The 144,179-nt window shown below is 42.3% G+C and overlaps 1 protein-coding gene and 1 pseudogene across 2 annotated transcripts; one reads left to right on the top strand and one right to left on the bottom strand.

Moving 5' to 3' along the window:
* Positions 1 to 42,413: 42,413 nt before the first annotated feature.
* chm (lysine acetyltransferase chameau) lies at positions 42,414 to 104,384 on the top strand. Of its 2 annotated transcripts, none has more exons than XM_080277079.1 (15): positions 42,414 to 42,515; positions 55,373 to 55,596; positions 63,502 to 63,761; positions 64,346 to 64,642; positions 65,686 to 65,970; positions 68,324 to 68,424; positions 73,395 to 73,550; positions 77,764 to 77,880; positions 79,826 to 79,975; positions 81,302 to 81,528; positions 82,675 to 82,861; positions 92,355 to 92,448; positions 99,727 to 99,873; positions 101,278 to 101,384; positions 102,371 to 104,384. In XM_080277079.1, exons 2-15 carry the CDS (start codon positions 55,505 to 55,507, stop codon positions 102,578 to 102,580), a joined length of 2,430 nt encoding a protein of 809 aa, XP_080133205.1. In that variant the 5' UTR covers positions 42,414 to 42,515; positions 55,373 to 55,504; the 3' UTR covers positions 102,581 to 104,384. The 2 variants fall into 2 exon arrangements, with proteins under 2 accessions (XP_080133205.1, XP_080133204.1); XM_080277078.1 differs by lacking the exon at positions 55,373 to 55,596 and adding an exon at positions 48,464 to 48,609 and having other exon boundaries at positions 42,425 to 42,515.
* On the bottom strand, positions 65,491 to 65,608 carry LOC145405900 (5S ribosomal RNA; annotated as a pseudogene).
* Positions 104,385 to 144,179: the final 39,795 nt, after the last annotated feature.

A 144,179-nucleotide genomic window follows, 5' to 3' on the forward strand; every position in this document is an offset into this window, starting at 1 on the left:
CAGGGACACAAAACAATATATAACTAGAGGGGCACTCATTGGAGCGCATATCTCTGAGAAGGGCAACGTAATTTCCAAACCACTCATCACAATGGGTAGGTTTTCTCATCAGTGATTCAAAAAGTGTTTTCCGGATCCAGAATCTGTAATACGATCCGGATCAGTCCCAAAGGTTAATCAACTGTTTCCTGGGACATGGGCTATCAACCTACCAAATTTGGTCCAAACCTCTCTTTTAGTATTTGAGTAATCCTGCTAACAGACAAACAAAGAAACAAACATGGGTGAAAACATACTCTCCTTGTCGGCGAATAACCCCTTCAATCTGTGTGTGTGTGTGTGTGTGTGTGTGTGTGTGTGTGTGTGTGTGTGTGTGTGTGTGTGTGATTATTCTACTGCCACCTGACCATTTTATTCAACACAAGAAAGTCTCTCATACTTACGGGGTTTATTTGGGCTACCAGTACACCCAATCCCACGAGCTAAAAAAAAACAAAAAAAAAAATCTATCCTAAGTTGAATGAAAATCGTCAGAAGACAGGAATAATAAACTGAGAAAAAATCGTATTGGAATCAGAATTAAAAAAAAAAGTAATTGTATTTAAGTTCACTCACTCTCCTTCATAGCCCTTCCTGAACTTAAAAAAAGAAAAAGAAAAAAAATAACTTGGCTGTTCAACTGCTAAATGGTTCCAGGGTTAATGGTACCAGTATTAACAATGGTTCCAGGGTTAATGGCTCCAGTATTAACAATAGTTCCAGGGTTAATGGTACCAGTATTAACAATGGTTCCAGGGTTAATGGTACCAGTATTAACAATGGTTCCAGGGTTAATGGTATCAGTATTCACAATGGTTCCAGGGTTAATGGTTCCAGTATTAACAATGGTTCCAGGGTTAATGGTACCAGTATCAACAATGGTTCCAGGATTAATGGTACCAGTATTAACAATGGTTCCAGGGTTAATGGTTCCAGTATTAACAATGGTTCCAGGGTTAATGGTATCAGTATTAACAATGGTTCCAGGGTTAATGGTACCAGTATTAACAATGGTTCCAGCGTTAATGGTACCAGTATTAACAATGGTTCCAGGGTTAATGGTACCAGTATTAACAATGGTTCCAGGGTTAATGGTACCAGTATTAACAATGGTTCCAGGGTTAATGGTACCAGTATTAACAATGGTTCCAGGGTTAATGGTACCAGTATTAACAATGGTTCCAGGGTTAATGGTACCAGTATTAACAATGGTTCCAGGGTTAATGGTATCAGTATTAACAATGGTTCCAGGGTCAATGGTACCAGAACACTCCCAGGTACGTATCTCAGTTCACCCCAATCACCTAAAATTAAATATCACCCTTCTCCCTACCACGAAAAAATTCAAAAACAAAAGACAATCAAGAAAAAATAAAAAAATAAAGTCACCATTGTTTTTATAATGGTGTTAATGGAGGACGCTTTAAACCCCTTCCTCAGAGGTCTTTCCAAAGCTGAAGAAAATCGTCTGGAGGTTGAGGGAATTAAAAAAAATCGTGTGGAAAGAATTTAAGGGAAAGTGAAGTATGTAAAGGAGCAGACTGTATGGTGATCGATGGAGGAAGGCGCTCTCTCACTCTCTCTCTCTCTCTCTCTCTCTCCCTCTCTACCTACCTACCTATCTAACTATCTCCTGAGTCTTCTATTTCTTCCCCCCCCCTTCTCTCTCTCTCTCTCTCGCTCTCTCTCTCTCTCTCTCTCTACCTACCTACCTACCTATCTAACTATCTCCTGAGTCTTCTATTTCTTCCCCCCCTTCTCTCTCTCTCTCTCTCTCTCTCTCTCTCTCTCTCTCTCTCTCTCCCCGTCACCTCAGCCTGACAAGTGAGAGAAGAGGGAGAGAAAGGTGAGGAGGAGGGAGGAAGGTAGAGAGACAGTTAAGAAGACGAGTGGGCAGGGAGGGAGAACGCGTAGAGAAAATGAGAGAGTGAGAGAGCAAAAGAGAGGCAGAATGAAGATTAGAGAAAGAGATGTGTAAGGAGAGAAAAATAAGATACGTGGTGTGAGAGAGAGAGAGAGAGAGAGAGAGAGAGAGAGAGAGAGAGAGAGAGAGGGTGTTTAAGGAGATGGGAAAAACTATTCGGATGGATGAGTCTTTTTTGTGAAGGAAGATGAGGACCGGAGGCGGGGAGGAGGGGGGAAGGAGAGATAATGAAGGGAGGGGAGGGAGAGGGAGGTAAAAGAGAGGGGAGAGAGAGAAAGGAAGGGATGGGCAAGGGAAGAATAATGTGGGAAAGGAAGGATATGAAGGACTAACAAAATGAAATAAAGGAAGGAGAGAGAGGTAAAGAAATGGGCAGAGAGGGAGAGGATGATGATGGGGAAGAGGGGAATAGTGTGGGGAAGGAAGGAAGGGAGGCCTGACAAAAAATGACGGGGGGAAGGGAAAGGGAGGGAGAGGGGAGTAATGGAAAGAAAAGGAAGGGAGGGATGGAGAGGAAGAAATGGGAGGAAAGGGAGAAAATGTTGGGAAAGAAGGGGAGGGAGACTTGGAAAAAAAGTGAAGGAAGAAGGAAGGGAAGGGAGGGGGTGAAGGGAAAGATGACGATGGGGATGAAGGAGGCAATATATAGAGAGAAAGGGGAGTGGAGGGTAGGCAAGGAGATATGGTGAAAGGAATTGAGATAAGGACGGGAAGAGAAGAGAAAAAGAGGGGGGGGGAGAGAGAGAGAGAGAGAAAGAGAGAGAGAGAGATGGGGGGGGGCAAAGAGGATGCAAGGAAGAGCAAGGCTGAGCATAGAAAATGAAGGGAAAGAAGAGGAGAGGTTGAACAGAAAGGAAATGCTGGCAAAGGAAGGGATGCTGTTCAATAGCTTAACAATTAGACTTACTCATTTCCCGTCCCATTCACATGAGGTGGAGCAGAGTATGGCACGGTTGGACGGGGCGAAGTAGCGTATTGGCAGGGTTGGCAGGAGAGGTGCAGGGTAAAACAGGCAGGCAAGGCAGGGCACAGTATGACAGTGTTGGATGGAGTGAAGTGGGGTTATGGCGAGGTTGGCTGAGGTGATATTATATAAAACTGAAAATGTGAGGTTGAGTGCCTGAGTATGACGAGGTTGGACGGGGTGGAGTGTTGTCATGGCGGATTGGTTGGGGTGGATTGGGGGGAAACTGGCAGGTGAGGAAGGGTAGCGTAAGACGGGACTGGACGGAATGAAGTTGGGTAGTGAGGCGGGGGAGGGGGTTGCTCGGGTGGTATGGGGTGAAATTAACATCTGAGAATCGCTACCTGAGTATAACAAGGTTGGATGGGGGTGTAACGGGATAACGAAGGGGTTGGATGGTATGATATGGAGTATATATAACAAGTTGGATGGGGTGAGAGGGGTAATGACGGGGCTAGGTTAGGTAGTTTTGCGTTAACTTATAGGTAAGGTAGGGTACAAGGCAGGGTCGGATGGGATGGATTGGGTTTATGGTGAGGCTGGTTGAGGTGTAACAGAAAAACTGACATGACACGTGGGGTGCCAGAGAATGATGGGTTGGATGGGGTGGGGTCGGGTAAGAGCATGGATGGTTGAAGTGGCACTGGGTAAACCTGTAAGGTGAGGCAGGGCACTGAGAATGACAAAGTTGGACTGGATGGAGCGGGACAATGGCGAGATTGCTTGGGGTAGCATGGGGGAAAATTGACAGGGAAGGTCAGTTAGAGTATGATGATGTTGTATGGGGTGTGGTAGTGGACTGGTTGGTTGGAGAGATATGGGATACAACTGATAATTATGTGAGGTAGGTAATCTAGTATCACGGGGTTAGAAGGAATAAAGTGGGACAATGGAGGGGATAGCTGGGCTGGTATGAAGTAAAACTGACAGATGAACACAGGAAAAGAATGACAAGGTTAGATGGAGTGAAGTGGAGTAGCCTAAAGGCAGGGTTGGTTGGAGTGGTATGGAGTGATACGCGGTAAAATTATCGAGAGGTAGGGAAGAGTACCGTATGGGAACGACGTGTGGGGTGGAATGGGGAATTGGGGATTGAAGAGGAAGGTATAGGAAAAACTTATCAGGAGAAGTATGGTATTTGAATATGATGGGATTCTGTGGTGTGAAGAGGGTAACGGCGGAGGTTGACTGAGGTGTTGGGTAAAATTAATAGGTGAGGTGGAGGTGGAATTGGGAAGAGTCACAGGTGAGGTAGAGTAGAGTGTGACGGACTGGAGCGGACGGAATGAGCTAATCGTGGTGTTGGTTGAGGCGGTATGGGGCATAACTGACGGGGTGAAGTGCGGTAATGGAGGGGTTGGCTGGGCTGGCGTGAGGTAAAACTGACAGGGAAGGGTGTGAAAAGAACAACCCAGATCCGCGGTAGTCGGCTGTTAAATCCAGGTCCCTAATTCGCGAACAGGGCTAAAGGGAGACAAGCCTGAGTCCACCCGTATGAGCCGCCCGGGAACCGAACTCAAGCCCTTCTAGTTGTGAGCTGTATGTGCTAACCAATACACCTACGACTCCCCCTTTTCCGAGCCAACAAAAGTCATGGTACTCTCTCTCTGAAATATGTCGTGCACAGGTGTTTCAGAACTTTTTTGCTGACTGTTATTGGTTATTGGTAGCCTGACTTTTTTATATAGTTTCTCTCTCTCTCTCTCTCTCTCTCTCTCCTCTATTCTTATCCTTATTACTCCTTCATCCTCCCTTTCCCTATCCTTATTCTTCTTATCCCTTCATCCTCCCTTCCCCAATCTTACCTTTTGTTCCTCTTTCCCCTTTATACCCCATCCACTTTTCCCCTATCCTCCCTTTCCTCCCCGTCTCATCCCTTCCTTTCCTTTCTTCTTTTCCCCTCTGCCACCCTCTTTCACACTCTTCTCCTCCCGCCCTTCCTCTACTGTTTATTTCTCTCCCCCTCGTTCCCTCTCCTTCTTACCCTTCTTCCTTTTTTCCCCCTTACTCCTCCTCCATCCCTTTCACTCCTTTCCCCTGTCACCTGTCTTCTTATTCATTTCACTAAAATGACGTCTTATCTACGCTGAAGTGTCTGGCTGCAGCAATAAGAAGATAAACAAGACAAAAGACACTTCTGATAACCGCATCAACACAGCCATATCCACCACTTCAACACATCACAAAAGGTATCCATTGTCTTTGGATACACCCCTCAGACACACCCCAGATGCACACCAAACGCAACTCAGACACATCCCAGATGGGCCTCAGACGCACTTCAGACACAGCACCAATACCCCACACACCCATTACCGTGAAGTTCATTACATTCAACGACTGCAATCTGTCTGATTTCATCCTTCAAAAAAGGACACTGACTCGGTGAATGAGTGAGTGAATGAGTGACACAGAGACAGGCAGTGGATTCGATCCGGCCTTTGGTTCCTTCTTTCTTGCATAAAAAGAAAAAAAAAACTGTGTGTGCGGTCATAATCGTCATAGCAGACAACGAATTTATGTGAGGTTGGCCGGCGGCGGTGCTAGTAAGGCAACAGGGGGTCACTACAAGAGTAGTTTTGGACAAAGTTTAACACCTCTTCCACCTCTTCCTCACAATTATTTTGCACATGACACCTGAACATTCCCTAGTATGCTGAAGTGGATCCTGAGGCGTAATGAGTATTCATAATGGCTAAGGAAAAGGCATTGCGAAATCTTGAAAGCTACTTAGAATGCGTCTCAATGTCATGATATAGCACGTTTGTTCTGGCCTAACCAAAATCCTTAACCCCTTTTAGCTCGGTTGATGGCCAGCTGCGGCCAGACTAGAGGGTTCATGTGACTGGTAAAAGGGAAACTCATTCCTACCTAATAATTTAGGCTAATTCATGTAACCATATTTAGGTGATGCATTTAAGTTGTGGAAGTAGCCCAGTTTCGTCAGCTAAAACAAACCCACTGTACAAAAATATTCTAGAAATTTCAGCTGTGAAAAGGTAAATAGTGAAGGCAACCCACTTTGCATGGATTATGAAGACAGAGTACCGTACTATACAGTTACTGCAAGTAGCCTACCAAGAAGTTCCGTTAGAAGTGTAGATCACACCACTGGTTTACATTCATAGTGTTTCTTCAGTCTCCTGTTCTCTTTTAAAGATCAAACCCTCAACCTTGACAACCATGACAGATGACGAAGTGGTTTTACCTCTCAGATTTTAATGAAAGAATATTTTGTTGTACGCGATTAGCGAGACATGGTTGAAAAAATCGAATGCTAAAAAAGCCGAAAGTTTCAAAAGCTAAAGTGAGGAGTATAATGATGTGCTATGTATTTCCTTTGGCGCTCCGATAACAGTGTCTTGTTTTTGTCTAATTTAAGTTTCTCGGTTTCTGAAAAATACCTGCTCTATGTGCGATAGAACGGCGAGGATGAATGAATTATCACTAGTTCACAGTACCATAACGAGATTCTAGCAAAGACTACACAGAACATCAAGACACATCAAATCACAATATCTGATAATTTCATTGTTTAATTTCAGATTAAGACTTCAAGCAATTTCTACCGCAGACTAACACAGAACTGTGAGAGCACTTGCACACGGACGCCCGTCTGCAATTATAGTAACGAGCGCTTAGAGAGATTTGTGTTCTGATATAGAAAAGCATTCCTATAAATAGGTCTATATGATTACAGATCAGAGGTCAACATCATAGCGACACAGTCTGAATGACTGCTTTGTTATACCAGTACTACATTCTAAGTCACCTTGGGCTGGCCCGATGAGGGCGGTGTGTAACGCCTGGATTTTTTTTTTTTTTTTTTAGCTCGACTGAGACAGTGACTCATCGAACTATTCTAATTACATCATCCAAACAACCACGTTAAAACAAAAATATGTAACTTCTCTTTTTGTTAAAGTAAACACTCTTAATGTAATTTTCAACCACTGTGATATAACATGTTTCTGAGATATTTAGCCTAACGAGCAGCTAAATGAGAAGAAACTTTGTTTCAGATGCTACTGCAACCTATTTGCAGTGATCACATACCATTACCAAGATCATCCGTGAAGTGCAGTGTGTTCGACCAGCTGGTTCTCTCAAGTCCACGTTTATCAATTTTTTTCAGTTCTCTTACTCTGCAGTCTATAGACATGCACATTTACCTCGCCCTCTATATTTTCCCAGTACGCTACAATATGGACGTCCACTCTCTCAAATATTTACATTCGTTCTCGAAACTCATGCGTCACTTGCGAGGCCAAAATCCTCTCTGTTTACATTTGGCGATATGGAAAAGGCGCGGGAACAATGCGCACCAAAATTCCAGCCACGCGTATACAGGCGGAGTCGAGCTGAACCATTAGTAGATTGCGGAGGACAGGGAGGGCAAGGAGGGTGAGAAGGAAGAGAGAGAAGAAGAGGAATTAAGGCAAGATCAAAGAAAGGGAGGAAAGAAGGGAATGAGGGCTAAGGGTCGTGAGGGGAGAAAAAGAAAAAAAGGAAAGGAAAAGCATTAGGAAAGAATGTAGGAAAGTGCACCACTGGCAGACAGCAGACGACAGGAAGGATAAGAAGGAGCAAAAGGAAGAGAGAGAAGGAAAAGCATTAGGACAGGATGATTGAAAATGAGGAGAGAGGAAAGGGATGGACGGAGAAAAGGAAGAGAAAATAGGCTAAGGGGAATAGACCACAGAGTTATACATATAGAGCGCGCGTCCCTGTGTTGTGGTATAGGCGATAAGTGAAGCCAGCGGGCCCGGCGCGGCGGCCATCTTAGGATGCCCACTCTACCGAGTCCCGACCTTCCCGTACAGCTCATCATAATTCACAAATACTAACCTTTCCCGAGTGTTTTTTGCATTATATCCTGATGTAAATAGATAAAGCAGTTATCAATATAATTACTTTAGCTATTTTAAGCCTTTTCTCCATTACTATTGCGCTCTGAATGAAGTGAGAAGAAAAGTTATTCCCGGTCCCCTTACCTTGTCTCTACGCACCATTTTACTTTGGATACACAAAAATCAACGATTAGAAGCGAACATATACCAATTTATTAATAGCATTACATTAATTGAGTGGATGGTGAGTGCCCTCACTTACTGGTTCTTAAATAATACTAACTTAGTGTTTTCCTAACATAACAGCCTCTTACTTTAGCAGTGGTTGCTTTTGCAAGATGATGCAAACGTATCTTGCAATATGCAAGCACCACTGCTTTAATAAGAGAAAAAATGTGATTATTATCAGGTGAACATTCAAACATATGGGAATTATGTGTTTTAAATGCAGTGCTACCAGTCTCTTTCAATACAGAATATGCAACTAGAGAGGAAATTCTGGGAATGTTACGTAGCTCTTTGTCATGACTTTTCAACATTTTCTGAAATATTTTCTCTGTGGATCTGCAGACAGACACAGCACTCATAGAGGGCTTTATCAAGCCGCCTTTGTCCTTAACCAGTATCAATGCACAACTTTTATCATTGTTCTTAATTTCTGTTGCTGTAAGTGCAGACAAGCAGTCTGGACATGAAATATTTCTCTTTACCATTTTAACTGCATATCCGGCAATGTAACCTACTGCAGCTTCCTTATAATCTGACACATCTGTAAAGTTTGGACAGTCTACATAATCATGATCTTCTTGGGCAGGACTACGAGGAATGATATCATATCTTCTTGCCATCATAATATCTTCAGTTTTATCCTCTAAAGCTTTCTTCATGACACTGCTAGATGTTGCAGATGTGAGCACTTCAGTGAGGTCTTGTGCAGAGACATTCCCGTTTGACGTTTTTATTTCATGCCTCAGAAGGAGTCTCTTGTATGCTGCCATGAGGTTTAACGCAGAAGGGTTATTTCGAAAGCCACCAGATGCTCGAATTGCACAGAAAAAGAGTTCTAAGTGATCCTGTGACAGCTTATAAGTTAGAAAGTACTGGAGTGGCTTATTTACACCTACAAACTGTTTATAAAGTGCCTGAACACTCTTAATGGCAGCCAAAAAACCAATGAAAGGTGTCTTTCTAGAAGTTTTGTACATGAGGATGTCATCAGAATTAGTGATAGTCATTAGATAAGCAAATGCTTGATCTAAGAATGACATTGAAACTACTTCTGTCTCAGGTTGAAGTGCTGCTTTCATTCCTCTAGCAAATTTGTTTCTCGAGTTCAGTACATCACAAAGTTTATCAGCCATTTGCAGAAATTTAACTGTACCCTGACAATCCTTAAACTGTGGGAGATGTAATGAATCCCGACAGGAGATTAATGCATCAGCTACACTAGAACTCAGTGTTTGCGCAGCAAGTTTTACTTTCATCTTTTGAGTGTGCCATGAAAGATGGATATCCCTGAGTTTATTTCCTAAATGAAGGCCCTCCTCTTCTTGAAGTTGATGCAGTGCTTGAATATATTTCCATTCTATTTTATTTCCTGATCACAGAGAAGCGAGAACATCTTACCTGTTTTGAATTGAGCGTGAGACTGGGCATCCCAATATGGCCGCTGAGCCACTTCCGGTTGCGTCACTTTCAAACCAGGGTGGCGCACTCTATATGTATAACTCTGTGGAATAGACACACGATAAAGAAAACGGGGGACAGGGAAAGAGGGGTGGGAAGGCGAGGGCAGCAAGAGAAAGAAGAGGGAGAGAAAGTGGATTTATGAAAGGATGGAGGAAAGGAAGGGGAAGAAAGAAGGGGAAGGAGCGTGAGGGTAGGGAAAGAACGGTGATACGGAGGAAGGGGAAGGACAATGACATTATATATCTCGTTCTTGCTGCCTTCAGACGCATTGTATTCAGCTTAGGGAAAGACATCAGGTTACGAAAGCATTAACGGACACTAACCACGTCACTACGAATCGTCTTTCCAAAGCTTACAAATACCAAGAACGAAAAAATAAATAAATAGGCCACTGTCTGGAGGTGAAAAGAATACAGAAAATTCGTCACTGGAATACAGGGGTTAAGTTTTGACTGAAAATAATCTCGAAGAAACTCAAAGAATTATCTGACTCGTTCGACCCTAGACTGTCCTTATGAGCTATTCTTATTATTATTATTATTTCCCGGCCATCTTACTTAGTTAGGAAAAATTCTCTCTTACTGAACGGGTACACTCTAATCCCTCCAGTTCAAAATTTTCCTCCTAAGCTGAATACAATCGTCTGAATGTTACAGTATTGCTAATGAAGGATAGGCCTATGCCTTAGCAGTGAATGGTTAAAATCCTTTTCATATACCCCTTCTTTTTTTAACACTTGGGAAACGCCTCTCGTATTTAATGGGAAAATGAAGCTCGTATCTAACCCCTCCGGTCCCCTCCCCCCCCAAAAAAAAAAAAAATTGACTGGAGGTAACAAAAATAAACCAATACGGTACAATACGTCAACTGAATCAAAGTGCTATGCAAACTGGAAGGAGGCAAGGTAGAAAAGCTGAGGGGAGAGGGAGAGAAGAGAAGGAAAGGGGGAGGGGGAAAAGGAGGGGGAAGGGGAAAGAGGAGGATGAGAGAGAGAGTAGAGGCGGGGAGGAGAAACAGTGGAGGTGGATGTGGTGTTCAGAAGGGGGAGGAGGTGTTGAAGAGATGAGTAGAGAAGATGGGAGCACAGAAAGGGGAAGGGGAAAGGGGAAGTACAAGGAGAAGGGGAGTGGAGGGGGGGAAACGAGGAAGTAGGAGTAGAAGAGGAAAGAGGAAGTAGACAAGGGGGAAGGGGAGAAGACGATGGAGAAGAGCAGAGGAGGAGGTGGGAGAGTAAAGGAGGGGGAAGGAGGGTAGAGGAGAAGGAGGGGGTAAAAAAAAAAAAAGTGGGGAAAAAGGAGTAGAGAGGGTGTGGAGGATGGGACAGTAGAGGAGGGGAGGGGGAAGTAGAGAAGGGGAACGGGGAATAAAGAAGGACAGTAAAGGAAAGGAGAGGAAAGGAGGGAAGGGGGAGAATATCAGGGAGATGGGGGAATAGACGAGAGCTGTTGCTGGTGTAACCCCTCCCCCCCCTACTCACCTCCTCAGCCCTCAGTGTATCTGTTCCCCCCCCCCCACCCCTCCCTCAGTGTGCCTGTTCCTGTTCCCCTCCCCCTCCTTCAGCACTCCCACTTCCACCCTCTCCCCCACACCTCACCCCTCTGAATCAATCACACATAATCTCCGTAATGCTTCCACCATATTATGTTTCCTGCTCGAGGCCTTATTCCCCCACGTTCAACCAATCAATCCCCCAGTGCTTATAGACAGTCCTCAAGCACAATATATACTTTTTCTAAGATTTCTCCTCCCTTACGAGACTTTTCCTTCATTTCTTATCACCGTATCATTTTAATATCTTTCCCTCCTTTCTTACCAACGAAAACTTAGACCCTGCCTTCCACTCTTACCATTGTCCCATCTCAAGATCTTTCCTTCCCTTCTTACGAGTGTCCCATCTTACGATCTTTGTTTCCCTTCTTACGACCATTCCATCTAACGATTTTCCCTTCTCTTCTTCCCAGTGAAATCTTTCCTTCACTTCTTACAACCATTCAATCTTCCGACTCCCCGTTCTTACGACTGTTCAATCTTGTCCTTCCTTCCTTTAATACTGCTGTTCCATCTTACGTTCTTTCCTCTGAACCTTCCATCTTCCAACCTTCCTTCTCTTCTTACCAACGTTCCATCCCTTCTTCACACCATTCATCTTACGACTTTTCCCACCCTTCTTACGATCGTTCTATCTTACGACATTCCCTTCTTACAACCTTCCCATCTCTTTTTACGATCGCTTACAAAGTTGTCCATCTTACGACCTTTCCTTCCCTTCTTTCTTAAGACGTGTCTCTCCAATCATACAAACTTTTCTTCCTATCTATGCTTACTATGACCTTTTCACCATCCGGCTCCTTCACCATACATCCCCCTCTCCCTTGTTTCCTCATCCATCCATTTCTCTCCACATCTTCCTCCTCCTCCTCCTCTTTATCCTCCTCCTCCTCCATCTTGTCCCTCAACTCCACTCGAATTTTCGTTTCTCTCCCCATTCTTCCATCCCCCCTCACTACGGTACCTCTTTCTTCCTCCTTCGTTGTTCCTTTTCTCCCTCCCTCCCTCTCCTAACCTCTCTCCATCAACTCCCCCCTTTCACTCCACCAAGAGAGTGGGGTGGTGGAGGGGGTAGGTGGGGGGTTTAGCAAGTTGTGTGCCATGGCCGCGCCCGGGGCCAATAATGAAGTCATGTTAATCAGACACTGACTTGTGTGAGCTTACTAATTTGTTATGCAAATCTCGCTTATGATTTAATAAATAATAACAAATTTTCCATTTCCGTGTGTGTGTGTGTGTGTGTGTGTGTGTGTGTGTGTGTGTGTGTGTGTGTGTGTGTGTGTGTGTGTGTGTGTGTGTGTGTGTGTGTGTGCGCGCGCGTGTGTGTGTGTGTGTGCTTGCTAAGTTGACAAGAAAGTGTGCGCGCTTGCTAAGCTGACAAGAAACTGTAAAAAAATCTATACAAATAATTATTATATACCAATAGCCTACTAAAAACAAGAGACCTGGTCTCCAAGGCAGGCTATCATAGGCTACGGTACCTTCAGCGGCCTATTAGTGCCATCAGCATCTACCTTATTAGCAGTTGCTTTTACAGACAGACAGACAGACAGACAGGCAGACAGGTGAGAAATTTTTATCTTGATGAGTGAAAAACTACAGTATACTGAATTAATACCGGTATATACCTTATATTATATAATTTTCCGGTATCCTGTATATATATACATATATATATATATATATATATATATATATATATATATATATATATATATATATATATATATATATATATATATATGAGTATAAACATGTAATATAAATACTTAAAAATTAGCTGGAATGCAAGATGAAAGATAAAAGGAGAGGAAGAAATCTAGAGAGACATGGAATGCAAAGAATTACAGAGGCAGGCTGAATGAGAGGCAGAGGTCAGGAGGGGAGGAGAGGGAGGCAGATTAAAGGCGGCACAGGAAGGCACCACCACCACCAGGAAATTACCGACCTGGACATGAAGGCTCAGGCAGGTGGGCTGAGGCAGGTGGATGTGAGTGAGGCAGGTGGAAGTGAGGTTGGAGGAAGTGGATGAGGTAAGTGGATGTGAGTGAAGTACCGGTAAGTGGAAGTGAGGTAGGAGGACGTGGGTGAGGTAAATGGAAGTGAGAAAGGTAAGTGGAAGTAAGGTAGGAGGAAATGGATGAGGTAAGTGGAAGCAAGTGAGACAGGTGGAAATGAGGTAAGAGGAAGTGGAGAAGGCAGGAGGAAGTGGGTGAGGCACGAGGAAGTGAGGTAGGGAGAAGTGGGCGAGATAAGTGGGAAAGTGGGTGAGGTGGCTGGAGGTGGGGTGGTAGGTGAACATGGGTGAGGTTGGTGGAAGTAGGTGAGGCAGGTGGAGGCGGATGATGCCAAGTACATGTAAAGCTTGGCAACAGGTGAGGCAGGTGATGATGGGCGAGACAGGAAGTGGGTCAGGCAGGTGTTAATTAGTCAGGTAGATGACAGACAGATCAAACACGAAATGGGTGAGACAGGTGAAGATGGGTGAGGCAGGAACTGGGTAAGACAGATGGGTCTGGGCGAGATAGAAGACGATTTAGGCAGCATGAGAGAGAGAGAGAGAGATGGGGTAGTCACACGGATTTGATGGAAGGACCAGATATCCTTTCTTATTTATATTCTCTATCTTTTTCCCTTTATTAGCCACCTTTCTCTCATTCTCAATCCATCTAACTCTCCTCCTATCTCTCTATATTATTCTTCACCATGTATTTCCAGAGGCTTGAGAAGGGCTCCTACGTGTGGTGGCACAGATATAACTAAGCGGCGCTGCTACCCCGTGACTCAAACGTCCTTCACCCCCTCCCTATCCCCTGAAAGGACGATATTGAACTACACGCCACTGGATTCACGTTTTGAATAGCCAATAGCCGCAAAAAAAAGGTACATGTATGCTATATATTCGTTCACTTACATAATAACTTACCTACTCATATCGTCATTAAATATATATACGGTACCATTCATTCTCTCTCTCTCTCTCTCTCTCTCTCTAAATATTTATACGCACCGGTCATGTGTTCACTTTTCTCCAGCTTCCCCTCTCTCTTTCCGTTCTCTCTCGTTTCCTCTTTCCGTTCTCTCTCGTTTCCTCTTTCCCTCATCTCTCTCTCTCTCTCTCTCTCTCTCTCTCTCTCTCTCTCAATTATTTATAAGCACTGGTCATATGTTCATTTTTCTCCAACTTCTCCTCTCTCTCTCTCTCTCTCTCTCTCTCTCTCTCTCTCTCTCTCTCTCTCTCTCTCTCTCATTTCCCCTTTCCTTCATCATCTCCCTCCCTCCCACTCTTTCTCATTTTTCCTTCACTCAGACCAGACTAATTCCAACACACTCTATACCTGCGACCCAACGTGACCTGTCTTCTGCACTTGCTCTAGAGTGCATGGGATAATTAAATGAATACCGGTAAGAGATTAAAGAGAGAGAGAGAGAGAGAGAGAGAGAGAGAGAGAGACAGACAGACAGACAGACAGACAGACACAGACAGACAGACAGACAGACACAGACAGACAGACAAAGACACAGACAATCAGACAGACAGACAGACAGACAGAGATGAAGACAGATGGAGTAATCATGGACGGTGGTAGACTTGTGGGGATGACCGTATTGTAGCTATTAAGTATTTTTGTATCACACCTATGTATTATGTATGTGACCTTACCTGGTATGTATGTACTGTTTTATTCCAATTTCATATGGACTGACAAACGAGCGGTTACTATGACTCTGAGATATGTGTTTGTGTATTTGATAACCATGTGTAAGTACCGTGGCAAATTTTAACTTGCTAAATGGGTAGCCTAACTTTTTCTCGAGCGCTAGGAAAAGTAACCGTATGCCTGTCCCTCCCTTATAGACAGATAGATCTGCATACTGTATAGGCTATACCTGAACAGAAACAGATATAAGGGTACGCGCGGACAGATAAACAGAGAGATAGGCAGACAGACAGATACAGTTGGATACAGAAACTTAGATACGGTAGATCCAGATACATGCATACATACATACAAATATTCATATATAAATAAGCTATACACGAAGGATATTAAGACAGGAAATCAAATTTCGCCAAGTCCCAGTCTACCCCCAGGCTACGACAACCATCAAGTTAAAAAATCCAGGTCCCTCTTTCATCTCCAGGTACGAAAGATCATCATGGCCGAATGGAGCTTCAATGTTTACATAACCTAGGTTAAAGGCCGCCTTCGGCGGCCTCCGTTCCATGTCAAAAGGCCAGAGAGAGAACCGGTGGCCCGATTGGATTGGAAATTGTTTTATTCTTCATGTTAGAGCATTTTAACGATACCTTCCTCTTACAAAAATTGCGCAACGTTGCGCCGATTTTGCTGTGTTACGGAAACAAACAAACCAACAAATATACAAAAATCGGATAATTATAATATAGATAATGCATTCGTAAGTCACTGAGGCTTAAAGTGAGTGATATGTGTGGAGATAATGTTGGGTACTGGTAAATAAAACTACACTCATTACTTAACATGACCCAAATTTTCGTCCTTTTGTAACTTCTTTCATGTGTACATCAGACGCCGAAAAAGACAACACTGCGGCTCTATATAATTTCCACAGCACTTTTTCGTAACTAGCATCATGTTCCAATTTAACCTATTGCTAAAACTCAGCAATTAAGATGGCAAGATCGCAATTTTAGGCCAAGTGTGAGTAAAAGGTGTATAGTCGCTGGTGAGATGAATTCACAGATAGGCCTATAGAGTACATACATTCTCGATATGTTCAACTGATTATAATAAGCTAATATGCCTTCTAAAACATATCCCGCTAATAAAAAGGCAAATTGTATGTACCGTACTGATGGGGAGTACCGTATGCAATAATGAAATGACCGCGTGTTTGTTGGAAGTAGGGCAGAAAATGGATGGGAGGATGTAGCTATGAACGGACAGGTGGTGTGGGTGTGGTGGTGTGTGGATGTATTGCTGTAAGGGTGTGGTGGTGTGAGGGGTGTGGTAGTTAATGCATGTGGTGGTGTATGGGTGTGGTGGTGTGGGGATGTGGTGTGAGGGATGTGGTAGTTTATGGGTGTGGTGGTGTGTGGGTGTGGTGGTGTGTGGGTGTGGTGTGAGGGTGTGGTGGTGTGAAAGACACTGTGTTAAAGCATATGTAAGAGTACCGGTATATCAATATGCAATAATGAATATGCTTTCCTTTAAAGGTGAAAATGGGAAATGCCATCTCAACAACTAAAGTTCATTGTCCTGTATAAGACACTAAAATGACGTATCAAAAACTACTGATAAACCGGTAGCCTACTACCTTGCAGAAGCAGAATCTCTTTATCCGTTGTTCAAGTCCCCGTGGCGTCACCTTGCACAAAGACTGTAGCCTAATCGTTTTGCTTGCACCTGACGAAAATCTCTGACACTTTTTCACCTCTGCCGATAGCCAGGTGCTGTCACACTGGGGGAAATATTTGAACAGTAACCAAGAAATCATTCCTACCTAAGTAGTGCTCACCGACTTCCATGCAACCATAATTTTGTACTCAAATTGTGGGAGTCTCTCATTTCTGCCAAATAAAAATAAAACGACAAATGTACAGAATGTCTGTGGATGCCATATTACTGTACCTTACCTATTATACAATTCACAATACCATCAGTTTGCGAAATATCCGGCAATTATTTCCCAGTCACTGTACACTTACTTTTAATTATCTGTGAACATAATTTACTGTTTACTGCTCTTCCTTACAAGGCGCATTAAACTCAAGACGATAAATATTAAAATCTACCCTGACTCAGGATTAATGAGAAAATCTTAAGATATGTTAATGATTTCGCTTCGTGATCCCGGAGCTGGAAAAACAAAAAAAATAATCTGGACAGTTAAAACATGAGGTTTAAGAAACTTCCACCTAGTTTTGGTTGTAATTATCGAACCTGGGGTGAAGTTACAAAATAACTATAAATAATGTTTCCCCTGTAACTAATACCCGGCACTTATATTCGTACGAAGTACAGGGCATGAGCGGATACTGTACTAACATAGACCTAGCTTCTTTTTTTTATTATATATAAATCTTGGTCATCTTAGTTACAGGAACAGAACATGTTTATTTTTTAACCAAAGTCCAGGCTTCTCACAACACCTACACCACACGGTACATTGCATAAGACTGCAGCCTAGTTCCTGCAAAGCGACATATCGGCAAATACGATACAGCCTACGGCATATTTCCTGCGGAGTATTACCTGGGATATTTGCAAACATACACAGCCTCGTAGGCTGAATTCCTGCGAAGTATTATCTTGAGATAGTCTCAAACATGATCCTCTATAGATTACCGGGTTCATATCCTGCGAGGTATTCAGATCTGCAACCACAATTCAGCCTATACCATTTTTGCTCTAACTTGGCTCATATTTTCGTCCTTTTGCAGCTTAATTCACATAGCTCTGTGGCAGAAAATGACAATACAACTGCCTTACATACTTTAGAGAGAACTTCTTTGTGACTAGCACAACTCAGCACTAAACATGAAAACATGACAATTTTGGCCAAGTTAGTGCAAAAGCAGTACAGTGGGTTCAATTACTGAAGCATTATCTTCGGGTATCTGCATATACGATATAGCCTAGCACTTTAGCTGATATCTCTGAATCTAAATAACGCTGAGACAAGAAATGCAGTTCTGAACCACCACTAACTGCAGTGCTTGTGTAATGTCTAAAGCAATATCCAATGATGAGAGAAGTATGTACCAGTATTGTAAATTTTACTTACCACTAACTGAAGCTCAAGTGCTGGAGCCAGATGTATTCACTTGTATATACTGTATATCCTGTACACGTCGCCTTCCAGCTCCATATCCACTGTTACTTCCGCGTTTGGGACAACAGTTTTCACTTTTTTTTTTCCTTGTTCACTTGCTTTACTAAATGTCTAAAACGAACGTAGTCATGAACTGGATGCATATAACTCACTCCCGGTTAAGCACAACAAACGATTATAGTATTAATCCCGTTTGTCACACAGAGTTTCGGATGCTAAGTTGAAATCATGGCAATTAGCGACATTTCCCAGAACTTTACAACTTCGGTCGCAAGTGGATAAACACTAGATAGTATTATAGCACTGTTAAGTCTCGAGGATTAGAGTTCCAGTTTTAATTAGCACGAGATAAGCGTCAGCGTCCCATTATGAGAAACGCGTGCATCTACCAACCTCTCATTGTCAACACTGACAGGCAGTGATCATGACAACATCACAACACATGAGGATGACGCGACGCCGCGAGCAAAAGATGCCAAGTAACTAATTTTCAATAACTTCTCAAAGATGACATATTCTTTGCCTCTCCTCATAAACTGCTGTGAATGAGCCTGAACTGTGTGCAGTGTTAAAATGTGCAAAGCTCATGCTGCTGATTCTATAGGAAAAGAACCGAAAACATAAACAAACAAATGGTGCGTTTTTGCGAGTCGGATTTGGAAGAAATAAAAATGGGCCGACAAATTTCCAACTATCATATGTTGTTCACATACAAGACATGCTGCTGTGCTACCTCCCTCTACTCTTCACTACGATGATGTCTTTTTCACCTTATTCATATCGTTTCCAGGTAATTTTGAGTTCAGAGGTTTCGAACTGTCTGGACTATCCTTCAATAGCTTCTTTGTTACTGGGATATTCTCCCAGGTTAAATGCACTCACATGGCAGTAACTAGAATAAATTTCGTCCTTGGCCTGTAAGGATTCATCTTTAGGCTTCACTGTGCAGCCTGTGCTTCACCTCTGCTACTGTAGCTTTGACTACACCGCGTAGTCGATTTTCCCAATTCCCATTGCAGAGCGTACAGTGTATAGGCCATTATTTTCCAGTTAGCTGGGTGATAGCCTAAAATACCTCGTCCTACCACTGAGGGCAAACCAAAGGTTCAATAGTCTAGTACATTTTCATACTGGGAGCTAGTAACTAAACACTACAGCAGTTCTCAGTTGCATAATATTTTGCTATTGGTCCGGTCATGAAGACTAATGCTAAAGCAAATAAATACTGATAAATATTAAGAATTCAGCAATTACAGTATTTCTGTCACTTGTGAAGATTGGCTATCTAGCATCTCGCAGTAATGTCACACAAGGAACTGCACTAGTAGAAGTACAGATCTACCTGCTTGCATGACTTCTAATTATTTTTAAAAAAGTGCATTCACTGTGGCTGAAAGCACTGCAACCTACGGTAACTGGAATCAGTTTTCTGTATGGCATGACAGGCATAATTACTGAGTTAATAGGCTAATATAAAAACATGTAATCTGAAGGAAGGAATTAATATTGCTGAGTACCTCCCTGTGGTGAGAACTTTGGTGTGAGCCAAGCGCAAGGCGATTTTAATGTATACAGGCTAACATACAAGAGAACAGTAAACAGTAATTTCATAAATCGGTAAGGAAGATGTGTGTGAAAGCCTCTGAAGTTGACGAGAATGCGGATCCATGACTTTATAGCATTCTGTCACCGATTCTCTCTTACCAGTGCGCCATGTCAAATGATGTTTGCATGATAGTTTCTAAATACTTCCAACTACTTAACTTTGTTTTATTGTCACTGAATCACATAAAACTTTAATGGTTAAGTGTACTATTATAAATCTTCTCTTTTGGATATTAGCTTATCAGAGTTAATTCTTGACTTTAATTTCGTGTAACTGCAACAAATAAGATTTCTTTTAACCAACCAGCCGCAACCTTCTTTGAGTAAAGATCTAGGAAAGACTTTTAATCCGATAAAAATTAATGAGTACTTTTTTCAGACATGAGGTTACTCACATATGCATTTATATTTATATTTATATATACACCCTCACCTATTCACCAACTTACCTTCCATAACAAAAACAGCTCAAACTCCATGCAAATGATTCATGTTTTGCCAGTTTGGCAACTTCGGTATAAGGTCCACCGCTCTGAATGCGATGTGCTGCTTTGTTTTTGTTTCTCATATTTTCGCCCTAAATGTTTGCTGTGCTTAGTATGCTTGACATGCTAATTTATGCTTACTGGTCATGACAACAATAATTTCGAAGCCAAATCTGTCGCAATATCATGCTAGCAGCAAAAAAATACATTGTTTGTTCTCATACACTTGGTTCAGCTCATCCATTTAACTTCAATGACAGTGTTTCATTTGTAATTTAAACGGCAGTAAAGTTCATCCCTAGTTCTTTAAACCCACCCACGCGTCCTTTTAATTATTACGCCCCTGCAGTTACGAGTTGCCGCGATGATGCCAGTATTGTGTTGATACAACATGAAATATATATTCAGGCGGCAATATTGCACTGTAGGTCGTACTTGTGTGAGCTAAGGAGACTTTCTAGAAACTTCCTTTAGCGATAACCTTTGCATACTACACTGCCGTTGTCGTGTATATTAACTGTCTTTATCTCTTGGTTGGAATTCTCTCGGCAGAACAAAATCGCCTTGTGTCACTCTGAATCAAGTTATTTGGTGTGCCAGTAGTCGTCTCTGTATTTGTATTATTCAGAATAAGGTCCACTGCAGGACTGGAAGTTCTCGAAAGGAGAGTGATAGCCTTAAATAACTCTCCCCAAGCTGACGATATACAGATGGGGAAGGGGTATTTGTAGGAAGAGTGATGCTTGTGAATGTCGAAGTGTATCGGCTGTTTGCGTGTCAGAGTCTGTGTATGCCATCGGTAGAACCGACAAAGTATGGACAAAACCAAACATATGACAGGACATACCGCCAGCAAGCATCCCAAGTGTCCACCAACGTGCGGGCTTGATTACTTGGGGCTCACGCATCATACGATGAGCACGCTGAACACTAAGACACGGCAGAATGTAGGTACAAGGGCACAGAAAGCGATATTCGAGAACAATTTTAACCTTCTTTATTGTCAACATAATTTTTAGTTTCTCGTACATCCTCTGATATCAGGATGAATAAAATACTTAACTACACGAACTAAAGCAGCAGCGGCAGCAACAGCAGTAACAGCAGAAGTAGTAGTAGTAGTAGTAGTAGTAGTTGCAATTATTCCAGGCTCATCTGGACGTGAGCCTCGCGGACTGCTGTATGAAGTTACCCTTCGGCAAGCCACCATCCTCCTTTCGGGGGATAGGGAGGAGAGAGGACGTTTGTATCACCAGGCACCTCCACTGTCCGGTTATAACGGTGCCACCACTTGAAGCCTTCCCTCTCCGGCACCACCAACCGTGGTGAAAGGGTTAAGCATACACAAGAAGCTAGAAAACAATACCATATACACAGGAATAAGTCTGGTAAGGTGTAATTGTTTGTGGGATGTGTGGGTGAGAGTGCTCTGGGGAGCGTAGGTGTGTTGGGGTGTGTGGGTGTGGGTTAAGCATACATAACAAGCTAGAAACATTAACTTTCCACATGCAGAAATAAAGCTGGTAAAGTGTGGTTGTTTGTGACATGTGTGGATAAAGATGTGGTGCGGTGTGTGGGTGTGATGGGGTGTGTGGGTGTGGTGTTGTGCATGGGTGTGGTTGTGGATGTGACGGTGTAAAGAGTGGGTGTGGATATGAGTGTGGATGTGTCTTAGGGCGTGGTAGAGTGGCGTAAGGGGTGATAAAAGGGCGTGGTCCCGTCATCAATCATCATCATCATCAATGAGCCACCATCAGTCTCCCTCACGCAGTAATTTCAAACACAGGCGTCTTGGGTCCGAACTCTCGTAGGTTAAGGAGGCTCCCTAGCACCTCTTTCCTAGCACCTCTTCCCGAACATCTCTTCCCTAGCACCTCTTCCCCAGCACCTCCTCCCTATCACCTCTTTCCTAGCACCCATTTCCCAGCACCTCTTTCCTAGCACCTCTTCCCTAGCATCTCCTCCCTAGCACCACTTTCTTAGCACTTCTTCCCTAGCACCCATTTCCTAGCACCTCTTCCTTAGCACCCTTTCCCTGGCATCTCCTTCCTAGTACCTCCTCCCTGACATCTACCAGCACCTTTCTAGCACCTCTTCTCTAGCACCTCTTCCCTATCACCTCTCCCTTAGCACCTCTTCCTTACTGGTTTATTTTTGCACTGGACAAACTAAAACTCTCTTGTAAGATAACCTATATCGATACTAAAAAGATGTAATTAGCATAAAAGAGATTACTGAGACGTATTATTCAAGATAAGTCGCTAGGGAAGAATTGTTAAGAAGCCTCATGTGCTCAAGAGAATACGGGCCTTTGCCCAGGTTTTCTGGCTCAAGGCCTTAGGCCTTATTCTGGCTTTGTTTTCAATCATTCTCGGACCCAGGAAGGTCTCGGTCTCAAGTTTGATTTGGTCTCGGTCTCAAGTCTGATTTGGTCTCGGTCTCAAGTCTGATTTGGTTTCGGTCTCAAGTCTCATTTGGGCTCGGCCTCAAGTCTGATTACGGCTTGGTCTCAAATCTATCTCTATCTCGACCTTCCTGATCTGAGAATTACCCCAGTCTCTGATCTGTGTCGGTGTCATATCTATCTATGCATCCTGGTCTCGGTCTCGTTGGTCTCACGTTTGTCTCGATCCAGCTTCACAACGATATTAAAAAGAGACAGCGAGCACGGACGGTGGAAACCCAATAATGTCATTTTCAGTGCCAAAGAGACTTTTTAGATTATTATAATTTTTTTTTCCATAGTATTGACCCGTTAAAAAAGGAGAACTCTGTTACAGTGAGCCATAAGGAAGGATGTGTGTATTGAGAAGCACGAGGAAATATGAGTGTGTATGGAAAGTATGGAGAGATGTGTGTTTAAGGGGACATAGAAGAGGAGATAGACGTGTGTGTGTGTGAATGTGTTGAGAGATAAGAAGATATATATGGATGTGTGTGTGTGTGTGTGTGTGTGTGTGTGTGTGTGTGTGTGTGTGTGTGACGGGAGGTATGGACCCCATGTGTGTCTACCCGGTCCGGCCATTGTAGCACAAGACGGGGGTATTGTGTGCGGCTGACGTCTATAGGGGCGCCCACGGCAATAGAAGGGGCTTTTTCGATCAGTCCTCTATCTGTGTGTGTGTGTGTGTGTGTGTGTGTACTGTATGTGTGTGTATCCATGCATGTGTGTAGGGGACCTGCTTAACCCTTTCAACAAAACTACTTCTTTTAAAAATTTTTGTACTGGATGACATCACACATTTGACAGCGGAACAGACCTTTATGGTACTGAAGGAGTGAGGGGAGCTAAATTGTTAAATATAGCAAATCAGTTTCAGCAGGTTTATAATGGAAGCAATAACCTCAGTCTGTGCATAATAATCCAAGTTAATTCGTAGCCTTGAAATAGTTGTAAATATTCAGGTGCTAGAGACACTTTGCATTACGTGAATAAATATTGATGACATTTTTACAGCTGTGTTATTCCTTTTCAAATTATGAGATATCAAACTTGGTACAAGACAATTTTTTAATCATATTTTCGCTATGGTTAGACCTTTTTTGTACACCCATAAACTTGGCACACACACACACACACACACACACACAGATAGCTGACTTTTCGTACTTGACCAGTCCTCTCACGACAGATTTATGCTCCTAATCGGTACTCCATCTGGCTAGTATCAAAGCCTGGAAATTACAACTAAGCCTTCTCGCTAAATTAGGACCAAAGCTTTCAGAGTACACTTCACTTGGCATTACTCTACGTGCCTGCCACACCCCAACGCCACCTTCTCTCTCTCTCTCTCTCTCTCTCTCTCTCTCTCTCTCCAGCCTGAGGTTTTGGGGGTACATGTTGTGGAGAGGTCAGCAGTAGAGAAAAGAGGAGGGGAAAAAGAAAAAAAATGAAGGAAGAGGGTGAGGAAGGTCGATAGTAAGGGGTATTATGTGACGAGAGAGAGAGAGACAAGAGAGGAGAGGAGAGGAATGGAGAGAAGATGTGCGTAAGAGGAAGAACGAGAGAAGTGGATGGGGAGGAAAAAGGCAAGACTGGAAGAAATGGAGCAGAGAGGAAATGGAGAGAATTACAGTTGCACAGATCACACAGACACCATGGTCCCTGCAAGGTGATTAGGATTGTATTAAAAGGCTTAAATGGCATCATAACATTTCCTCCTTAGCAATTTATTTTGTACAGAACATGGTAACACGCTATTGTATATTTCATGTCATTTCAGTGTCTACCTAGTTTGCACCCATAGCATACAAGGGGATACTGAGACATAATGTTTAGAATACAGCGCTAAGGAAAACGTGTTACGAAATTTCGAAGTAAGCTTAGACTGCGACTTTTATTGATAACAGAATAAATCACTGATTGCAGATGCATAAGAAAAGGGTAATAAAGAATAAAGACTCTCTTTTTCACCATCCATACCATAAAACAATGTCGTACAGGAAAACAGTGAGAAGCAGTACCTTGACGAACTGAAATACCTAAAGGAAACTTTTCATAGGATGGTGACTAAGATGGTGTTTCAGTCTAGTTTTCCCCTTAGTTTTATGGATTATTTTCTTATGTGTGTGTGTGTGTGTGTGTGTGTGTGTGTGTGTATATATATATATATATATATATATATATATATATATATATATATATATATATATATATATATATATATATATATATATTTCTGGTAAGGATTGATCCTTACATAGATGAATTTCACTACAGTTTACTATCTAAACACCTGTGCTTCAAGAGAGAGAGAGAGAGAGAGAGAGAGAGAGCGAAAAGGGGAGGTGGGGGGGGGTGCTGAAAGGGTGAGGGAGAGCAGATAAGAGGGAAAACTAGCTACTCGGCCTCCCTCACACTCAAGCTTTGATCTTGAGGGTCGAAGTGGAGAAAGCGCTTCACTGGAGGCTGGAGGGCGCTCAGGGGATAGGTGGAGGAAAAGGAGTGGAGGGATGAGGGAGATGAATGGAGAGAAAGGAGGTGGAAGAGATGAAAGGTGGAAATAAAAGAGAGAATGTGGAGTAAAGAGAGAGTTGGAAAGAAAATTAAGGTGGAGGGGTAGGAAGGAGGGTGGAAGAAAAGTGGAGAGAAAGGAGGGGCGAAGGGAAGATGAAAAGTGCAGGGAAAGGATGTAGGACGGAGAAAAAAAGAGATGGATGGAAGGAAGGGGGATGGATGCAAGAAAAGAGGGTTTAGGGATGGAAGAAAGAGAGAAAAGAGGAGTATGTGAAGGGGAGCGAGGGTTGCAGAGAAAATGAAAAGCGGAAGGAAGGAAAATGGACGGAGGGAGAGAAAAGAGAAAAAGAGAAGATGGAAGATGGGAGATAAGATGAAATGTAGCAGGAGACAAGATGGAGGGAAAAGAGGTGGAGGGACGGGAGAAGTGAAGAGATGGAGAGAAGATAAAACCTGGGGGGAAGGTTGGAGAGAAACTGAAAGGCACAAAGGCGTATAAAGGAAAGCAAGCAACACACCTAATAATTCCTTCAAGGCTATGTGTTACGGAGACTGTGGTATCTAGTATTATGAGATAACGATAAGGAGGAGGTACTATGGCCCGTATTCTCGTTGGTTAAAGAAGCTCCCTAACACCACTTCCTAAGCCATTTATTTGGCTTATTATACCATACTGTCCCCCTCTGTGTTATCTAAATCCTTCTAATATCACCTTACTCTGCATGTTCAACGTCCAAAATGATATTAACCATCATAATCCAGAAATAAATCGCCAAGGAAAAGGTGTTAGGGATCCTGGACAGACCTATGACGCCTGCTGTGCCATTTAAAGTCGTATTTTCGTCAGGTAGGAGGCATTTGAACACCTCTTCCTTATTTATATATTTTGCTTACTACACCTAACTGTGGATGTGTTAGGACGCATTACGAACAGAACCTTGAATGAAGAACGTGAGACTGACTGGGAGAGTATATGTGAGTGAGGCTGAGGGGGAAATGGGGAAGGGTAGACAGAGGAGGAGTTGGAGAGATGGGATAGGGGAGCAAATACAGGCTGTGAACTGGAGAAAGGGCAGCCTGACAGCGGAGGGCAAGGTGAGAGACAGTTCTTTTGTGATCAGTTCTTCTAGAATTAAGGCGTCTGGGTATAGATAGATAGATAGATAGATAGATAGACAGACATTCCTGTTTCCTCTTCTACTGCCACTGCTACTAGTACCACTGCTACTACTACCGAACTACTACTACTACTACTACTATCATCATCACCACCACCACCACTACTAACTACTGCTACTACTACTACTACTACTACTACTATTACTACTACTACTACTACTACTACTACCACCACCACCACCACCACCACCACCACTACTACTACTACTACTACTACTACTACTACCACCACCACCACCACCACCACTACTACTACTACTACTACTACTACTACTACTACCACCGCCCTATAATAGCTGCATAGACTGTATAAATAACGGTCAAGAGATTATTAACATGCCATATGTATAAATTTACTAGTAACTAAGAAGTGCTAATAAACCTCTTAAGCCATCGAGAACAAGGGTCTAGGTTCGTATTTTTGTCGCATAAGGAGACTTCCTAACACCTTTCTCATTGCGAATTATTTGACATAGTAAACGTTAATATCGTCTTGTATGTTATTTTTGCGGTCTATGTCAGTAAAGGACGTTACTAGCAAGGAATATAATACTGAGGTGCAATAGTAAAGCTAAATCGCTGAGAAAGAGATGATAGGGAGTCTCCTCAGTCAATGAAAATACGGGTACTATAAGAATACGACACTAAACAGAGGCTTGAATTATGAGTGACTTTGGAGATTTCGTAACAGCTCTTCCTGAGTGATTTATTCCCCAGTCTGCACGTCAGTATCCTTGTGTATATTATTGATGCAACTAAGTGAATGCTGAAACGATGCATATACCATAGAGGACAATGTTATGGTGGAACATCCTAATTAAGGTGCTAGAGGGGGACGTCTTCAGGTGATGGCACTGATATAAGTGGGCGGAGATGCCCGGTCATGGAAACGTCCCTCTGCTCACTCCCTATCCCCGGAAAGGAGGATGGTGAACTGCAGAAGGGATATCTTCAGCCAGCAGTTCACTCGGTTCACATTTAGATGAACCAGGAGGTACAAAAACAACAACAACAATAATAACAACAACAACAACAACTGCTACTACTACTACTACTACAACCACCATCACTACTGCTACTACTACCACTAGCACCACCACCACCACTACTATTACCACTACCACCACCTCAACTATTACCACCACCACTACCACCATCACCACACTTACCATCCTAAATAAACCACCAACAACAAGGTACTACGAAGCCCACAACGCCACTAAGAATACGCCAATCTGAGGCACCAATCAGCTCTCACCTACCACGTCACCCAGCGTCAAAGGCGGCCAGTGAACACCCTCCTTTCAAATGAATCCCCACCAATCACCACCCCGCTCCTTGACACAAATGATCGCCCCAATAAATTCACCTTTTCTTAATTAACCTGCCCGATTTTTTATCCCTGACGAACGAGCGAGGGGAAATTACAACTTTTATTTTTCACATCCTCTTTTTTTCCTATTTTTAAATTCATGGTCCTATGGGAGGATTGATATGAAAGTAACTCACACACACGTATGGACACACACACACACACACACACACACACACACACACACACACACACACACACACGTTCCTCAGCTAAACAAGATTGTCTGGTGTTAGACTGAGTGGTGCACAAAAGACAGTTAGTGATACGGAATAGGTTGATTACCATAGTTTATTTATAATCCTCTGATAACTACATACAGTTCGGTATCTATAGCCGAACTTATTCCATTGTTGTTGTTGTTGTTATTGTTGTTGTTGTTGTTTTGTTGATGTTTTGTTGTGTTGTGTTGTTGTTGTTGCTGCTGCTGCTTTTGTTGCTACTGTTGTTGTTGTAACCCCAGACTCATCTGCAACGTGAACTCACTGGACCGCAGACTTTAATTGCCCTCTTCCAGCAGTGCACAATCTTTCTTTCCGGGGATAGGGAAGTAGATAAAGGACGTTTACCTCACCAGGCAGCTGAGATGCTCGGTTATATCACTGTCCCCACATGAAGACTTCCCTCTCCGGCACCTACCAGCAGTACGCCGGCGATATAGCCATTAGGTGCCTTGAAAGGGGAGTTTGATTCTCATACTGATGAACTCCGCCTCCCCCTTGGACAACAACTGGGGACCTGGACTTAACATTATCGTCTTTTAGCGGATCGTATTTAGGGGAATACTGGGGACTTAACAAAGACTTACTCTCTGCCTTGATGCCCCTCGTGTAGTCAATAACCATTAGTCCAATTGGTCTCCTTTTTTTCTTAAATATTAGGCTCATTCTTCAAATAACCTACCGTATACGCCTATAGTATACCACTATCTTCGTTTCCTTCTCACTCCATGATAACAGTGTTGAGAGAGAGAGACAGAGAAAGAGAGAGAGAAGTAGTGAAGTTAAGGTTAAAGTGAGGGAGGAGATCAACGGGAAGTGAGTGGGAAAACATGAAAGTCTTGGGGCTATGATAGCAAGAGGAGAAGAAAGAAAGTGTTCGAGAAGTAAGAATCAGAAAATGAGAAAATCACAAACCATGAAAGCTATAGCGAGTGAGGGAGAAAAAGAGTGAGAAAGTGAGAATATACCGGTATGATATATATATATATATATATATATATATATATATATATATATATATATATATATATATATATATATATCGCATAAAATCCAGAAGCCTCAAAAATACAAGAGTAGGATATAAAATAAAACATGGAAAACAAATAAACACTAAAACACAGGAAAACCATTAAGCTTCATAATATAAACACATAAAACACACATGAAGTTAGCTGGGCCTATAGTAAAACCAGAGACAAACAAGAAGATCGGTAAGCTTTTAAAATACATACGCGCAAATAATAGATATCTAAAACTTAAACACACACACACACACACACACACACACACACACACACACACACACACACACACACACACACACACTACAGCTACAAAATCTAACCTGTCTTGGTGCCGAGATCAAAGGCGTCCCCGTTTGGTCCAAAGGCGGCCAATCAGGAAGGGTCTGCCCGGGAAGGAGTTCTGAATGGGTGGATTAGTGAGGAGGATGGCACTCTAGCTGAAACTCTGCCTTACACCTTGCTCTCTCTCTCTCTCTCTCACACACACACACACACACACACACACACACACACACACACACACAGTCCATTCAGCTCTTTCCTTCATCCACTCTAAACACTCCTAAGACCTTCCCTTACTTCCATAATTTCCCGTTCCCTACAAAGCCTTCCGTCCCAATTTTTTTATGGAGAGAGAGAGAGAGAGAGAGAGAGAGAGTTTGTGTGTGTGTGTGTGTGTGTGTGTGTGTGTGTGTGTGTCTTCCGTCTGTACAGCAAGGGACAATAGTTCTACTATTCCACTTCACCAGCATCTCACTTAAGGCATGTCCGTCACTTTCCTCCCTGAAGCATCATATCAAAGAGTATCATCAATGGACAGAGATAACATGCCAAGTCTCTCTCAGCTTAGAAATCTTAGCCAACAGAAGAATGTGAGAAGCAGAGGAGATGAAATGACAGGAAAGCTTCTTTTTTCTTTTCTAATGCAAAGAAGAAGGAACCAAATGCTTTACTTAGCTGTTCTTCGTGTGACCTCAGTTAAGCAACCACAGGTAAACAGTGAAAGGAAGATTGTGAGCAATGGAAGAGGGAGAGGAGAGAAGGATGAACCCTTTGGCTTTTGAGGATCCTCGCTTTGTTCTTATTCTCTTTACCGGACAGAGAGAGAGAGAGAGAGAGAGAGAGAGAGAGACTAATAGACGGGCGGATTAATGGATAAATGGATGGACAGATGGATGAACTTTTCTTACTATCCCCAGTCTTTTCCTCTTCACCTTTTATCACAGACATTTTTCCCTTACCTTTCCCGTTTTATCGCTGTCCCTGTTCCCTTCAGCTTCCCCAGTTATTACTTTCCCTATTCTCTTCCTTTACCTCATTTTTAATGTCCCTGTCTTCCTGCTTTCCTACCCTTGTCGTTGAAGCACAGAAAAGCTACGTTAGTTTAAACTATCCTATACCAAAAAGCCTCGAAGGGAAGAATAGATCTGTTGTGGATTGTCTTCCTTCGTATCCCTTTACACTTCATTGTATTCTTCCATTTTTAATACTGTCCCTTTTCCCTTTTAAATCTGCCTTCATAACTCTCCCTGTTTTCTTCCTCTTCACGGTTCATTAATCTCCTTATTTCCTTCACTTTTCCTTTCAGTTAATCACTCCCATTTTCTTCCCCCTCTTGGCTTCTCTGTATGATATACCTCTCCTCGCTCCTTTCATTTCCAAATTCTCTCTTTTCCCCTTTCTGTTAATCTTCTTAGTTCTTACGCTACACTGTCTTTTATTTCTCCCTATTTCCTTCCTTCCTATCCCCCTCTTTCCTTCAAGCCTTTTTCGTATCTTCCTTCCTTCCTCGTCCATTATTTTGCTTATTCTCTCCCTCTTGTTTTCTTTTTTTACTTTTCATTTTATCATATCTCAAAGGCAATATATTTAACTCCCTGAATCAAATGACGTAAAATATATAGGCTTATTCTTCCTACATCTATATTACTTGCAATGTAAGAAGGCCTTCAAGTACTCCAGGATAAAGCTCTATCAAACCGCTTCAGTTCTAAAAGCCTCTCTTACATAAATAAAAACGATGCCCTTTGGATAACCAACAAATTACTGATGGTTGGGGATAAAACTTCGTGATTGGAAATTCTGTCTGTCTGTCTGTCTGTCTGTCTGTCGCTCTCTCTCTCTCTCTCTCTCTCTCTCTGCATATACGGAGGGGTATGGTATGTGCATACGTGTAAATGTTCTTGCTAAGTTCTTTTTGTGCAGCTCTTGTAAATATCACTTATCACGATACTCGCTACTTCTTTAACGATCATAAACTCTTGCCACAAACTCAAGGCCACTACTCAGTCAACCTTCCTTAGAAATCAAGCTTCGTATTTGTCAAGGGTCTCAAGTAATTTACAGGATAAATAAGTTACCATATCAAAATACGATTATCAGGCATCATTTTGTTTTCGTAATTGCTCACGTTAATATTCACTCTACAGTAATTTGGTTTCAGGTGTCTGGTAACTGTGTGAGTGGAAAGAAATTTTTAAACAAACCTTCTTTTGATATAAGATTCAAGGTCTTATTCTAGCTGGATCTTGAGACATCGTAGCACCCTTTTCTTGGCGATTAATTATGCATTTCGCACCCTGATAATTCATGTTTAAGAAAAAAAATATATGGTTTTCCTCGGTGCAATTCAAAAGGGAAGAAAAGTGTAAAGGCGTAATATACAAAATAAATCACAATTGAAGAGGTAATCCAAAGAACCATATGCAGACTAGAACACGGCCTTCAAGCTCAAGAAATTTTGTGAATCCAGAGCCAGGTTGATCCCTTAGTGAAAGAAATGTCTGTAAATATTGCGAACACGACCGTACAGGCAGAGGGGACTAATTTTTATACACAAGCCTCTCTTCTATATCCACCCTCCTTCCCTCCTTCCCTGACTCTACAGCCTGTTCCTCAATTTCTTTTCTCCTTCTCTCCGCGCGCGCGCACACACACACCACTCACACACACACACACACACACACACACACACACACACACACACACACGACGGTGAATATGGGGGCATGATTACACGAGCCAGTCCAGATCCTGTATACTACTAGGTACATGGAACTAGGTTAAACTAGGTAAATGCACACTCACTCACACACACAAATCCCCCATAGTACACATTCTAAAATCACCCCAAACACACACACACCACACACACACACACACACACACACACACACACCGTAATCCCACCTTGTGGCCTGCCTACCTGGCCCAGCTGGACATAATCAGGGCGTATATAACGAAAATCAATAACAGTCATCGCATCCACCCTCTCTCTCTCTCTCTCTCTCTCTCTCTCTCTCTCTCTCAATTTTATTCCTTAACCTGCAACATTGATAACCTGACTCAGATTTTTTTCTTTTTATGTATTATTCCACGTAGCTCAGCATCAAAATGAGACAATACCATGGCTCCACATCCTATTCGTAGCACTTCTTCGTGAATAACACCATATTTTAGTGTTATTCTAGTGTTAACCCATTGCCACATAATTAGCTTAAAAAGAGGATGCTAAATTGAGAGAAAAATTATATTATCATTTTTTTCACACAATGTACTGTAACAACATAGGCCAATATTCTCGTCGGTTGAGGTGGCTCCCTGTTACCTCTTTCTAACCAATTTATTTTTGGATACCGCTTGTTAATATCGTTTTGAAAGTTATTATTGTAGAGTATGATGATATTAGAAGGATTTCAATAACACAGATGTAGGCTGAGTGTAATAAGCAAAATAAATACAGTAGCTAAGGGAGAAGTGTTAGGGAGCTTCCTTAACCAAAGAGAATACGGATCATAGTGTGTGAGAGTAGCCTACTTGTTTTTAGGAAACGTGACGTAACGTGGTGGTCTTGTGGTAAGAACGTCACGGTCGGAGTGACGGCTTTGCATAGGTTCGATCCCCAAGAGGTGATTCGATATTTATTTTTATCATGTAATGTCATGAAGGGCAGTTGGTTGGCCATCTACCCATTAGGGACTAAATATACTGGACTAAGGTAGTCTAGCCTCGGACCCCTACACCTCGACGAGGGCAATATTGAATTCGTTGTTGCCTTTTTTCTTTGTTTACATAACCCAAGTGTTACACAAGCAACCGAGCCGAGGATGATGATTACAAGAGGAATTTATTGACAAATGCAGATAGAATTTAAAGGATCCTGATACTGGCTGTATTTTGTTCTTTTTTTTTCTTTTCTTCGAAAGGACACCTATTCCTGCCTCGCAGACTTTAGTTCTTTATTTATGAAAAAAAAGAAAAGAAAGCTCCCTGGTACGACACAGGCGGACTGGTAAGTACTGTATTTAAAGCGAGTGATTTATACAAATATGATTCAGGAACGACAATTACATACACAAATAGGTAGACTGACAGGTAAATAGACAGAATAATGGATATATGGGGATTGAGAATGTAATAAGAGAGAGAAAGAGAAAAATTAATTGAAACTGACTAATACTTAGCCTCAGACTCACATGGTGTTGCTGCGTATTCTCGGTCCCTGTCTGGGACGAGGCTGACACACAGTGCACTGTTGACACGGCTTCGCCTGCGGCTTCGGCTGCCGCTGCGAAAGCCGCCTTGGCTGCCGTTGCAGAAGCGGCTTCGGTTTGGCATGCAGCTTCCTGCGACGCAGCGGACGGACGCAGGTCCTGGCACGGCGCGGCTTAGGGAGGGGCGGGGTGCGGGCGGCCTCCGTGGCCACGTGGGCGGCTGTGATGTTGGCGCGGGTGAGCTGACCGTCACCGCACTTGTCTGCGGTCAGGGTGCGGGTGTAGCCCTCCACCCCACCTGCCCGCGTCCGAACTACCTCTGACCCACCCTCACCCACCACCCCTCGCGTCCGTGTGGCGCCCACGCCCCCGAGGGCGGCGTGGCCCACCGACACGTTGTGGCCGGACACGGCGGTGGTTGCGCTGGTGACGTTGACCACGCCCAGGGAGGACCCCTCCACCTCGGTGCCCTGCAGGGGGGTGGGGGACTCGGGGGGCGCCGGGGGGTGAGGGGGTCCTGCCTTGGGGGGCACACGGGGCGGCCCAGCCATGGGGCGTTTGGGGCTCGCAGTGGACACCCCCGGGGTCTTGGGTGGCTTCACCCCAGCTCCAGGTTCGACGCCCCCTGGCCCCGCCACTTCCTGACCCGCTACCGCCGCCGCCGCCACCATCACCAACACGTGTGTCAACCACATAAGTGTTGGATTTGAGGATTTTTGTAAGGCTGAAACTTTGTTAGGATGAAATTTTGAGAGTGTGTCATTTATGGCGGCGAAGTAGGTGGTGATGGGGAGTGGGAGTGGGATGGACCACGGACGTCCCCTTTATCCTTGGACTGCTGGCATTTTGTCAGATGAATGAAATCATTTTCTATTAGCCTAAATGAAGTTGCTTGGAGCGCCAACAGCAATGAAAGTGTTACTGGAATGATCTTTTAGCTTTTGACTGCAAGGATTTCTCTCAACCAAACATAATTTTATGATGTTAACCTGAATGACATAGCCAAGTGCACCAACCGCAGCCGAAGGGTGTAAAGCATGAGCAATAATGCCAAAAGAGAAACGAAACTAAAAGAAGAACTACAGGAACTGTGAAACTAATGGTCGTATGCTTAGACTAAAATTGTATTAAGCGTGACGATACAGGAAGAGTGGGTTTATAGTGAATCATCATATCATTTATATCTTAGAACGACTGTGAAGAACCTTCTTACGTTTCACACGTTCTTCCAGTTTTTGGCATTAAAAGATAGCACAAACATGGCATGCCACAACTGTGGCTTCCACAGTTTGTTTAACCATATCACTTGCTGTCCAGTGCAACTTACTGCCTCAGCATTTTTGTTTAAGCATACGACCTTAAGGGTGGTATTCTCGTGGGCGTAGGAGGCTTCCTGGCACCTCCTCTTTTTTTTTTTTTTTTTTTTTTTTTTTTATCTGTGGATACGGCTGGGTAATATTCAGTTGTATGTCTGGTGGTCTAGTGGTTAGAAAGCCCACAGGCAGTGACGGCCTTGCACAGGTTCCATCCTCAAGAAGTGACTGGAGGTTTGTCCATCGTGTAAATAAGTAGACTGGTCATCGACTATTAAAGGCACTGGACCAGGGTAACCTTGCCTCGGGCCCCTACATCTGGAGCGGGATAATATGAGAATGACTGTTTTTTATGTAACCTACCCTGCATGTTATCTGCATAAATAAGAAACAAAATAATATTACCGTGTAATATAGTAAATAAATGGCGAAGGCAAGGGTGTAGCCTGCTAATCTCACCAGAACACAACTCATTAAGACAAACTGAACAGGAGCTCAACACAACGCACTAGAGGCTTTGGTCAGGTGATTAGAGAAATATCTGGTGTGTGAAACGATGTGAGTTTGATCCCGGGCTTGGACAGGGAACAGTTTTAGCAGAATATATTGCTCTTCCACAAGACCCACAGACATACCATTGAAACACCTGCGCTAATACCACCTCATCAGTCCTGCATGAGGCAACCGTAGCAAGCATTCATATGGACGATGAGCATTAGCACCGAAGTGGTGACACGTAAAAGTGTATGACACGTAGGATTTCTGGGCCTTAGGGAACGAACTATTCTTAAGCTAATGTCCAGAATTGGGGAGGGAAAAAAAATCAAGATGCCATCAAAAAGGTCATCATCATCATCATCATCATCACCATCATCATCATCATTTTCCGACGAAAGGATCCGGAGACAATGGAGGAGAAAGTACGAAAATACAAGAACTATCAACAGCATCTTCAGTGATGAGCCTGACACTCATTCACACACCATTCAAACTCCCGGAATCCTGGTACCATCTCACAGGCCCGACCATCTGCACATTTGTTTTTGGTGTGGGTGCACTAGTAGTGACGTGTGTGACTGTAATGGTAGTGATGGACAGGTGCTTTTTGTGGTACTTGTGGTGACAAATGTGGGTGTAATGGTAGTGATGGACTAATGGTTATTGTGGTATTCCTGGTAGTTGTGGTGAGAAGTGTGAGTATATTGATAACTGTGGACAGGTGGTTATTGTGGTAGTTGTGGTGACGTGATTGGGTGTAGTGGTAGTACTGGACAGGTGGCTATTGTGGTAGTTGTGGAAGAAATTATGGTAGTTATGATGTTGATAATGATGACATGTTTTGACGGATGTGTGTAACTTGTAATTATTTTAATCCAGTTCTGCATAATATTGTAAATTGTGTGTATAGTGATGTAATTACCGTGCTGTATTTACTTATTTATTTACTTATTCTTTTTACTCTTCTTGCGTCATTCCTACCCAGCAGCAGATATCTATACTTCACACCTTCTCTTTGTCCATTAAGCAATGCCATAGTTTTCAGGCTATAGTGCTGAATTTTTGCATGGATCTATAACTCAAAAGAAAGTCAACAGCACCATACGGAGAGCACGCATGTCTGGGGAAGGGATCCAGCTCCCTCCGCTGACTCAGTTTTCACGGTAGAAATTTAAAACGATATTTTGCTTGGCCATAGACAAAGATAATAAACCAGGGGTGGGATACTCGTGCATATTTAAGATCGAGTCCCTGTCGTAACTGTGATTTGCTTTTTGAAGGAACAACTGACGACATGGAAAGTTTCTGCTCCTTTCTTTCTTTGTCCTTCCATCCAAAACAGATAACAGCTATGACAGTTTTCTTCTCGTAACCAGGAATTGTTTTGACGAAAGAATGAAAAACGGGGGAAGATTCTAATGTCGTTTACCATCCTGCAAAAACTAATCGGAAATACAAGAAATTCACCGTAAATACCGTTGTGAATCCCACCCCAGTACCAGAGAAATTTTGCTGGAGTGTTCGGGGTTGGAAGCACAGACCCCGACCCTCAGTCCCGACCCACCAAGAAAATAGCCATGGTTTTCAAGATAAAGGACTGAAATTTTGTGCATATATCATGAACCCCATAATAGCTAACAGCGTATGGCGTGGTTGGGGTCACAGTCTTCAGCTTCCCAAGAATATATCCATTGTTTTCCAAGATATGTGAATGTCGATGATCCACTGAGAAAGGTTGGATGGGAGAGAGAACAGGTTAGAACTTAAAAAAAAAAAAAAAAAAAAAAAACTGAAGATGGGTTCTGTGTTGCCCAAAACGATAAAGAAAATAAGGAATTCAAGCTCTACCCTGTGTCTTTCTCCCATCGATATATGAATGTATTAGTGTGTATTGTGTATTAGTAAGTGGACAATGTAAGTGGACAGTATAAGTGAACAGTGTAAGTGTTGACATGCAGAGTGAGTGAAAGAGCACGGGGTCGGATTATAAGTGCCTTTGTACATTTCGTAATACCTATTTCAAAGCGATTTATTATGCAATTTACACATCAGTATCATATGTCATAGATGCAAGCTATATCAATATGAACGATACAAACAGCAAACCAGAGAATGTTAAAGAGTAATATGGAAAATAAATTGCCAAGGAAGAGGTACCGGTACTACAAAGCCTCATATGCTGCATGAAAGCGATATAAATAGCATACAAAATAAAGTTAAAGCGTAATGTGCAAAATAAATCGCTAAGAATGAGGCATTACGAAGCCTCCTATGCCACGCAGAATACAGCCCATGGACCGAACATGGCTGGTGAATAGTCCCCCGAAATAAAAATAAATAAATAAATAAACATGTCGGGCAAGATATATTTTAAAGGTATGTTGGGTATTATTCTCAGCAGGTAACATTACGGCTTTTGAACACCTATTGTACACAGCTAGTTCAGAAGTCATCCCCAAATATGAAAAATCCCAGGTCAGCTCTTGCCATTATCCTTCACCGTCACTCTCTAGCCCCTCTCCCCGTCACCCTCAGCCTCTCACCCCGTCACCGTCTTTAACATCACTCCTTAACCCGTCACCCATCATCCACTTCACTCCGATGACCTGTTCTTTATTCTAGCTCCCTTCAGTCGATTATATTTAACTTAGAAGAAACTTTTCCAATTGAAGGGGTTAGATATAGTCTCCAATTTCTCTCATAGCTAATTAAAGTCGTCTGGAACTAGCAAGAATTATAAAAAAAAATAAGATGTGATCGGACTGAATAGATACCTCGTCACTGATTTGCCGCTTCACCCCTTAACCCTGTCACCCCGTCACCCTTAACTCCCTCACCTCGTCACTCCTCATCGCCTCCTCCACCTCCCTCTTCCTTCATATATCAGGTTCATCTCGGGGACCAGCCACGCGTGAGAGAGAGAGAGAGAGAGAGAGAAAGAGAGAGAGAGAGAGAGATCATGGGGGCAAGGAGGAACAGACAACACAAGAGAGAGGGGGGGGGGGAAGGGATAAGCATTCAAGAGGGAGGGAAACAAGGAAGGTGTCAGCGTAAAATAAGTGGGAAAACGGAAGCTTAGCGAGGCAGGCGAGGGGAGACTTAACTGTTTCCATTACCAGGCAGTTTGGACAGGACGCGACCTCATCTAAACTGTTTACGCCCGGATGCTTCAAGATTTATGAGATTTTACGAGATTTTATGAGATGTTGCGAGATGATACGAGACTACGAGATGCTACGAGATGATGCGAGACTGTGCGATATGCTACGAGATGATATGGTATTTTACGAGATTCTGAGAGATGATATGGGATTGTTCGATGTGCTGCGAGATGATATGGGATTGTTCGATGTGCTGCGAGATGATCCGATATTTAACGAAACAGTGCGAGATAATAACGAGATGCTGAGGGATTATGCCAGATGATACGAGGTTGAACGTGATGCTGCAAGACAATGCGAGATTTTACGAGGTTATATGAGATGCAGCGATATTATACGAGTTTGTACGAGAAAATACGATGTTATACCAGATGCTGCAAGACGCTACGAAATAATACGAGATGCTGTGAGATTATACGAGAAGATACGAGGTAATATGAGATGCTACGAGATTATACGAGGTTGGACGACACGATATGAGATTATACGAAATATTGCAAGATGCCACGAGATGTTCATCTCTTGGAGACAACCTGCTGACTCCTGATGTGAAAATAATTGGATAGTCTGAGAGGCTGCCTGGAAAAGTCGTGATAGCTCTTGGATTTAGGATCGTATTTTGGGCAGCTTAGGAGGTTTCGTAGCATCTCTCCATTAGCGATTTATTTTACATGGAGCACAAAAATATTTCCTTGCATTTTATTTATACCGTCTTATTACTGACACAGCATCAGTAACATACAGGAGGATACTGAGGTCTAATGTGCAAAATAAATCGCCAGTGATGAGGTGCTATGATGCCTCCCATACCACCTGTCTATCATTCTCCACCTCCACTTATCCTGGGCGTAGATTCACTCAGGATCCTACGACTCAATCAGCTGAATGAAAGCGTCTGGCGTGATCTGAAAAAGATTATTTGAGCTGTCTTAATCATGTGAGGGTTAATGGTGACAGTATGAACACTTTCTAGCTCTTATATCTCAGCTAAATGAAATCCCATGGCGTCGGCTGTAATAGAACCCGAGAGTACCGTAGACTCACCTGTACTCACTCTCATCACCTTTTCATATTTTACCGACACATCTTCCTTAACGTTTCCTGTAATTGTAACTTTTTTTCATGTCACTACTTCATTACAAGGGAAAATTCTTTGTGTTCTTAAAAAAAAAAAAAAATAGTGAATGTAATATCAGAATTTCCGTATTTATTCTTCATTTTTATATGATTTCGGAAGAGAATTAGGATTCTCGGTCTCTTGCTGACACACCTGATCGACTCCTAAACCAATGTAATAATTCTAGACCCACTTTTGCCATATAAATATCAATCGGTATAGGATGTTTGGTGAGTTTCCTTGGCAATATGGCAACTCAGTTCGTTACCTCAGGAACAAAATAAATCACGCTGCTTTTGACACCCACAAATCTGAAATAGCCGCTGTCATTCATGGATAGCCCCAGGGATTAGTACTGGGACCTCTTTTCTTCCCAGTGTTGGTCAGTGACATCAATAACAGAGTGTGTGATTTCTTTGTCTCCTCCTTCGCAGATGACACAAACCTAAGCCATATCATCACCAATCACTATGATGTACACCTCCTTAAAATTTATCTGAGCAAAGTACATGCCCCGGCAAAGACACACGGCATGGCATTCTTTGAAGACAGATTCGAACTTCTTAGATCTGGCCCATACCAGACTATCAAAGACAATACTAAACTGACCACGGAAGAAGGCAAGGACAATGTCATTAAACGAAGCCACATTTGAAATGTTTGGATCTTCACCTTAACGCCGACGCCATACTGTACTTCTCTCAACAAAGCTATGGGAATGGCTGGGTGGGTCTTGTGCACTTCTGACTTCAGAGACCAAGAAGTTATACAGCCTTCTGGAAAGCCCTTATCCAACCAATCCTGGACCACTGCAGCCTGCTGTAGTCATCGCACAAGAAGGAAGAAAGTCAAAATGTTGTGTCTGTGCAAAGGGCCTTCACAGGAAACATTCCAGAAACGAGACACGTTTATTACTGGGAACCCCTCATGAAAACAGGACTACTTCCAGCAAAGAAGGAGAGACAGGTACTGTGCTATTTACGTGTGAAAGATCCGAAGAGTAGTTGGTACCGGACCATACGGCTGTGGAACTAAAACCCTAGTCAAAATGGTCGTACAGGATGCAAGTGAGAAAGAAGGGCTCTACCTCCCAGAGAGCCAAAACGCACAAGCCCCTCTGTGAAGCTATCCTGGAATACAGTGGTTCTTGTATCTTCAACTAGCTCCCAGGAAACATCCCAGAGATAACGACCCGCCTTGTAAAGAAATTTAAAATGGAACTAGACAAGTTACTAGAGACCCTTCTTGATGAACCACCAGTGACAGGGTGCACTGCAAACTTCTGGGCCGCTTCGAACTCAATACCGGACCACTAGAAATCCTAAGAATTGATGTAATAACCAGATTGAAACTTAACATATTAATCACACTCTCCTGGCCGAGATTCGATCTCATGCCTTCGTGCATCATACACGCGCACGTTACCACTGCAGTAGTCAAATAAAAGATTTACGATCTTCTCCAAGCAACGGGGGCTTTTATAGACCCCGTTACAGTGATACGAGGGGCGGGACCAGCGATGGATCACCATGGCTATGAAGACTTTCTAGGATACATGAAGTAACAAGTTGTCAGGCGGAGTGGCTTTTTTTTTTTTTTTTTTATTGTACGAATGGCTTAAAATTTTAGGTATAATAAAAAAACTATTATTTGTTGATTTATTATTATTACTATTTTTTTATTTATTCATTTTCTTGGGGGACGGGGGATTCAACGGTTTCATAGTTTTTCTGACATTTTCACATCAAATTAGAAGGGGCTCTTCTCTGTGACATTTCTTTCGGAAATGTGTCTTTTCTGGGGGTGATATTTTTGTCCTTTCCACTGAGCTCTATAGAATAAGGTTTAGTGGTAGTGTTGGTTCATGTCCTGGGGAGGTCGTGGTTCTGATGTTCAGAAAAAAAAAAAAAAAAAAAGCAGTATCGGGTGTCAGTATATTACAATAATATCTCCCTGCAAAGCGAAAACACTACATTTCTTAATTGTCATTGTCTATTTTTTTTTTTTAAGGCTACCATATCAGTGATAGAGGGTGGCGACCATCATCCACTCACTTGATGTATTGCTGCCTACTTCCTCAACCGTTCTTTTCTTGCTGCCTACTTCCTCAACCGTTCTTTTTCTTGCTGCCTACTTCCTCAACCGTTCTTTTTCTTGCTGCCTACTTCCTCAACCGTTCTTTTTCTTGCTGCCTACTTCCTCAACCGTTCTTTTTCTGTGTCTGCCCTCCTCTTTCCCTATTTCCCTCATCTTTCCTGTCACTTTTTATTAGTCTTCTCAGGTGGCTTTACATTGGGTAACAAGCCTAATGGTTTCCTGTAATCCAGGAAATCATTTACAGTCCTGGGTGGTAAACATATAACCAACTCCCACGTGTTGCCTATGTATCAACCAGTGGGTTGGAGGGGGTTTAGTGACCCTCCCCGTAAAACCACTAACTCGAAGACAAACGGCCACCCCTTAAGAGGTTATGGTGTCTGGCTACATATAGATAGATAGATAGTGAGACCATATCGGTCCTTTAAAATAGTGTCCCTCTGTAGACTGCGAAAACTACCGTTTTCTTTATTATTATTGTCTATAAAGCATGGTTTAACGCAACTAAAACAAATCTCGATACCTGCAACTAATCATGTAACAGCTCGCATGCGCTTATCACAAAAATCTTCAGAATTTTTAGTAATCATTGATAAAATAGCTGTATCATCATTTAATGATATCACAACCTAACCTAATAAATTAATAATATCCATGTCTTCTGGCAGAATGTAAATATCTGATGTTAAAATTAATTCTAAAAATGCTTATTTCATTCTGTCAACCCTGCTTTGCTACTTCTTTTATTGCGTATTAGCATTTTGATAACGCCCGCAGTATTTTAAAACATTATAGTGATTTCCATATTGGAACATCGTCTGATTGTTTACAAAATGGACAGACAGATTCGTTCACTCCTCTTGGTTTCTTTTTCGGTGTTTTAAAATGTGATAACTTAAGCATTTAGTTTAATCATTAAAGTAGTACAGTGTCTTTATATCATAAGCGTTTTATTAGAAATTAACATTATTATTGTCAATTGGCCATATGGCTTATTAGAATTCATTTTAGCTAAATACTTTTGACGTTCCCTCGCGCCTGTTGCGGCAAACAACCGAGCCACACAAACAGTTAAATTATGTACTTATTGATAAAAAACATTCTCTGGCCCACTGATTACTGAGTGTGGCGTATTGTCAAAATGGCAAGGAAAAAGGTAAGGTTCCCTGAATCCTGTATATGTTCATTCATCAAAATTTGGCTCGGCTGTCGGGTTGGAGTAATAGTTGAAGTAGAGGATAATTTTTCTGTTTCACAGTGTCTCTATATTATAAAATCTATTAAGTCTTTGTTTCATGGATATGGAAGAGTGATGCCAGTTAATTGGTCAGAGTTACTCTGAAGCTCTAAATAGATCACTGTGCTTAAAACTTCGAGTTAACTTTCCATTTTTGGCAGTTTTTTAACCTCAGATTTGAGCATTTGATAAACATGGTGCAATTAGCCAGAACAAATTGATTTATATTCTTAGTCATGAAGCTTTATGCTCTGCACCCATTCTTAATAATAGTTGTGTCCAGTCAGAGTTAGCCAGCAAAGCTATTCAGTTAGTATATGCACCAAAGCATGAAAATGTATTTTGTTTAGTATTTGCAGTGGTGTTCCTGCTCTATAGCAGTGGCATTTGATGATTGTTTAATTAATGAGATTATACAGCGTGAGTGAGGAGACAGTATCCTTAACCACAGAGATTGAACAGCATGGAGAGCTTCCATTAGCTGACCGAGGCCAATGCATGCAAACATGTTGGAGCCTTTATAAACGACACAAACAATATGATACGACAGTACTATGCTGTGGGAGTGGTTTGGGGCCAAGAGCCTAGTGTCACATGCATAAAGTACTCTATACTATATTACTGTTATTTGAGCATATAATACCGGTACTGAATAGGTGATTTCCTATTATAGGTAGAGGGATAATTTGTGTGAAGAAATAAGCATTATTAAGAAAATTATAAATAAGGATTCGATGTGCATTGAGCACTGTCTGTTACGTACTGTACTACATTTCTGTTTAAAACCAGAGCTGTACTGTAATATTGTGGTGAGTGTATGGTGTGGCGGATCAGCACATACCGTAATTTGTCTTACTGAATCAAGTACTTTTAATTACAAAATGTTTTATTTTTAATCACCATATACAGTACAGTAACATCATACACTTCTCATTACCGAGTATGTGAATTTAGTCAACACTTTTTAATTTGACTTGTAATAACATATCTCGCATTAGCATATATTCTTTCTGTCAAGTTGAAGACTGTTTACATGTTGTGGTTTAATAAGTAGAGATGGGTACACAAAAATGAAATATACACAGAAAATGTTTCACCCCATATGGGATTATGGTGTCTGGCTATAGATAGATAGAAACTGCTCCAGGATTGGTATGCTAATGTTCATACCGGTACTAAATATATTTGTAGCTATGTGGATTGTTTTTAAAACAGCTTTGTAATAATTTTAAGTATAGAACATCTGAAATATTTTTATACAGTATGTACCGGTGTATATATATATATATATATATATATATATATATATATATATATAGATATAGATATATATATACAGTATATATATACAGGTAAGCCCGTAATTCACGCAAACTTTTTTCACGTGATTTCGGTTATCCACGAATTTTTCGTACAATAATTAAAACATAAAATTATAGTATTCAAATAAATAATTTTAATATACAAGAGAAATAAATAAAATATAAAAATGCCTACCTGCTGCCTGTGTGCAGTGATTGCTTGCCTTGTCTGCCAACCTGGGGCCAAAGCATAGTGCTAGTGATGCATGTGGTAACACGCCAAAACGGACTCGTAAAGTGATGTTGCTGACAGAGAACGTTAAAGTGTTGGACAAACTTAAGGAAGGAATGTCGGTGACAATTCCCTGTCATTTATTTACATACCAGTTTATTTGGCAAGTACAGTACACTAGTTTTTTACTTATATGAGATATAAAATCTACCTGAAAATTAGTTATTAAAGTATTAATAAATCAATAATAAGTATAATTATAGAATGACGGAATCGTCCATGTTTTGATGGTGAATTGACTTCATGGTGAATTGTCTCTGAACCGTGTGTTTGGGGTGAGTCAACTGTTCTTTCAATAAAGAAGACAGAACGTAGCATACGGGAGTCAGTGCGGGCTAGTGCACCAGACTGTGCTAAAGTGTCTTCACCTACGCCTTTGAACTGGCTTGGAACCGTATGTTTGGGGTGAATGAGTCAACTGTTTGGACAATAAAGAAGGCAGAATGTAGCATATGGGAGGCAGTGAGGGTTTGTGCACCAGACTGCTGAAGTGTCTCCATCTACGCTTGTGCTTGTCAGGTTTCAGTGTTAAATTTCTTACATTGTTGTTGTTTTTCATACTTTATGCTAGTTTATAAGGTGTATGTAATGCATAAACAGTATTATTCAGATGTAATATACTTAGTAGGCATGCGTAATTATGTGCACACAAGGGCAGAATGTATACGTGAATTTACCACACGCGAAGGGTCTGGGAACGTAACCCTCGCGTGAATTAAGGGCTTACTTGTATACGGTAATCCCTCTAATATCCGAACATCCCCACTAACCGGACATAATCGTCCTGGGATCCAATATTCCCAAAATGGGCCAAAAACCGCAAAAAATTCGAAAAAAATCTGACTTTTTTCCCACCCGTACTTCTCCCTTAGCCTTTACCATTCTTTTTCTGTGCCTGCCCTTCTCTCTTCCTATTTCTCCCATCTTCCCTGTCACTTCTTATTGCTTTTCTTTCCCTTACAGGTGGCTTTACATCAAGTGACAATCAAAATGGTTTCATGTAAGCCAAGAAACCGTTTACAATGCTGGGTGGTAACCATATAACCAGAACATACGTGCTCCCTACATGTCAGCAAGTGGGTTGGTGGAGGGTTAGTGCCCCTCCCTGTAAAACAAATAACTCAAAGTCAAATGACCACCCCTTACGGGATTATGGCGTCTGGCAATAGATAGATAGATAGATAGAATTTGAAATCATCCTGGCACCGAACAGCTGTTACACCATGGTCCCTTCACCCCTTCCTTCCTCCCCCCTCCCCCCTCCCCTGTCAGGGTTGCCATTTGGTATTTTTCATTACCAAGTGTGGGCCAATTTGGTAATGAAAAATTCGTTTGGTAATGAATCAGAATAATGCATTACCAAATGGATTTTTCACATGTATGAGGATACACAGGATGGAGATGGTGGATTGTTTGCTCTCTCTGATTAATCTGCTACCCTACATAGCGTGAAAATAATCAACATGGTGTTAATTATAAGGAGAGTGATTACATGTATTTCCACTTGTATATATAATTAGTGAAGAATAAATGCTAGCTTTACGAATTTGGTAATGAAAAGTTAAATTTGGTAATGAAATTTGAGGAGATTGGTAATGTGGCCATTGCGATCTGGCAACTCTGTTACCCTGCCATCATCAACAGTCACAGCCTAACTTCGATCGAGAGCAAATGCTCATAGCAGTGCAAGCCACAGGTGCTTGTTTTTTGTGAATAAACTGCAATACCCCGCCACTAGAACACACAGGAATTTACACTGTTGTGCAGTGTTAAGAAATTAGAATTTAGAGTGCAGAGGATTAACAGTGGACTGCAAACTGCCGGTTCAAACCAGTCCAGGAGCCAGGGACTTGTAAGTACCCAGAATGTTTAATATTGTATAAACTCACCTCTAAAACCTCATTTTATGGTTCTTTTGCATTTATTTAAGTCTTTTATGTGCCTTATTGGTGTGATTTGGGTCTTAAATAGGTGCTATGCATGTCCAGAGGGATTTGTATAGGTGTTTCTCTGAGTTAGGGTCCATAAGTACAAGTCCATAAGCTGGGGCCCAATATCCGGACAGGACCACTATCTGGACCTGCCTATGGCTCTGTTACGTCGGATATTGGAGGGATTACTGTATGTGTATATATATATATATATACACACACACACTCAATCCTCGTAAATCGCGTGTTCATTAATCACGGCTAGGTGGCCGTCAGACTGCTGGCAACCTTAAATCACTGTTAAGTCATGAAAATCGCGGACCTAGGCACCCAAGTGGGCTTTTTCCGAGGAGAACCGTAAACCGCGGCATTCAAACTGAAAATCGCGACCCAACAACCAATCACCGCCCTTCCATGGTGGCATATGTGCATATTAATGCCGCCATGTTGTTGTTGTTCTTGTCCCGCCAGTCCGCACACTACAGACCGTTGCTGTGGAGTATGAGAGTTACCTGCCTTTTTTTATGCAACTTCCTCCTGCCTCCTACCTGCCATGGCCCCTCCCGACCCCCCGTTGAAGCGCTCTAAGCAGTATGGCGTCAAGAAGCTCCTGCAGTTGTTGTACAGTCAACGTTTGGAGCTCATTCGTCGTGTTGAGAGGGGAGAGAAGTTTTCAAAGCTGGCGAGAGAGTTTGGGAAGAACAAGTGCTGAGAGGTTCTAAGTTCTTCCCAACACCACCCCACTTCATTCACTTAAGCAATTTTGTCATAGGATTGAGGTGAGATCCCTTAACATGGTTTATTTCTATTTAATAAATGCACTGAATATTCCTAAATTTGTATGTTTGTGTTTGATGGTGCCTAGATAGATGTAGGTAGGGTGCTGTTGGGGTGGGTTGGCCAAAGTCCAGACCCAAATTAATTTTTCACATAAGAGTTATTATTCATAAATCACGGAATTCGTAAATCACGGCAGTGGTCCAGACCCAAATTGCCACGATTTACGAAGATTGAGTGTATACCGGTAGGAGCCTCTGTGGTACAATGGTAAAGCGTGCGTGTTTGTACAGTACACTGAAGAACGAGGGTTCACGCCCCATCAGGGTAATGAACATTGGAAGCGTTCTTCTGGCCACGTACTGCATTGGCGGACATCAGGGGTGCTGTGGTTGAACCAGTGTCGCATACTATAAAGTATGCTTGCGCCTAGTTGGCTTGCATGGGCCGATTACACTTGGTTCACAGACTACACACATCCAAAGCCACTCCAACACTACAATACACTTACGAGCACTTCTCACCCTACGTACAATCTCTGCCAGTCAGCCTAGGACACTTGGTAGAGATACATTGGTTGTATCGTCCCCACTTCGGTTGGGATAGGCCGGTCCTGCAATGGACACTCAAATGGCTGATGAGATGAGAGAGATATACCAGTGTATGTATATATATATATATATATATAGGCAACTGGTATTATGGTGGCTGGTGACACAGTTGGTAGGGTGCCCTGGTACAGTGCACACTGTGACCTAGATGCCTTGGTTCAAGTCCAAGTGGTGGTCAGAGGTTTTTCTAACATGTAGATGCTACCAGGGACATTGGCTGGTCTCTTACCCTTAAATGTTGTGGATTAGTGGTAGTCAGGCTTCAGGCCGCTATGCTCAGAAATTATTAAAATGGGATTGTTTGCCTTTTCTTTTATATACAGTATATACCGGTACTTCATCTTTGTTTATCCATCTCTAATTTTTAGACTAGATGATGTATGCAAACAGTCTTAACTCCAACAGAGGGAAGTCATGTTCAAGCCAGATTCTTTACTAAAAGTTAAATTAAAAACAATGAATTGACTAGAATTTTCATAATGAGATTTGTATGAAGCTATATGGTGATAAAATATATATGGTAACACTTTGCAATTTAAGGTGCTGATTCGGTAATTCCTGTCCTGAATCGATAATTGATGTTTGTAACACTAAATAATATAGAGGTGGAGGGATTGCCTTTTACAGGTGTTAAATCCTTCATTGTGATTTTTTAATTTGTCCTCTCCAGGTGATATTATATAGCTGGAGGGGTAGTCTAGAGCCTTCATTATCTCTACTATCAGTACTGTAGATCTGATCTGCCATACTGATTCACTGAATAAAGTTGTATGATGGTGACCTGATTATAATATGGTATAGTACATAAGACATCACTGTGGTGTAGAGATGAAAAATAATGGAGCTGCTTCTCCGTCAGAAATATAAGTTCTAATATGTGTGTACCCTGACTTACATTTTTAAGCATTGACTGTTTTAAGCATTGACTTGTGTTACATGATTTTTCATTAAATAGGTTCGCAGTACCAGCTCTGAGTCTGCCAGCTCAACTAGTGGTTCATCATCCTCATCTTCATCTTCATCATCATCGTCATCATCCTCATCTTCGTCTGATTCTTCCTCCTCTTCAGACACAGATCAGTCCTCAGCAGTATCTACTAGGTGAGTTGGTCTATCCTCTTGACCAGGAATATTAGTGCAGTCTGTGTGACTGATTTGTTGTTTTATTCAGGCAGTTTTGTTAGATGAATAAAGTCATATACTTTATACTAGTACGGTACTGTATTGTGTGTTTAAACTCCATTTGATGTATGCAGAGTAATACAGTAGTGCTTAAATATAGGAAAACCTTCAAAATTCAAAGTGTATGTGGACAAGGACAATCTGAACTTTAAATTTTTTAAAACTTTTGTGGTATGTAACTAGTGACTCGTGTCGTATTTGGGAGTTTAGACATAATTTTGTAGACCCCCCTGCAAAAAAAGTTAAGTTACTGTGGTTCTCCTTGTCTTCTACTCCTAGTAGTATATATTTAACTGGCTATCCTTGTTCTGTTAAGTAGTCTAGACATAACTTTGACAGGCCAAATGGCTTGAGTTAATGTGGTTAGCCTTGTCTAATACGGTACTTGTAGTAATTTTTAACTGGCTATCTTTGTTGTATCTCACATCCTGGACATACCATAACAAGCTAGAGGGCTAAAGTTACTCCAATTATCCTTGTCTTATAGTACAATCATCCCCTGTTAATTCGTTATACCGTACTGGCGATTCAGCCAAAGCCTAGTTGATGGTGCATTTTTCGAATAATGCTGTACTACCCTTCCAACCCTTCTGCAGAGGGTATAACCTCTATAAACCCTATACAGGTCTCCCTGTCAGTATACTTAACCCGTGTTAATACTGATTTCCTGATGGCTGCCTTTATATGCTGTATTCATTATACAGTATACGGTAATTCTTTCACAACCACTTAACAACCACTTGTATGCTATGTTAATGTGATTTTAAAATTTTAATGATTAAAAATGCATTTCCTTGTACAGTATATATATATATATATATATATACTGTATATATCATCATCATCATCATTATCATCATCACCATCATCAGCCGTTGAGGTCCACTGTGGGACCGGCCTATCCCTACTGAAGCAGGGACAATACAGCCAGTGCATCTCTACCCAGTGGCTTAGGCTATCTGGTAGAGACTGTATATAGGGTGAGAAGTGCTTGTGAGTGTGATTGTAGTGTTGGAGTGGCTTTGGATGTGTGTTAGTCTGTGAACGAAGTGTAATTGGCCCACCTTAAGCCGATTGGGTGCATGCATACTAGAATGTGACACTGGGTAAACCACAGCACCCCTTGTGTCCGCCAAAGTAGCAAGTGGCTTGGTGAACGCATCCCAAAGTTTTTACAACTCTGGCGGGAGGCAAACCCATACTCACCAGCGTGCGAAACGCGCACTCTACCACTGTACCACAGAGGCTCCACTGTATATATATATATATATATATATATATATATATACACACACAGTACTGTATATGTACCAGTATATATGTTTATTCTGCTATTCTGTAAGCCTGTTAGAGACACTAAGATTATGGTTATTTATTAAAAGTGCTAGTAAGGTGTGTAGATGGAGATGAGCAGAGTTACCAGCAAGTGATTAATTACGTAAGTTGCGAAACAAAGGAGACTGGCTGGTGCCAGATGCATACATATTTACATAAACTCCATGTTATTCTTGGAGTAAGTAAAATTAACTGAATATCCTTGTGTTATAACATCATGTAAACATACTGTTGACAGACCAAATATGAAGATAGACTTGATTTCAAGTATTGTGGTATTTGAACTTGAGATATATACAAACTTTTGAGGTTTGGAAGTTCAAGGTTGCACTGTAGTACAATTTTGCATGGCTTTATTTTTTTCTCTGGTCATGGCATTATTTTGTTCCCTCAGTTTGTACACTTTTATCAGTATTCAGGCTATTTGTTGGAGGTTCCAGGTAATTTTGCTTATTTGGTTCACATTTAGTCATCAGGGCTGTTGTTTTTTAATGTTAGTGATGATGTAATATTAAGCTGTATGTAGCGTGTCGAGAACCCATGTTCATTTACCTCTCAGTTGAAAGATCCTGTATAAACTACCTAGAGCTAGGTCTGATCCACTTAAATTGTACGTACTGTACTGTATATTATCAGCATCTCATGGCTCTAGTTTTTGGTAGTTATTATACATATTTCATATCACAGCAGATAAGTGAACTACTGTACTGTAATTAAAGTACCAAATCAAGATGAATAATTCATAAGAATATCATTGATTTTCACTAGAATGTCCTTGATTCTTTTTAATGGGGTAATTAAAAAATAATATCCAAAGAAACTGTGGCCAGTTAGTGGTCACTAGGATGATCCCTGAATTAATGAACAGTCCTTGATTTGACAAACACAGCGTCAGTTCTGGAGTTTGCTGTTTAAGAGCTTTTGCGTTGTATTAAATTTGTTCATTACCTTCTAGTCATGCATCACATTTATTTAGCAGATACTGTAATTATGGTATAGCCTATAGTACACATCCAAAGATTTAGGAATTTTCCTAGTAGGTTTTTATACGTCTTACATTGGTATTCTTTAATTATTTGGAAGAATGTACATCATATATATATGAGGTCTGTTCAGAAAGTATCCGACCTTTGGTTATAAAATAATAAATAGCTAACTTGTTGAGATAGGACACTAATCCCTCTCAAAATAGGTCCCTTCTGATGTGTCACACGTAGACCAGCATTCTTTTCACTCCCTGAAACATTTTTCAAAGTCAGTTTTCGATATCGCCTGCAGGTGCTTTGTCGCATTCGTCATGATCTCTTCTCATGTCTTAAATCGGGAGCCCTTCAGTGGGGTTTTGAGCTTAGGGAATAACCAAAAGTCACACAGATCCATGTCTGGTGAGTAGAGAGCCTGCCGGACCTGTGGGATTGTGCTGGGCCAAAAATTTCTGAATCAGTTGAGTTCATTAAGTGTGACCTCAGGGTTAAGGGACTGAACAGGGAGGCTGCAATTTATTGTGCAGCATAGAGAGCTGCCATTAGGTGACCAAGGCCGACGCATGCGAGCATGTTGGAGCCTTTAAAAACGAAAAAAAGCATGGGGCAGGGGCATTGTCATGGTACAGCTTCCAACTTGCCGTTTTCCAAAGGTCTGGTCTCTTCCGCCAAACTGTGTCATGAAGACGACGGATAACATCGAGGTAATAATGTTTGTTGACAGTCTGACCTTCTGGTGCATCTTCATGATGCACAACATCATGGTACCGTTAGTTGAAAAAAAACATTGTGAACATGAGAGTGCATTTCACCTTGCTGCGGACCTGGCATGCCTTTTTTTGGCCGAGACAACCCTGCATTCTTCCACTGGGACGACTGTGCTTTGTTTTCTGTGTCGTACCCATACACCCAAGTCTCATCTCCAGTGGTAACAGTCTTCAGAAAGTTTGGATTGTGATTTACGCACTCCAACATTCTTGGGCAGTGTTTATCCGAAAGGAGAGATCGTGCCAAATGCAATAAAGCACCTGAGGAGATACTGAAAACTGACTTTGAAAAACGTTTCAGGTAGTGAAAAGAACGCTGGTCTATGTGTGTCAAGTCAGAAGGAGCCTACACTGAGGGAGATAGTGTCCTAGCTCAACAGGTTAGCTATTTTTTTTTTTTCTTAAGCCTAAGGTCGGATACTTTCTGAACAGACCTCATATATATACTGTATACAAGTATTGTTTACGGTACAGGTATATGAGGTCTGTCCAGAAAGTATCCAGCCAGTTGATATAAGAAAAAATTTGGCTTACCTAGGACAATGGCACCTTAGTCACCTTCAGATCTTCAGAGTTCAGTACTCCCCTTGGGACCTCACACACTTCTCTCTGCATCCCTTCCACTTTTGAAAACAGTCTGCAATGTCCTCTTTTGGGATCTCCATCAGCTGCCTCGTGATGTTCTCCTTAATCTTGTCCAAGTTCTGAAATCTCCCTTTCAACGGCAATTTTTGCTTTTGGAAAAACCAAAAGTAGCAGGGAGCCAAATCTGGGCTGTAGGGGGACTGAGAGACCTGGATGATGCAATGTTTTGCCAAAAAACCCTGCATGAGACATGAAGAATGGGTAGGTGCATTGTCATGATGAAACTGCCGGTCACCATTTGCCCACAGCTACAGCCATTTTCTTCATACTGCATTTTAGGACATGGAAGTGGAAGGGCTTAAGAGTAAATGCAGATAAAACATAAGTGATGGTATCTAGGACTGGTGGCAATACTGTCAAAGAAGAGGGAGAGTGGCCATGTGCAATTTGCCACAAGGGCTTGGGAAGTAATTCCATCTTGTTCAGTGTTTGTGATAAGTGAGTGCATAAGAGATATAGTGGTGTTAGAGGTAGACTCCAAGATAACACTGATTTCATGTGTGTGGTATGTCAGGGAGAGCATGTGGAGATTGCCAGGTATGAAAGGATTGAGCTTGCTAGTGAGTCTCCTAAGTGTTTGGAAGAGTTTTGTTATTTGGGAAACATGTTATGTGCTGGAGGAGGGGCTGGAGCTATCTCTGTGGCTAGAGTGAGGAGTGATTAGAGGAAGTTCAGAGAGCTGTTGCCTTCCTGACATTGAGAGGGTTCTTCCTCCATGCTAAGGGATCTTTGTAGGCAGCGTAAGTTAGGAGTGTAATGCTGTATGGTAGTGAGACCTGGGCAGTAAAGGAAGAGGATGCTCGGAGGCACAAACGTACAGAAACAGCAGTGATTAGGTGGATGTGCAGTGCGTCCCTGAGTGCAAGGCTTGGGAGGGCTAGGTTTACGATGGAAGAGTTGAAAGGTAGGATGGGACTGGAGTGTATTGGTGTTGTGATAAGGAGAGGTAGATTGAGGTGGTTTGGACATGTGGAGAGGATGGGGGATGATAGTTGGGTGCAGAAAGTGAGGAATGTTAATGTTAGGGGTAGGGTTGCGAGAGGTAGACCGAAAAAGACCTGGGATGAGGTCATTGAGTGTGACCTCAGGGATAAGGGACTGAATAGGGAAACTGCCAGAGATTGAGCAGCATGGAGAGCTGCCAGCAGGTGACCAAGGCCGACGCATGCAAGCATGCTGCAGCCCTCAAGAGCGAAACGAAACGAACGCATCCCTCAGTCTGCGAAGAGCTTGGATTTCGTACTCCTTTGTTATTGTCTGACCAAGAGGAGTGTGTTCACGGTGAACAACACCTTCATGATCAAAAGACATTATCAACATGACCTTGACGTTGCTTTGACTTTGCTGCGCCTTCTTGGGATGTGGAGATGCAGGTGACTGGAAGACTGAGCTCTTGTTTCAGGGTCGTAGCCGTAGACCCACGACTCATCTCTGGTTACGATCTGTTTGAGGAAATGTGGATCATTGTTAGCAGTTTGAAGCAAGTCCCCTGCAACGTCAGCACGAAATTCCTTCTGCTCTCATGACAGGAGCCACAGAACGAATTTTGCCGCCACATGTTTCATGCCAAGATCCTCTGTCAAAATCTCTTAATCACTTGTCTGTGGAATCCCTAGATCTTCTAATTCTCACACTGTCAGTCGCTGATTTTCATTGATTGCAGCCCACATGCATTCAACATTTTTGGGTGTTCTGCGTGTTGAAGGCCTTTCAGAATGTGGATCACTTTCAATGGATTCCCACCCATCTTTGAAGTGCCTGTTCCACAATTTTATCAAGGCTTCACACATTGAATCATCCCCAAAAGCCTTCTTAATTATTTGAATAGTTTCTGCAGACAAGTTGTCATGTTTGTAGGAAAACTTGATGCAGATTCGCTGATCTACTCCTTTGGTCATTGTGAATGCAACGGTCACATAGTTCCCACACTCACTCAGTGTCGTTTGCTGGCCAACTGAGTTTTCCTACGGGAGTGTGGCTGGTCATGCATGCACAGCACAGTCCCCTCTGAGTGCCTGCCAAGTTACGTCAAGGCTGCACGACCGTTTCTCAAGCTGTTCACAGTGGCTGGATATTTTTTGGACAGACCTCATAACTACCAATTTAGGTGAGTTGGAAACTTGTTTTTAGACATTGTTGAGTTAATGACCCATACCTAAAATTGGTATCCCCGCTGAACCCACATTATAATTGATGATATATGATAAATTGTCATGGAATGGATTTTTTTCAAACGCATCCTCATTGTAAAACGAAGGTGTGCTGTGCTAAGTCATCCATCTGTCTATCAGTTAACCCTTTATTGCCCAATTAGGAGCACTGGGACCCAGGACTAGGTTACCTAAGATAATATCACACTGTTACAGTACTGTATCCAGGTGCAAGTTCCCTGCAACCAGGTACAGATCTTATCACACAACACTTGCCTCATGCCTCAAGTGGTTGACAGAGAGGCTTCTTCTCCTTCTCCAATGACTTCAGCCCAGTTCCCTGGCCCAGCAAATAGTAACACTCAAGGTCACACGTACGAGTTGCCTTATTTATTATTCCTTTCTTTGTAGAAGCAGTCTGGAGTGGACCAGCTTGCCTACAAGCACTTATTCTCTCTTCTCATATTCTAATATAGGAGTCCCTCCAAACCTGTGATATTATAAAGCATAAGTTTTCCCCAGTGCAGATATCTGGTGGGTGATTAGCCAAACAGTAAATAAATAAATAAATAAATACAGTAGAATAAATTAAAATATATACCCTTCAGTATTTTACTTTACTGATTGGAGCATTGAGCAGTTTAGAAAGCACCACTTAAAACCTGTAGTTAACTCAGGAAAGTACTCAGTGATAGAACTACATATCGTTTATAAAGACTCCAACATGCTTGTATGTGCAGTCAACCGTATAAAGTTTTCAGATACTGAAGAATGAAATAAACCATATGCTTATGCTTCTCAGTTGAGATCTCCTGGCGTATATCAGCCCAAATGTACCTTGGACCAACAGCCGCCGACCATCAGACAAGTGATGACACTCACTCAGACTCAGTAGAGAGGAAGAAGTGTACTGTATCGTGTTCCACTGTAAACAATGTACCTGGTTTCCATGGTTTCTCAGGCAGAAATCCCAGGAATCTTGGCCACAGTCTGCCAAGCTTTACCTCAGCAAAACGCACTTGAGAGGTGATCCTTAACGAAATTGCAAGTACAGTACTGTACTTTTGTTTTCCAGACAAACCTGATTTCAGGTACTAATGTGATAGCTTCTTTAACCTTGATAATTAAGGTGAAAATAACCACATGCTTTCCCTCAAACAGTATTGTATGAACAGTGAACCACAACCATTCCTTGAATGTAATACCTTATGGGCCACATCCATGTGGACCTCTTTTAGCCAAGTAAACCATCAGGCATCCACTTGGTTGTATGGGTACTACCTAGCATAGTAGTTTGAATAGTATCTTAGGCAACAAAAAATCATTTGATGTATCACTTAGAATACAGTTAGAACTTAGTGAGTGGATGGTGGGTACCCCCACCTAGAATCACTCCATAAAATCAAGATAAACATCTTCATCATTATTATTATCATCTTTGCCATCTTTATCATCATCATCATCATCATCATCATTCTAAGCCTTGGAACAGTTGCCTCTAAATGACTGTGATGGAAAAGGTGGTAGTTATGTTTAGGAAATTTGAGAGAAGGAATGTGTCACCAATGAAAGTGCATGTGTGGTGTGATCAGTATGGAGGCAGGGGAAAAGGTAGACAGAAAACATGAAAGTAGAACTCTAGGTAGCAGAACAAAATATATGACCATTTACACAGTGTAGCTTGACAGTGTAGTTCTGACATAGGATATATGAAAAACAGAGTTTCACAACAGATAAAAGCTTTTGAAAATAAGCCTGTGTAATGAAATGGATTAAATTTGTATGACTGGAGTAGCAAGAATGAAAGAGAAGTAGTGTCATGTGGCCATAGTCACCTGACTTAATACTTTGTTACTTCCTCTCTCTCTCTCTCTCTCTCTCTCCACCACTGCATATTTTCCTCCCCTCCCAACAATCTCTATCCATCCTTTGTCTGCTTCTTTCCACTCTTTATTTCTTACGCTACCATCAGCTTACATTTCCTTTACCATCCCAGATTCCATCAATATTGTTTTCTGTTCCATCTGTTCACAGAATTTCCAACTCCTAGTCCTTCCCCCCCCCCCCTTCTTGTCACTCCTCCCTGTGTTGCTTCCCTGTACAGTACCTTTGTATTATTTCACACTTGGTCCATATTCTTCCCTTCTTTACTTTCTTTGGCAGTTCACACTTTCCCCTTACTTATGTGCTGTCTTCACTCTGATGCCATACCATATATAAATATACCATATTAGGGTTCTGTTATTCAAGCAGTTTAAAATCATGGAACAAGTAAATATAACTAACATCAGTAAGTATACATTTACAGATGTACCTGACTATCCATCCCTCTTTAATGGATGAGCTCCATGTACCTTGTTTCATGTACTCTCTCTCTTCTTCTCTCATGTCTTGACTACCTGGCTCTGTCCCTGATTTGTCCTTGCTTACCTTGCTTTATCTAAGATTACATTTTTCAGAACAGTATGGTATCTGAAGCTTAGCCTATTTTTATTATTGGGAAATAAAATTCCCATAAGACATTTTTGCTATATTTAAAGGAAAGTAGCACATGCACTATGTCATGGTATTAATCTGTTAAATTTTCCAATAACATGGATGTAAAATTTTAAAATATGATACATATTTTTGCTTCGGCCTCAAGAGGCCTCCCTTAGAAAGACTCTCAGAGGTTGGCCTTGACTTTGACCTCAAGCTTGTGGTTTTCTAAAAGTCTTAACCTTGTCCTTGAGGCCTAAGGCAAAGCCTCAGCCATATGTGTGATTGCTAGACTATTATTTTTCATTTCATGAACATTGTAATATACCTGTAAATTACAGTACCACATTGGATGATATATTATGTAGGCTGCTATTACAGTATGCATCACATAAAGTTACTGTTGCACTCACTGGTAGCCTACATATATATATATTTCTTTTATACTGTACCTGTACTGATATTAATGTTAAGTAACACTAAGATCTGATAGATCATGCTGATGTTCAAGAGTATAAAATGTTCAGCTAAATACAGTGTGCAGTATAACACAATATTTTTCTGATATTAACCATCTCTCTTCTTTTTATTTCTAGAGTTATCTAATGAATGGGAATGGGAAGGTAGATTTTAAGCCATTAAGGACTGAATGCTTCCTGCAGCTGAATAAGATAATCTGGTATTTGCAAGAATAAAATCCAGAAGTGCCGGAATTGTCCTTTAAAGACCATTGGCACAACTGCCCCTAATATTTTGTATATTTTTTAGATTTTGTGCAATATAATTGGAATTATGCTCATAAAACAAATAATGTATCTAAGACTTTTTACCTATGCCTTCAGTTTTGAACACCTCAGGTACAAGACCATCACACAGCAAACTCTCTTGTTTAATACATTTTAGTATTTAGTATTTTGACATGTCCAGTAAGACTACCATATAAACAGTAATTTATTATTTTTCTAACAGAAAGTTGAATAATTTCTGTTTGAGGAAAACTACTTTACTGAAGATCAGTCATACTTTAGCATAACTCAGCAAAAATATTTGAATAATTTATTTTAAGATACTGAATGTGTGCTGTATTCTGTAGTTTATAGTTCATATTGTACAATATAGGATACTGTGCCTAGAATACAGAGAACCAGTACATTAAACCAGACTCGTGGAACACACTCATTAGTTATTGTACAGAAAGTCCTCAGTGTAAGTCAAGGATGTATTTTTAAAGTATTACAACTTTTTCCTTACAACTGGATTTCATAAACTGGGGGAAACTGGCAGTTCAGCTTTACAGGTAGCACTGAAACTTTGATAGGAAATTTTTGCTTATTTAGTTTGGTCATAATAAAGTGACAAAATGAATGTGTGAAAGATAACTTATGTCTAGGACATACTGTATGTGTGAGAGTCATATCTATGTGTAGCTTATACTGTTACAAAGGCGAAGCACTGGTACAGTAAAATGACACTACATTTGATCATATTGATCTCACATCAGTCACTTGATTACAAGATGCAAATATTTTATTTCAAGATAAATTACCTATTTCTGTCAGTTTCTTAAAATAGCTGAAACACGTCATTCTGGTTTGTTGTTATAGAGCTAGCTGACGGAATGACACCTGCACCAATGGCACAGTTTGTTGTTACACTAGCATTTTATTATTTTAGTCCTAATGGCATTTAATTTTGATTTTTGTTTACTGTATTTGTGCCGCTTGTTTTTCTATGTGCACGATTGTTGTGTTGTGAAAAAGGCTGAACCAGGCGGTGAGAGCATGATGTCCCGCTGGTGTCTTTGTTTTCAGCTTCACCCTGATAACTCCTCACCTGCATGTATTGCAGAAGCCGAGATGGCTCCCGTGCTGCTTCCACTGACCAGGATTCCCCCCAGAAGCCTCCTCCCCCTACTCAGGCTCCTAAAGGGGGGAGGGAACTCCCTCCTGCCAACCCCCCCCAGACCCGCCCCCAGACCAGGTACCCAGGGGGTCTCCCTCACCTCACCTACTTCAACCTCTGTCCTCCCCAACACTAAAATATATTATCCAGCTCTCCCACCTGCCCTCCCTTCCCACTTGTTTCCCTCCCCACTTCCCTTCCGTACCCCACCATTTACCCACTTGAATCTTGCTGTTACACCACACATGTACACAATCACTTTTCTTTCTTAAACTTCAATTGTATCCACTACTTTACATATACTTTATCATCTTCCCAAACAGTATTTTGATAGCTTGTAATAATTAAGTATCAGCAATGACTACTTTTTTTTTTAGACTATCATTAACAATTTTGCTTTTTTGCTAACTATGACTTTTCACTAAGGATAAGGTATAATACAGTATTGTTACAGTGCAATATTTTACAAGGTTTTATTGAGGACTGGGCAAAGTTTATACAGTAAATCATAGTACAGTATAATGTTCTGTATGAATTAGATGCAGTGGATGTCTGTATTTTTCAGACTTTGTTTTCACAATTTGCCTTGGTAGTAAGTCATTGTGCTTCTTTTGTAGATATGTCATTCTTGTTTCATGTTCAAAGTAAATGTTGACAAGAAACAGTATAATGGTTGAGATTCATATTACTTTTTTCTTTGACTGATTGTTTACATGTTCTTCATGACTGCAGCATGTCTGCATTTAATGTAATGTAATATTATGTTCAGTATGCTGTACAGTACCCAACTTGGTTTTCTTACAAGAGGCACAGATCTGAAGGTAGGAACTAGGAATCCATTGCTTATTCATTGGAGTGTGTATTAGTATGTATAACTTTGTGTTAGTACTGTACAGTATTTTCACTTTTGCCAAATGTTATGTACCTGTTTTACATAGTCGTGTTCCAAAATGATTTATTTGTGACCACAGTTTATGTCATAAGTTTCAAGGGTAAGTTTGCTTAAAACACCATGGTGAGAATGTAATTATGCACTAATATGATAATATTTGCACTCGTCAATTTGTGGGTAGTGTGGTATATGTTGCTGGCATGTTTTTTTTTTTTTTTTTTTTTTTTTTTTTTTTAGCACTTCTTTTGCATTACCAGGAAGTGTGACTGATGTATTTAAACTCCAGCAATTTGTAATCTGAAAGGTTTTATATACAGTATACAGAAAGTAGCTGGTGGCTGTTTTATTAGGGAATGAGAACAATAAAATGAGTGGATATGAGAAAGGTGATCTCTTATGGTGCTTGTAGGGAGAAGAGAATTTTTTTTTTTTTTTTTTTTTTCTTTACATGGCTGTTCATTACAGTTACATGAGGGAGAGAGAAAAAAATAGTTTGAGGAAACTTGGAGGAAGTTTCATGTCTTATGTACAGTATTTGTAGTGGATATAGCAGTAGAATGAAGCCTAGGGACCAGAAGTGAGCCTGGTGATCTAGTGGTAGAGAACCTGGTTAGAAACACCTGTGTCTAATGCACAATGCTTGAAGTTCAAGAGGTTATTGAGGATTTTTCTGTCATGTAAAAAGCTAATGGGACATCAATAATTTTCATATTATTTAAATGCTCTGGACTGTAGTTGCATAGCCTTGGACATCCTCTGTTCCAAATCAGGTATAATGGTAATGACTTGTTCATTGTTTCAGATGCTGCTTTTTTGTTTGCATCTAGTGAAGTGCATCTTTCCAGATTTATTCATAATAATGCATATGCCTGTATGCCTTGATGCATCAGAGTGGTTTTAAATGAGAATCCAAGTAATGACTTCAGGGTTAAGGGGGATGTAATATATAATGTGCCGGTGAATGGAGAAGCATTTGAAATGTTATAGAATGATAAAAAAGAGAGAAAATGTGTAGTGCCTCGTACTCTGAAACTCCTGATTTAGAATGGACAGTTGAGAAGAGAGAGTCTACTAAAACTATATGAGGAATTGCTAGCATTCATGTCGTGTGTTGACATGAGATTCTATATTGATGTGCCATAAATATAAATAGAGGTGGAGTGGATATGCTATTAGTCATATTATGACTGTAAAAAACAGACAAGATTGAGAATAATGATATAACAGAGCAGACAAATTGTAAAGTAAAAAGACCAAATGACAATAGAGCAATTGAGAATGTCTCTGTAGTAGATGATATAGCTTTGAGGAAAGAATAGGATATGTCTTGCTTAGAGGGAACAAAAAATTACTACTGTATTTGAATGCCAAAGATGACATTGGTGTGGCACACCAAGATGACTGAGAATGTGAGCTATGGAAGTTAAGGAAACCAAAATAGTTATTATCAGCAACATCAGCATCATAACCTTTTTTCCCACCTGATGATAGGATGAGATAGGATCCATAACACAAGGAAAGAGAAGTCAACAAACATTGAGAACTATAAACATCATATCAATTGAAAAGAGCCAGAAGAAAATTGAAGTCACAGGAAACCTTGTTGCCCCTCCCAGACTTGATGTCTTCTTCTTCTTCTTCATTTTTTTTTTTTTTTTTTTTTTTTTTTTTTTTTTAAAGATGTACTTTCCATACAACCGATAGATAGTTATTCTGTTGACTGTTAAGTTAAAAGATGGGTGCCAAACCAAAAAAATTAATTATAATACTGATTGATTGATTGAAGTATGCAAAAACATGGACATGTTGATGTAATGTAGATGTAAGTCTGTTGGGAAGAGAATGAAGTTTAAGGGATTGAGGGAGATTGGAGAACTGGGAAGTAAGCCAGTTTTTGAATGCAGGTGACACACATCTGGTTGCAGATTCTCAAGGTAAAATTAGGCACTTGGTTCTTAATTTTGGAATTGCTAGTTAGAGGAGAAAATTGAGAGTGAATGTAAGAAAAGCGATGTGGTGAGATGCATAGGGAGGCAGACTAGTGATATAAGAGGAAGACTGGTTCAGAAAGCTTTGGAGGAAGTAGCTTGTTTTAGGATTGGGGTGGATATATGACCTGACGGAACTAGGGACTAAAAATACGCCATAGAGAAGGAAGAAGGGGTGTTGGGGTTATTAAAGAGTGTGTGGTATGAGAGACCATCATTTAAGCAAAACTGAGTACATATGAGAGAATATGAGAATACAGAGGTAGTGGTTTATTGATGAAAACCTGAACTCATAGAAATATGTTGTTGCAGTTAGTAGCATTATGCTGGCGCAGACTTGGATATGGCTGAACACCTTTGAGATTCACATAACTCAAACCAAAATATGCCCAAAGGCTTGGTGAGGAACCAAAGTTTTAGGGTATGATTTCTCCTAACACTGAATCGGTATGAATGTTCAATTGAGCAATTGTATTAGTATTACCTTTGGTACCATAGTTATTTACAAGATATGTGTACTAGAACACATGAGCTACTGAATAATTCATTTAAAAAGTTGGGTGAGCTAATTAATTATTCAAGTAATCTGTGTATGTAATATACTTAGATTTAGCTATAAAACTTCGAAGCTGGTAACCCTACTAACCAGTTGAAGAGTACAGGACTGCTGTGCACTGTTGCATATGTCACACTTTCATATCCAGTATTCATACCATATGTATATCCTGGATTTATCACAAAAAGTGTTGCATTAGTATTGTTGCCCATATTTTTTAGATATTTTAATTGAATGATGCTGAATCATTATGCTGTATTGTTGACGTGGTCCCTGGTTCATCTGAATGTAAACTCAGTGAGCTGAAAGCTGAAACAGATTTTTTCCTGCAGTCCATCATTCTGCCTGTGGGGGGATAGGGAGAAGGGTTGAGGAATATATGGGTAACTGGACACTATGCTGCCCAGTTACTGTATATTGGTGTCATTTCATGAATGCATCTTTCTCCAGCACCATTTTACATTGAATACAATAGAACTGTGAGTGCACAGCTGTTTGTTTTATATTGCTGTTGGGTTGAAAGTCCAGTACAATTGACCAGTATTTTTCTTCTTCTTTTTTCTGTATTGGCTTAGTATTCGCTGTTTTGCTTATGTATATGGATTGAGTGTAGGAAAGCTGAAATAATAGTAAATGATATAACACTTTACTACCAGACCCTCAACATTATGTAACCTCACATATTACAGCACTGTCATTCACTTTGACTTCATCCTTGTGTTTATCGTGTCATAGAAAGCAGAGGTTTTTATTTTAGTTTAAGTCCTATTTTGATTGATGAAACTCAGGTTTCTGGTCCAGTCAGTTTTTACTTACAGCGTAGGACATGTGGAGGCAGAATGCCATTTTAAGTGAAGCATATTTAAATGACACTTGGTAATGATTCATGGTAGAACATTTAACACATACACACACACACACACACACACACACACACACACACACACACACAAAAATACTGACCCAAAGAGTACTTTATAAATAATCATGAGTAGGTAACCGTAAGCGAAGAATAGGTGTAAATTCATCAGTACCTTAATACAGTAATAAAAAAAAATTGACATGAGGATTAACTTCATATAATGTTCACTTAATTTCCATTATAATATCCCCAGAGGATCATCTGAATCTGAACCCGAGGCAGCTGCAGCACCAAGCAACAAGCGCGGTCCCAAAACTTCGGCCACCACTGTCCCCAAGACAGTTCCTGCCACTGCTGTCACCACCGCACACCGAAAGAATGGACCAAAGCCAGCTGCTAGACCAAATCAGGCCACCACACAGAAACCACCTAGTAAAGCACTCACACAGAAGGGTGGTGGAGCAGGAAATACTACTCAACAAAAGAAGCCTACTCCAAATAAAAAGACTGTTGGTATGTTGGTGGTGTGGGAGGGATGTACTCGGTACAGTGTCCGGTATAGATCATATTGATGTGGGCTAGTGACATCTGAAATCTGCTTGCCCTGTTTTTTTTTTTTTTTTTTTTTTTTTTTTTTTTTTTAACTTGCCCTTCATTACTGACCATCATTACTTTCCTTGGCTACATTTTGTTTACTGAGTATACAATTGAAGTTTTTATGTACAGACAACAATATTTTTTATGGTAGGTGGGGGCACTCACCATCCACTCACTCAATGTAGTGCTGCTCTCGGGTGTCTTAGGGATGAGTGAAGTTGGTCACTCTCATCTTAAATGTTAGAACCAACTGCCTAGCCCCGGGCTCCTACGCTCCTCATGGGGCAACGTAGGATTGGATGATGGATAGATGACAACAATATTTTACCATTGATATAGATTTTATGTACAGATTGAAATATTTTAGCTTTGATGTTGAATTATACCACATATTATAAAACTTTAGTGCTCTCAGATTTTGTCATCAGACCTGTTATTTTCCATGAAAGTTGAATGGTAAGCATATATTACAAGTACAGTTTTTATTTTTAATGTGGCAGGGAGTGGGGGAGCAGCATCAGCATCGGCATCTACAGACAAAGCCTCCAAGAAGAAGTCTATATTTTCTCCAGATAATAGTACTGACTCAGATGGGGACAGCAAGAGGCCAGTTGGAAAGAAGGGTCCCCAGTCCAAACCCCATCCCAAGCCACAGCCTAAAGCACAGCCAAAAACAGCAGCTTCTACCCAGAAAGTTGCAAATACTCAACCAAGGAAGGGAGCGCCACCCAAAATCCCAGAGAAAGCAACTGAGCGATCTTCAGAATCATCCACAAACTCCTCTTCAGCTTCTTCCGGTGAGTTGCTAGTGCCTTATTTATTGCTGATAACCATCAGGTTAACATCTAGATAAGCATAGGGCAACGACAGTAGCAGCAACCTCTCATGTAGCATCATGCCATTGCTCCAGGACAGTCTTACCATTTCTTTTTTGTCAGTGTCTCATTCATTTAACAAATACAGGAAACCATCTGTGGAACATGCTAACTTTGGGGAACAGTTCTTATATCTGAAAGTTTGTTAAGTCCTGTGTTTGATGGCCAGTTTAATTTATTTATCCAGTTTAGCTATACTGTATATATATATATATATATATATATATATATATATATATATATATATATATATACTAGTATATATATATATTTCCACTGTAATTTGTTAAATATAATATTGTACCTTCAGTGTTCATGTGTTGTAAATTTCTCTTGGTTCAATACTGTATATTATTGTACAACTCAGGTCAGGCTGTTACCTGGTTAGTTAATTGGTCTTATGAATCAACCATAATATATAGTGTACACTACTGGTACCTAGTCTTTTAGATATGCAGAGATTGTTTGTTTGCCCCAAAGAGTATGTTGAAGCTGAGATTCAGTAAACTGAGGTTTGTTATAAAGAGGGTTTATTGAATGTGTGTACAACATATGGTGCCTCTGCATATTTTCTCCCATAGCTTCCTGTTTCTTTTCCTTATGATTGGCATTCTGGTTTTGTAATTAACTATTAAGGTATTTTCATTCATTCATTCATTGCCAGACGCCATGTATCCCAAACAGGGTGGCCAAGGGCTTAGAGTTAATTGTTTTACAGGGAGGGGCACTAATCCTCCACCAACCCCACTTGACACGTAGGGAGAACGTTATGCCAACAGCATCTGGTGTTCCCAGGCGGTCACCCATCCAAGTACTAACCAGACCCAATGTAGCTTAACTTCGCTGATCGGATGGGAAGCGGTGTACTCAACGTGGTATGCCGTATATAAAAGTGACTTTAATAATGTGTTGTAAAAACTACCAGGTATTGCTTTATAGTTCAGTATTTCTGATTTTTCCAGCAGAGAGTGATAGTGACAGTTCCACTGACACATCAGCATCAGCCAAGTCTCTCTCAGAGAAACCAGTTATCCAACAGATAGTCAGACGCAAATCTCAGACAAAAACTACCCCAGCGAGTACTGAGAGTGAAAAGGAAGAAGAAGAAGAAGAAGAAGAGGAGGAGGAAGAGGATGAGGAGGAAGAGGATGCACCAAGGAAACATATAACAAGGTCGTCAAGTGTACGTACTAAACGAGGTTCCCTCCTTGGTCTACAAAAAGGCACAGAATCAGACTCTGAAAATAATGGTAAGATAGAATGGCATTTGACTTGTATGTTCTATATAGATGTAATTTTAATGTTATGGGATATATTTCAAGGTTTGTTTTGAAATACAGTATTTTTTTTATTTTCAGCATGGCAGTAATTGTAGTGACCTGTCAGTACTTTATCAGCTCTTATCATTATAATACAGTAGACCCTTGTTTTCTGTAGCCTCCAACTGTGTGAAAGGAATTTAATGCAGAACTATTGACCTCTACCCTAGCCCATTTTGCGTGGTGATCAGCACCATAGCAAAATAAATTACTAATATTTAATTCATCCCTACCAGCTTTAAAATAAATGACAAATATTTAATTCATCCCTACCAACTTTCAAAACACCTGTGTGGTGATGTGTTAGTGACATGATGCCAAAGTTATGGCCATGGTGCCTGCAAACTGAGTGTTCTCTTCATCTATCGTCCCCAGTGCCCAACCATTGATCTTGTGTCCTTGACTCACATTCACAGTCTAATACTGTACCACGTAATCGACCCGCTGTGTTTGTGGGGCATTGTAAAACCAGTGAAAACATGGCTGCCAGAGACCTAGTGTCCTCTGCATTTAGTGTTAAAGGTAAAAAGAGCATCCCTGAGTCTGGAAAAGGGGGCATGAAATTTTACAAAGTTGTGATGCTAAGGAGAGAGTGGTGGACATGGCTAATGCTATGCGTGTGAACTAGTCCACTGTCAGAACTGTAAAGAAAATTAAAGACAAGATCCTCAAGGCCATCCAACTCGCTCTGCAAAACCATATGTAGTGCATCAAGTGCTGATGAAGACTAAAAAGTTTGTGTTAAAATACATGCTTGGGCAGTTTGAGGCAGATAAGCCAGTGGATAGCAATGTTATTCGATTCAAAGCATGTAAGGTGTGGGCAAAAGTAATGAGAAATAAAAACTGAAAATCCACCTCCAGTCACAGCCGACAAGAGTTGGTTCATGAAGGTGCGTGTGTCATGTGTGCTTGGTACCATAAGTCTATAGGTGCAAACAGACTTGCCTCTGAAGTTTATCCCACAGAGTTTAGGAAGGTGTTAGAGGCTGGTGGCTATAATATTTCACAGATCATTAATATGGAGTAGTTGGGCCTGTTTTGCAAGTGTTTACCCTGAAGATTCCACTTATTTGTGATTTAATACCATCATATTCTTGTTCGTTCACTCTTTCTAATGCCTAAGTATAGTTGTTTGTTTTTATGCATGTGTTTAATAGCGGTACATTTTTCAAGAGGGCCAAAATAGGAACTTTGGGAAATTTTTGGAACTTCCTCCTTGTCTAAGGCCAAACAACAGTGGTTCTTTGCAGAATAATTTGCATTATTCAGTTTGCTTGGCAGTCTTCACAGATACTGTACATGAATAACACAAAATGAAGATATACTGTATACAGAACTTGATATTCATGGACACATAAGAAAATAATTGGATATCTTTGTAACCTGAGAGTTGAGAGGATTAGTGTATGAGTTTGTGTGATAATGATTGTACTGTGCTGTAATTTTTACCATATGTAATGTGATTTTAAGTACATGTAGTGGAGAGAGTTGCATTGCTCATGGATATGTTAGTAATGTGAGAGGGAAGTGAATGATTATGAGTGTTTGAACTCAAGATGCATATATATAAAGCTTAAGTTATGATGGTGAAGATGGATCCACTTACTGAATACAGTATATGCATCCTTTGATACAGAATCATAGAAGGGAAAATAGGTTTTGGAACCAGCTTGGTAGTGATAGGGTGTATGCCAAGAAGTAATAGTAGTAAAGTCACCTGGGTCTGTCTGGCCAAGCAGACTTATCAACCACTGGCAAACAGTCACCCCTGCAGGGCCATCCCATTCAGTAAACCGATGTTCCTTGCCGTGGATAGTGCTTTACAACAGCAAGGCGAAGGGAAGAGTGTGGAGGCTTAGTTTCAGGATGGATGCCACATTTGTGTGTCTCCACCTAGTTAATGGGGGCACCATAGTAAACTCCACATCACTCTGTTATTTGGTTATATGGTTACCACTCAGCACTGTAAATGGTTTCCTGGGTTACAGGAAACACTTAGGCTTGTCACTTTGTGTAGAGTTGCCTTCGGAAGAAGTGGGTAGCATGTATTATGTGAGTTGTTGATTGCCACCATGTGCCACTGTGCCATGGAGTAAAAACTGTATGATTAGAAAATCGGAAGGCATGTCAGAAGGACTGAAAGGTGTTTGTGATATTTTTATGGATGTAGAGAATATGTATACGAGTGATTGTGCTGAGCTGCATAATGCCATGATTATTATGACCAGAAGAATTAAACCTTTGCAACTACTGTCTTGCTTACCAAGCTCTGAACTTCATAGGCAAAGTTCGTCGAGGGTCAAGGAATGGTGGACCAAAGAAGCCAGCGGGACCTCCTACAAAGTCAGGTGCTCGGGCCAAGACAAAAAAGCCCATCCCTCTGGTGAGTTTGTCACATTTTAATCTTAACCTTAAGTATTAAAGTGCACAGATATCAAAGGGATGCAGTTCTATTATGTAACAACTGTTTTTTTTTTTTTTTTTTTTTTTTTTTTCTTTGTAATGTTCTGAAGAAAAAAAATCAGTAGACCTGTTAATTTTAGTGCAGTTTAAACCAGGTTGCTACTACTTCCCCATGTTATAGAACTCAAGTGGGATAACAAGTTAGTGGTAGAGGCAGTAATTGTGTGATTGATTATTTGCATTTGATACCATCATTATTATTCTGACCTCTTTCTCACTTAAGGATGGGGTGAGGTAGGGTGCAGAGAAAGGGAATAAAAAAAAAAATATGAGAGAGAGAACTAACGGAAGTCATGTTTTCTGTTCAGATATCTGTATTCCTCTCACCTTTTCTTTGTGACCTCCATTCTTTCTCTTGTCATTTTTCACATACCAGTACCTGTACCTGACATTATCTCCAGCACCATGAATAACAAGAGATGGCTCAGGACAGACCACTAGTGCACACCCACCTGTACTGTAAATTTCTTGCATTCCATGCACCCACTGTCACAAGTTCTTGAACCATTGTACTGTGCCTATTCATTACCATATACACCAGCCATTTTTTCAATCAACCCTTTTATTACATATTGACAACAATATCTGTTGGTACTCTGTGAACTGCTGTCCCCAGATCTATAAAATTCAGTAGGTTGTGTTCTTTAAATTTTTCCAGGAACTCTTCAATTACCCTACAGAAATTATGAGTTAAGCATTATATCCTGTTATTTACATGGTTAGTGCCCCTCCCTGGAAAACAACTAACTAAAAAAAACAAACAAGAATCCTCGGACAAGGACTGACCAAACGATGACGACCCAGGACCGGACAAAGGACTTGGTAATGGGTACATCGAATGTAAGAGGAGCGAATGATGAGTTGAAAGAAAGAGAGATTGTCCAGGTGCTTGAGGGTCCGAAAGTGGATGTATGTGGAATAACTGAAACAAAATGGAGAGGAGAAAGTGTGAGAGAATGGGAGTATGGATGGGGTATATGTGCAGGAGTAGGTGAGAATGAGAGGGCAAAGGAAGGAGTATGTATAGTTGTGAGTAAAAGATGGAAGAAGAGCATAAGACAGTATGGATCAGTTGGGTCAAGGATTGTGTGGGTAAAGTTGCAAGTTGGAATACAAATGTGGGTGATTGTGTGTGTTTATGCGCCAACGCAAGATCGTGCTAGAAGAGCGAGAGAAGAGTTCTGGACAAATGTGGAAGTGTACATGGAAAAGTTTGGAAGGAATGAGAGAGTGTTTTTGATCAGTGATATGAATGATAAAGTTGGGAATGTGAAGGTGGATGGAATAGTTGGTGAGTGGGGTGTCCCTGCTGAGATAGATGAGAATGGGAATGCGTTAGTGGACATTTGTGCTGGGAGGGGGTTGGTGATAGCCAATACCCTCTTCAGGCATAAAATGATCCACAGGTATACATGGCGAGTGATGAGAAGGTTGGGTGGTGAACTGAATGAAAGGAAGGCAATGATTGATTATGTGTGTGTGGATGAAAGGATGCGAAGATGTGTAATGGATGCAAGAGCTTATAGAGGTTGGGGGAGTGGACTTTCTGACCACTACTTGGTGGTGGCCAGAAATAGGATTCAAGTAAGATGGAGGAATAGAAGAAGGGAAAGACGAGAGGAAGGAGTAGTTGCAAGGAGAGTGGAAAGGTTACAAGAGGATGAGAAAAAGGCAGAGTATAAGAGAGAAGTGGAGGAACAATTGGGCAAATATGAATTGGAGCAGATGGGAGACGTGGAAGGTGTGTGTAGGATATTTACAGAAGAAATATGTGCAGCATGTGATGTGGTGTGTGGAAGGAAGAGAAGACGGAGGGGGGTGCAAGGAACAGGGTGGTGGACTGAAGAGATGAGACAGGCTATGGCACAAAAGAAGAAAGCATACAATGAATGGATGAGAAATAGGGGCGTGGAAGAAGTTGAGAGGCGGAAGAGAGAGATATATGTAGAGAGAAAGAGAGAGGTGAAAAGATTAGTAAGAGAGAGTAAGAAGAGAGTGGATGAGGAATTTGGAAGGAATTTGAGTGTAAATTGGAGGGACCGTAAGAAAACGTTCTGGAAAGAGGTGAAAAGAGTAAGACAGGGTGGAAGTGAAGTTAGCAGGGGAGTGAAAGATAAAAATGGTAGATTACTATTGGAGAAGGGAGAAAAAGTGAGCAGATGGAGAGAACACTTTAAGGAATTGTTGAACATAGAGGATGGAAGTAATGCGAGTATAAGTGCCTGGGGAATGGCTGGAAGAAGGAGGGAGGTGAGAAGACAGGAAGAAATCAGTAGGATAGAAGTTGTGGAAGCAATGAAGAAAGTTAAATTGGGGAAAGCCCCAGGAATTGATGGAGTGTGTGGTGAAATGCTGAAGCATGGGGGAGAGATAGTAGCAGAATGGATGTGGAAGATGTGCAGATTGGCCTGGGAGGAAGGTAGAGTCCCGGAGGATTGGAAGTCAGGTATAATTATTCCCTTGTACAAAGGAAAAGGGGAAAAAGAAGTGTGTGGTAATCATAGGGGCATTTGTCTTCTTAGTATAATAGGAATGGTAGGATACTTGTTGACAGAGTTAGAGAAATAACAGAGAAATTAGTTGGAGAAGAACAGGGAGGCTTTAGGAAGGGAAGAGGTTGTGTAGATCAGATATTCATTCTTAGATCTTTAGTGGAAAAGTTTCTAGAGAAGGGAAAGAAGTTGTATGCGGCTTTCATGGATTTGGAGAAAGCATAGGACAGGGTGGATAGAAAAGGATTGTGGAAAGTGTTAAGAATATATGGAGTAGATGGGAAGTTGTTGAATGCTGTGAAGAGTATGTACGATGGTGCGAAGGCTGCAGTGCGTGTGGATGGTGAACTAAGTGAATTTTTCTCTTTGAAAGTTGGGTTGAAACAGGGATGTGTCATGTCTCCATGTTTGAAAGTTGGGTTGAAACAGGGATGTGTCATGTCTCCATGTTTGAAAGTTGGGTTGAAACAGGGATGTGTCATGTCTCCATGTTTGTTCAATCTGTACATGGATGGGGTAATAAAAGAGGTACAAGGTAGGGTAGTGGATGTTGGAGTGGCCCTGGTGAGAGAGGATAGTGTTTGGAAACTCCTTGTACTGTTGTTTGCAGATGATACTGTGTTGTTGAGTGAAGACGAAGGGGAGCTGCAAGGCTTGGTGTATGAGTTTGGGAGAGTGTGTAAGAAACGGAATCTAAAAGTGAATGTAGGGAAGAGTAAAGTGATGGTCTTTGAGAGTGGTGAAGTCAGTGAATGTACAGCGAGGTTGGATGGTGAGGAATTGGAAAATGTGAGTACGTTTAAGCACTTGGGTAGTGTGATGAGTAAGGATGGAGGTTTGGAGGGTGAAGTGCATGAAAGGGTACAGCAGGGAAGAAAGGTTGCTGGTTCTTTGAAAGCAGTGATAAGAAACAGGGAAGTGAGCATGGAAGTGAAAAAGTTACTACATGACAGTATTGTGATACCAACTCTAACGTATGGAAGTGAAGCTTGGACGTTGTTGGAAGGACACAAGTCAAGAGTGAGAGCAGTGGAAATGAGTTAATTAAGAGGAGCCTGTGGAGTCACATGGAGAGACAGGCTGACGAATGAGGATATAAAAGAGCGTTGTGGTGTGGATGTGGATGTGATAGGAAATGTTATGAGGAACACACTGAGGTGGTTTGGCCATGTGGAGAGGATGGAGGGTGAAAGACTGACGAAGAGAGTGTATGTGAGTGAGGTGGAGGAGGGAAGAGGGAGAGGGAGGCCGAGGATGAGATGGAGGGATGGGGTGGAGAGGTGTATGAGAGAGGGGGGTGTGAGTTGGGAGCAGGGCAGTGAAATGGCGGGGGACAGGGCGACTTGGAGGCGATTTGTTTGTGGCCATCCCAAACGTGATTGAGGCGTCTGGCAATAGATAGATAGATAGAACATCATCATTGTCATTGTTGTTGTCATCATCATCATCAACTTTCGTCATCCATCATCCAGACCTCCTTTCCCACCCTAGTTTGGAGTGAGGTGGGATCCAGAGACCTTCTCGTTTGGGGTGAGGTTGGATCCAGGGTACCACAAAGAACTTGAGAGTATGAGACACTAACCAGAGTTTACCTAAATGAGTAGGCCACACTTCCATGCACTCACCATTCAAGCTTCCCAAATCATGGCCCCACTTGATGGGTCAAAAATAATTCCTCATGTAGCTTCAAATTTATTTATCTGACAGAATCAGTCCAACAACCATTAAATTAAAAAAGGGTACCAGATGCTGGTCATACACTCCTCCACAGAAAATTCATTGGACCAGCTTGATCTCTTGTCAGTTCCCTAGCCTCAACAGCTTCCATACCTCCTTTCTCACCCAGTCATGATGATGCCTGGACAAGAACTTTGCATAAAATATCTAACCAAACATGTGTTAATTGTCATCATAGGTAGTAATTTGGTAGTAGTAAAGTTAATATGAATTATAACACATCATCATTGTCCATTGTAGTGTATATAGTTAGGGCCCAAAACTTAATGCTTTAATTCTACTTCCCATATTTTTATTAACAAGCAATATTTATCAAGCATATGTAAGCTTTCCACTCGTCCTTTGTTTTAAAGTTTCCTGACTTATTGTATTTATTACTCTATACTGTATAATTTTTTATTGGGTACTTTTTACAGCTTGTTAACACTAACTAGAGGGTTGTGTGAAGTAGAGTTGAATGAGAAGCCTCATGCTTTGCTGCCCTTTTCTTGCTGTCATAGTTTGTACTTCATATCAGTTTACTATCTTGTAACAAGCAGTCATGTTCATTGTAAGGATCAGGATTGAGAGTCTGTTGATGTTTTTTAGTTTTTCAGATTTGTTACCAGTAGCCTACCTTTCTTTGCCCCCTGCTTGCTACCTCTACTCTTTCCCACACTAGGATATCCTTGAGAACACACCGTTACCACCAATAGAGAAGCGTCGGTGTCCTGTGGAAGGATGCGACTCCTCAGGACATCTTGGAGGACGATATGAGAGGCACTTCTCTGTTGAAGCCTGTCCAGTCTTTCACAATGTCACCAAGGAAGAAACTAAAGTAAGAGATAGTTCTTTTATAATTTCATTTGCAAACCTATTGGGGTATATATATCAGCTATAATGGATGGATTTCATCCCTGTACTGCTGTCTTTTTGATGTATTTCTAAGAAACGTAGATGAGTAAGTAAAGGAGAAACTTTCGTTTTGTTGCACAGTAAAACTAATAAATTCTTAATCAGATTTCGTTATGGTATAACACACTCACCCCTTCACTGTGATGAAAAATGTTTTGTTTTAGTCTTGCTGTTCCCATCTCCTGTTGATTGTATTCAGATTTGGGGAGATGTTTCTGTCTTGTACAGCCAGGTACACCTTCACTAACTCCTCAGTGTATCCATTACAGTATATTGAAAAGTAAAGTACATTACACCTCAAGCATTTGATAGCCCTGAAGTGTAATGTCATTGGGTTAAAGTCTGACATTATCTAAGCAGTTGCCCAAATGATTGATCATCATTTTGTAGACCTTTTTTTTTTTTTTTTTTTTTTTTTTTTTTCCCAGCATTGTTGGGGTGGTTGTAAGAAAAGAATTATGATGAAAGAGAAGATACTGAGAGTCAGAATAGTGTATTAAGAGATTAGTAAAAGAGAAAGAAGAGCAAGGATATGGAGGGCTATCAAATACTTGAGGTGGATCAGCCAGAAAGATTGTTGGGAAGGACTGTTGCTATAAGTTGTTTTGGCAGGGGGGGGACAGACGGATATGGAGGTGTTGGTGTGATGGTTGCGGAGAAATGGGTGGAATATGTTATGAATGTTTTGAGAGTAAGCGATAGGATATTGGTAGTGAAAATTCTGTTGGGAAGAAAGATAGCTGTGATTATATCGGCATATGCTCCACAGGCAGGATTGGATGAATCAGAGAAAGATAGATTCTGGGATGATTTAATACGTGTAGTGGGTGGTATGCGGGATGATGAGATAGTGATTTTGGGAGGGGACTTAAATGGTCATGTAGGTGAAGCAGCACAAGGTTATGAAGGAGTGCATGGGGGATGTGCATATGGTCTAAGGAATGCAGAAGGGGAAAGGATACTCGAGTTTGGGGAGGCAACGGACATGATTGTGTGCAACACATATTTTAGGAAAAGAGACAGTAGGTTAATTACGTATGAGTCTGGGGGAAATAGCAGTCAGATAGATTATTTTCTGGTTAGGAGGGCCGATAGGAGGTTAGTGAGGGATGTTAAAGTTATAGGAAGTGAGGAGTGTGTGCAGCAGCACAAACTATTGATTTGTGATATGGTGCTTAAAGAACAAGTGATGAAAAAGAGGACTTATGTACCTAGGAGGAAAATATGGAAGCTGAAAAACCAAGTAGTAAGGGATGCCTTCTATAGCGAGTTGAGGAGAGTGGTGGCTGAACAGGGAGCTGTAGACAGAGGCGTTAATGAACAGTACAGAGCCCTCAAGAACAATTTCTTGAGAGTTACTGATGTAACATGCGGCTGGACAAGAGGACCACCAAGACATAAAGTAACTTGGTGGTGGGATGAGGGTGTAGAAGCTGCAATTAAGGAGAAAAGAAGGCTTTTCCGGGAATGGAAGAAGGGTGGTAGCAAAGAGGAATATTTGGCTGCCAAGCGTAGGGCTAGGCGAGAGGTATACAGGGCAAAGTCTGAGTCACAGAGACAATTACTTGATAACCTAAATCATGGGGAAAGGAAAAATATATTTAGGGTGGCAGGTCAGATGAAGAGGGATAATCGGGATATCATAGGTGAGCAGTGTGTGAAGAATGATGAAGGAAGGGTAGTGGTGAACAGTGAGGATATTAAAGATGCATGGAGAGAGCATTATAACCGGTTGTTGAATGAGGAGTTTGACTGGGACAGGGAAGGTTTGGAGCCAGCAGATCCAGTGTCTGGCCCTTGGCCTTTGATTGATACTGCTACTGTGAATGAGGCAATAGGCAGGATGAGGGTGGGGAAGGCAGCAGGTGTGTCTGGGTTGACTGCCGAAATGTTGAAGGCCTCAGGCGATGTAGGGGTGAGTTTAGTCACTGACCTGATAAACAGGATTATTTATGAGTGTGTTGTCCCAGATGATTGGCTGAAGAGTGTAATTGTAAATGTGTATAAAGGGAAGGGTGATGCCCTGGAAAGAGGAAATTATAGAGGTATAAAGCTTTTAGATCAGATAATGAAGGTAATGGAGAGAGTTTTAGAAGGTATGATTAGAGAAAGAGTGAATATTGATGAGATGCAGTTTGGGTTTATGCCAGGTAGGGGGACCACTGATGCCATATTCATTGTTCGACAGCTTCAGGAAAAATATATTGGTAGGAGAAGGGATCTTTATTTTGTTTTTGTTGATTTGGAAAAGGCCTTTGACAGAGTCCCTAGAGAGGTGGTGAAGTGGGCAATGAGAAAGCATGGCTTGGAGGAGTGGCTGGTTAGGGTGGTTATGGCCATGTATGTGGGTGCTCACACCCAGGTGAGAGTGAATGGAGATTTGAGTGATGAGTTTTCCGTGAATGTTGGTGTGCATCAGGGGTCAGTCTTGAGTCCCGTGTTGTTTATCATGGTACTTGAAGCCCTTTCACGTGACTTTAGAAACGGACTCCCGTGGGAGTTGTTGTATGCTGATGATTTGGTGTTGATTGCAGAGAATGAAAGGGAGGCGGAGGAAAGGTTTAGGAAGTGGAGAGATGGTATGGAGCAAAAGGGTTTAAGGGTAAATGTAGATAAAACAAAAGTGATGATATCTAGGGTTGGTGGCGGTACTGTCAAAGACGACGGAGAGTGGCCATGTGCAGTTTGCCACAAGGGCGTGGGAAGTAATTCCATCTTGTGCAGTGTGTGTGATAAATGGGTGCATAAGAGATGTAGTGGTATCAGAGGTAGACTGCGAGATAATGCTGATTTTATGTGTACGGCGTGCCGGGGTGAGCAGGTGGAGATCGTCAGACGTGAAAGGATTGAACTTGCTGGTGAATCTCTTGAGTGTGTGGAAGAGTTTTGTTATTTGGGAGACATGTTGTGTGCTGGAGGTGGGGCTGGAGCTAGCTCTGTGGCTAGGGTGAGAAGTGGTTGGAAGAAGTTCAGGGAGCTCTTGCCTCTCCTGACATTGAGAGGGCTCTCCTTACGTGCTAAGGGGTCTTTGTATGCAGCATGTGTTAGGAGTGTAATGCTGTATGGTAGTGAGACCTGGGCAGTGAAGGAGGAAGACATTCGCCGGCTCAGACGTACTGAAATGACAATGATTAGGTGCGTCCAAGGCCTGGAGGGGTTGGGTTTACAATGGAAGAGTTGAGAGGTAGGATGGGACTGGAGTGTATTGGTGTTGTGATGAGGAGAGGTAGATTGAGGTGGTTTGGACATGTGGAGAGGATGGGGGATGATAATTGGGTGAGGAAGGTGAGAAGTGTTAATATTGGGGGTGGGGTTGTGAGGGGTAGACCGAGAAAGACATGGGACGAGGTCATTAAGTGTGACCTTAGGGTTAAGGGACTGAACAGGGAGGCTGCAATGGATCGTGCAGCGTGGAGAGCCGCCATTAGGTGACCAAGGCCGACACATGCAAGCATGTTGGAGCCTTTAAAAACGAAAACGAAAACGAAACGAAAACACTCCAGTCCCATCCCTCCTAATCATAATCCTAGCCCCACAGGCCTCATATTGACGGATTCACTACACATTCATCTAGTCATTGTCATTTCTGTACATTTGAGCCCATGAATTTCCTCTTCCTTTACTGCCCAGTTCTCACTTCCATACAGCATTACACTTCCTACACATGCTGCATACAAAGATCTCTTAGCACAGAGGGAGAACCCTCTCAGGTTCAGGAGAGGCAACAGCTCCCTGAACTTCCTCCAACCACTCCTTGTGGTGGACTTTAATTTCCAGCCCCACATCCAACACATAACATGACCCTCAAATAAAAAAACTCTTCCACACACTCAAGAGACTCACCAGCAAGACCAGTTCATGCCTGATTATCTTTACATGCTCTCGTCAACACACTGCATGCATGAAATCAGCATTATCTTGCGGTCTACCTCTGATACCACTACATCTCATCTGCACTTCCTTATCACAGACACTGCACAAGAAGGAGTTACTTTCCACACCCTTTGGGATATTTAGCTTTATGTGGATCCAGGATAAAACATGCTCGGACTTGCTCTCACAATGTGCAGTAAGTGCATAAACTAGTTTCTACATGGCTGTCCTCTCTTCCCACTGATTTTATTCTGTTTTTACAGCTAAATAGACAGATCCGAGAAGCAGACAACTTAGAGCGGGAGAAGTCACAACATCTTTTAGGTAATAAGTCTCCTCGTAATGGGCCAAATGCAGAGCAGCGGAACTACTGTAATAAAGTAAGTCCTTTATGTTTATAGCACTGTATATTTTTAGTAAATTGTATGTGTGCTGGAGATGGATATTTTCATTCATTAGCACTAATATAACCAGGCAGGTGGCAACTCCACTGCCTGTTGATACAGACATCTCGACTCCCATCGTATCTTTTACAAGGGAGAAAGTGGACTTTAATTTGCAGCCCAAGAGGTTGCTGGTTAACTTTTACTCAAGTTAGTACCAACACAGAATGCTAACAGTTTGCTGTGCTCAGACTACATCAGAATCATGCCCTTCATTCTCACAGCACAGGCACTCCTTGATTATGACCTCAACAAAAAATCTCTTGGAGAACTTGACTAATTTCTTGTATCCAGTGGATCCTACACCAGATGAGCCTCTGGGGCAGTTACAGCATTGACAATATAGTAAATTATTATTGTCATAATTATACCAATACTGTATTGATGTGCAGTTTCTCATGTCTTTGAGAGTTGTGTGATAAATAACCCCTTATTTTTATATTATTTACCATAGGCCAGATACTGTGGTAATAATATAAATAATGTACTAACTCTCATATCTGTAATAACTGGGCCATTCTCACAACTTGAACTAGTGGAACTGGGCCTTTCAACAACATGAACACTAAGCTGTGGATTTGCACGCTGTGCAATAAGTTCTCTTTATATGTTGCCTTTTTTATGTCCTTATTGTAATTATGCTTGTGGTAGGTGGGGGCACTCACCATTCACTCACTAGATGTAGTGCTGCTCTCGGGTGTCTGCCCTTTCCTCTCCTCCATCCTTCTTTCATCCTCTTCTGTCTTTCCTTCATTCTTTCCTTGTCCTTCTGCCTATGGGTGACTTTATGCTCCCTGTTCTGTCTTTCTTTCCTTCTTTCCTCTTACTTCTTCCTGTGGGTGACTCTGCACTGAGTAACAAGCCAAATGGTTTACTCTACACCTCTACACCAGGAAACCATTTACTACCCTGGATGGTAACCACATAACCAAAATTAGGCACCTGGTGGTTTAGTGGGTTACTCTACACCTCTACACCAGGAAACCATTTACTACCCTGGATGGTAACCACATAACCAAAATTAGGCACCTGGTGGTTTAGTGGGTTATTATGGCACTCCAGTCGGATTGAGTCGGTGAAGGTTTATATCCAGCGGGTGGTTGGGGTTTATTGTGCACATAATTCCACTCAGGGATGAGTGTGGCTGGTCACTCTCATCTTAAATGTCAGGACCAACTTGCTTCTACGCTTGTCATGGGGCAATGTAGGATTGGATGATGGATGGATGGGTGTAATTATGCTCTCTGTAAATAATAAATATTTCTTAATAACGTTTCCTAGCTACTTGTAAACTTGATTTGCCCAGTTTCCACAATTTACAGTACCATTTGTATGGAAAAGGTTGTGATATTTTGAAACACATCCCCAACATAACATTGTCTTACTATACAGGTAGGTGCAATAGAGGGATGCTTTCATATGGTGGCACCAATATAACCAGGTGGCTCTACTGCCTAGTTATACAAACATTCCTCAGTAGCTTCCTTATCCCTGAAAAGAGGGTGGTGGACTGCAAGAGGAGGGCAGATTAAGCCAGCAATCCATTGGGTTCACAGTCAAATGAGCCAGGGATTGCAGCTGTTACTACCACTACCTGTACAACAATTAATACTACTACTGCTGCTGCTACCACTGCTGCCGCAGCAGCAGAGGTACATTAATATAAGCAACGTTGGGTCTGGTTAGTACTTGGATGGGTGACGGCCTGGGAACACCAGATGCTGTTGGCATAACGTTCTCCCTACGTGTCAAGTGGAGTTGGTGGAGGATTAGTGCCCCTCCCTGTAAAACAATTAACTCTAAGCCCTTGGTCACCCCGTTTGGGATACATGGCGTCTGGCAAGGAAGGAAGGAAGTTTCTGTAAGAGTCTTTCTCTGCCAGATACGTGATTCTCGTGACAAACTGAGTGAGCCACGGCCAGGCGAAGAGGAAATGGCTGATCGGGACCGTCAGCCATCCCTTCGTGGCTATACTCCAGAGTGGGATCTTCAGCTTTTCATGGAGGCTCAGTCAGCAGCCAGTGAGAAAATTGTGAGTTTTCCATGTTGCCTCTTTTTTTTTTTTTTTTTCCAGTACCCAGTTTGTTATTATTTCTTTTTGCTTTTGAGTCATCCTTTTTGTTCTTTGATTTTGCTTGTTTATTACCTGTTTTGTTTATTCTTTGGTTTTGATTGTAAGGTACTCACTTCGCTTTTTATTTTTTTTCATTACCCATTTTACTATTCTGTGGTTTTGATTTTGCACCACTGATTTTTATATTTGTTTATTTTAATTGTGCATTGCTAATGAGTTACCTATTGTGTTATTCTTTGGTTTTGATTATGGGTTACCTGTTGTGTTATTCCCTGGTTTTGATTGTTAGGCCTTAACCCTTTGACCCCAGGGAAGTTTTTATCATTATATTCTTCCCATTCTGTTACGATTTTATTCAGCTTAAGACAGACTTTTTGAACTGGAGAGGTTAGATATTAGATTAATGAACCCCTTCAGTACAAGAGGCATTTCTAAAGTTGAGTGAAATCGTCTTGCAGCAGCAGAAATACAGTAAACTACCAATGACATCACCTGGATTCAAAATGTTAAAAGTAATGTCATGTAGTACTTAGAGGCGTTAGTTTCCAGTGATACTCTGTTGTGAGATTTTTTTTTTTTTTTTTTTTTTTTTTTTTTTTTCCAGCCTAGGAAAGAGCTTTTGAACTGGTGGTGTATGATATTGCTGTGATCTGCTACATAAGTATTAATTATAAGTGTACAAGACAGAAGGTCTGGGGGTCAAAACCTGATTTTTCAGGCCAGGTCCCTAATGGGTGAAGGTCAGCTGATCTGTTTTCAGTTTGCACTGATACATATTCATTATTTCCTATCAGTTGTCATGTGATTACAAATCTTAACATGAAGTTTAAGCAGATGAATTATTTACCTAAACTATTTAATGTTTTCATCATCATCATCATATATCTATCTATATCTGTCTATCTATCTATCTGTCTATCTATCTCAATCTATATATCTGTATCTATTTATTTATCTATCTATCTATCTATCTTTCTGTCTATATATATACCCATATTCGAATACTATACATATTTATTAGTAACTGTTTGGACATCAGTGCAACCTTAATCATATTCTGGGCAAACTCTTTCAGCCTCCCTCCTCTACAATGAAATGCCTGTGTTTACAATTTTGGATATAATCATTGAGGGGTTGCAAAAATAAAATTCATATTATGTTCTTTGGCTGAAGGAGTCTTGATTTAGGACAGAAAAGGGTCAATGTGTTTAATAGTTAGTATATAATATTGTATACAAGTTTCATTCATACTCTTTCTTAATTATTATTAAAATTTATTCCCAGGAGGATGACTTGAGAGGTTTACCAGACAGCAAAGGCATCCGGTATATAGAGATGGGCCGTTATGAGATGGAGGCATGGTACCAGTCCCAGTACCCTGACGACTATAATCAACAGCCCAAGATTTATATTTGCGAGTTTTGCCTCAAATACATGCGCTCACGAACCATACTTCAAAGGCATGCTGCGAAATGTGTTTGGAAGCATCCCCCTGGTGATGAAATTTATAGGTCAGTCAATCAATCACATATCATATTGTTTATAATTTCTTTTTTTTTTTTTTTTTTCTAATGCTAGGAACAAGGAGCCAAAGGCCAACAGACTGCAAATTGTTTCCTCCAAGAAAAAACAAGAAGGAGATAACAGAGAGCCATATTCAAGATCTGTTCATTTCGAGATGCCTGGACACTGTGTTTGAAAGACTGGAGATCATAGGCAATAGGAAACATGGACAGAGGAAGACAGTTCCAGAACTGACCTGTTGCATACATGAAGGACTTGGAGTAGAGGTTAACTCTTGCATTAGAAAGTCGGACAGAAAAGGGATGAGAGTTTGTTGCTAGATAGGTGCTACACGCCCACCATAGTGGTAGAGGGATGCAAGCAGACATTTCAGAGGAGCAGTGACCATTGAAGTAGCGATAAAAAAATGATAAAGATGCAACAGCAGACAGAGGTTGAAGAGAGCCAGTAAGAGGAGGAGAGTTAATGAGACAAAAAGCCTTTGACTCGTGTCACTTATCCTTTAATGCTTAACTCAGTAAGTACAGGAAGACTGTCTCCTGTATTATATAGTGGTTATGTGGTTAGAGAATTTGTTTAACTGTTTGAAATGATGCATGTTTGATCCCAGGCTGGGTCAAGGTGTGAGGATTTGAATTTTGTTAAAATGCTTTACTGATCTTCCACAAAACCCTCTGACATATCATAAAAACACCTTTTCTAATTGCATTACACTTCTGAATGAGACAGCACCATCAAGTACTCAGTACAGACAGAAGGTATTTGTGCCAAGTGGTGACATACGAAGGTGTATGACATCATCATTATAGGTGAAATATCTTCACTGTTGATTAACTTTGGATATTGATAAATATTTAGAGCAGGAAGATGGAATCCTCTTGTGTATAACTGAAATTTGTGGGTTCAGTTTTTCTTCAGTATATTGTATTTAATATCATAATCCCAGATTTTAGTGATTTGTCAGTGGCATTGTAAAAAAAAAAAAAAAAAAGTAGTTAATGAAAGGATTGCTATATTAACCCTCTCAGGGTCGTGCCTCTAGTTCTTCCAGGTACTGGCAGGCAGTTTTATCAAACTAAAAGTGAGTCATAGGTGTGTGATGATGTAAATGATTTTTTCATGACAACCTCCAGGAAGGACAAGCTCTCTGTGTGGGAGGTGGATGGCAAGAAGTACAAGATTTATTGCCAGAACTTATGCCTGCTTGCCATGCTCTTTCTTGACCACAAGACTTTGTACTATGATGTTGAGCCATTCCTCTTCTACATCATGACTCAAGCAGATGGGGAAGGTTGCCACATCATTGGTTATTTCAGTAAGGTGAGTGATTCTGCATTCTCATGCATTGCTTTTTGGACTGTATCTCACCCCAGCTGAAGATGGGAATACAAGTTCATGATGATGATGATGGTGATGATGATGATTACGATGATGATGCCGACAGTGATGACGATGGCAATGATGATGATGGTATTTATTTGTGCTCCTTTCTGAGGGCCCTGCTCTAGGTGGTATAGGAGGCTTCATATGTTTTTTCTTAGCAGTTTATATCGCTGCTACACTATAACATTCTATCTTGTGTTATTTATACCATTTTGTTAACAGTCTATTGAGATGTTGGTATATAGAAGAGATGCTGGGCCTCAGGGGATGGACTGTCAGGTTTATATCCGGAGTTCACCTCGAGAGAGAGAGAAGTGTTGGGGAGGCTTGGTAAGGTATAGGTAGTAAAGAGAAATGAAATAGGATGGAACCATGAAATAGAAAAAAAAATGTGAAAAAACAAAATTATTGAAGAAAGTAGTATTTATGGTGATGATGATGATTAAAGAGGAGATGACAAGAAGAAGGCCAAGATGTGCGTATTGAGATAAAGAGAGTACTGTAATAAGATATACAGACCACTTATGCTGTATGGCCTGTACAGGGCATTTCAGCCTTAACAGTGCAATAATAGAAATACAGCACGGTACTTATACCCTAGTCATGGAAGTTCAAGAAAAGGATAGCATCAGAGAGAGAGAGAGATGAGGTAAATTGAGTGGCATTCTGAGAAGGAAATAATTAAAGCATGGATGGCAGGCATCATGATGGAAGATAAAAGAAAGACATGACAAATCAAGAGTCTGAGATGTCTTTTGTGAGGAAGACAAAGGGAAGGCAAGGAAAAAAAGAATAAAAGTGAATGAAGCACACGAAAAGGGAAGAAAAGTAGGGATGAAAAATGAAAGATAGGAAAGGTGTATTTTACAGTGAAAGAGAGGGAGTGGACAAGGATGGACAGAGGCAGGGAAAGATGGATGGAAGTAGGAAAAACTTAAGAAACAAGTTGAGGTGGAGAAAAGAAAAGAGGTAGGTAGGGAGAGAGAATGGAGGAAAGGAAAGGGAGGGAGAGAAAAAAAGGGTATATTGTAGATAGACAGTGAGAACTGGATGGATGGAGAGAGACTAGGAATACTTTACAGAACTGAAAAGCCTGAGGGAAAGTTAATGGGAAAGATACAAGTACTAGTGGTAGGTGGTGGCACTCACCATTCACTCACTCAGTGTAGTGCTGATTACAGGTGAATGCCCTTTCCTCTCTTCCTTCCTTCTTTCTTTCCTTCCACTTCTGCTTTCTTTCCCTCATCCTATCCTCTTCCTTCTGTGTATGGGTGACTCTGACAAGCCAGATGGTTTCCAGTATGCCAGGAAACCATTTACTGTGCTGGGTGGTAACCATGTAACAAAATTGTGCCGCCTGGTGGTTTAGTGGTTAATTAAGGTGCTCCATTTGGATTGAGCCTGGGCAGATTTATATCCAAGGGGTGGTTGAGGTTTATTGCTCATATAATGCCACGCAGGGATGAGGGAGGCTGGTCACTTTCATTTTATATGACAGGACCAACTTTCCTAGCCCCAGGCTCCTATACTGCTCATAGGCAACTCAGGATTAGATGAAGTATGAATAAAGTTGTACTAAGAATGAAATGACTGCTTTTATCTTCAACAAGGTGTATTTGGAATTGTGTGTGTGCCTTAACTCTTTCTAGGCTGTTTGATAGATTTGAATGAAACTTCCCAGGTGAGTTCATCTGATTCTCTGAAGGTCTTCCACTATACTGGATACAGTTTTCCCTCCATGATTTTTTTGGAGAATCAACCCCACTGACCAGATTAAAAATTCTCAGAAATAGTTAAACGAGGGCAGATCTGGTTATGATTTCTAAGTACATGTTGTATAATGGACTCAAATCCATAATGTGGTATTTGGGGGTTGTGGCCCCCAACCGGTGATTATAGGGTGAGTCGGCACCCCTTCCCAAAAATAAATCTATCTATCTCTATCTATAGCCCGACACCCTAATCCCGCAAAGTCAAAATAGAGGAAAATAGAGGAAAGTGATCACATGGATTCAAAGAAACTTTTCAGGTCAGTTCATCTGATTCCTTGATAATGTCTTTCACTATATAAAATTTCCCACCATTATTTTTAGAGGGCATTCCCCCCCCCCCTGCAAGATATAAAGGATACTGAATTGGGGAAAGGGGGCAGATATTGCTTTGATCTCTTAGTACATGTAGAATGGACTCCCATTTGCTACTACTACTACTACTACTACAACTACTTTTACTACAACTACTACTAGTACTACTACTACCACTACTACTACTACTACCACTACTACTACTACTACTACTACATCACCTCCATTCATTTGGTAATTATATTGTTAGGATCAAAATCAACCTTCATAATACAGTTCATCATTTGGAGTTGTAATTTGAAGGTTAACACTAACCCTCATATTATAATCCATTGGCCCGAATCACGGCAGTGGCTACTACTACTACTACTACTACTGCTACTTATACATATAGTACTACTACTACTATTAGATATGTAGTCTTCATGTTTTATCAGAATGTACAGGAAAAACCTGCTTTTTATTCTTACCATCACTCTACCTATACGATTCCCGGAAAGAAAGTATCAGGAAAAAAAGTAACAGTAAAAAACGTAAGGGAAAGAGCTAATCTAACCTAACCTAACCTAACCTAATCTAACCTAACCTAACCTGACCTAATCTAACCTAACCTAACCTGACCTAATCTAACCTAATCTAACCTGACCTAACCTAGGAGAAGTTGTTACTTTTTTACTGTTACTTTTTTTCCTGATACTTTCTTTCCGATTCCCTACCTATACATGTATATGCACTTAGTTCCACACATATGTACACACACACACACACACACACACACACACACACACACACACACACACACACACACAGGTTTACATGAAACTATTATTTCCTGAAGTGGTGATACTATGCCAGGTATTTGTTGATTCTGATCCTTTCCATTTTTATAGGTGTCAGCTGTACAGTATATAGTTTGTAGTTTTCCGTTCATTTACTGTATAAGAAGAAGGAAAATTGTTAAGAGAGAGAAAGAGAGAGAGAGAGGGGGGGGCGATGATGATGGTAGAGTGGTAGAGAAGAGAATGAAAATAATGATAGAGGAAGGGAGAAGGGGAGGAAAGAATGGAGTTGGAGGGCGGGAGGGAGGGAGGCGGGCACGTGGTAAGAGCGAGGTCACCTGCCACGTGTTTGCCAGCTGTTGGTGAGTCCGCGTGGGGGAGAGAGAGAGAGAGAGAGAATGTGTAAAGGCTGGGGAAATGGAGAAGCAGAGAAACAGTAAAAAAAAAAAGAAAAAGAAAAGCAGATTCTTAACATCAGAGAGAGAGAGAGAGAGGGGAGAGAGAGAGAGAGGCCATGAAAGGGGTAGAGGAAGTGTGGTAATAATGGAGGGAGCGTGTTGATCATGAGGAAGTGTATTGGTGATGATGATGATGGTGCCGGGGATGGTGATGGTAAGGCGGAGAAATGTTATGGTGGTGATATAAAGGAAATGTGGTGATGGATAAGATGAAGAGAGAATACATTATAGGATGAGTGGTGAGTGGATGGGGGATAGAATAATGATGATGATGATGATGATGTAAATGTGTCGTCAATAATGTCATGTACGGACAACACACACACACACGCACACACACACACACACACACACACACACACACACACACACACACACACACACACACACACACACACACACACACACACACACACACACACACACACACACACACACACACACTATATCCGCTAACCGTATTGCATCTGCGTGTCTTCCTAAGCTTAATAAAGTCATGAGTAGTCAGCCAGAATGGAGTGCAGTGTTTTTACTTTGAATATATAGTTCGTTCACATTACCTTGATGGAGTTTTTTGTCGTAGAATAAAACAATACTACGTCTCTTCATTCATTCCATAGCACTTCCTCGTGCCTAGCATCATCTTCTAGTTTCAATCTCCCGTTAAAACTTGCATTGAAGATTGAAAGATGGCAGTTTTAGGCCAGGCCAAAGTGGAAGGGGTGTAGTTAGTCTTGAACAGTGTTGCTTTTGTTGGTTATCTTTGGCCTAATAAAATCGTTTTGGAGGTAATCAGAAGAGATGTCATAATTCGTAAGTCCTAGCGAAAGAGTCAGTATTCTCTCTCTCTCTCTCTCTCTCTCTCTCTCTCTCTCTCTCTCATCAATCAATCAGTCAGTCTATTTATCTGTGTGTCTATCTATCTATCACCCCCGTGTGTGTGTGTGTGTGTGTGTGTGTGTGTGTGTGTGTGGAGAGAGAGAGTATCAAGGAGGGAGAGTTGCTGCCAAGTTACGGTAACAAGGTAAAAACGTGGGACCCCAAGGCTGTCTGTCTCTGAACCACCCTCTCCACAGTGTCCTTCAGGAGGGGGCTGAAAGGGGGGTATCGTTCCCTATCCACCCCTCCCCATTCCTTCTGCCCCCTACCCACCACTCCCCATTTCTCCTGCCCCCTCTCCAACCTCTCCTTTTCTCTGCCCTACTTATCCCCTCCCCTTTCCTCTTGCCCCAACCCTCCCTCCACTCGCACTGTCACCATCATTCTTCCCCTACCTGGTTCGTGTAAATCATTGTACCTCACATCTACTACCCCACTGTCACCCGCACCTCTGTACCCACCCCCACCCTTCCCCACTGTCACCATCATCTCGGTACTTCCATCACATCAACAATATTACCCTCCACCACTGTACCCTTCCCCTCCTTACCTGTACTTTCATTTGTTCTCCATTCTCATTACCATTGTACCTTTCTTCCCTCTCCTACGCAACCCTCTTTTTTTTATTACTATCACCACTTTACTCCTCCCTCACCCACAGCACCATTCTCTCATTTACACTACCCTTCCCTCACCTACACTACCCATCCCACACCCACGCTACCCCTTCCACACCCACACTACCCCTCCCACACCCACGCCACCCCTCCCACACCCATATTGCTGCTCATAACCATTATTACTGCCCTCTCCTCGAGTACACAGCCTTTCCCTTCACAATACTCTCCCCCTCACTTGCACAATCCTCTCCTTCGTATACACAAGGGGTGCCGCTGTTGCATTGGTTTGCACATGCAACACGCGATTGGAAGAGCTGGAGATCGATTGTTGTTTTCCTTTCTGCCTTAATGAGTCGCGTGCAGTTGATAGGCATTTATATCAGGCTTTTTCTTTTTTTCCCTTCATTGATGTTACTCCCCCCACTGCTACCACCTTTGCTAATATATCCCATCCATCCATCATCCAATCCTACGTTGCCCCATGAGGAGCGTAGGAGCCCGGGGCTAGGCAAGTTGGTCCTGACATTTAAGATGAGTGACCAGCCTCGCTCATCCCTGAGTGGCATTACGTTAGCAATAACCCCAACCATCCCTTGGATATAAACCTTCACCGGCTCAATCCGATTGGAGCACCGCAATTACCTACTAAACCACCAGGCTCTATAATTTGGTAATATGGTTACCACCCAGCACAATAAATGGTTTCCTAGTGTACACGAAATCATTCGGTTTGTCACTCAGTGTAGAGTCACCCAGAGGGTAAATTCAACACCAGCTTCCTACCCCTAGTCCTAGTGGGAAGAGAAGATGTTTTGGCACGAAGTTAAAGTAGATGGGACAGAAAATGGTGAAAATATAGTTTTATGATGTAAGGCATTTGTTGTAGTTCCCACTCTCTTCCTACCCCGTCCCTCCCCTTACCGTCTTACGGTACATCCTCCTGACCATCTCCCCTCTCCACTATATCCTCCCTCTCCTCTTCCCCTTCCCTCCTGTAATCTCCTCCCCTCCCTTCCCTCTTCTCCTCTCCTCTCCTCTCCTCTCCTCATTATCACCATGCCCTCATTTAACCTGTAGGGGGATCGACCTCGCGTAAAAAGTACAAAAAGAAAAAAAAAAGTGGTGTCAGTTTTTGTTCAGTTGAAGCCTGAATGAAAACTAGCTACAAAAAAATATATATATAAAAGTTGTATTTAACTTCCGGGGTGATGGAATGTGTGTGTGTGTGTGTGTGTGTGTGTGTGTGTGTGTGTGTGGAGGGGCAATACTTTTGTTTTGATCTTGCTACCCCTGCTTCGTTATTGTATAATGTAGACAGACGTGGAAAAACGTGGTGGATCACAGTATTTCTCTCTCTCTCTCTCTCTCTCTCTCTCTCTCTCTCTCTCTCTCTCTCTCTCTCTCTCTCTCTCTCTCTCTCTCTCCAGTATTTCACCAAAGTAAATATTTCATGAGAACGTACTAGGTATATACTTCATGTGAAATAGTTTTCTGTAATTGTATGAGAGATAGATAGATAGAGAGAGAGAGGGGGGGGGGATCTTTCAACGACTGTTTCCCCTTACATACTTTTCTCCATCCCACCTGCCTTCCTCCCTCTGTCTCATATTATCTTCCATTTCCTCTTTCCTTCATTACATCCATCCCATCTGCCTTTCCTCTTATTATTTCCCTTCCACCCTCTTTATTCATTTTTTATACCCTTCCCCTTCCTCTTCATTATCTTTCGCCATTCTTTCATATTCTCTCCATTATATCCATCCAGTTTACCATCTTGTGTGTTATTTCCTGCCCACTCACTTTATTGGTTTTCTTGTTACCCTTTCCCATCACCTTTATTTTCCTTCCATTTTCTTTCGTTCCCTTCCCTTCCTTTCCCTTCCCTTCCCTTCCCTTCCCATGCCGTCCCTTCCCTTCCCTTCCCTTCCCTTCCCTTCCCTTCCCATGCCGTCCCTTCCCTTCCCTTCCCTTCCCATGCCGTCCCTTCCCTTCCCTTCCCTTCCCATGCCGTCCCTTCCCTTCCCTTCCCATGCCGTCCCTTCCCTTCCCTTCCCATCTTCCTTTCCCTTCACTTTTGTTTCTACTTCCTTCAGTTCTCATTCCTTTTCCTTCAGTTCCCTCTCCATTTCTTCCTTCAGTTCCCCTTCCTTTTTCTATCTTAGTCACGCTCTCAGCCGCACGTTAGTATTATTAAGGCAGAGTGCACGGCCATTTAAGGATCACCTGAAACTGGTTTATGTGATCAGCCTCCATCTCACATTACGGAGTGCAGTCAGAAACGATACAGAAAGGTCAGACGTGTATTACCATCGCCATTTTTTGTTTCGGAATTATCGTAAAAAATTGGGGGTTAGTCCATTCCTCGGTCCTCTCCTCCTCATACTCAGCTAATACGGCCCTTAATCAACTTTGAACCACCTCAGACCTGTGAGGTTTCGTGTATTATGTTCTTGCCACCTCCAGACGTGTTATTCAGCTTGGGAAACCGTATGGGATGTATTAGAAGCATTCAACCATCCATCCATCCATCCATACATACATACATACATACAGTCCTTTGCTGCTCCTGATGTAGGCTAAGGCTGACTTTTCACTTTTCCGTGAGTGGCGTTATGTAAGCAGTAAGCGTCCAACCTTCCCTTGAACCGTAACCGTAATGGAGCACATCCGGTTGGAGAGAATTAATCCCACTAGACCACCTGGCGTCCATGTATTTGTTATTACGCTTATAACTCACCTTAGCTGATGTTTTCATGGAGCTCAGGAAATCACTAGACTTGTCATTCAGTGTAGAGTCCCCTGAAGTTAGTATATCGAGTGAATGGATGAGATGGGCACCTTTCTATACGATAACTCCTTCAGTCTAGTCAGCCTCTTTCTCCATCCTCTCCAAATGGATCCTTCGTTACGACGACACTTAAAAATTATTCCTGCCACCATCAGACGATTTTATTCAGCTTAGGATCATCCCTCTCGTAAGAAAAGAGTTAAAAAGTCATGTACGAGTGTGTCGCGAGAAAGGCGAGCAAGCCAGTCGGACAGATAAGTCGGAAAACCAGTCACTCATTCAATCAGTTAGAGGTTAGATCGAAAACCAGTCAGTCAGTTAGGTAGAGGTAAGATCAGAAAGTCAGTCAGTTAGTCAGTCACAGGTTAGGAAGGAAAGTAGTCAGTCAGTGTTAGGTCACAATACCAGTTAATTAGTCAGTCAGAGCTTAGGTCAGAAAACCAGTCAGTCGGAGGACAGAAACGCGGTAGGTTAGAAACGCAGTAAGTCAGACAGTCGAAAAGGGGTTAGATGAGAAACCCCGTCAATCAAAGGTTAAGTCAGAAAACAAGTCAGTCAGTTAGAGATTAAGTGTGAGACCCAGTCAGCCAGTCAGAGGAAGTTAGAATCCCAGTGAATCAGTTAGTCAGTCCGAGGTTAAGGTAGAAACCCAGTCGGACAGTCAGTCAGGTTGTTAGAAAACCAGTTAGTCAGTCACGGATTGTTAGAAACCCAGTCAGTCAGTCAGAGGCTGTTAGAAACCCAGTCAGTCACTCAGTCAGAGGTTAAGTTAGGAACCTAGTCAGTCACTCAGTCAGTCAGAGGTTGTTAGAAATCCAGTCAGTCAGTCAGGTTAGGTCAGATACCGAGTCTGTCAGCCAGTCAGTCAGTCAGAGGTTAGGTCAGAAACCCAAAGAGTCAGTCAGTCAGTCAGAGGTTAGGTCAGACACTCAGAGTCAGTCAGTCAGTCAGTCAGAAGCTAGGTCAGACACCCAAAGAGTCAGTCAGTCAGTCAGAAGTTAGGTCAGACACCCAAAGAGTCAGTCAGTCAGTCAGAAGTTAGGTCAGACACCCAAGGAGTCAGTCAGTCAGTCAGTCAGACAGAGGTCGTGTAAAAATATAAATCGTTTAGCCAGAAACTTGGTGAAAACAGTTAGTCAGTCACCGTTACCAGTTTAAGCTGGTATTCGACTAATCAGTAGAGGTATCGGCGAGTCAGTCTTGGTAACCAGTCATTCACTCGACGTACCGTGGAGAGAGAGAGAGAGAGAACAAGGGAACCAGAGGCAACCAGTTTTATTGGCGCCTCACTGGTTTTCAACCTCCACCACCACGGCAACAACAACAGCAACAGTAACAATCACTTCATTAAATAACTGTTCATTCAGGGAAAAAAATATATAAAATAAATAATCTGTTAATGCTAAATATTAAATACCTTCTCACTCAAGAAAGTTTAGTGTTTGTGTGTGTGTGTGTGTGTGTGTGTGTGTGTGTGTGTGTGTGTGTGTGTGTTTGCTGCCTGTCATGTGTGTTTTGATGTACGTCTCATACTTACAAGAGTTCCTCCTAGTATATGTGCATTGCACCGGTGCCATTTGAAGTCACCTGTTGTACATAGCTTTCTTTTGTGGTTGTTGTACTGGGTGTAATACAGTTGTTCTAGTACCATGTATTGTACACGTACTTTACAATTAGTTTAGGTATAGTTCTTGGTACAGTACATTTCATGGACACATGTTCAACAAAACGAGTTCTGTTTTAGTTATGTTACACTGCAGCTGTTAACCATGCACAGACACATGTTATACAAAACGTTCTTGTCTTGTTCTTGGTGGTTTAGGAGAAGAACAGCTTCCTGAACTACAACGTGTCCTGCATCATGACCCTTCCGCCCTACCAGCGCCAGGGCTTTGGCAGGCTTCTTATTGACTTCAGTGAGTACACCTTCACTTGCTTATTTTATGTATTACCTACTTCCATACCTCTCGTGTACATCACTAAATATATCTTCATTGAGTTATTTATTACGGATTTCCTTACTTCACATAGATTTCACTAAGTATATCGTCATTCACTTATTTATTTATTATGTATTTCTGTTCTTCTCGTAGGCATCAATCAGTGCGGTATAGATGTCTTTAATTCATTTATTTGTGTATATCTGAATTTCGGTATAGATGTCTTTAATTCATTTATTTGTGTATATCTGAATTTCTTATACCACAGTGTTTATATTATTATTGACATTTGTTGTGGATATTCATTTTTTTTTCTGGATCTTGCCTCAGCTCTTATTATAGACAAGCTTTTTCCATGTTTTTCTTACCATAATTTGTAATCTCATCTTACTCTGTCGTAAGGTAGGAAAAAACTCCGGATGTTGTTGTTGATGATGTATTTGATTATTTTTTTTTTTCCATATAGTAAAGTATATTGAGTATATTAATTTTTGTCCGTTCTATTTTTTTACGTATTTTCTTACTTTTTCTGTAGTTATATTTTTCTGTAATGCATTTTTTTTTTAGTTGTTTCCGTATATTCTTGTTTTTGTTATGTATATTCTCATTCCCCAGTTCTTCCTTAGAATTTCCCCCACAGTTTCCCCTCACCTCCCTCATATTCTCCTCATTTTCTGTCCCAATATTTCCCCACATTTCCATCTCCCCCTCCCCACCACTACCCTTCCGTCACTATCCACACTCCCCCTCAACCTTCATCCCTCCCTGTTTTCATCCCCCTCTCCTCATCCCATTCCCCTCTCCCCATCTCCCCCACTCCCCTCTCCTCCCCCTCCTAATCTGTTTATGGGGGTGGAGATGTACTGTAGAGATCTGTATCATCTTTTATCTCTATGTCCTTGAGAGCGCATTCACCTTCCACTGCCCCGTCCTCCCCCGCCCCGACTCTCCCTCGCTGCGGTGTGTGTGTGTGTGTGTGTGTGTGAGAGAGAGAGAGAGAGAGAGAGAGAGAGAGAGAGGCAGGGGAGACGGAAGTGGTGTTCAGCAGGAAAAGGTTGGGGAGGAGTAAGGATAAAACTGGGGTATGTGACGAGAAGGTAAGGGAGGGGGAGGGGATAAGGAAGGAGGGGAAGAGATGGTTGGGGTTGGGATGGAGGAAGAAGCTTGTGGTGTACTGTGCTGAATAACTCGCTAAGGAAGAAGTACTACGACATCGCCACGGCCACTCAGAACGCGGCCCTCAGACTTAAACCTCTCAAGCCAGTGACCCAATCCTTCGTTTTATTCTTGCTACCTCCAGACGATTTTCTTCAGCTCGGGGGAGATTTGTGGAGGCAGTAAGGGTGAAACGAGAAAATAAGTCGCCGGATGGAAGGGTTCAAGGGTCACATTCTTTTCGGTTAACCCATTCATTCCGAGGACGTATTTTTTTTTTTTTTTTACCTTATTACTATCTCCAGACGATTTTTTTTCTCAACTTGGGGAAACACTTCGTCCTGAAGCTGAATGGAAGAGGAAGAGAGAGTGAGAAAGGAGAAAGAAGAGGAGGTCAGAGGGGAAAGAAGAGGAGGTCAGAGGGGAAGGAAGAGGAGGGAGGAGGGGAAGAAGGAGGAAGAGGAGGTGATAAGGATAGGAAGAGGAGAGACGTGGAGGAGTTGAGATAGAAAGAGGAAGAAGAGGGAGGTGAGACAGGAAGAAATGGGAAGAGGGAGAGGGATATAAGAGATAGGAAGAAAGATGGAGAGGGAAGCAGGAGTGGAAGAAAGAGGAGGGAGAGGTATTGAGAGGGGGGAAAAAAGAGGAGAAGCAAAATAAGAAAGGAAAAAAGAGGAAGGGGACTGTGATGTGGGGAAGAAAGAGAAGGAAGAGGGAGGAGGGAGAAGGAAGCAGGGGAGAGAGGAGTGGGGAAGGAGTTGAGGTACAAGTAGGAGGAAGATGAAGATGAGAGAGGAAGAAAGAGGAGGAGGAGGAAGGGAGAAGGAAGTGAGAGGAAGAAGGGGGAGGAGGAAAGTGAGAGGAAAAAGGGGGAAGGGGGGGGGAAGGAAGTGAGAGAGGAAGAAGAGAGGAGGATAGGAAGGTGAAAGAGGAGTTGGGCGAGAAGAGGATGGGGAGGAAAATGAGAGGAGGAGGAGGAGAGTGAGGAAAGTGAGAGAGAAGGAAAGCGTGTGTGCTTGTCTGAGAGAGAGAGAGAGGAGGGGGGAAGGAGAGAGCCAGGTTCAGTGACACGAAGCCTTGTTGCGTCACAGGGGCGAATGTTGCAAAACTCCACTAAATACCCCCCAAAAAATAAATTACCCTCACCTATACATCTATCTACACGAAAAATTAACACCCGAAATTAGCCCAGGACCTTGAAAAAATATGGAGAAATCAAGGCAATCGGCAAAGAAAAAAGATGGGTCTGCAGTACTGGCATTTTTCGGGAGAGTTGGCGATACTGTGACAATAAATACACCACGATAAGCCTAAGTGAAAATTACCGGACAGAAATACCTCCCCCCCCAAAAAAAAAAAAAAAAAAAATCCTCAATGGAAGGTACAATCAAGAAAATTGGCCTGGAAAACGGGGATTTATGGAACTGATCTCTTCGGGAGTATTGGTATATCGTGAACTAAGGTTTGTAAGGATGACTTTTATGAGGTGTTGTTAACGACAGACATCATCAGCGTGAAAAATAAACATCCAGAAACAGAAAATAAAGAAAAAAACAAAAACAAAAGCAGGGAAAAATAGCAGACAAAAATAGCGAAAGCACAAATGAAAAAAAAAAAAAAAACTACAAAAACAAGGTGAAATCTAGGAACCAAAAATAGACATAGAACGACGTAAAAGGGGGAATGAAGAAACGAAAAGAAAAAAAAGGCAGAAATAAAAAAAAAGTGGAGTCAGGAAACCAAAAATAACCCACACACAAGTTGAAGGGATTCCAGGGGCATGTAAATAAATTAATAAATAAAACAGGTAAATAAATAATAGCCAGAAACTGCAAGAAATGGTGAGAGAATAAAGAAAATGAATGTAAATGAAAGGTTGGCTTGATAATATAATTAACACGGTACCCAAAAACAAAAACAAAAAAAAATCGTGAGGGAATCAAGGAAAAAAATAAACAAATAAATAAATGATAGCCAAAAACTAAAAAAAAAAAAAAAAAAATGGAGAGGGAATAAGGAACATGGAGTCGTAAAAAAAAGGTTGGCAAGACTGGCTGTATCGGAAGTGTTGGCAGCTTTGCGAAAATAAGAGTAAACCACGACCTGTCTTGACCTTGGGAGGAATGCGAGGGAACACACACACACACACACGCACACACACACACACACACACACACACACACACACACACACACGCACACACGCATACACACACATACACACACACGCACACACACACATGCACACACATTCTATATACCTCTGAACTATTATATTGAGCTGAGGGAGACCTAGCAGTAGTGAAGGGGGAGTAGATAGATAGAAAAGTATTAAAACTAAATGGCCTACACTGGATTGAAAATGAGGATGAAGTCACAAGCCATTTTTATTAGCTGTATAAATTCGCTCATTAAGCTAAGAATATATATTTTTTCGTTATGTAAATTCTGCCAATATATAATCAGGTATATTTACTTACCGTTAATTTATTCGGGTAGTGACGCTGAAGATTTCCGTATTTTTCTCCCTTTCACACCGATTATTTACTTTCCATTTTAATCAGGGGAACACCAGACGATTTTATCCAGCTTCAATATCTGTTTTACTGAAGGGGTTAATGAAGGCTGTATCTAGTCTTTCTAGTTTTAAAAAAGCCTCTTAGTTGAAGAAAATCGTCTGAAGATAGAACAAAAATAATTATATCACTGGATTGAAGGGATTATTTTTTATCAGCTTTACTGTAACTTCACCCTATCAGTCCGATGACATTTTAAAAAACGGGAACATCGCGAAGCGGCCCTGCTCGTCAGTCACCTGCTGAAGATTTTAGGACAGGAGGTACTAAACTTCCGCAGACTTTAGTAAAGCCTCATTTTAGAACTGTATGTTCTTAAATGCATATACTTTTGTGCTTGTCGGTGTTATTACGGTCTCCAGACTTTTTTTTTTTTTTTTTTTTTTTTTTTTTTTTTTTTTTTTTGAGAGAGAGAGAGAGGGGAAAAATAATTCGTGCTGTACAGGTTAATGCTGGCTGTATCTAACACACCCAGTTGGAAAAGTTTGTTGATATGAAAAAAAAAAAAAAGTCCTGAAAACCGTACAATTTAATTACAGTACTCAAATAAACAAATAAATGCCCCAACATTTTTTTTTTTCTTAGCACGCGTATCCATCATGTAATCTATCACCTGCTTCGGCTAATGCTTTCTGTAAGTGCTGTAAAATCTGTACCGAAATAGGGACATGAAACTCCTGTGTACGTTCTGCCAGGTTGTGTGTGTGTGTGTGTGTGTGTGTGTGTGTGTGTGTGTGTGTGTGTGTGTGTGTGTGCAGCTTATACAGTAGAATGTATCTTTTCCTTTTCCTATGAAATTTCCATGCCAGTTTTACCATGTTGCATCCTGGTGCTTCTCACTTTTTCCTGCCAGTTTTAACTGGAGGGTTTGGAGGCGGGGGGAGCCTTCTTGCTGTACTATCCTTATCCTTCAGCATGTAGAAATAGATCTCGTAGTCATAGTCTGCTCTGTAACAAACAACATCGAAAGGACCATAAGGTCTGTTGCTGTTTGCTTTCCTTTGTACTCCTTTGTACTTTGTACTCTTCTACCCTTCCCTCCTCTCTTCTTTCCTTCCCTCCGCTCTTCTACCTCCTCCTCCCTCCTACCCCCCCATTCCACTCCCCCCTACCTTTTCTCGCCTCCGCTTCCCACTTTTACTCCCCTCTCGCTCTCCCCTCTATTCTTTCTTCCTCCCTCCCACTTTTTCGCCTCTTCCATCCCATCTTCTGTAACTCACACTTTCATTCTCTCTCTCTCTCTCTCTCTCTCTCTCTCTCTCTCTCTCTCTCTCATTTAAAACGACTTACCCAATCCCACCCTCCCTCATTCTCTCCCCTCACGCCCCATTGTTCGCCATTCTTATCCTCTCCTACGCACTCCCTCCCCTCCCCTTCCCTCCCCTTCCTTTCATGTATTCTATCCCTCCCTCTCCATTTTTATCCTTTCTTCCTTACTCGTTTCTTGTCCCTCCCTCCTCGTTATTTTTATACTCTCTCTCTCTCTCTCTCTCTCTCTCTCTCTCTCTCTCTCTCTCTCTCTCTCTCTCTCTCTCTCTCTCTCTCTCTCTCTCTCATTTTTTGCCTTCAGTTCTCTGTGACCCATTTCCGTCTCACTCTGGCTTCCTCCATTCTCCCACACTCTGCCCCATCCTCCCTCTCCCACACTCTGCCTCCTTCCTCTTCCACAGTCTGCCCCCTCCTCCCTTTCCCACATTCTCCTTCCTCCCTCTGCCCCCTCGTTCCTCTCCCACACTCACCCCCTCCTTCCTTCCTCTGCCTCCTCCTCCTTTCCCACACACTGTACCTCCTCCACGCTTTCCCACACTGTGCTCCCTCCTTCATCTCCCACACTCTGCCCTCTCTTTCCTCTCCCACACTTTGCCCCTCCACCTTTTCCCACACTCTTCTCCCTCCTCCCTCTCCCACATTTTGCCCTCTCATCTCTTTCCCACACTTTGCCCTCTCCTCCCTCTTCCATTTTACCCTTCTTTCCTCTTCCACTTTACCCTTCTTTCCTCTTCCACTTTGCCCCCTCCTCCCTCTTCGACTTTATCCCCTCCTCCCTTACCCACACTACCCCCTCTCACCTCTCCCACACTGCCTTTATACCCCCATCCCACACCCACTGCCTCCACCTCCTTCTTGCACATTCATTGTCCCCATTCCCTCTCACGCTTAGTCCACCTTCCCCTCCTACACCCCTTCCCCTCCTACACCCCTTCCCCCTCCCCTAAAGTACTTCCACCATTGCCTAATCCTCTTCACATCTGTGCAGCCTCCCCTTCCCCCTCCCTCTCCGTCTTCTCTTCCCCCTCCACCTCCCTCTCCCTTTTCCCCATCCCCTTCCCCTTGAGTACAGCAGGGACAAAATTTATCCTATTGTTCCACTGATACTTAGGAATATTCTGTTACTCATCTCCCTGACACATCATATAATAGAGAAGCACCTGTGGGTGGAGAGACATAAATAACCTCTCTCAGTTTAAGAATTTTAGCAAGCGGAGAAAAATAAGAAGTAGAGGAGGCGAAAAATTAGTCAAACTTTTGTCCCCGACTGTACATCACACACCTGGACGGACAACCAGTTCGCCTTCGTGTTTTGTTGTTTTGTTTTTTGTTGTTTTTTATATACACATGTATTTATTTATTTTTTTATTCATTCATTCACTTATTTTTGCTTATTTTACGTGATCCCAAGGACGAATAATGTGTAAACGATTGGTTTATTTCTCTGGGTATATTGATAGTTCTCCCATTTATATACTTCCTCTGTCCTTGTTTTTGGATCCTTCCTCACCTCATTCGTTGGCGCGGAAATGGTGCGATGATGATAATGATGGTGATAACTGATTATTTCCTGTTTTTCATTCCTCCGAACCACTGCAATTGGATGACCCTTTTTTTTTTTTTTTTTTTTTTTTTTTTTTTTTTTTCCGACAGGCGGAATTATTTAACATAAGACAGACTGAATTGGAGGGGTTAGATACAACCTTCATTAACCCTTTCACCTCAAGCATCATGCCGTAACTGAATAAAATCGTCTGGAGATGGCAAGAATAAAATTAAAGAAAAAGTAATCGTAGTGAAGGATCATGTACCATAATCAGTCAGTTATTAAGTCAAGAAACTCCCCAATATCGTCTCCTTTACCTCCTCACACCTCACCCTTTAACCCCTTCGCATCTCCACCTTAAGCCCCCTCACACCTCCACTCCTTAGCCCCCTCACACCTCCACCTCTTAGCCCCCTCACACCTCCACCTCTTAGCCCCCTCACACCTCCACCCCTTAGCCCCCTCACACCTCCACCCCTTAGCCCCCTCACACCTCCACCCCTTAGCCCCATCACACCTCCACCCCTTAGCCCCATCACACCTCCATCCGTTAACCCCCACACACATCCACCCCATTATCCCCTCACACCCCCACCTCTTAACTCCATCAAACCTCCAACCCTTAACCCCGTCACGCCTCCACCCTTTAACTCCCACACACCAGAGAGAGAGAGAGAGAGACTTAACCCTCTGCTGCCTCTTGCCTCAGGTTACCTTCTGACGAAGACTGAGGGGAAAATAGGGTCGCCTGAGAAGCCCCTGAGTGACCTTGGCCTCATCTCCTATCGCTCCTACTGGAAGGACCTCCTGCTCAACTATCTCGCCAGCTACACAGAGAAAAACGTCTTCATTAAAGGTGAGTTCTGTGGGTCGTATTCTGAATGGCACAGTGGACTTTGTAGCATCTCTTTCTGGGTAATTTATTATGCACAGTGCCTTGCTGTTTCTTGTCATGTGTTATTTATGCAAACCTTGCCGATTTTATAGTGTTGGAAGTAACATATATGCAAGAGAATGTGTTGAAGAAGTCATACGCTAAATAAATAGCAAGGGAAGAGGTGCTATAAAGTCTCTTTTGCCACCTAGATTACTGTACTGATCTGTTGTGTATCCCTCCAGATTGTTCTTTCCACTTTAAACTGGCATAGAATTTCTCGCTGAATTAAGTTTTGAGCTGTAAGAAGAAAACAGATTCTGGTTAAGTGAAGAAGTGTTCAGTTTAGTTAAACTAAACGGTATATCACTGAATTCAAAGCGTTAAGATATGTAAAGAGTGTATTTTGCATCCTTACTGAAATGCACTTTTCCAGTCATATTAAATCTAGTTCATTTTCTTTTTACTTTGAAAATGTTTTCCTTGAAATGTGGTCATAAATATTTTCCCTACTGTTGAATTCCTCACCTGTAGTAGGTGGGGGCGCTCATCATCAAGTCACTCGATGTTTTGCTGCTCTCGGGTGTCAGCCCTTTCTTCTCCTCCATCCTTCTTTCCCTCCACCCTCTTTTGTCTTTCTTTCCTTCATTCTTTCCTCATGCTTCTGCCTACGGGTGACTTTACACTCCCTCTTCTGTCTTTCTTTCCTTTATTCTTTCCTCTTCCTTCTGCCTGTGAGTGACTCAACACTGAGTGACAAGCCAAATGGTTTCCTGTACTCCAGGAAACCATTTACTGTGCTGGGTGGTAACCATATAACCAAATTTTGGTACCTGGTGGTTTAGTAATTACGGCGCTCCAGTCGGATTGAGCCAGTGAAGGTTTAAATCCAAGGAGTGGTTGGGGTATATTGCTCACATAATGTCACTCAGGGATGAGTGAGGCTGGTCACTCACATCTTAAATGTTAGGACCAACTTGCCTAGCCACGGGCTGCTACGCTCCTCATGGGGCGATGTAGGATTGGATGATGATGATGATGATGAATTCCTCATTCACTGGTAGAAATATCTCTTTTGAATCTTCAAAAATATTTAAGGTTCAGTAACAGGGATCAGGCTTTATAGCTTTCTTCAATGTGGCTTAATTACATAAGAACTTATGTCTTATACATTTCTTGTATACTGGTGAAGTGGATTTTAACTTATGTACTGCTGGTTAGGCATTACCTTGTAGAAAGTTATTTAGAGCTTTTTTTTTTAGTGTATTATAGTGTGAAGAAAAGTATCCAAATATGGTGATTTTTTTTGGGGGGAGGGGTACTTTTTGTAAATTAAATATGATAAATAATTAAATGGGCTAATATTGTTACTCCCCTTACTTACAGACATGAGTCAAGAAATGGCTGTGAATGCATACGATATTGTAAGCACATTCCAGGCCATGGGCATGATGAAGTACTGGAAGGGCAAGCACATTATACTCAAGAAGCAGGTCAGTTTACCTTCTTGTACAGGGTGGTTTGTTTTTTGCATGCCCCATCCCATGTGTTGCAGGAATGGCTCGGTTTGCTGGAATTAGGGGTGCAGACATCTTGGCCGCTTTGTAAAATGTGTGCTCAATCTTCTAATTGTTGAAGGTATATATATATATATATATATATATATATATATATATATATACATACATATATATATATATATATATATATATATATATATATATATATATATATATATATATATATAAAGTATGAAAAAGGTTAGAGGATGCAGAAAATTATGCAGGGAATCACTGGTAATGTTGGCTGAGCCATCTTTGCATAATGGAAGAATTTTCCAGCTACTGGCAAGGATTGTGCAATCTATAAATAACCCTTAATTGTATAATCCTGTGTTCAGCAAGTTTGGTTGTTAAATATGATGATGATGATGATGATGATGATGAAAGGGATATGGTTAGAAATACTGAAGCACCATAATTTTGTGGTTACTACATCTTATATTTTCATTATGTGGAGGGTGATTGTGATTTCTGTTCTCTGTGGGATAGGAGGCACAACATTGGCACCTTTGTCATTGTTTCATTTAACTGTCACTCACAGCTTGACTGTTAGACCATGTAAGAGTCCTCTGAGGTACTGCAGTGAATTTCAGGATTTTGGTTTTCTCAGACAAAGCTATTGTTGAAGCTATATATATATATATATATATACAGTATATATATATATATATATATATATATAATCATAGTTAATACCATACCAGGTGTAGCATTAACTGCTCTCTCTCTCTCTCTCTCTCTCTCTTTCAGCATTCGTTGGTGCAGGTAGTTTTGCCTTTGTAATTTGTATAGCATTTTGGATTTAGATCTCATTAGTAACTGATTTTACCCTAGTTGGTTTTTAACTGCAACATACAGATTATCCCTTTCTGTCTACATATTGATAACGTCCATCTCCCACTGTCTGCTTGTGGTAGGACCTGCTTGAGGAATTCCTGGAGCGACAGAAGCGCCGTCGAGCCGACTATAAAGAGATAGACCCCAAGTGCCTCAATTGGCGGCCTTATGTGGCCCCGCCTCCCTCTGAGGAACCCCAGCCGCCTCCTGCTTCCAATAAAAACAAAGCTGTTGCAGCCAACAAGGCAGCCGCAGATCGCAAGAAAGCTAAATCAGTCTCCTCATCATAGCTTTGTGTCTAGCTGCAGGAAGAATATAATGTATAGTACTGAAAATATGTACAGCTGGCATTAAGTCCAGTCCTGTGTTAATAAAGACAAAAATTCTGTAAATATAGAAAACGGCTGGGAAAATGACAAAATGCCATCTCACATGTAACAGTCCAAGTGATGCAAAGACACTGCCATGTGATGAAATTCAAGTGGTACAAAATCGCTATCCAAACAGAGCAAGGCTGTCGTGGAAAGCAGAACCACTATATATTTAGTTTAGGGAAAGTAAGCAATTTGTGAGAGAAAAAATTCTCGGGAAACAGTCATTTCTCAGAGTAATGAAAATACTGCCTTGTATACAGCTCATATGCCAGTGGATAATGGCTGCCTTGAGTTCATGTGTCTCATAGATTAGGGTTGAGGATGCTTGAAGAACGTTTTTTAACACTGTAAATTGTTATGTAGCTGTAGAGAAAGCTGGGTGAAAGTTGAAAAAAATGTGTATGGATTTTAGAAGAATGTACCTGAATGACTGGAGTTTTATAAAGTGGTGGTGTTGCAACGTTTTAACAAGGATTTTACTTCTGTGGATGTAAGTTGTGACCCCTCCAGTTTCCCATCCAAAGATAATTACATGATAATTATTCTGTACTGAGTGCAGTAGCACTGTGTCAACTATACAGGTAGTAATTTTTTCCCTTGGATACTGACCCATTGAGTGGGTAATTATTGATGAATATAGCTGTTTTTCAGAGAAAATTGGAAATATCTCCTGAAGATCTGGACAGTGTAAGTAATGGATAATAAAAATTGTAGTGCAGTAAATTTTAACATACAGCTAAAGTGAGTTTCTGCTTCTCTAGTAAAGCTGCAAAGGTCAGATATTTTTAAAGGATTGTCAGTGTTTGTAAGATAAAATATGAATTGATTGCCTCGGGAGGGAACAAGCACCGAGGGAATGTACAGTACAGATTTTTAAATGCGACTCCAGGTAAAGGACAACACATCTTCCGTAGTACAAGATGCCAGCTGTTCTTTGAAGGCTGGTGAATCAATTTTCATCGTTTTTCACAATCACTTTGTGTGATAGAAAATTTTTTCTCATATTGCTGCTGTCGCTGTGAATTATGACAAATATTTATCTTGTATTTTTCCTGCACTTTCTAGCTATACTAAGGTTGTACACTTGTGTTTGCACAAACAGCAGTTGAAGGTGTAGTAGGAAGTAGATGATGTGTTTAAATTTTTTGGAAGAAATGGTAATGCATCGGTCCAAGACTGAACTCCAGCAGAGTTACACATGCTATTTTTGGTAAGTGTTTTAAAAGTGTATACTGTATATAATTAGGAGGTAATATTGTACAAGCTCTGTATCTTGTTAGTAGTGATTTTGTTGATTTGTGGAGAAAAATCAAAATGTTTCCATTACACTTACATGGTACCCGTACTCCTGTTGCCATGATGAACAGTATTATTATTCAGGATCCTAAAGTTATGGTACGGTAAAATTTTTGTGGTTCTCATAGTGTTGTTATAAAGTTATTTGTAGTTGTATTTATTGATGAGGTAAATTATTGCTCACTGGAAGGAAGTTTATAATAATCAGGAGACAGTACGGTAATCCCCATTAAGGTTAACAAATTGCAGTAAATAGATGCTTGGTCATTCTGTACAATACAGTTTTCAGGTACCATGCTTTCTTGTAGTTATTGTACCACATTGCTGAAGGGGCTCACTTTTTTATCTATAAACATGGCCAAGTTTTACTATAGAATTAAACTGGCTTGTTTTAATGTTCTAAGTTTATAAATAACCAAGTGGACGAAAGCAATAAATGTTTCTTATAAATGGACTTAGCATGACCAAGAAATTTATGTTTACTATTACATGGACCTAGAATCAACACTTTTAGGCAGGAAAATCAGCCACAGATTATTTAAAAAGTCCAAGGACTCACACATTTTCACAAATCTTATTACACATCAGAGATCTCTTTTCTCCAAACACTTTCCGCCCATTTTTGGGAAGTGAAATTTGCTAGTTTGGGCACTTGGCTTAACTTCATGGAAATTGTCAGCTGTATCATGGCAGCCTCAGTGTTGGGATTGTTTTAAAGGAAGCATGTGCCATTTAATTCGATTTGAAGCATGTACCATTTGATTTGATTTGATTCAGAACTCATGTGATAGGAGAGAAAGCAAACTTTTGTTTATTTAGTGCTATGCATGACCATAATTTGATTCTAGTTTATGTAGATATTGGCTGGTTTGGCAGATGTGTGGGAGTGTGGTAGTTATGCTGATAAAGAATCCAGGTAGCGGTCATGTAAGGAGAGAGATAGAATAACACTTCTTGAGTGAAGGGAGGGGGGAAATGAGGGTTGGAAGGACAGAGAAACTAGAGAAAGGGTAAGAGTTGTACAGTATTATAATAGGTAGTGAGAGAGAGAGAGAGAGAGAGGTGACTGAAATGTGAGAGAACTGATCCCTAAACCTATAATAAAACTTTCCCTCCATCCATTATAATAAACCAAAGAGTATTAAAACCTCTGGTGACTGATCTACAGAAAGAACCACTTTTTTTTTTTTTTTTTTTTTTTTTTTTTTAATCCATACCTCATTATTGTGTACATAAAAACTTAAGCCCAGTTACCAGCCTCGGCCAATGCAGACCCTCATAACTATGTTGCTTTTAGTTAAATTATCCTGCCTATTGAGAGAGGGAGAGAGAATGGAGAATGTGGTTTAGACTAATCGACTAGCATAGAGAATATGAGAGAATGGAAAATGTTGAAGATTAAATTTTAATTAGAAAGTAGATTAGAGAGAATGTAGATCAGTTAAAAAATAAAATGTAAGTGAACTTTTGAAAGTGAATTGGAATATAGGAATGTGAAAGCCGTTGGAAGGAATGACCAAGAAAGGTGAATGAGCGAGAAAATTAGTCTATCTATCTATCTATAGCCCGACGCCCTAATCCCGCAAAGGGTGGCCGCAGACAAAACGCCTCCAAGTCACTCTGTCACCCACCATTTGACTCCCCTCCCCCCAACTCACCCCCCCCTCCCTCATATACCTCTCAATTCCATCCCTCCACCTCATCCTCGGTCTACCCCTCCCTCTCCCTCCCTCCACCTCACCTACATACACCCTCTTAGTCAGTCTTTCATTCTCCATCCTCTCCACATGTCCAAACCACCTCAGTGTATTTCTCCTAATCTTTTCAACCACATCCACATCTACCCCACAACGTTCCTTCACTTCTTCATTCGTCAACCTGTCCCTCCATGTCACTCCACATGCTCCTCTCAAGTAACTCATTTCCACTGCTCTCACTCTTGACTTGTTCCCCTCTTGCAAGGTCCACGCCTCGCTTCCATACGTCAGGGTAGGGATCACAATACCATCATGCAGTGACTTCTTAACTTCCATACTCACCTCCCTATTTCTCATCACTGCTTTCAGTGTGCCAACAACCTTCCTTCCCTGCTGTACCCTTTCACGTACTTCATCCCCCAAAGTTCCATCCTTACTCATCACACTACCCAAGTACTTGAATGCACTCACATTCTCCATATCCTCACCATCCAACCTCACTGCACACTCTGTGACTTCATTCCTCTCAAACACCATAACTTTACTTTTGTTTACATTAACTTTCAGCTTCCTCCTCCTACACACTGTCCCAAATTCATTCACCAAACCTTGCAACTCCCATTCATCTTCACTCAACAATACTGTATCATCAGCAAACAGCAACACCGGAAGCTTCCAAATCTCACCCCTCATTCATTAGGGCCACCCCGACATCCACTGCCCTACCTTGTACCTCCTTTACGACCCCATCCATATATATATTAAACAGCCATGGAGACATTACACACCCCTGTTTCAGTCCCACATTGAGATCAAAGAACTCACTCAGCTCTCCATCCACTCGCACCGTAGCCCTAGCTCCCTCGTACATACTCTTCACAGCACTCAACAATTTCCCCTCCACTCCATATATTCTTAATACCTTCCACATACCTTTCCTATCTATTCTGTCATAAGCTTTCTCCAAGTCCATGAAGGCAGCGTACACTTTCCTTCCCTTCTCTAGATACTTCTCCACTAAACATCTTAGAACAAATATCTGATCTACACACCCTTTTCCCTTCCTAAATCCCCCTTGTTCTTCTCCAACTAGCTCCTCTGTCATATGCCTCACCCTGTCAATGAGTATTCTACCATATATTTTACCAGTCACACTAAGAAGGCAAATACCCCTATGGTTACCACATACTTCTCTCTCCCCTTTTCCTTTGTACAGAGGAACAATTATACCTGATTTCCAGTCCTCTGGAACCCTTCCCTCTTCCCAAGCCAATCTACACAACTTCCATATCCACTCCACAACAATCTCACCCCCATACCTAAGCATTTCACCACACACTCCATCAATTCCTGGGGCCTTTCCCAGCTTAATCTTCTTCATCGCTTCCACTACTTCCGACCTACTGATCTCTTCCTCCCTCCTCTCATCTCTTCTTCTCCCAGCCATTCCCCAACCACTTATACTCACACTGCTCTCACTCTCTACCTTCAACAAATCCTCAAAGTGCTCCTTCCATCTCCTCAATTTCTCTCTCTTCTCCACCAACAATCTATTATTCCTATCTTTCACTCCCTACTATTTCCCCTTTCACACTGCCTTACTTTCTTTACCTCCTTCCAAAACAATTTCTTACTCTCCCTCCATTTCACACTCAGATTCCTCCCAAACTCTTCATCCACTTTCTTCTTACTCTCCTTCACCAGTCTCTTAACCTCCCTTCTCCTGCTCACATATACCTCTCTCTTCTCTCTCTCATCTTCTCCCCTACCTCTACTCGCCAACCATTCACCATATGCCTTCTTCTTTTGTTCCACAGCTCGTTTCACCTCATCATTCCACCATGCTGTCCCTTGCACACCCTTGCATCTCCTCCTCACTCCACAAACCACCTCACACGCTGCGCTTATCTCTTCCGTGAATATCTTACATACGTCTTCCACCCCTTCCATCTGCTCTAGCTCATACCTTCCCAATCTTTCTTCCACTATGCTCTTATACTCTGTCCTCTTCTCACTATTTTGCAATTTCTCCACTCTTCTCACAGGAGCTGCTTCCTCCTGTCTTCCCCTTCGCCTCCTCAACCACTTTCTTTGCAGCTCTATCTTGGCCATCACTAAGTGATGGTCCGAGACTCCATTCCCCCACCCTCTCCACACCCTTGCATCCAACACTTGTCTTCTCATTCGCTCATCCACACACACGTAGTCTATCATTGCCTTTCGTTCAACAAGTTCACCATCCATCCTCCTTATTACTCTCCATGTATACCGGTGGATCATCTTATGACGAAAGTAGGTGTTGGCTATTGCCAACCCCTTACCAGCACAGATGTCCACCAAAGCACTACCATTCCCATCTACTTCCGCTGGCACACCCCACTGACCAACCACTCCATCCACTCGTACATTCCCGACTTTGCCATTCATGTCTCCAATCAACAGCACTCTCTCGCTCCTCTCAAACTTGTCCATACATGCTTCTACTTTCGCCCAAAACTCATCTTTCACTCTTGCCACTCGATCCTCTGTTGGAGCATACACACATACAATCGCCCATGCTTGTATACCTACTTTCATCCTCACCCATAAAATCCTTGCACCCACTGTTCCATACTCTCTTATATTCTCCTTCCACTTCTTGCTTATCATCAGACATACTGCCTCTCTTGCCCTCTCATTCTCACTGACTCCCGCACATATACCTACACCGTATTCCCATTCTCTCATCCTTTCACCTTTCCATTTAGTTTCAGTCAATCCACATATATCCACTTTTGCATCCTCAAGCACCTGGACAATCTCTCTCTCTTTCACTTCATCATTCACTCCTCTCACATTCCACGTTCCTACTCTCAGAATGTCCTTTGTCCGTTCCTTAGTCGTCAACGTATGGTCCGTCTGGGTCCGAGGCGCTTTATTTGCTTTTTTAGTTAGTTCTTTTTACGGGGTGGGGCACTAACCCACCACCAACCCTTTTAGTCGCCTCGTACGACAAGCAGGGATACTGGGGGAGTATTCTTGAAACCCCCCTACCCCCAGGGTGAGTGAAAGACAAATTTAAAAGTCTGGAATATAATAATGTGAGAATTGGTGTTATGGATGAAAAAAAAAAGTAAGAAAGCGATGGAGAATGAAAGAGTGGCAGTGGAAAATGTTATAATCTTCGGAAAACTCGAAGAAAATAGAACTGTAAGAGAAAAAAGCTGGTGAATAAGAGGGATGAAGTGTGAATGAGACAAAACTTTTGGCGTAGTGAGGGAGGGAGAGGTTAAAAATAAAAAATAAAAAAAATGTTTGAGATGTGAGACAGTGAGTGAGGGATAAACAGAAATGAATATTGTGAGACAGGGAGTCAGCGAGTGAGGGAGAGAGGGAGAGGGATGAAGAAAAAAGTGAATGAGTGAGTGGAAAATTTGTAAGGCAGAGAGTGAGTGAGTGTTCGAGGGAGAGGGAGAATGAAAAGTTTATTCCAATAACTGCAGTTGTTTTCCGCGTCCAGAGATTAAGTGAAGATTTATTTTTTCCCCCTGACCAACAAGTGCCGTCAGAACCGCTTACCCCCCTCCCCTCCTCCATGTCCCTTCGTCCTCTCTTACCCTTTCCTTCTTTCTCCTTCTGCCCTTCTTTCATTCTCATTCGCTTCCGTCTTCTTCATTTCTCTATCCTTCCCTTCTTCTCTCTCTTTTTTTTCTCCTCCCCTTTTCCCACCTTTCTTTCCTCTTTCCTTTCTCCTTCCATTTTCATTCCTTTCTCCCTCCTCCCTCCTCCCATTCCCTTCTCTTTCCCTTCTCCCTCACTGCCTCATGCCCCCTGCTTCTCCCTTCGTTCTCTTTTGTCTGTTCCTTCCCATCTCCCTCATTCCCATTTTCCTTCCCTCCTCACTCCTTCCATTCTCACCTTTTTCTTTCCTTCCTACTTCTTTCCTTCTTCCTCTCTCTTCCTTTCCTCACTCCTTCCCTTTTCTTACTTCCATGTCTTCCCTTCTTATTCTTTTCACTCCATTTTACTCCTTTTCCTTCCCCATTCTTCCTCTCTTACCTTTTCTTTTCCCTCTCACCTTCTTTTGTTTTTCTCTTCCCTCTTCCTCACTCCCTTCCCATCCCCAACCTGTTTCCTTCACTCCCCATCCACTTCGTGTCACCATACCTGCCCTTTCTCATTTTTTTTCTTCTCCTTGTCTTCCATCCTTCCCTTATCATTCTCTTGTTTCTTCATCACCGTCCTCATTCCGCCTTTCCTTCCCTTCTTACCCGCTTTTCCTTCTCCGTTTCCTTTCTCGTCCTCTTTCCCTTACTCCTTTTTCCTTTCTTCTCCACTTCGATCGTCTCAGTTCACTTTCTTCTCCTTCCCTTCTCTTTTTCTACCCCACTCCTTCCTCTCCTTGCTCCCTTCACTGCCCCTTTTCCCGTTCTTCCTCCTTTGCATTGTCTTATTTTCCACCTTCTCTGCCTCTCCACTCCTCTCCTTCACCCTTCCTCCTGACTCCCGTCCCTTCACTTTGCTGACAACCTTTCTCCTTGTTCCTCTTGTCATATTTCTTCCCTTCCACCAATTTTTCTTTCCTATCTCATGATTTTTCCCTTCCCTCCACATTTCTCCTACGTCTGCTTTCCTTCCATCCCTCCCCCTCAACCCATTTTTATTCCTCCTCCTTCTGTTCTTCTTTTCTTCTCTTCCCCCCTATTTCTAGCCCCCCTCTCCTTCCATTCTCCTCAGCCCCTTCAGTCTTACCTCATTCAGTTTCCTATGTTATTTTTTCCCTCCCTCTCCTTTCCTTTCCCCCTCCACTCGCACCTCATTCTCTTCTCGTCGGCCTCGCTTCTACCACCTGCCTCAATCCATACCTTCCCGCACCACTTCAGTCTGTTCTTTCCCTTCCTCTCACTCTAACATCTTGTCCTTCCAGTCAGCCCTATCCCCCTCACACCTGTTCTTCTCTCCCATTCACTATTTTCCTTTCCCTTCCAGTCTTTCACACTCCTCTACTTTCTTTCCCCCTCTCTTCTTTCCATTTCCCTCCCTCTCTTCTTACCCATCCTTTCTCTCCCAAACCACCTGTCATTCTACCCTCCACACTAACTCATTTCTTGACCTCACTCCGTTGGAATGTATCCCTAGCCCCTTGCATGTGTGTGTGTGTGTGTGTGTGTGTGTGTGTGTGTGTGTGTGTGTGTGTGTGTGAGGGATGGATAGAAGAATGGCAAATGTGAATATGCAAGTGTGAATGTGTGTGCTCATTATGAGTGTTAGCTGTGTGTGTGTGTGTGTGTGTATGTGGAGAGAGAGAGAGGTGGCGGCCACACCCCCTCAAGCAGACACAATGTTGCCAAACTGCCGGTAGAGGGCGCGAGGAAACCGCTAACTGGCCCACCACCACCACCACGACCACTGTCAACGCCATGCTGGTCCAATCTTACAAACTTTGGTGGCATTGTTACATTAACAGATGTAAAAACTGGTTGTGTCTGTCTGTCAACACAACGTAACACCATAGCCACACGCCGCTTCAAGCATCCATCTATTTTTTGCATTTTTATCGATACCAGAAGAACATAAGAAATATAATGTATTCTTTGCCTTAATGATCCTTGTGTAGTTACCACTTGATCTTATGCAATCATTGGTATCAGGAATAGGAGATCAAATGATGATATCAGGGATGATAAGTAAAGGTGGACGATGAACAGACTAACGATATCATGAATATAAATGTGGATAACTGTGGCAGATGGACTACACTAAGAGAATAAAGACATTAAATAAAGACTACGTTCGAAATATTATAGGGAAAGAATGAAAATGAACAGATTTGCGATGTCATGGATAATAGAGGTGATAATGTGATTAGAGGGAATGAAGGTTGGGTATGAATGGAAAAAAAAAAAAAAAAGACTAACCAAATATGAGTATCACCAGACGATTTTATTAAGCTTCGGAGAGATTCTGAACTGGGGGAGTTAGCCATCAGTAGCCCCATTACTACTGGAGGTATCTTACGATGAATAAAATCGTCCGAACTGGAGAGGTTAACCACTACAACACGATGACGTACTCTTATTATCCCGTAGACCAGATAGCGGAGAGAGAGAGAGAGAGAGGGTTGGGGGGCAGGCAGGCAAGCTTGGCAGCGCTGGTTGTATGTACGAGACGTAACGTGCAGGCTAGGCTGCCCGACCGTACATCATGACAACACCTGATTGTATGGTTCATAGAGCAGCGAGGGTTAGTTGCGTGCAGGATGGATGAGAGAGGCTTTATATTACAACAAAGTATTCGTGGCTGGCTGGGTGTAGGACGGATGGGAGGCATTGTATTACAGTAAATAATGAGGTTGGTTAGGTGTAGGATGAATGAGAGACTATATTACAAATGAAACGTAATGTGTTGGTTGGGTGTAGGATGGATGAGATACTGTTACAATAAATGAAACGTGATTTGTTGGTTAGGTAAATGAGTTTAGGAATGTATGAGAGGCTTTATACTGCAACAGATGATATGTGTTTGGTTGAGCTGGGGAGTATAGGGATGACTGAATGGGTGGATGGTATAGTAATGGTTGACAGACAATATAACAACACCTTGTGCATTGTTGGTTGGGTGGACGGGAAGAGAGAGATGACTCATTGCACTAGGTATGTTGTGGATAATTCTCCCTCTTTCGGCTTTCACATTCCTTGTAACTGAATCCTACCTCACCATTCCTTATGTGTGGATAAAAAATTACGACGATGTTGATGATGATGATGACGACGACGATGATGTCTCCATTCTGTGACTGCACGTTCGGATCCTCCCTCACTCCCTTGACGCGTTCATAACTCATCTGTATTCCGCACCGACACGTGAAAAAATATATGTAAAGCCACTCGTGAATCAAACTTAAAGCCGAAATCACAAGGACGGCGCCTGAGCTGAGCCAAACTGTGCCGGGATTTTTAGGATGACAGCGCATTTATTTCAGCCCCTTGAGTACGAGGACGTATTTTATTGATTTATTTATGCCATTTCCATATGTTATTCAGTTTTGAGGCGGCTTCTTGTAGTGAAGAAATAAATGAAGGCTGTCTAACCTCTCCAGTCTAAAATTGTATATCCTAATGTGAATAAAAGCAAGAAAAAGGATGGCATGTCCCCGGATTGAAGGGTTAATAGGTGATAAGTGAAATCGTATTTGGAGTCTGGGGGGTTGTTTGTTTTAGCTGCTGGGGTTAGGAATGTCTGTAGATTTTTTTCTTGCAGTTTGTTGACGATTTTATTCAACTTAAGATGAACTATGAACTGGAGGGGTTATTATATGGCCTTTAATAATGGCCTTCAGTACGAGAGGCCTTTCCTGACTCTGTCTATCTCTGTCGATCGATCTATCTATAGCCAGACACTTTAATCCCGGCAGAGGGTGACTAGACCAATCACCTCCATGTCGACCTGCCCAAAGCTTCATAAAATCGTCTGGTAGCGGCAAGAGGAAGCTAAAAAGATAATAATAATAATTCAAGAGGCCAGCGTTATGTTAAAAGCGTTTCTGGACCTTGCCCCCTTCATTTCTAAAAACTCTCCTCTAAACCATATAAAACAGCATAACATTACCGAGAATGAAATACAGTAATACGTCATTGTGTTGAAGGAGTTAACAATCCCAAGAGTACTACCTAAATTTTGCTTTTGCTTCTTCCAGACGATTTTGTTAAGCTGTGGGGAGACGACTTAAAGATGGGATGAGACTGGATCCAGAAGTACAGCAAAAGAATTACAGAAGCAGGAGAACTATCAACAGCATGTTCAAGGAAAAATATGGGGCAATCACTCATCATTCGAGCCTACGGAACCCTGGCTTCATCTCACACGCCTAATCATGTGTGTGTGTGTGTAAGGGGGAAGAGAAACGAGTCATTCGAGGGTTGGTTGGACTGTTAACAATAATGGATAACGGGGGATAGGTTAACCCACTTGTGAGCTTATCCTCAGTATTTTTCTTCAGCTATGTTGCTTATGTCGCTCCAGTGTCGACACAATTTCTAAAAAAAAAAGAAAAAAAAAATGGGTACTGAGATGAAATTCGCAGAAAACTCGCCAAGGAAGAGGTGTTATGAAATCTCCAAAGCCACTCAGAATACAGCCCAAATACAAGAGCTCCACAAATTTCATAATACTACTTTGGTGGTGGAGAGGGGCGTCTTCACATGGTGGCACCGATATGACTGGGTGGCTCCACTGCCCAGTAATACAAGCGTTCCTCAACTTCCTCCCTATCCCCAGAAAGAAGGATTGTGGATGTACGAAGAGGGCAACTTCAGCGTGCAATCCACTGGGTTCACATTTCAGAATAATCTGGGACTAAAACAACAACAACAACTACTACTACCACTACCACTACTACTACTACTACTACTACTGCTGCTGCTGCTGCTACTACTACTACGTATTTCATAAGAATACTGTATTGTAACATCGCTCCATATTATTTCTAACAATATTATTCTGTGATATATTTAGAATCTGATCTTCCAGACGTTCACATCCGCCAGACACATATTCCACCCCCCACCCTGTTTCTCTCCCCTTCCCTCGCCCCCCAACCCTAGCCAGCCAGCCGGGCACATGAACGTGTGTGCAGGGAGGGGGAGGAGAAGGGGGATGGGAGGAGTGGAAGGTATGAGGGAGCCAGAGAGAGCATATGAACTTAGGTACAGTGGGTGGGGGTGAAGGAAGCGAGGATTGAGAGAAAGGGGTGTACCACAGTGACTGTGGGGTGTACGAAGGTGTAAGGGAGGGAGTGAGGGAGGGAACGGGGGCAGAGAAGGAGGGAACGGGGGTAGGGGAGGGAGGGTACGGGGGTCCAGGTGTTAGGGAGGGAGGGAGGGGGTGTTTGACCTTGGTGCCCGTTGAGGCCTTGGGAGCGCCTCAGCAGACTGTGATGGCGGAAGGGATACATGGTATTTTCCCACGTACATTTGGTGAGGTGGCGGGGGCGCTGTGTTGTTTCCCTACCATCAACATGGCTTGTATTCTAAGTGCCTTTGGAATTTTCGTAACACCTCTTCCTTAGCGATTTGTTCCGCACACTGCACCTCATTATCATTTCATATGTTATTAATGCAAGATATGTTGGTATTACGATGGCAAATAATAAAATGGTACGCGAATAATAGGATGTAATAATGGAGAATAAATCGCTTAGGAAGGGATTTTACGAAGCCCACCAACAATACGGGTTTCTGTCGTTGGTAATTCTAAAAATGTGCCGAAGTTTAGGCCTGTGAGGTGACGCTACAGTTGGGTTCAGGGGCTCGAATGGTATGTACATTTTTATCTTATTTTCTTAATGCAAACAAGACACCTATAGGCAATAAATGAATAAATAAAGGCCCATTATACACGGTAGCCTTCGCGGGTGATAGACCTTCCTTCTATCGTACTTTCTTTTCTGGACCCAGCTTACCACATATTTAACTGGGACAAAATGCCATGATGATAATGATGATGATGATAATGATGATGATGATAAAGACTAATAATAATAATGATGATGATGATAAAGATTGTAATAATAACAATGATGATGATGATAAAGACTAAATAATAATAATGACGATGATGGTGATGAAGACAATAATAATAATAATGATTAAATGATGACGAAAATAATAAAAATAATAATGATAATGATCTTGAAGACAATAATAATGATGATGACTATAATGACGATTAAGAATTCGTATTAACTCCTTTAACCTCATCCCTACCAGATAACTTTCCTTAACTGGAGTCTGGTGGTCGCCTGATTAAAATTAAATGTACGTCCTGGAAGTGAGTTAATGGTGGCAGTATTAACTCTCAGGGCCCTATGGCTCACTCTCTGCTGAATAAAAATCTGGAGTTGCGATTGAATACTAGATTTGTACCGACCATGAAAAGGTTAATGGGGACAGTATTAATACACCCGGGCTCCTATGTTTCCCGTCTCAATCGTCCGGAATACTAGAGTTGTCCTAATCACGAAGGAGTGACAGGTAACTCTATTAGCATTCAGATTTATTGGACTCGGCTGAATAAAATCATCTGGAGTTAGTTGGAACAGTAAAAACGTTGTCCTCACCATCAGAGGGTTAACTTGGAAAGCCCTCTCGATGAAGGGCTTAATGAACTCTGTCTCTAATCACTCTACCGGTAATTCTTTTCTAAGACAACATGAATTAAAGGAAAAATGTCACCGTATCTAAGGGGCTCAACAGTATAATCATTAATTTTAGCAGCAAAACTTAAGTAGACTAATAAATTGATTGACTGGTATACTAAAAAGATTATGGCAGCAACAGTAACATAAAATGCTCCTTCGAAGCTGTTGAAGAAAAGAATAGCACTATAGTATCTAATTCTGCGAGTGGAAGGGAAGGATAATAAGTAGGCAACTTTTCCTACCTTATATCCTCCCATTTCCGTCCTTCTTTCCTTCTATTCTTTCTTCTTGCCTCATCCTGGAGTGTTCCTGCTACCTGAGAAGGGTTGTCAATTGCTAATATCCTCATTCTGTGCTCATTTATTTACTTATTTTTTTTACCAGCTGTTAGGTCTTGTGAGCTTGTGTAACCACCTCTGTTCCGAGTTTTGTAGTAATTGCTACTCGTAGTAGATGAGAATCTCCTAAGTGGTAATACTCTTGGAGGAGGATAACCTTGAAGTTGTGCAACTACAGTACGTAAAAAATCATCTATATACAGTATGTATGTATCCACGCAGATACCATATTTTTGATAACACCAGATAATTAATTTGAGCGAAATACTAGCGTGCAAAGTTTAAAATATGATGGGATTTTGACGCTGGGAACTAACGAATATATTGCAATAAATGAGAATTGGTATCACTTACTAGCAAAGCCAAGGGAACGATACCAGACACCTCTCGACTCAAAATTTTGGCATTTATTTTGCAGGTATGTACATCAAATGATGCTAATCACTTGTTCCTAACCTTTTATTAGTATTATATTACGAGTTCTCATATAGTAGACAAATTGTTATCTATGCGCGGGGAGCTAAAATCGTAGATGTAAAATTTTGCCAAGCCGCGTAGCCTGTCAGTGTGAGAATGAGCGGAAAACGTCGTTTTAATTTTCTAAAATTTCTTGATTTTTTTAACGTTTATTACGTCTTTGAAATGCTTTTTAAATTTATTTTTGTTAGACCACTTACCACTGACCTAAATTTATGTCTATCTGATGTCGATTAAGCTGGAAAGAATTGATGGAAGCTAACTTAACGATATGGCAACATTGAGAAGATGTCGGCGGGTTCGGTGGGATTCGCGTTGATACTGTTTTGTTTGTGTGTGGCGTTTTTCGTAATTACTGACGGAACTGAGTGTCACTTAATCACTCTTCAGTATTCCCTGCACACCATAAGGTAAGTGTAGACATTTGGAAGCTGCCATTTCTTCCCAAAATACCGAGAAGCCTGCTTTCATTCACGTTGTTGTGTGCTTTACCTGTCTCTTTAAATTCATTAATTCGCCTCTGTCATTATGCCAACTTAACGTCCCGCCTTCCCGTCTCCTGTTAATTATACCAGTATGATTATCATATATATCTGTAATCATGTTTTTCTTTTTAGCTTGAGAGTTTTTACTGGGCATAAAGATTTGTTTATGCCAAAACTATGTGCAGACGGGGAAGTTATACGAGTCAAAATACCGAGTTATGGGTTCGTCAAGAACACGAACACAAGGGTACAGTGCAGAATATAAAATCGTATAGGTGTTGGTGCAGTTTTTTCCTTTTTCATCGTCTAACCCTACCAAATTTTCTCTTATTTCCATTTAATAGTTGCCGTACGACGCTTTTTCCTTTGTTTTGCACCGACCCTAACTGCCAGGCGCACGTCACCTTCTTGACTTACCAGATTACATTATTCACCTCAAGATAGCCTTTCCGGCTGCAGGGTTTAGTTACAGCCTTTATTAACTTTCTCATTAAGAGAGTTCTTTCTCTGGTTGAGTACAGTAAAACTGTCTGGAGGAAGCGAGAAAAATTAAACGTCATCGTAGTGAAGGTTTAATTATTCCATGTAAGTGTATGAAATGTGCAGGTATTTAAGCCCACTGCCGTGAGCACTGTAATGTTTTCTTTGTGTCAAGTATACGGTATATTAATTTAACTGCGTCAGCCTGATTTAAAAAAATAAAAAAAATAGACGATTCTGTTCCACAAAGGATAGACCTCCTGTAGGGAAGGGGTTATTGAAAGCCCTGTGTAAATCTTCCAGTTAGACAAAAGTGTCTTCAAAGTGAAGTAAAATAATTTGGAGGTTACGAGAATGTACGGTAAAATACATTATCATAATGATGTGATTAATGCAGTGGTGCAAGGTCTACTTTCATTAGTTACCGTATGCTAAATCTGTATATAGGTGTGCCGGTTGGGATCTTCTGGTACTTAAGTGTTGTCAAGCCTTTTATGATTTACCGCTGTGTTAAAGAAATACACTGGAAAAAAACATGCCTGTACTGGAAGGAAGAAACTACCTGCCATCTTGGACAGTGTATTTTGTGGTAAGGCAGAGTGCTGTTGGTTAGACAGTTGCGTGTACTTACTACTGGAGATGAATGGTACTCTCGCTCAGCAACAAGGGGACAGACACACACAAAAGCTAGAGGTAGACCCCGACAAAGACAGACAGCGCGACAGACATATATAGACAAAACACAGATACCTAAATTACAAAGAAATAAACAAAAAAGAAAAAATAAGACGCAGAGAGACACAAATGACTGATATGACAGTATCGAGTAGATGTCGAACTAAACTCAAAAATATTATAGCAGAGGACACTACGTCCTTGACGCTGTATGGCGGTGAACGTCGACTTTAGTGTTTGCAGAAACGTACAGAAATTATGTTGGAAGAAGGCTCAAAGCGATTTGGCAAATTTGGCAACATCTCAGGCCTTCCCTTTTACCCCTCTCCTCCCTCACTCCCTTCTTATCTTCCAACCCAACCCTCTCGTCCTCCTTCACTCCTTATTTTCCACCTTGTCCCTCTCCTCCTCCCTCACTCACATTTCCCACCCCAACCCTCCCCTCCTTCTTCACCCTGGTCCTATCATCCACACCAACCCTCCCCTCCTTCTTCACCCTGGTCCTATCATCCACACCAACCCTCCCCTCGTCCCTCACTCCCTTCCAAACTTCCACCCCAACCCTCCCTCTCTCTGACCTCGGAAAGTATCGCAGGTTTTAGAAGCACTCAGTTGAAACACCTGCTTATAATTCACTTCGGCGCTTGATGACCTTCCGGTTTGTGAAATAAGTTACGGTCTTATATATATTACATTAACTATCTTTAGTTCATGTAGACGCAACATTGACACCATAATAACAGTAAAAAATAATACGGTATATTTACACAAGTATAATCACGTGTCATCATGATACCCATCACTCGTGCCTAAACTCTCTCTCTCTCTCTCTCTCTCTCTCTCTCTCTTGCACACACACACACACACACACACACACACACACAAAATGGAGGTGACACCCTGCAAGGTAAAACAATGAAGCATCTCCTACGACCACATGAGACGAAGTGTTTCATTCTTTCTGAGACCCTACTTTTCGAACCTTCCACTCCATAGTGTGTCCTGCGTTGTGGAGGGCGTAGGGCATCACTAAGGAAGTATTTTACGCAGAACATTGCGACGGTAAAGAGAGGAAAAGGTGAATGTTGAATTGGTTAGGAGTAGATTCAGTGTGAGTCAGTGCGATGAGAGAGAGAGAGAGAGAGAGAGAGAGAGAGAGAGAGAGAGAGAGAGAGAGAGACTAACGTTGAACTGATTGAGTGGTTTAAGTTTTGTGTTAGCTAGTAGAGTAAGAAAAAAAATAATCGTTGAATTGGTCATTAGTCGATCAATTTTCTGTCAGTCAGTGCAGTAAAGGAGGATAAAAAACATTGAGTTGGTGAGGAGTGAACTGAGTCAGTAGAGTAAAAGAGAAAAAGGAAGTTACACTGGTCAAGAGTGGATTCAAATTGAGGGCGTTAATGGTGACTGACAAGAGAGGTGTGCATGTCAGAGCAAGTCAGCAAGTATGAAGCCAAGGTGCTGACACGCCGACCCACAACTGATGACTCCAGGCGTGATGTGAGTGACGTGTTTAGACGGGTTGGGAGAGGTATGGAGGGAAGGGAGTGCTAGTCTCGTGAGTCAAGGATGCTGGCTGTCTGGTATCTCTTGCCCAGCGATGTGCTTTTTCATACTGTAGTTGGAACATTATGCAACTTAATATTTGTCGGTTCCATTATCGGAAATATTCGTCATCGTCTTCATTGCCATCGCCGCCACCAGTATTACCAATGCCACCACATTTCCATTACCACCACCACCACCACCACCATTACTGTTACCATTATCGCCACCATTACCATTATCGTTACCATTAATATTACCATTATTCTTTACCGTTATTATTTTTTTACCTAGCCTCTTCCATCCCTTACCTATCCTGTCCCATCCATTTACCTGTCGTATCCCATTCCGTCATTTTCTTGTCCCATCCCAGTTCATCCCTACTCTAGGTTATGTCTCTTTCCAACAGCCTCTCCATTCCTTCTCCTACATAGCATATCCCATTTCCTGTTTTACCTTGCCTACCCGTTTTATTCCCTGCGTTATAATTCTCCTGTCCCATCCTTTTCTCTGTCCCTCATAAAGCATGGCCCTACAACCTATCCAGCTTTCCTCTAGTACCATCAAACCTCGCAGAGTGAGCGTGTTGTGTTGCTGTCTAACCACAGAGTGAGCGCAGTTAGTTTTGCGTGGTTCTCAGCTGTACTGCACTCTTACTTCACAAGCAGTTAGTGTATTGTTGTGTAGAGCTGCGTTGCTGTATATCCTAACGTCACAAACAGAGAGAATGGAGAATGAAAGACTGACTAAGAGGGTGTATGTGGGTGAGGTGGGAGGAGGGAGAGGGAGAGGTAGACCAAGGATGAGGTGGAGGGATGGAGTTGAGAGGTATATGAGGGAGGGGGGGGTGAGTTGGGGGGAGGGTAGTCAAATGGTGGGTGACAGAGCGACTTGGAGGCGTTTTGTCTGCGGCCACCCTTTGCGGGATTAGGGCGTCGGGCTATAGATAGATAGATAGATAGACAAACAGAGAGAGTGTCGTGTTGTATAGTGTTAAACCACTAACTTCGCACAGTGAGTGTAGTATTGGCTTTTGTTGCTATCATACTTTAGAAACAGGCAGCGAATGTCGTGTTGTGTTGAGCGGTGTTGCTACCCGCGCCACCCCCCTCCCCCCGTCCCTCCTGTGTGGCCCTCATCTAACATGTATCAGGGGGACCGACCTGCTACTGTCCTGCGTCACCCCCTCCCCCACGCCTCCACTCCACTCACTTCCCCCTCTGTCATCCCTGTCTCACTCTCTCCTTTCCCATTCCCCTCATTCCAGCCACTCACCCCTCATTCTTACCCTCACTCCAGAACCTCATCCCCAGTCACATATCCCTTATCCTTGACCCTCAGTAGTCCACCACCTCACCCTTACCTCTTTTTTATGCAAGGAAATGGGAACCAAAGGATAGAAAACCCTCAGTCTCCCTTCAAGGAAAAAGAAAAAAAAAGCCAAATTCAAGATCCGGTCATCATTCGTAACCACTTGAGGGGACGGACTTGTTTTTTCCTCACATACCACCCAGAACCACCTCACACCGTTTTCCAGCTCCCCACCCACCCCACCATATCCCCACCTATCCCTACGCTGACATGGACCCCTAAGCTTCTTCTCTTCACTTCTCCATCCTCACTCTCGCGCTTATTCTTCTCTTTCCACCCCCACACTCCTTCCCGCATCCCTCTCACACCACCCTGCACTGCCTTTCCCATTCCTTCATTACCACCACCCCACTTCATACCTCGTCCATCTCTCTCCACTTACACACTTCCTCCGCTGACTGTTCCTCCCCATCCTACACTGCCCCTTTCATCCCTCTCTATCCCATCCCTGCTCTCAATCCCTCGCTCCCCCATCCTTTCCCTCCCTTTCTCCCTCCCTCCCTTCATCCCTTCCCTCTCTCATCCCTCCCCTCGATTCCTCCTTCCCCCCATCCCTTCCTTACATCCCTCCCTTCCTCCATCAATTAACTGTGTGGGAGAACCCGTTTGCTTGTCATTTTTTCAACATGGTTTCTTAAAGGTTCGTTTGTACAAAGCTCCCGTGTTGTCTATACGGTACTGTACACCCAAGACCTTTTTGTGTATTTTAAGGTATTTAGGCCTATGTATTTTCATATATGTAGTAGTTGTGTATTTTCATAGTGTCTCTAGCTGTATGGAAATTTGGTTTAAAATATTCATTGCATGCTCCCTTCCTCCCTTCCTCTATCTCTTCCCTCCCTCCCTTCCTCCATCCATCCATCCATCCCTTTTATTCCTGTATTGCCACATCAGGACTGTAGGGGCCTGGGGTGAAGTTACTCAGTCCAGACATTTAGAGCAACAATATCCAGTTGCATTATGTTAGCAGTAAACCCTGGAATTTATACCTTTCATGGCTCACATCCGGTTGGAGCGCCTTCGTCCACTAGACCACCAGGTTCCGTATTCTAATTGGAGTAGGAAGCTCCTTAACACCTCTTACCTAGCGATTTATTTTTGGATACGGCTAGTTAAAATCAATTTGTATGTTACTTACGCTGGGCATGGTGGTTTTTGAATAATTTAATTAAATGGCACAGAAGACGATAGTGAGGAGTAATAAACAAATAAATTGCTTAGGAAGAGATGTTAGGGGGTTTTCTAAACCGACTGGAATACGAGCCCGTGTGTCCATACTAAGTTCTGTAAGTTGACTTAAACCTACTACGGTTGAATTTCCAGTCCAATTCCCAGTTCCAGTTCCAGATGTTGCTAAGAGGCGATGCATTTTTAATTTTATTATAGGTGGATGAGGCTTTAAGTGATTGCTCTGTCCGTCTGTGCGTTCGTGGATGTGTGCGTGTGTGGGTCGGTGCGTCGGTGCGTCCGTAATAGTTTTGTGGGCACGATCACGGTCTGAGTAGGCCGTGAGTAGGCCGTGGCTTGGCAGAGGCACACCGAGCATCGCTTTGGGTCTACAGCTTGGAGCCCTAGTTCTCGGCGTTTGATTTATTTACTTATTTATTTATTGCTATCTCCGGACGATTTTATTCAGCTGGAGAGAGAACTAAAGTGGTTAGAGACATCGTTCATGCCATGTGAGGGTGGAGACAACTCGTATTTTATTCCAGCTAACATCAGACGATTTTATTGAACTAAGAGGGAATCACAGGAGCCAGTGTACTGTCGCTGTTAACCCAGTCAATGTCGTGAAAACTCTAGTGTTATATTCCAGTCAGCTAACGCGATATGATTTCAGTCAGCTGAGAGTGAGTCACGGGAGTCAGCCCAGAGTTCATATTTAACCCTTTCGTGGTCGAGACAAGTCGTAGTCTTTACGTGGTCCCTCCATACGATTTCATTCAGTTTAGGAGACACCTCTTGTTTTGGAAGGAGGGTTAATAAAGGCTACAGCTAACCCTTCCAGTCCCCGAAGTCTCTCTCCTAACCTGAATAAAATCGTCTGGAAGTAGCAGGGATAAAACATAGATGCATGACCGGATTAAAAAAAAGCTAACGTAACATGGAGGGAGGAAAAAATCAGTTCCCAGGCTTTTACGACTCAGCCCAATGCAATCTTTTGGTGTCGGCTGAAGTAGAATACAGTATGAGAATGTTTACCATTCATGAAAAAGTTAATCATTATCATCGTTATTATTATTATTGTCTTCATATTATTATTATCATCATCATTATTATTACTGTTGTCATCATCACCATCATCATCATCATCATCGAAAACAACACTTATCATTTTGCCATCATCATCATCATCGTCATTATAATCATCATCATCATCATCATCTTAATCATGGCATTTTGTCCCAGTCAGAGACGCTCACAGGCTCCCATGGTTCACTGTCACCTGAATAAAATCGTCTGGAATAGAGTACTAGAGCTGCCCCGACCGTGAGAGGCTTGAACTCGTCACCTCGCCTTATTCAACTCCCCAAAAACTAATTATAAAATAAATAAATAAAATATCTCTGATTACTCCTTTTTCTCTCTCGGACGATTTTCTTAAGCGTGGGAAAATGCCTCGTACTGAAGGGGTTCTCTCTCTCTCTCACACACACACACACACACACACACACACACACACACACACACACACACACACACACACACACACACACACACACACACACACACACCTCCCCGGTTTCAGATCTCCTGGGTTTTAATTTGGAAGTGAAAATATTTGGCGCTTCACCCATTTCCCTGCAGAATGGTGTGTAATATTGGTGGTATATGCTGGCTTGCCCTTTTGTGTACTGAGAGAGAGAGAGAGAGAGAGAGAGAGAGTTTGGTGTGTGTGAATGTTGTGGTGTTCGTGCTGTGTGTGTGTGTGTGTGTGTGTGTGTGTGTGTGTGTGTGTGTGTGTGTGTGAAGATGATTGTGTTTGGTGAATAGGATGTGTGATGGGGGTAGGAGTGATTGTGAATGTACTGGTGCGCAGGTGAGAAAATTGCTTGTGGTGAGTTTAGTGAAGTTTTGTGACGTTGGCTATGTGTAGTGAGGCAGGGAGAGGATGTGGTGGTGGTGGTGGTGTGTGTGTGTGTGTGTGTGTGTGTGTGTGTGTGTGTGTGTGCAGTGAAGTAGCATAGTAGAGCAGATAAGTAGATAGTGAGGTAAAGGTACAGACAGATACAATGAATTTACTAGTGCTGTTGTTGTTTGTGGTGAAGGTGGTGGTGTGTGGTTAACGTTGTGGTGGCGCTGGGTGGTAGTTAGGTCTTGTAGTGTCCGTTGTGATGTGTGGTGAAGGTATGGTAGGGTGATGTGTGGGGGGGAGATGGGAATTTGGTAGTGCGTGTGATGAAATTCATGGTGTTTTGTGAGGGTTGTGTGTTATGACTGTGGTGATGAAGGAGGGTGTGTATTTGTCTGTGGTGAGGCAGGTATGTGGTGGGGCTGGGTGGTTTGTGGTGAGACGGAGTGATGTGTGGTAAGGCAGGATGGTGTGTGTTAAGTCTTTCAGAAACCCACGCCACCCTGCCTCGCCACAAACCACCCTGCCACACCACATACCACCCTGCCTCACCACATACCACCCTGCCTCACCACACACCATCCTGCCTCACCACACACCACCCTGCCTCACCACAACAGTGACCTCGGGTGCTCACATTACCCTGGCCATAAATAAAGCGTTTGGTGGTAACAGTATTTGATTATATATAAAAGACGTCGGCGGAAGCAAGAATAGATAAGAAACAGGCATCATTACTCGTATATTGAAGAGGTTTATGGAGTGTGTGTGTGTGTGTGTGTGTGTGTGTGTGTGTGTGTGTGTGTGTGTGTGTGTGAGATTAGAAAAAGTTATATTATGGATATGGTTAACCCTTAAGCTTTTGGAGGATGTTTATACGATAACTGTTTTCACATGTTAACACCCTTTGAAAACTTTCTTAGATCTGACGGTGAATGGCGACTTGCTAACATTTTTACTGTGAAGGTCCTCATAAATGATTAGGACTGTCTTGAAGTAGTAGGAATGAAAAAAAAAAAAAAATGGGTTTATGGAATTGACGATGGCCAGCCGTTGCAAGGGATTAGTACATGAATACGGTGCTAGTCACGAAGAGGTGCTATGGAAAAGTGGCTAAACACGGCGCAAATTTTTCTGACCAGACGACGATCTCTAACACATATCATCTCAGTTTTTGGCAAGATGTAGTGGTTGATCCGACCAGGAACAAGGGACTCTGATTCCCACCTTGTAACAAAGGGTCATCGAGTTTCATGTAACCACGACTCTGTTTTCAAGTTCCGGGAGTGGCCCAGTTCCGCCAGGCAAAAAAACAAACCCGAGTCTAACAAGGCAATGAAGATAATACGAGAATCTTGACGCCCATCTCGCACCGGATGCTGAGGTTTTAATGGGTATATTATGTTCCCGCTGTGTGGAGCCGGATGCCTGCCGTCTTGCCTCCTGCTGCCGCTGCTCCTGCTCTTGTGTTTGTTTTTACCTGCTGTGGTTTTGTGGGGGGGTTGGTTTTGAAGTTATGATGTTAGTATTTACCGCCTCGAGCCTTCTGTTGGTTTTGTATGTTACTGTTGTTGTTCTGTTCTGATTGTGTTTTTGTTCTGTTCTTATTCTGTTCTTGTTTTGTATGTTTCTGTTCTTGTCCTGTTCTTATTCTGTTCTTGTTCCGTTGTTATTCGGTTCTTATTCTGTTCTGATTCTGTTCTGTTTTTTTTTCTGTTCTAATTCTGTTCTTCTTCCGTTCTTATTCTGTTCTTGCCCTGTTCTTGTTTTTACCCGACGTGATTTGTAGATGTGTGTGTGTGTGTGTGTGTGTGTGTGTGTGTGTGTGTGTGTGTGTGTGTGTGTGTGTGCTTGTTCTTACCTGGAGTGGTGTGTGGGTGGTAATTTTCGATCTACCGCTCCGAGTTATTTATTTATTTACTTATTTTTGTTTTGTTATTTTCCTGTTACTTTTTTTTTTTTATACGCCGTTGCCCTTACCAGTTGAATCTTTTACTCTGTCTGTAGCCTGATGCTTTAACCCCTTCACGACGATGACGTATTTTTATTTTATATATATATATATATATATATATTTTTTTTTTTTCTTTTTTTTTTTGCCGCCCGTACAAGTTTAGCTTTTTTTTTTTTGGAGGGGGGAGAGTTTTTCGAGGGGTGGGGTACAGCTTTCTGAGTTCCCTTCGCCTACCTTAGGGCATTTTCAACTCGCAGTCCACCGGGTTCACGTTTCAGATGAACCTGGAGCTGCTACTATTACTACTACTACTACTACTACTACTACTACTACTACTATTTTTAATACTTGGGTGCTCTCTTAACCCGAGTAAAATCGTCTGAACGTAACAACAGTAAGCCAGTGAGTTAACTACTTCATGGGTCTGAAGAGGCTAATCTTGGAGGGGATGGCCACTAACACTTCACCACAATATCTCCCTCTCCCCCGCCATCAGTCTGCCTTCCCTCTATCCCACATTGTTTTCAGCCACACACCTCTCCACCCCGTCCCTTCACCTCATCCTCGGGTAGGTGTGAAGGAAGTTGGGGGATTTACATGATTGTTTTCGTTTTCCTCGATTTCTCTCCTTATTCATGTACTTCCTCGCTCATCCATTCATTTGTTGGGTTTCACAGGCAGAGTTGAAGCGTGGGAGAAGGTGAAGGAAGTAGGGAAGATGTCTGTAATTTCCTTGTACACTCCCAGTTTTCTCATAGCTTATACGTGCATTCCCTTTCTCCTGTGTTCAGTACTCTTATATTTCTCTGTATGTTTTCGGAGTAGAGTTAAAGGCTTCACGTGTAGCTAACTTCGAAATGTGTAAGGGTGGGGGGGAGGGTGAAATGTGTGTGTGTGTGTGTGTGTGTGTGTGTGTGTGTGTGTGTGTGTGTGTGTGTGTGTGTGTTTAAGGAGGTGAATGAGGTTGAGATAAATAATTTTCTGCACTTCAGTTTCTTTCTCTCATTCCTTTACTCCCATACCAATCTTTCATTCTTCACATTTTCTCAACCTCACTACTGTACTCCCATCCATTTTTTCTGTACCTCATTCAGTCTTTCTTTACCTCCTTCCTGTACTCCCATTCAGTTTTCTCTACCTCATTCCCCTGCTCACACACAGAATTACACCTGTTACACCCAGTTGCCAATTTACGCATCAGAGTCCCAGTGCTTGACAGGTAAGGGCGGAGCGTGGAAGGGGGTGAGCGGGGTGCATGACAGGAGCGTTGCCTGACTGTGGGGTGCGTCGGGGAGCACAATGCCGGATGGGGAGGGGGGAGTGCTGCGTCGGGTGAAAATGGAGTTGCGGATAGTGGTGAGAGAGAGAGAGAGAGAGAGAGAGAGAGAGAGAGAGAGAGAGAGGATTGGGTATTAGATAGACAGAAACATTCATGCATACAGCCAGGCAGACAGAAAGACAGGCAGGTTGAAATACATGCATACATATATACAACATACATACATACATATGGGCATGCGTACGTATATACAGTCATACATACATACACAGTGCGAGGAGAGAGAGAGAGAGAGAGAGAGAGAGAGAGAGAGAGAGAGAGAGAGAGGGAGAGAGAGAGAGAAGAGGAGTGGCACAAGGGGGAGGGAAGGGAAGCGAAATAACTAAGGGAAGGCCAGACAGACAGTGAGTAGTGGTAAACAGGGAGGGAGAGGGGGAGAGGAAGGAAGGGGGATGGTGGGGCGAGAAAGGGGAGGGTTGTGGGAGAGAGGAAAGGGAGGGATGTGGGGGAAAGGAAGGGGAGGAGTGGTTGGGAGAGGAAGAGGGAAGGATAGGGAATGAGGAGGGTAATGAGGGAGAGAAAGGGGTGAGATGTAAAGGAGAGGAAGGGGGAGGGGTGTGGGGGGAGGTAGGGGGAGAGGTGTGGGGAAGAGGAAGGGGGATGGGCATGGGGGAGAGGAAGGGGGAGGGGTGTTGGGGAGAGGTAGGGCAAGGATGAGGGGGAGGGGTGTGGAGGAGGAAATGAGAGGGGTGTGGGGGAGGAAAGGGGAGGGGTGTGAAGGAGAGGAATAGGGAGGTATGTGGGAGAGAGGAAGGGGGGACAGGTGGTGGGGGAGAAAAAGAGCAGTTATGGGTGTGAGAAAAACGGGGAGGGAAGGAGGAATGCTTGGGGAGAGGAATGGAGAGGGAGGGGAGAGAATAGTAGAGGGGAAAAAAAAAAAACAGGTAACATAGGAGGGGGATGGCTGTCAGACATGAAATGGGTAGGGGGAGTGGAGAGGGGGAGGGGGGGAGAGGGGAATAGAGAAGGGTCAAGGGTATCAGAGGGACTACAGGGAAGAAGAATGGAAGGAAAGATGAGGGGGGGACGGGTATAGGATAGGGAAGAAGAGGGGGAAGAAGAAAGGAATTGAATGGGAGGATAAGAGAGTAAAAGACAAGGAAGGAGAGTGGGGGAGAGAAGACAAGAAGGGGGAAGGCTGAGGGTTAGGGGAGAGGGAGTGAAAGAAAGAGGAAGGGAAGAGGGGTAGAGGGGAGGAATGTAGGATAAGATGGAAGGAAAGGGGAGGGGGAGGCAAGAAGTGAAACGGTGTGGGGCGGGAGGACACAAAGGGAGAGAAAATTGAAAGGGGTTGTGTGTGGGGAGGGGGAGGTGGAAGCAGACGGAGAGGAGCAAGAACCAGACAGGAAGGAGAGAGAGAGAGAGAGAGAGAGTTACACAGATACGCAGACCACGCACACCCTACGATACCAACGAGGCGGTCTAGACTAAACACTAATAGTAATAATGATGCCCCAATCATGAAGGAGATAGATAGATAGAGAGAGAGAGAGATAGATAGATAGATAGATAGAGAGAGAGAGAGAGAGAGAGGGGGGGGGAGAATTAGGAGGTCAGACAAGAGGAAAACCTGGGACAGCCGTGGATGGGGGAGGAGGTGGAGTGGGGTAGAAGCCAGACAGGGGGGATCAGGGGGGGTGTTTTTGGAGGGAGAGGGAAGAGGGGGGGGTAAGAAAGTGGAACTGGGTGGGGGGGAATAAACGAGAAGGGACGGAGGGGTGAGAGAGTTCGAGATTGGGGGGTGGGGTGAAAAGGAGGAGGAGGAGGAGGAGAAAGAGGGAGAAGACCATGAGTGTGAAGAAGGAAAGAAGTGTAAGGGAAAATGATAATGATAGTGATGACGATGAGGAGAAGGGGTATGAGAGAGAGGGAAAGAAAGGGAGGGAGGGGAGGGAGAGTTGTGAAGGGTGAAAAGGACTAGGAGAGAGAGAGAGAGAGAGAGATGACGTAGAAATTATGCATAGTTACACAAACAGACTTTACATTCTGCTGCGAGGTGATTCGGATTTATGGCAGTAGAATAACTAACACAGAATTTGCACAAGGCTCTCTCCCCAACTCTCCACACCTTCCGGCTAGGCTCTGTACAGTGTGGGCCAAGAGTTAGTCTGTTATTCCACTGCGTCTGCCTCACTCTTAGAATCTTTCCGTCACTTAGCGCCCCAACACATCATGTCAGAGTGAATCAGTTGTGGGTAGAGAAGCATATCCCTGTCAGCTCAGGAGTATTAGCCAACAGAGGAATGTGAGAAGCAGAGAAGGTGAATTAACTATGAGCGAAATTTTGTCCCAGTCTGTATATAATAAAAGAAGGGGGAGGGGAGAGCACTTTGCTGACCAGAAATGCTTCATTGAAATTTTAGACAGAATGCAGGGATTGGAGAGAGAGAGAGAGAGAGAGAGAGAGAGAGAGAGAGAGAGAGAGAGAGAGAGAGAGGAGGGGAATAGCTGAGAGGAAAAATGAGAGAGAGAGAGGAGGAGGAGGAGAAGAGAAGAGAAGAAAGAGTGAATAAGAGAGACGAAGGAGAGATGCAGCAGGAGAGGAAAGACTGAAAAAGGGAAGAGATGAGAGGAGGAGGAGGAGGTAAGAGGGAGAATGAGGAGGGAAGGATGAGTGAGAGAGGAGGAAGATAGTTAAGTAGATGGATGAATGGATGGATGGATAGATTAGTAGATAAGTAGTTAAGTGGGCAGGTAGATAGGTAGGTAGGTAGAGAGGGGGAGAGGGAGTTTTTCTGCTCATCAAGATAATGTCACGGAGCATCCTGTTATTATTTCGTTCGTTTTTTATCCTCTTTTTCAGTCTCTCCAAGTCTTATCAGTCTCTTATTTTTCATCCCTTTGCTTTCTTTCATCTCTTGCGTTCATCCCCTTTCCACTATTCCTGTCCCTTTTTTCATCGCCTCTCCTTTTCCATCATTCTTACCAACTCCCTGGATTCTTGTCTATTCACTTTCTTTGGTATGTCCTTCTGTTCCCGTAGTTTTCTTCTTTCCTCTGGCGTTTTTTTTTTTTTTCCCCCGTTTTACTCCCTTTTGTCCAGTGCATACTCTAACCGCATATCATCATCATTGTCGACGTTGTCGTCGTCGTTCTTCTCGTCCTTGTCATCGTCATTTTGACCTTTTTTCCCCACCTAAGGATGAGATGAGGTGGGGTCCAGAAACAGGGAAGGATGAAGTACGATAGTGGTTGAATTATTAACTAGATGAGTGAAATGTGCCACACAATCATTAATACATCATTCAAGCTTCGGAATCTTCATTGCCACTCACAGAATTTACCAGCTTTATATATAAATATATATATATATATATATATATATATATATATATATATATATATATATATATATATATATATATATATATATATATCGTCATCGCTAATTTTCTTTATACAAGCGCTACGCATAAACCTGGATGATGGAGAGTCCATCGATTATAAGTTAAAAAAAAAAAGTGCCAAACCCTTGTCATGTTGCTCCTCCGTACTTAATTCATTCACCCATCTCTGTCGTCTGTCTGTTATCCTCTTCCTTACCTGTGTTTCTTACACACGTTTTTACCATATCTGTTCACATATTTGGCTTGCCACAACTTTATTTCAGAGTTTATTTTTTTTAGCCCCTTCATTACAATGATGTCATATTTTACCCTTCCCTTCGGGTGATCGGAGCTTACTATGGTGTCCCTTTTAACTGGATGGAGAATCGCAAATGCGGCGTCCATCCAGGAACCAAATCTTCACATTCTTGCTCTGCACCGCAAGGAAATATCGATTGACTGCACGGGATGGCCCTGCTGGGGCAGTTGCTTGCCTGCGGTTGATGGGTCAACTCGGCTAGACAGATCGATTTTACTCTTCAACAACAACAACAACTCCTCCTCCTTCTCCTCCTCCTCCTTCTCCTTCTCCTTCTCCTTCTCCTCCTCCTCCTCCTCCTCCTCCTACTACTACTACTACTACTACTACTACTTCTACTTCTGCTACTTCTGCTACTACTACTACTACTATTATTATTACTACTACTACTACTACTACTACTACTACTACCACCACCACTACTACTACTACTACTTCTGCTACTACTACTAATACTACTACTACCACCACCACCACCACCACCACCACCACCACCACCACCCTTCCTGCGACCAGACGAGTTTCATTTGGTCCAGGAGAGACGTATCACCTCTCACCTTTCCCAGCACCACTTACAACACAGCATAGAAGGCCTCACACAGCACACCTCTTACAACACACCTCACACAACACACCTCGCGTAGTACACCTTTCATAGAACACCCCACACAACACACCTCGCGTAGTACACCTTTCATAGAACACCTCACACAACACACCTCTCATAGTACAGCGCACCTCATATAGCAAACCTCACACAGTACACCTCACATAGTACACCTTTCATAGCACATCTCACAGCACACATCGCACAGTCCATTTCACACACCTTTCACAGCGTACCTCACACAGCATACCTCACAGAGCAAACCACACAGTACACCTTAATACACCTCCCACAGCACACCTCTCAGTACCTCTCACATTGCATGTATCTCACGGCACATCTCTCACAGCACACCTCACACAGCACCCCCCTCACAGCACCCCCTCACACAGCACACCTTTCCCAGCACCCCTCGCACTGCACCCCGCTCACAGCACACCTTTCACAGCATATCTCACTCAGCACATCTCTCACAGCACCCCTCGCACAGTACCCCTTACACAGCACACCTCTCACAGCATAACTCTCACACCCTCACACAGCACATTTGACACCCTCACACAGCACACCTCACACAGCACACCTCACACACCCTCACACAACACACATCACACACACTCTCACAGCACACCTTACACAGATTCTCTCACATGGGACGTTTCACAGCACATCTCACTCTACACCTTTTCCCTCACCCCAGACCCCACTCATCTTTCATATAATTTCACACAACTCAGTTCACTCCCCACACCCCTACCTTCACCCCACACACCTCCCTTCATCCCACACCCCACACCTTACACAGCTCGGTTCACTCCACACTCCCCACATTTTTCATCCCACACCTTACCCTTCTCCTCCCCTCAGCCCACACCCCACATCTCACACAGCTCAGTTCACTCCACACACTCCACACTCTTCACCTCTCCCCTCCCCTCACCTCACACCCCACACCTCACCCCTCCCCTCCCCTCACCCCACAGCCCACACCTCACCCCTCACCTTGCATTACGTCAGTGGTGCGGCCTTCACCTTATAATGATCCCATCCCCTCACAGTCTTCCCTCACAAAGACCTTACCTCCAGCCTTCTTTCTCTCCAGCCTTCCTCTTTTACTCAGGTCTTTCTTCTTTCTCTCCATCCCTCCCCAATTCACTCCATCTCGATCTTTTTCTCCATACCTCCTCCTTGCTCTCCATCCCTTCCTCCTTCCCTGCATCGCTGCCTCTCTCTCTCTCTCTCTCTCTCTCTCTCTCTCTCTCTCTCTCTCTCCATTCCCCACTCTATCAGTCTTTCCCTCTTTCAGTTCCTCTCTCCTTCTCTCCATCCCTCGCTCTCCAGCACTTACTCTTTCTCTCCATCCCTCCCCCTTTCTCTCCATCCTTTCCTCTCTCTTCCACCCTTTTCCTTTTCTTTCCCTCCCTCATTATGTTTCTCCTTCCCGTCTCTTTCGCTCTCTTTCCCTCCTTTTATTTTTTTCTTTCTCAGGCACCTGTGACTCATTTTTACCTGAACAGCATCGTGTGGCGTGAACTGTAATGTTATACGAGAAAAGACACGAACACAAGAGTCAACTTTCATCCCTCCCTTCTTTCCATGTTTCCTTCCCTCCTTCCTTCTCTACTCCTTTCTTTCTTCTCCATCTTTCTTTCCTTCCCTCCTTCTCCCCATGTTTCCTTCGCTCCTTCCTCATCTATTCCTTCTTCTCATTCTCCTTCCTTCTCCATTTTTCCTTCCCTCATTCCTTCCCCCCATGTTTCTTTCGCTTCTTCCTTCTCTACTCCCTCTTCTTGATCATCTTTCTTTTCTGTCTTTCCCACCCTTCCTTTTCTTCTCTGCTCCCTTTTCCCATTCTCATTTCATCCTTCCCTTCCTCCTTCCTACCCTCTTCTTCTTCACCTTCCTACTTCTGTTCTCCTTTTATTCCTTCTCACCATCCTTCCATCTCTCCTCCTGTTTCCTGTTTATTTCCTCTTTCCATATTTCTTTCCTTCTCACCCTCCCCTTGTTCTCCATCCTTCTTCATTCATTTTTCCTTCCCCCCTTCTCTCTCTCTCTCTCTCTCTCCTCCCGATCTCATTCCCCCTCCCCCTACCCCTCCGCTCCCCATTCTTCCGCTTCCTCCCTTTCTCCCTCTCCGCTCTTTCATTAATACATCATATTGTTCCCAGAAAATTTAGTCTTCCTCCTCTCTCTCTCTCTCTCTCTCTCTCTCTCTCTCTCTCTCTCTCTCTCTCTCTCTCTCCATTCTTCTTCTTCCTGTCCTCTCTCTCTCCTTCATTCTTATTCCTCCCCTCCCCCCTCTCCCTCCGTTCTTATTCCTCCCTTCTCCCTCTCCCTCCCCTCTCCCACTCTCCCTTCCTTCTTTCTTCTCCTTCTCCATCATCCTCTCTCTCTGTCTTCCTCTTTTTCTCCCTTCCCTCATATTCACCCTGTCCTTCTGCCTTCCCACTCCCTCTTCCTCCCATCTGCCTCTTCCTCCCATCTGCCTCTTCCTCCCATCTCCCTCCTTCTCCATTCTCCCTCTTCCTTCCCTCGTTCCCTTGTTCTCCTCTCCTTCTTCCGTTCCTCTTTCTTCTCTTCCTCCTAACCTCATTCTTGACTCCCCTTCCATTTTAAAATACCCGCGGACATTAAATTACCAGAAATCGATTACCGGTAACCTTATTTTTATTGTTCAAAAGTATCATTACACTTCCCGGTCATTGAAACTTGCGGAAGTATTATGAACTCTTGAACCGAGAGTATAATCGTCTGGTGTTAATTAAATACTCTTATTGACTAGGTAATAATAATAATAATAATAATAATAAAAATAATGAAAATGAAAAATAAATTGCCTCCTAACTATGGTAGCAATAATAAATAACACTAATAATAGTAATAGTGATGATGATAATGATACAGCTACCACAACAACAACAACAACAGCAACTACTACTACTACTACTACTACTACTACTACCACTACCTTTGTTGACGATCATGTAGATGGGTTACTCGTACAAAACTCGATAGTGTTTTCCTGAATTACAATGCCATATAAATGTCAAAACTTGAAACAAAAACACCAAAAATACATGCAAGCACAAAGGTAAATGTTAAAAACCTAGCCTACACAAAACACACAATAAAACACACAGATAAACAAACACACTCGCTTAACGTGCACGCAAAAACAAAGAAGGTCAACTGAACACAAGAGTCTGCCGTTATGTTTGTTTTTTTGTGTGTAACAGGACCACACACACACGTACATCTACAATTCTGCACATACACACGTACATCAAGCTATTCTTAATACATACACAGGTACACATACATACCTTTTAACATACATAGTTACACATATTTATACATGCTTTCTTACACACACACACACACACACACACACACACACACACACACACACACACACACACACACACACACACACACACACACACACACACACACACACACACACACACACACACACAGGTGCGCCATTTCCCCCGTTGACACGTCACTCTTGCACCTTCACTCCTGCCTGCTTCTCCCCTCCCCCCCACCTGTCTGCCCCGCCTCAGCTTGTCTGCGCCCTGTCTACTGGCGGCCTTGCCACTGTCGGACTGTTTTTGTTTGTCTGTCTGTTGTCCGTCTGTCTACCCCACTCTACTACACGCCTTACCTCTGTCTGTTTGTATACTCCTGTCAGCCATATACCTTACCTCTGTCTGCTGTCTACCTTACTTCTGTCTGCATGCTTTTGCTTTGTCTACTCTCTTCCCCACCTTACTGTGTCTGTCTGTCTGTCTCGGTCTGTCTTTCTGCGCCTTGTCTACCTCTAGCCTCCCTCTTTTATCTGTCTCCCTGCCATTAAGCGCCCTGTCTTCTCACTACTGTCACTTCTAATGTCTCTCAGGTGTTGTCTGATTTGTCCTTCATCTGTCAGTCTGCTCTGTCCCTCCCTGTCAGCTCTACCTTTATCTGTCTGTCTGTCTGTCTCTGTGCCTTGTTTTCTCTGTCCTCGGATTTGTGTGTCTGTCTGTCTGTCTCTGTGTGTGTGCCCTGTGTACTCAGTGCCCTCTCTCTCTCTCTCTCTCTCTCTCTCTCTCTCTCTCCCCCTGCTTCTCTACCGTATCAACCCGACCACGCCACTTGTTTTTTTTTTTTTTTATCTTAGCAGTTTTATTGAGTTTGTTAGATATTACAGTACATACAACCCCCATTCTAACTTCCACTACTGGGACACTCTTCTAAGCCAAATAAAATCGTCTGGCAGTAGCAAGAAGACATTTTTAGTTCAGTATTATCTTCGTGTATTTATTTATTCTCTACAAACCATCTAATTTTACCTGTCGCCCTCTCTGTATGTTTATTTCTTTTCCTTTTTTTATCTTGGTTATGTTTATTGTCTGTCTCCGTCTCTGTGTCTGCTGTCTGCGCCTCAGTCTGTGTACTCATATACCTGTCTGCGCAGAAATCTGTTTGCACTGATATCTGTCTGTCTGTGCTGATGTCTGCCTGGCTGTCTGTCGATGCTTTTCAATCTGTACAGCGATGTCTTTATGTATGTGTCATCGCTGGTGCCTGTCTGTCAGTCTGTCTGTTCTGGTACCTGTCTTTCGGTTTTTTACGCTGTCCTCTGTCAGTCTGCATACACTGATGTCTGTCAGCCTGTCTGTGCTGGTACCTATCTGACAATCTTTTTACGGTGTCATCTGTCTCTCAGTCTGTCTACCCTGATGTCTGTCAGTCTTTCTACACTGATGTCTGTCAGTCTGTCTATGTACATGTCTGCCCGTCAGGTCAGTTTACACTTATCAGTCTGTCAGTCTTACCTTTTGTCTGTTTGTTTATTTGTTTACGCATTTGTTTGTCAGTATACATTGGCATCTACCAGTCTGTTCATGTCAGACCGCCTGCTTATGTCTCTGCTTCTTTTCCTGCCAACCAGTCAGACCAGTCCGTCTACCCAGCGTCTACCCGTCTGAACCCCGTCTGTTTATCCGCCTGGCTCCCGTCACGGCCTTCCGCGTTTTAAAATATTCGTGATTTGATAGCGATCTCATTTTTGCATTTCCTGCGCTGCATCATTTTTTTTTTTTTTTAGTGTGCCTTGCCATTGCGCTGTTGCAATATTTGTGAATGTCTGTTGCACGCTGGACAAGATGTGTGCAATATGTACTGTTATGCTGTGTACATGTGTGTCTGTGTTTGTTGTGTTGGAATTGTGTGTGTGTGTGTGTGTGTGTGTGTGTGTGTGTGTGTGTGTGTGTGTGTGTGTGTGTGTAATGATATTGAGTGCAGTTTTCCATATTGGTATTTCCCTGCAACTACTTCTCCTACATGTCTGAGCCTTCAAACCAATATAGGCAGGGTTCAGCCCAAGTAATTATTGCTGGAAAGGTATGTGAGTGAGGGAGGTGTGAGTTGGAGTAAGGGCGGACGTATGGCGAAGGACAGGGTGACAGCTCATTATTTAGGATGTAAATGGTAGTTTTAGGCCAAATTAGAGTAAAAAAATTATAGCATCATATTCAAGTATTTGTTTCAGCTCAGTATTCAGGATAGAGTTGGCAGTATTAGGCCAAGTTAGAGTAAAATGAGTACAGTATTATAGTGTTAGTCTCTTTATTACACCTCAGTAGTTAGGATGGGGAGATGGCAGTTTTAGGTCAGGGTGTAGTGGATGGGGGGGTTAGTTTGGGTTGTATGCTGCGTGTGTTTCAACCGCGTAGTGTACATCGCAGTTGATGAAAAAACAAATGCTGTATCAACCTTTCCATTGAGTTTTCAGAGCAATATTTGAGTGTTATTTTACATGGATGCACTGTTTCCCCGTTTTAATTTAGCAAGTTGTTAAAATCTCAGATCCAACCTGCTCACTGGAATATTGTTGCTGTGTTTGCTTGTACTGTACAGGGGAAGATGTAGATGGGGGTAAGGATGGTCACAGAATGGAAATGTTTGGTAACCATTGCTTTAGATTCATTCCTTCTCGTGTTAAGCCTTTGGAGACACAGTATTTTGACGATGGTGATGATGATGATGATGATGGTGGCAGTGATGATGATGATGATGATGGTAGTGATGATGGTGATGATGATGATGATGATGATTTTGTTTCTTACGTCAGATTCTCTCTCTCTCTCTCTCTCTCTCTCTCTCTCTCTCTCTCTCTCTCTCTCTCTCTCTCACACACACACACACACACACACACACACACACACACACACACACACACACACACACACACACACACACACACACACACACACACACACACACACACACACACACACACACACAGGACAGGATTTAGCACATTTCTTTCATGTTTTCACTATTTTGTCTTTCTGACCCCGGCTATATTTGTCTCATGCTATATATAAATCTCTCTCCCTCACTCATTCTTCTGTTTTCCTCTCTCTCTCTCTCTCTCTTCATTCTTTCCTCCCCCTCTTCTGTCCTTTCTCCATCTTCCTTCCTCCTTTCTTCTCCCTCCTTTTTTCACCCCTTTCTTTGCTCTTTCCTTCTTTTCCCCTTTCCTTTCTTTTCCTCTTTCCTTTCGTCTCACCTTCTCTCCTTATTTCCTTCCATTTTCCTTCCTCCTTTCCTTCCTTCCCTAAATCCTTCCTTCCTTCCTTTCCCTTCATTTTCCTTCCGTCTATCCTTTTCTCCATTCCGTCTTCTTTTCCTCCTATCTTCCCATCTTCCTTCCCTTCTTTCTTCCCTTCCTCTGTCCTTCCCATCTTCCATCTTCCCTTCCTCTGTCCTTCCCATCTTCCTTCTTCCCTTCCTTCATGCCTTTCCTTTACTCTTTGCTCCTAATTATCTTTGTTCTTTTCCTTCCTCCGTCCTTTGTTTCACCTTCGTTCTCTTCGTTTGTCTCCATCTTTTTTTTTTTCCTCTTCCTCCTTCCCCCCTCCTTCTCTCCTACTCTTTTTTCTCTCCCAGCTTCCTTCTCTTCTACCCCTTTTCTCCATTCCTTCTCCTCCCTTCTCCTCCCCCCTTCTCTCTTCCTTTGGTCTTTCTTTCATTTTTTTCCATCTGTCATATTTCCTTCCTTCCTTCCTTCCTTTGACCCACTTTCTTCTCCTCCTCCATCTAATCCTTTATCCCTCCCTCTCTACATTCTTCCTTCATAGTTCCATTCTCTCCTTCATTCCCTCCTTTTCTTCACTCTGCTCCCTCCTTTCCTCCTTCTTTCTCTCATACTTCTCATTTTTTCCCTTTATTCTGCCCCTCCCTCCTTTGTGTCCTCCCTTTCTCTCCTCTCCCTCTCTCCTTCTCGCTTTCTCCTTCTCTCCACCTCTCCTGTCCTTTCCCTCCCTCCCTTCTTTGTACTCCCCTCACTTCCCCCTCCCTCCTGTGTACTGCTCCTTTGTACCCCTCTTACCTTCCCATCCCTTCTTTGTACCCCTTTTACCTTCCCATCCTTCCTTTCCACTCCTCTTTTGTACTTCTTTGTTCTGCTTTGTACTCCACCCTTCCTCCTCTCCTCTTTCCTGCATTCTCCCTCACCTACTCCTCCTCTGCCTCCTTTTTCCTTCTCCCCCTTCCTCCTTCCTTCTCCCCTCTCCTCCTCCACCCTCCCTCCATCCTATTTTCTTCTTCCCCTTCTTCATGTTCCTCCTCTCTCCTCCTTTCTCTCCCCTTATTTCTACTCCTCCCATCCCTTACCCTCTTCACCTTCTCCTCCCTCCCCTCTCACCCTCCCTGTGATGATTGACACATCCTCACGTCATCACACTCGCCCAGTGAGAGAGAGAGAGAGAGAGAGAGAGAGAGAGAGAGAGAGAGAATCAACAGCATGTCCAGTGATATGGGCAGTGAATTTACTCAAACATCTTTCAAGCCTCCTGAGTCCTGACCCCATCTCGCAGGTCAAAAATTCTGCCCAAGTGGTCTGGCACTTCTCTTCATACCTATCAGATAGTCAGTTAGGATTTTGTGGCCCCATGCTCCCATTTATATTCCCTGCTCTGTGTCTGGAGGTACTGTGAAGCAAAATTATATATATCTGAGGCTACGAGGGAAAGAATAGTACCCTAGTGTTCCCTTTCTCGTAGAGGGGGGGCGGAACTCCCACTTCACCCGATTCCTTTCCTTCTTCTTTTTTCTGTTAGCGAAAATTTTTGAAGTAAACATCCTTTGCACACCATTAATCCTACAGCACCTATCTTTTTTCACTGAGTATACTTTCATGTGTTTCTATAATACTGGCCACAACATGTAGGGTACGCAGTATTAGTGCTCTTTGGCACGTGGAGGGTAGGGAGATGAAACTGAGACGTTGCTCGCCTCAGATTCTTGTCGTGAACATGATCAAAGAGGTTGTATCTACATCTCCTTACCCCCTGTGACAGAGGGAAGAAGGTTTTACATAATGATTTTTACTTGGGGTATATTGCACTTTCCAGGAGCGAATCAAGTGCATCACACACCACCATGGTGTACCACCACCACACCACGCAGTCACCCTCACACACCACCACCACCACATACTGTATGCCACAGAGCGACACCACATTCACCAAACACCACAGCACATTCACAACCACCACCACCATCACCACCAACACAGCATACATGTAGTTACAGTGTGGAAGAATTACATCCCTTTTCAAAATGCCACGGCTCAGGCAAGCTGTGTCTCAGTAGCAAATATAATTTTGACGATGACGAGGAACCTACATGTGGTGGCGCCGCGTACTGAAGTTGGATCAGGTGTGGTTTCTGTTGGGAGCCAAATCTCATATTACGCAGCACCTCGCCTTGGGAAAGACCTTGATCTGACCCTGGTGAGGCGCTGTCCACCACAAGAGTACTGTAGTGTACCTATAGGACTGCGTCACAAAAGCAGTTGCATGCCTATGGTCGACGGGGCTGCTTGACCAGAGACAAACCTGTGTTAAGTAACACAGGAAAATAAGAGTAAAAGTAGATGATGTATATTCGAATTTCCACTCAATTAACGCCGGCGTGCCGCAGGGATCAGTTCTGGCGCCAACCCTATTTCTGGTTCATATTAATGATCTCTTATCTGTCACTCACAATCCCATTCACTCATATGCAGATGACTCAACACTACATAGTTCATTCACACTCAGACATCCATTTACAAAGTCTGATATCTCTACCTCTCAACTCAGTACAGCCATCTCCATAAATCAGGATCTATCTACAATCAGTGAATGGGGACAAAACAACCTTGTCTCTTTTAATGCTAGTAAAACTAAATATATACAGTTTACTAATAGACAGATATTGCCAGATTCGTACATTACCTTCAGTGCTACTAATATTCCCATCTCCAAAAGTATTGAAATTCTTGGTGTCTCACTTAACAGTGCCCTCAGCTGGACCTCTCATGTCAGATCACTTGCTAAAACCGCCTCAAAGAAACTTGGATTATTGTACAGAGTCCGTAACTTCTTCGCCGATGAGCAGTTAGCTATAATTTATAAGAGTCATGTGCGCTCTCAGCTTGAATATTGCTCACCCTTGTGGAATGGTTGTGGAGAGGTTGCATTAAGACAACTAGACAAAATTCAGAATAAAGCTGTTAGAATCATTAACAACCCTGCCATTACATATAAACTACCTCCCCTGCAAGTAAGAAGGAATGTTGCCTCCCTTGCATTATTTTACAGATATTTTTTGGCAAATGCTCAGACGAAGTTGCGTCCATGGTGCCACCTCTCCATGCCTTCCCTCGTGCTACACGGGCATCTGGTAGCGCTCATGACTGGAATGTCACTCAACCATATTGCAGAACTTCTGCCTATCAGAATTCTTTCATTCCCCGAACTGCATCTCTCTGGAACTCGCTTCCCCAGAGTTGTTTTCCTCCAAATTTCAACCTACAACTGTTCAAGTCTAACTGTTACAGATATTTTGTGAACAGAGGACACCAATAATCTGGTGTATGGATAATTTTTTTTCTCCATTTGTTTTTCCTTCCTCCGTTCTGTTATTAAAAAAAAAAAATAAAAAAAAAAAGCTAAACCTTCCACCATCCCACATATCCGCCACAGCGACTCTGTCGTCACACCACCCATACATCTCTATCACCACAGCACCACACACACACACACACACACACACACCACAACATCAACACACTCACCACGGCACCAGTACATTCACCACAGCAGCACCTTCACCACAACGCATTCATTGCAATACAACACATCCGCCACATTACTACATCGCCACATAACACCATGTACACTACACCTTTCGCCTCACCACCACACACACCCACACACCACACCACAGCACCACTTATCTACCACATTGACCACAGCACCACACATCTACCACATTGACCACAGCACCACACAACCACATTCATAACAGCACCTTACAACCACCATATTCACCACAACACCAACAGATCCACCACCACATTCACCACAACACCACACATCCACCACATTCACTACAGCACCACACATTCACCACAACACCACACATCCACCACATTCACTACAGCACCACACATTCACCACAGCACCACTTGTCTAATTCACCACAGCACCACTTTTACCACAGCGCACCGCATTCACCACAGCACTACCACATTCACCACAGCAGCGGGGTGAAGTTGTGTCCCGCGATAACGTCACAAAACATTGACAACTTTTTCTCTTGTTATTCCGCCGGGACTGATACGGGGGAGGGGGAGGAAGGAACTTGAGAGAGAGAAAGAGAGAGAGAGAGAGAGAGAATATCATCGCCTTCCTTTTACCTCTCTTCATCCCCTTCAACAAAACATCTCTTCTTCACTTTGTCAAAACTTTGCCTTTTCCTTCTGTTTTCTGCCCACTTCCTCCCCTCTCCTTTTCTCCTGTCTATTAGTTTTTTTTTTTTTTTTTTTCCGTGCAATTTATCATCACTTTCCCATTTCTTACTATCCTCTCTCCTCTCCCCATCGCCCCCTTCTCTTCAGCCCTAATCTACCGTGTAATATCCTTAATAACACACAACATACACAACCTTGAGTTCACAATTAACACCCCTCCTCTCCCTTTACCCCATCCCTCCCCTCCACCTCTCCCCGACCCCTGCTTGGTCACCTCTTCCCTATTCCTCACATTCTCCCAACTCCCCATCCTTTCCCCCTACCCCCACCTTTTGATTACAACTATTATCCCCTCCACATCCCCTTACCCCCTTTCCCTATTCCCCTCACCTCTCCCTTCCCCTCCTTCCCTCTCCTCATCCCCTATCAGACCCACAAAATGGCACAAAAAAGAGAAATAGGAAAATAGTGGCTTGTAATTGGGGTGAAGTAACGCCATCTATTGGAGAGCTGCGGTACTTGGCGGAGTCCACCTGGCACGATAATTATAGCCTTCATGTGCTTCCTTCCTTTCTTAGTATTTTTTCTTTCCCATCTATTTTTATCCATTATCCAAAGCTTTTATTTTTTTTTTTTATTCCTTCCTTGGGCGATGTCTGGATGAGGGTAATAATGATTGATGATAATAATGATGATGATTTCCTTCACTATTTTTATCCTCTTTCATTTCTTTGCCATTTTTGTCTTGTTTTGATTCGCCATACGATTCTCGTCTTAGCACTATTTTATTTTCATTTCTGGTTTTGTACTTTATTCGGTTGTCTTCTTAGTATTGTTTTGTCATTTAGTTTAATTTTTCTCCACCGTTGGTTGTATTAATATTTTTTCCCTCTATTTTTGTCCTTCACTGGTGTATCTTTTCGTTTTTTTTTTTTTTTTAATTCAAATATTTCTAAACATTTTTTTTCCAGTTTTTGTTCTTCATTCGGTTTTCTATTTTTCTTTTTTTTTTTACTCTTCATTCGTTTATTTTGGTTGCTATTTTATTTTTATTCTTCCCTCAGTAATCTTCGTCGCTTTTTTATTTCTCTATTTTTCTTTCAGTTATCTTCATCGCCTTTATATTTCTCTTTATTCTTCTCTCAGTTATCTTCGTCGCCTTTTTATTTCTCTTTATTCTTCTTTGAGTTTTTTTTCGACGTATTTCTTTTCCTTTCTATTTCCAGACTGATACTTTCTCTCATCAAACTTGGGGGCATAGTCTATTGTATTTCCCCCCCCCCCTGTTGACACCCGGCAGTATAATTAGGGACCTGCATGTAACATCGACTCTTGCCGGCTGTGTTCCAAGGAAAGTGGGAACTATGGTGTGTGTGTGTGTGTGTGTGTGTGTGTGTGTGTGTGTGTGTGTCGCCGATAGCCATTAATTAAAACTCTTGGCCGTAGAACTAGAGATGCATTGGTTAGCACTTTCACCTCCTTAGTACAAGGACCAGAGTTTGTTTCTCGGACCGGTTGGACTGTTGGGCGCAGTTTGTTTCCGCCATATCTCCGTTCACCC

This window comes from Coenobita brevimanus, chromosome 68, assembly GCF_032717465.1.
Source record: "Coenobita brevimanus isolate Jiangsu-jjx chromosome 68, ASM3271746v2, whole genome shotgun sequence".
NCBI classification, from domain to species: domain Eukaryota; kingdom Metazoa; phylum Arthropoda; class Malacostraca; order Decapoda; family Coenobitidae; genus Coenobita; species Coenobita brevimanus.

What these genes read in the sequence shown, in the direction of transcription:
- chm (XM_080277078.1), top strand. An exon ending in CAAAAAAGCCCATCCCTCTG is followed by an intron (nt 68,425 to 73,394) that starts GTGAGTTTGTCA and finishes TTCCCACACTAG; the next exon opens with GATATCCTTGAGAACACACC. An exon ending in CCTGGTGATGAAATTTATAG is followed by an intron (nt 81,529 to 82,674) that starts GTCAGTCAATCA and finishes GACAACCTCCAG; the next exon opens with GAAGGACAAGCTCTCTGTGT.